This window comes from Rutilus rutilus, assembly GCF_951802725.1.
Source record: "Rutilus rutilus genome assembly, chromosome: 18".
NCBI classification, from domain to species: Eukaryota; Metazoa; Chordata; class Actinopteri; order Cypriniformes; family Leuciscidae; genus Rutilus; species Rutilus rutilus.
In genome coordinates, this window is record NC_140231.1 from 25,366,922 (window position 1) to 25,511,100 (window position 144,179).

The 144,179-nt window shown below is 38.2% G+C and overlaps 9 protein-coding genes and 2 long non-coding RNA genes across 23 annotated transcripts in view; 8 read left to right on the top strand and 3 right to left on the bottom strand.

Moving 5' to 3' along the window:
- The window catches only part of specc1lb (sperm antigen with calponin homology and coiled-coil domains 1-like b), a 28,498-nt gene extending 26,961 nt beyond the window's left edge, over positions 1-1,537 (bottom strand). The window contains exon 1 of the mRNA XM_084386298.1: positions 1,348-1,537. The gene's annotated coding sequence lies outside the window, so the exon portion shown is untranslated. The remainder of the gene's footprint in view (positions 1-1,347) is intronic.
- Positions 1,538-3,430: 1,893 nt separating this feature from the next.
- setb (SET nuclear proto-oncogene b) lies at positions 3,431-6,914 on the top strand. The gene is made up of 8 exons (XM_084386590.1): positions 3,431-3,764; positions 4,689-4,746; positions 4,834-4,976; positions 5,070-5,173; positions 5,264-5,377; positions 5,463-5,633; positions 5,732-5,872; positions 6,078-6,914. The coding sequence occupies exons 1-8, from the start codon at positions 3,692-3,694 to the stop codon at positions 6,096-6,098; spliced, it is 825 nt and encodes a 274-aa protein (XP_084242716.1). The 5' UTR covers positions 3,431-3,691; the 3' UTR covers positions 6,099-6,914.
- A 1,623-nt stretch (positions 6,915-8,537) lies between these two features.
- On the top strand, positions 8,538-14,253 carry dync2i2 (dynein 2 intermediate chain 2). The gene is made up of 9 exons (XM_084386759.1): positions 8,538-8,901; positions 8,999-9,250; positions 11,356-11,465; positions 11,551-11,708; positions 12,779-12,888; positions 12,978-13,145; positions 13,322-13,554; positions 13,663-13,820; positions 13,902-14,253. The coding sequence occupies exons 1-9, from the start codon at positions 8,824-8,826 to the stop codon at positions 14,138-14,140; spliced, it is 1,506 nt and encodes a 501-aa protein (XP_084242885.1). The 5' UTR covers positions 8,538-8,823; the 3' UTR covers positions 14,141-14,253.
- Positions 14,244-47,210, bottom strand: sptan1 (spectrin alpha, non-erythrocytic 1). Of its 9 annotated transcripts, XM_084386752.1 has the most exons (56): positions 47,070-47,210; positions 37,270-37,509; positions 35,397-35,522; positions 34,822-34,962; positions 34,430-34,710; positions 34,166-34,310; positions 33,815-33,969; positions 33,564-33,699; positions 33,239-33,340; positions 32,991-33,128; positions 32,780-32,890; positions 32,600-32,677; positions 32,311-32,466; positions 31,992-32,196; positions 31,626-31,807; positions 31,241-31,484; positions 31,001-31,123; positions 30,651-30,868; positions 30,297-30,389; positions 30,039-30,173; positions 29,793-29,941; positions 29,014-29,073; positions 28,432-28,630; positions 28,210-28,314; positions 27,390-27,422; positions 27,225-27,260; positions 26,930-26,977; positions 26,171-26,262; positions 25,939-26,083; positions 25,666-25,847; positions 25,443-25,542; positions 25,093-25,290; positions 24,848-24,994; positions 24,629-24,732; positions 24,368-24,530; positions 24,108-24,122; positions 22,456-22,587; positions 22,227-22,364; positions 22,026-22,130; positions 21,725-21,933; positions 21,504-21,624; positions 21,257-21,378; positions 20,945-21,077; positions 20,712-20,810; positions 20,422-20,581; positions 20,214-20,290; positions 19,880-20,089; positions 19,491-19,787; positions 18,801-18,913; positions 18,309-18,326; positions 16,869-16,923; positions 15,501-15,697; positions 15,273-15,326; positions 15,039-15,185; positions 14,811-14,958; positions 14,244-14,702 (listed from the first exon to the last, which is right to left on the bottom strand). In XM_084386752.1, exons 2-56 carry the CDS (start codon positions 37,504-37,506, stop codon positions 14,577-14,579), a joined length of 7,443 nt encoding a protein of 2,480 aa, XP_084242878.1. In that variant the 5' UTR covers positions 37,507-37,509; positions 47,070-47,210; the 3' UTR covers positions 14,244-14,576. The 9 variants fall into 9 exon arrangements, with proteins under 9 accessions (XP_084242878.1, XP_084242883.1, XP_084242880.1 ...); XM_084386757.1 differs by lacking the exon at positions 29,014-29,073; XM_084386754.1 differs by lacking the exons at positions 29,014-29,073; positions 47,070-47,210 and adding an exon at positions 40,661-40,802.
- Positions 47,211-48,525: 1,315 nt separating this feature from the next.
- LOC311277668 (THAP domain-containing protein 2) lies at positions 48,526-49,360 on the top strand (the record flags this gene model as incomplete). The annotated part of the gene is made up of 3 exons (XM_084388040.1): positions 48,526-48,584; positions 48,656-48,839; positions 49,049-49,360. 3 exons carry the CDS (start codon positions 48,526-48,528, stop codon positions 49,358-49,360), a joined length of 555 nt encoding a protein of 184 aa, XP_084244166.1.
- A 104-nt stretch (positions 49,361-49,464) lies between these two features.
- On the bottom strand, positions 49,465-62,000 carry odf2a (outer dense fiber of sperm tails 2a). Of its 2 annotated transcripts, none has more exons than XM_084387137.1 (19): positions 61,511-62,000; positions 60,328-60,447; positions 60,072-60,176; positions 59,751-59,924; positions 57,780-57,967; positions 57,557-57,695; positions 57,287-57,418; positions 57,095-57,169; positions 56,942-57,013; positions 55,446-55,562; positions 55,087-55,272; positions 54,338-54,447; positions 54,088-54,223; positions 53,832-53,942; positions 52,695-52,958; positions 51,443-51,543; positions 51,008-51,170; positions 50,781-50,906; positions 49,465-50,699 (listed from the first exon to the last, which is right to left on the bottom strand). In XM_084387137.1, the coding sequence occupies exons 1-19, from the start codon at positions 61,511-61,513 to the stop codon at positions 50,526-50,528; spliced, it is 2,496 nt and encodes an 831-aa protein (XP_084243263.1). In that variant the 5' UTR covers positions 61,514-62,000; the 3' UTR covers positions 49,465-50,525. The 2 variants fall into 2 exon arrangements, with proteins under 2 accessions (XP_084243263.1, XP_084243264.1); XM_084387138.1 differs by having other exon boundaries at positions 49,467-50,699; positions 57,584-57,695; positions 61,511-61,974.
- A 1,034-nt stretch (positions 62,001-63,034) lies between these two features.
- On the top strand, positions 63,035-82,190 carry fam219aa (family with sequence similarity 219 member Aa). Of its 3 annotated transcripts, XM_084387792.1 has the most exons (7): positions 63,035-63,277; positions 70,602-70,701; positions 73,539-73,641; positions 75,645-75,725; positions 78,333-78,387; positions 78,741-78,895; positions 81,958-82,190. In XM_084387792.1, exons 1-7 carry the CDS (start codon positions 63,218-63,220, stop codon positions 82,043-82,045), a joined length of 642 nt encoding a protein of 213 aa, XP_084243918.1. In that variant the 5' UTR covers positions 63,035-63,217; the 3' UTR covers positions 82,046-82,190. The 3 variants fall into 3 exon arrangements, with proteins under 3 accessions (XP_084243918.1, XP_084243919.1, XP_084243920.1); XM_084387793.1 differs by lacking the exon at positions 81,958-82,190 and having other exon boundaries at positions 78,333-78,408; positions 78,741-80,300; XM_084387794.1 differs by lacking the exon at positions 81,958-82,190 and having other exon boundaries at positions 78,741-80,300.
- Positions 82,191-84,193: 2,003 nt separating this feature from the next.
- Positions 84,194-94,161, top strand: LOC311277137 (BOS complex subunit ncln). Of its 2 annotated transcripts, none has more exons than XM_084387318.1 (16): positions 84,194-84,322; positions 85,770-85,953; positions 86,891-87,081; positions 87,256-87,400; positions 88,166-88,263; positions 88,376-88,453; positions 89,537-89,640; positions 89,807-89,895; positions 90,711-90,850; positions 90,962-91,140; positions 91,698-91,785; positions 91,892-91,930; positions 92,200-92,372; positions 92,650-92,703; positions 93,669-93,747; positions 93,894-94,161. In XM_084387318.1, exons 2-16 carry the CDS (start codon positions 85,797-85,799, stop codon positions 93,948-93,950), a joined length of 1,671 nt encoding a protein of 556 aa, XP_084243444.1. In that variant the 5' UTR covers positions 84,194-84,322; positions 85,770-85,796; the 3' UTR covers positions 93,951-94,161. The 2 variants fall into 2 exon arrangements, 1 of the variants encoding a protein (XP_084243444.1); XR_014625170.1 differs by having other exon boundaries at positions 84,217-84,322; positions 92,200-92,340; positions 93,894-94,149.
- A 2,947-nt stretch (positions 94,162-97,108) lies between these two features.
- LOC311277506 lies at positions 97,109-97,926 on the top strand. Its single transcript, XR_014625272.1, has 3 exons — positions 97,109-97,229; positions 97,368-97,521; positions 97,817-97,926. It is a non-coding gene; the product is annotated as an uncharacterized lncRNA (long non-coding RNA).
- Positions 97,927-98,851: 925 nt separating this feature from the next.
- Positions 98,852-106,865, top strand: myorg (myogenesis regulating glycosidase). Its single transcript, XM_084386591.1, has 3 exons — positions 98,852-99,423; positions 101,935-102,421; positions 103,017-106,865. The coding sequence occupies exons 2-3, from the start codon at positions 102,159-102,161 to the stop codon at positions 104,809-104,811; spliced, it is 2,058 nt and encodes a 685-aa protein (XP_084242717.1). The 5' UTR covers positions 98,852-99,423; positions 101,935-102,158; the 3' UTR covers positions 104,812-106,865.
- A 2,702-nt stretch (positions 106,866-109,567) lies between these two features.
- Positions 109,568-122,736, top strand: LOC311277431. Its single transcript, XR_014625256.1, has 3 exons — positions 109,568-110,341; positions 111,744-111,840; positions 122,573-122,736. It is a non-coding gene; the product is annotated as an uncharacterized lncRNA (long non-coding RNA).
- Positions 122,737-144,179: the final 21,443 nt, after the last annotated feature.

The following is a 144,179-nucleotide window of genomic DNA, read 5'->3' on the forward strand; positions in this document are numbered from 1 at the left end:
TATAAAAAGTAAATAAATAATAATATAAAACACCAAAATAAAAAGGCAAGTAAAAAAAATAAAGTTTATCTTTGATGATAATTCTATGACTAAATCTGGTCTCACCCTCAATTAAAAATCTTTTCATGAGAATCAACTGAAAAGTAAAGAGTGCTAAAGGAGTTCAAGACGTCACATCATAGCCCATCAAAATACACTCTGGCAAGAGGGACATAAGCTAGTTAACATCCCAGCAGCTCGGACACACTTCACCATGACCAAAAATTATGCTTGAACAGAAATTCTTGCTAAATTAAACCTTGAATTTTGATTGATTTTGATGATTTCAATCACTGCTGGAACTGTGGGAAGTGTTGACTTCTGAATCTGAACGCAATAAAACTATACCAATAAGAGAATCCCTACTGCAATCATCCTTTTTACAAACTTATGCAAAATGAAGGTTTGCCATTACCCATGTACTCTACCCTGAAGCACTCCCCAAAATGCTTTGGATGTTTGGGGGCGTTGGGTTGACTGGAATGTGCTGCTGCCTGCTAGAATCAATTCAAACCAGCTCATCAAATGCCTTCATGGGAAAAAGCTATGGATGCCATAGACTCAGCAGAGACTATTCCCAACAACATTCAAGGAAATCTTCTTGCCATTAATGACACATTCTGAAGACAGACTTGAATTTTTCTTTTTAAATAACTGATACAGACTTCTAATTAACTCTGTGTAGTTGGCAAAAGTTGACATGTGTGGTGTGCTATACACGTAAAACAATTCTAAATAGCATTCCATAGAATAGCTTAGTACATTTTTTATTAATGAATACATTTTATCTATTCAATAGGATTGAATCAATATGATGACATTTGACAGAAGTGCTCAGATGAGGGACAGGCCCAAAATCACCACTTAATTAAAGTGGATGACAATAGCTTGTCAAACATATCTAATAAATCTCAATATAAAAAACTTGAGATTAGTGGCTTTTAAACTTAAAAAAAAAAAAAAAGTCATGGACAACCAAAGTGTGTACTGTATTCATAACACTGCCAGCTGATATTAGGATACATAATTCACATATCATGCATAAAACTTACTTATCTTATGACAAATGCAACATTACTTTCCCATCGAGACATAACTTGTCAAAGCAAACTGCGACTGTAGGCTATAACTGATGACATCAAACGAAAATACACTGGCAGGATACATTGTTATAATTACCATATATGACAAAAGTTTTAAATTCTCCCGGTGGGCCTAAATCACTGTTTCCCGACACAACTGACCACAATCAAACTGAGACACAATTCAGAAGAACAGAAGACAGATTTACTTAAATGACATTTGTACCTTGCGCTCCTAGAACTCGGAGAACTTCCTAGGGTGTATGCGAATGAAAGCAAGTTGACGTAATCATTACAGAAAACGAAACAAACGATCTTGTAATAAATAAATAAATCTCAGTTTCCCGACTCCCCGGCAGCGGAGTGATGCTAGTGTTTCCCAGCCCTACTACCAAGCCTAACGCGACGTGTGAAGCAGCGAACAATATTCGGCCACGCCTTTTTTTTTCAGTAACATTGCTATATTTTTCAAAATAAAAGTATTGGACTAAATATGCTTTTCTTGAAGATTGGTATTAATAACTAAAAACGTGAAGCAGTTATATAGGGTGGTGGAAGAAGAGGAAATACATGGAGGATTATTTAGTAACTTCAAAAACAATTGCTCTTTCTAGAAGTATAGCAGTAACTTAATAGTTAAAAAAATCTGGGCCACTAAACAAAGGTTGCAGAAGACTAGTATTACAGTCTTCAAGCTTCAATTCAGTTAGTTTATTCTGTCACTTTAAATTAAAAGCTTAGCTACAGTTAATTAAAGGCAAATATTCTCTTTCATTAGTAGGCTACACTTACCTAATGTGTGATTGTAATTTAGAAACTACAAACTACACATTTAAGTGTAAATCATAGTTAACATCTATCTGTTAAGTCAAGTGATCCTTGATCCTTCCTGCATAAAAAAAATCAAATAAAATAAATAAATTGTAGGCTACTTGGGAAGGGAAAAACACGCATCTCCTTCCTTAATGATTTCTGGCTTCACAAAAGTAGGCTTTTTGCGTGACGTAGTGTTATCAGCCGCGCGCTTTGTAAAACTAAAGGCATGTCTATGCAAATCTAGGATATTTGTTTTTTTTCGTATCATTGTTTGTTCATTGCAAGAGATACAACCTTGCTTCACTTCCCCGAGCTTGTAGTTATGTGTAAGTTCTGCAATAAAATAAAAAAATAAAAAAATAAAAATATAAAGGCATGTAAAACATACATAGCATTGAACAAAAAAGCATTGAAGCGTAATCAGTGTAACTCCTGCGTTTATATCTTACGTCTGAGGTTTAGTCTTAGCTAAATATTTATAAGCATTGATGCATGCATAATTTCCCTCAAAATCCATAGCCCTATCTTCATCAAAAGTATTCTGCCAATAACACAGTCAGCACCATCAGATACAAAAGAGCAAATATCTATAAATATAAACACTGACAAATCTGGCATTCAGGTCAATGAATGCATTAATTAACTGATAATACAGGACTTTTCAAACCGGTTTCCAGCTCAATATTTTGGATTAAATCTCAGAGCATGTGTAACCTTATTAAACTAATATCAGTTTAAATGTGAAATATGGTGTCAAAGATATGAATATATATTGAATAAAATATGGGTAAAGAGATAGGACAACAAAGAAAACGTAGGAATGGACTTGATATTGCTTTAGAAAGCCTGTCTAATCTTTGTCACTCAGCAGTATGATGGATGGGACAAGTTTTTTTTAAAGAGATTGTTTTTAAAAGAAATGAATACTTTTATTCAGCGAATACACATTAAATTGACCAGTGACAGTAAATGCATTTATAATGTTAAAGATTGCTATTTCAAATAACCTAAATACGGTTCTTTTGAGCTTTCTATTCATCAGAGAATTCTGGGAGAAAAAAGTATCATGGTTTTCACACAAAAATTAGGAAATAAAACTGTTTTCAACATTGATAATAATAAGAAATGTTTCCTGAGCAGCAAATCAGCACATAAGATTGATTTCTGAAAGATCATGTGACACAGAAAATTGGAGTAATGATGCTGAAAATTCAGCTTTGCTATCACATGAATAAATTTTTTAAATATATTAAAATAGAAAAACAACTGATTTTAAATTGTAATAGTATTTTCGAATATTACTGTTTTTTTTCTGTTTTTTTTAACAATGAAAAATCGTACCACTTTTGAATTATAGTTTTATAACCAATGTTCGATATATAATTTCTATATCCAGAGCTGCATACTTTTATAAATCCTGTTCTGTGCACTAATATATTAAATTATATTATGGAGGAGGCGTGGCTCTTAATTCTCCTAAAGCGCGTTCCAGGGACGGCCAGAGGGGGCGCGCATGCGAGCACAGTGGCGGGTGTCAGAAAAGAGGAGGCGCGTGGTGTGATACGCATCTCTCATTTGAGTGTGTGTGTTGTATGTGTGGAGGGGAAGCGCAACACACGTTGTGATATTCGCACTTCTAAACTGAGCTAGAACCAACTTTATTTCTCCTTCTTTCGCTTTCCTCGAGCGGAGGAGGACGTTCCGGAGATTTTGTTTCAGGAGTAAGAAGGCAAATCCTCGACTGTGGGGGAATAATGTCGGCGTCGGCGGCGAAAGTGAGCCGAAAGGAGCAGAACTCGAATCACGACGGAGCGGACGAGACCTCGGGTAAAGTAATGGCGGCCTCCTGCGCACCGCCATTTTCAGTAATTTACACCTCTTGCGTTTAAAGCACGAATATGCATTTTTATTATTCGCCTAGTTTTTATCTTAATCTTTAATAAAAGCCCGAACCTGTGACCGTTTAATCCAACATAAGTCGATTTTGCGTTGTAATTTCAGTAAAAGGATGCCGCGCGCACCGGAGGCCATGATGTTTCCTCGCGCGACGGCTTTATTGTGCCACGCGCGACGAACATTGCGCTCGCGCGCCTTTTAGTTTATCAAAACGCAAATTTCCTGATTGTTTCCACTCATGTGCTCGAGCGTGTCGTTTTAAACCCATAGTGACTCAAATAATGCGTGCGTTGTATTGAGCCCATATTGTGTGCTAATAGGCTAACTGGTTATTGTGTCTACCCGCCATCATGAGCCATTCCCACATGTGTTGCTAAACCACGCTGCATCACACATCACAGTAGACGTGTTTTAATGACGCCCAATGGGTCGAAATTACTTTCTGAACTGGTTTAACTTTTAATGCACGGCAGTAATGTGTATTCATTGAGAGAACGGTAAATGTGGCCCAGCGCGTGGCCTCCACCGTTTAAACCTCGCGGCCTCGCGCAGCTGCTGCTGAAACTACCGGATTGAGCTGGTCGTCCGGTGTTACACCTAGCTTTGACTTAAACTTTTTATTTTTTGCTTTAACTTTTCCATTGTGATTTTTATTAGATCAAACTAGCATAAAATAATGCAGTTTTTTGTCTTGTGATTTACGAAACGCACCGTGTTTACTTTGTTCCTATTATAAATATATAGTTGCGTTTGAGTGTAACTTATAAAGGACTGCATACGCGTGCTGTTTTATCCCACTACATTTATAATGCATGAAGAACATGGTTAATAAGTGATTTTTTTTTTGCATTTCAGAAAAAGAGCAACAGGAGGCAATTGAACACATTGATGAAGTACAGAATGAAATCGACAGGTAAGCTTACCGGTGCCTCTGAAGTATCATTTGTAAGTGCACATCTAATGCATTTGTGTAATGCTTTACTTCTGTTGCTTTCCACAGATTGAACGAGCAGGCAAGTGAGGAGATTTTAAAAGTAGAGCAGAAGTACAACAAGCTACGTCAGCCATTCTTCCAGAAGAGATCAGAACTCATAGCCAAAATTCCAAACTTCTGGGTCACAACATTCGTCAACCATCCACAAGGTCAGTTATTGAAACCCATCATTGGTGTTATTAAATTTGGTTGGTTTGTTTACATATTCAATTCTAATATATTGTTTTTGATTTGACTAATAGTCTCAGCCTTGCTCGGTGAGGAGGATGAAGAAGCACTTCATTACCTGACCAGAGTGGAGGTCACAGAGTTTGAGGACATCAAATCAGGTTACAGAATAGATTTTGTAAGTAAATTATTTCAACTTTTCTTCTGGTCAAATTTAAACGAAGTGCACAACTAAATTGCCTGACCTGTAATTTTATTTTCTCTCCAGTACTTTGATGAAAATCCATACTTCGAAAACAAAGTCCTCTCAAAAGAGTTCCACTTGAATGAGAGTGGTGACCCATCTTCAAAATCCACTGAACTCAAATGGAAGACTGGAAAGGTGGGTAACAATTTTTTGGGGGGTTAGTTTTGGACTAATGCTGTTCCTGTTTTGGATGTCTATTAACCGATTATGTTTGATGCAGGACCTGACGAAGCGTACTGGACAGACACCGAACAAGGCAGGGAAGAAAAGGCAACATGAAGAGCCAGAGAGCTTCTTCACCTGGTTTACCGATCACTCTGACGCAGGGGCTGATGAACTCGGAGAGGTCATTAAAGATGACATCTGGCCCAATCCCCTGCAGTACTACCTGGTGGGAAATATTATGATTATTATTGCTAAACGCTGATAAACACTTGCTTTAATGACAGTCAGAACTTGTATCTAACCTCTCTCTCTTTCTGCGCTCAGGTGCCTGATATGGATGATGAAGAGGGTGAAGGTGAGGATGATGACGATGAGGAAGAGGAGGAGGGTTTGGAGGACATTGATGAAGAGGGGGATGAGGATGAAGGAGAGGATGATGAAGAGGACGATGGAGAAGACGGTGAGGTGAGATACGCTTTATTCAAAGCTTTGGCTTTACTATGAAGGCAAATTATACAATTATTTATGGTGCATTATAATACATGTCTGTTAGTGTGGTTTACGACATGGAACATTTATGTAAAGTATGTTGCATTTATTATTTGCATAAAGGTCAGAAACTGACACGGATCAAATCTTTTTTTTCTTTCTCTCTACCTCCCCTTTTCAGGATGATGGTGAGGATGACTAAAGGCTGATAAGGACATATTCCATCACTTGTACCTGTTCTTTCCTTTTTGAAGTCATCCTCCAATCATGGGAGCAAAAAAAGCTTTGTTTTTATTTTTTTATTTTTTTCGTGCTCCATGTTCTGTTCTACTGAAGCCTGTCCTGACCATGTCTAAACCCAGTTAGTTCCCTGGACATACAATACCTTCATTGGAAAACTAGTGGCATCTCGTTGCTCTGAAGCCTCTTGCGTCATCTTTAATTACAACCATCTCCAAAGACAAACACGAAATATTAACAATCTGCACGTCATCCTCTGTAGACTAAACTGAAGTAAATAGCAGTTTATATATTAAGTATATAAATGAATTTTTTTTTTTTCTGTGAATGGTTGTGAGTTGAAGTAATAAGCCATGGTGCAGTGATCTAATCATAGCGTACATACCTAGCCACTTTTTTTCTTTTTGTATATTTTCTTTAATGCAGAGGTGTGCCCCAAAGAGTTGACACTGTTTTTCCTATGTGATAATATTGGACAAAAGGAAAGCACCAGCTAGCTCCTGTCACCTCTTGTAAATGATTTGGGGTCAATATCAGGGTATGGCAGTTATTATTGTTGACAGTTCAATGGGGTCGGGTGGGGCAAGTGGGCATTTGACACATCAACATTTGGGTTTATGTTGATTGACTTTTCATTGTAATGTTTTACAGACACCCATGAGGTTTGAAACATTTTTAATAAAAACAAAACACAAAAAAACTTCCTCTTGTAATTTTGAGCTTGGCTAATTAAAGGATTATTTAAATGAGATAATAAAGCCTGTAGAATCTTAAAGAACTCTTTTCTCCACCTGTTTTCTTTATTGGAGATATACAAATGAACACGTTTATGAGTACAATGTGTCTTTATATAGTTTTATTTTTAACATATTGTGATTTTTAACATTGTGTTTTGGTACATCTTTGAAAGTTTTTGTATTTTATATCTAACAGGTTTTTCTAGACAATTTAGCGTAATATTGAGTGGTTTGTCACTGAGTAGTCATGACCGTAGGGTTAATGTTGGTACAAGTACTGAGTTATTGCAGACAGGTCGTTCATACAATTTATTGCCGTTTAATTCTTTTATACGTAGAAATGCATCCGTTACATTTTAACTGCTTATAATTAAATTGCTTTGGGCCTAAAATTCAAGTTTTTAGATATTTAAGTCATCTTGATTTATTATACTGAGTGATATATTAAGCACTATCATTACATTTTCATTTAAATTTTCATAGTTTATAATTCTATGTTGTGTGTTGAGTTACTGTCCACCTCATATTTTCCTGATACTTTAAGAATTATGTATTAACAACATGGTTAGGACATCAGCCTTTCAGTAAAAAAAGAAAACAATAATCTGATTTTGTGATGCTAATTATTTATGGTCAAGCATAACGTACTCCAGTTACAGGAAATACAACTAATTTAATCATTACAAATTATTTATAACACACATTAAGTGTAACTACTATAACTAGGGTGGCTTATTCACACATAAATGTAATCAATGAGTCCACCATGGCACCTCAAATGAGAACTTTGGATTTTGACGGTGAGAGGAGGAAGCAATTCATATCTAAAATGAAACAGTCTACATCTGAACTTGAAGACTGAATGAAATGTTACTTTGTGTGTCAATGAAAGTATGGAATGATTAATTTATGTAATGTTTTCAGCTGTTATGCTAAATCCTGAAGGTACAACAATTTTCATGGTCTTTTGTAACTTTGTAAAGTGCATTAAGTTTTGGTAAGATTTTTTAGAGGAGTAATCTAAAATGTGAAAAATCAATAATTTAAATGTTGTTATTTATTTAACTTTAAGCATGTATCACAATTCGGTGTCTTGTCCACCCTCATGTATTGGTGTTTTCTTATATATAAATCATAGTTTAATAATATCAGCAAAAATGTGTTTGTTGTCAATGAACTGATACAGAAATGTTTCTTTCAGAAACAAGATTAGTTCTACTAGTTACGCATTTATTATCTTAACAGATCACATGACATTATAGATCGCACACATATGTGAAAATGTTCTGTGATCAGTAATGTAATATCAAATAAAAACAAAAAGAAAGAAAAAAGTATTAAAAAGTTTATATTAGACGTCTGATGCTATTGTTCAATACAGGGTTTGTGGCAGTCAATTATTTACAATGTATATTTTTAAACAATATAACTTATTAGAAATCAACAGAGCAGTCGTCGACACGTTCATGTGTGTTTTTATGATGAAAAAAATAAAATAAACCTTTATCAACTAGATTTCTTTCTTGGAAATGTTCAAAGACCAAAAGGCACCGAATTGTACGAATGACCCAGTACAAAGAGGCCTTTATCAAAATGAAAGTGCGAAAAATAGGTTGACCAATCAGAAGCTAACAACAGTGACGTTAGACGCACAGACAGCCATTGATTGGCTCTCGGTATCTATGGCAGCGCAGTCACGGATGTCACATCCAGGATAATCATGGAGGAACGAACTGCGCTGTACAGTGGCCAAACACAATAAAATATCTTACAAAATTAGCGGTGCTGTTGTTTTCCCCCATCATAGAAGCAGATTTGGATTCGTTGAACACATAACAGTCCTTCAATATGATGAAAAACCGTTTGCTTTATAAAAATAATCGCTAGCTCCCAGCTTAACGTCTTATTAAGATTAAGAAGAGCATTTTGTACTCTAGCTTGCTGGCAAACATGTTTACGGATGAAACCCTCGACTCAATTGGTGCTGAATCGACATGGAGAAAGTCGCATCAGCAATCACAAGAATCAGTAAGTTAACAACTTCTCAAACCAGCATATTCATACGCTTGATGAAATATCAGTCGTTTTGTGTGATGTGTATCGTGTTCGTTTTATTCCTGCCCAGAGAAGCTGTCAAACTCTTCCAGTTCACACAGCAGAGGCTAAAACTCAAGCCAAATATGTGTTGGAAAACAGCACTCAGACACAAGACCAGATCAGCCAAACACTCGCCCTAGATCGAGACATTTCGGACTTTCCTGGATTGGTGGAGTTCTTGCGTAGAGTTGAAGATGTGGTTATCAGAGAGCTGGTGAAAAACTCCAAGAGTCACGCTTTTGATGGGTTTGAGGTGAACTGGGAGGATCAGAAGGAGTCGGTGAGAGCCTTGAATGCAGTATTAATAATGGATTATTAAATAGTAAATTATGGAAGCTTGTTTCCATCACAGAAATTTGCTATTGTGAGTTATTAAGTCGGAATTGTGAGATATAAACTCGCAATTCTGAGAAAAAAAGTCTAAACTGGAAGATATAAACTCATAATTTTGAGGAAAAACTGTCCGAAATGTGAGATATAAACACACAGTTGCTATTTATAAAGTCAGAACTGAGATATAAACTCATAATTGTGAAAGAAAAAGTTGCAATTGCGAGTTATAAAGTCCGAATTGTAAGATATAAACTTGAAATTGAGAGAAAAAAAGTACAAATTGTGAGATAAAAAGTCGCAATTACCTTTTTGAATTATCTCACAATTCTTACTCTTTTCTCGCAATTCCAAGTTTTTGTCACAATTCTGATAAAAAGTCTGATTTGTAAGATATAAAGTTAAAATTGTCAGATATAAACTCACAACGGCTAGTTATAAAGTCAGAACTGAGATATAAACTCGTGATTGTGAGGAAAAAGTTGCAATTGCGAGTTATAAAGCCCGAATTGCAAGATATAAACACACAATTGCTCTTTATAACGTCAGAATTGAGATATAAACTCATAATTGTGAAAGAAAAAGTTGCAATTGCCAGTTATAAAGTCCGAATTGTAAGATATAAACTTGAAATTTAGAGAAAAAAAGTATGAATTGTGAGATAAAAAGTCGCAATTACCTTTTTGAATTATCTCACAATTCTTACTCTTTTCTCGCAATTCCAAGTTTTTGTCACAATTCTGATAAAAATTCTGATTTGTGAGATATAAAGTTCAAATTGTCAGATATAAACTCACAACGGCTAGTTATAAAGTCAGAACTGAGATATAAACTCGTAATTGTGAGAAAAAGTTGCAATTGCGAGTTATAAAGCCTGAATTACAAATTATAAACTCACAATTCTCAAATAAAGTCAGAATTTTGAGATATAAACTCACAATTACGAGAAAAAAAGTAAGAATTTCCTTGTTAAATTATATCTCACAAATCTTGACTTTTTTCTCGCAATTCCAATCTCACAATTCTGAGAAAAAGTCTGATTTGTAAGATATAAAGTTCAAATTGTCAGATATAAACTCACAAAGGCTAGTTATAAAGTCAAGAACTGAGATATAAACTCGTGATTGTGAGGAAAAAGTTGCAATTGCGAGTTATAAAGCCCGAATTGCAAGATATAAACTCACAATTGCTAGTTATAAAGTCAGAACTGAGATATAAACTCATAATTGTGAAAGAAAAAGTTGCAATTGCCAGTTATAAAGTCAGAATTGTAAGATATAAACTTGAAATTGAGAGAAAAAAAGTACGAATTGTGAGATAAAAAGACGCAATTAACTTTTTGAATTATCTCACAATTCTTACTCTTTTCTCGCAATTCCAAGTTTTTGTCACAATTCTGATAAAAATTTTGATTTGTGAGATTTAAAGTTCAAATTGTCAGACATAAACTCACAATGGCTAGTTATAAAGTCAAGAACTGAGATATAAACTCGTAATTGTGAGAAAAAGTTGCAATTGCGAGTTATAAAGCCTGAATTACAAATTATAAACTCACAATTCTCAGAATAAAGTCAGAATTTTGAGAAATAAACTCACAATTACGAGAAAAAAAGTAAGAATTTCCTTGTTAAATTTTATCTCACAAATCTTAACTTTTTTCTCGCAATTCCAATCTCACAATTCTGAGAAAAAGTCTGAATTGTGAGAAATAAACTCGCAATTGCGAGTTATAAAGTCCGAATTGCAAGATATAAACTCACAATTGCTAGTTATAAAGTCAGAACTGAGATATAAACTCAGATCAAAATTAAGAATTGTGAGATAAAAAGTCGCAATTACCTTTTTAAATTATATCTCACAATTCACATTTTTTCTCACAATTCCAAATTTTTATCTCACAATTCTGAGAAAAAAAGTAAGAATTGTGAGCTATAAACGCGGAACTGCGAGAAAAATATAGAGATAAAAAGTGTAAACAAGCTTTCATGGTAAATAGTAGTAATAATTGAGTTAGTTAAATTAGAGTTTATGTCTTCGTGGGGATTTCTTGCACAGGTGTCCTGCATGTACCGTCTTCAGCATGTTGATGCTCAGGAAAGGGGTCTGCAAGTCACCAGCGTGTCCTGGAACTGCACTGGCTCAGTCATAGCCTGTGGATTTGGCCGGTAACAGTCCTTTCCTCATACAAATCCATAAAACCACCTGCAGTGTTTATAAAAGCAGTTTTTAATGATGTATTTCTGGGGGTAGTATGGATGATGGTGATTGGAGTAATGAGAAGGCTTCCGTGTGCACGTGGAACCTGGACCGGCAGAACCTGAACCCAATGCGGCCAGACGTGATCATTGATGTGGCCACTCCCATCATGTGTTTGTGCTTCCATCCTGTGAGGCCGTCTGTATTTGCTGGTATGGACACACGTTTAAAAAACGCTTTTAAGATTTGACACATACATGTATAGGTTTATATTTAATCTCAAAATGGAAAATATAAAAACATAAAATGTGAAGTGTTTTGCATAAAGACATTGAATTAAATTGAAGGAAATTTTTGGCATTGTGAAATCATGTTAGTTAAATAATACGGAATTAAATGCTTTTTTCTTCTTCTAGCAATTTGGCAATATTAGAAGCAGTATAAAAATAGCACTATTAAATATAACATATAGATATACACTAATGTTCGAAGGTTTTAGTTTTAGAAATTAATACTTTCAAGTAGAATGGATGCATTAAACTGATCAAAAGTACTGTAAAGGATTTTATAATGTTACAAAATATTTTTATATCTATTCATCAAAGAATCCTGAAGAAAAAAAAATCACAAAAATATGAAGTAGTGAAGCAATATTTTATAATAAAATGTTTCTTGAGCAGCAAATCAGCATATTAGAATGATTTCTGAAGGATCATGTGACACTCAAGACTGCGGTAATGATGCTGAAAATTCAGCTGTCATCACAGAAATAAATTACATTTCATGAATACATTACATTTTACATTTTTTATAAATGTATTACAATAGAAAAGTTATTTAAAATTGTATAAATATTCCATAATATTACCGGTTTTCCCCCTGTATTATTAATAAAATAAATGCAGCCTTGGTGAGCACCAGAGACATATTTAAAAATTATTAAAACATCTTACTGACTCCAAGCTGTTGAACGACAATTTGCTTAATTGTCATGAAAATAATGCAACAATAGCAAAAATCGAAATAGGAAATAGACTTAATGTTTATATTCCAAATATAATTCTTAAGCATCCTGAAAAGAGCCATAAGAACCAAACATTTATCAATAAATAAGTCTGGAAATCAACCATCTCAAAAAATCGAATTTGTGCAAGTGCTACTGCATTATTTGACAATAATAAGTGTTAAAACGGAAAGCCACTCCGTCATTTATTAGGGACACATACCTTTTAATGACTCATTCCATCAAGATAATTTCCCTTCTTCTTTATTGTGGCATTAGGGGGGCTGTACAGTGGCGAGGTGGTGGTCTGGGACACCAGCCGCTCACAGGACCTAATTTTGGCTCAGACAGGAATGTCTGCAGACACCCACCGTGAACCAGTTTATCAGGTATAGAAACGTTTATGACTGAGGCATGATGAACAATCATTCAGTGATATATGTATCACTGAATGCACAGTATCTGTGCGTGTAAACAGGTAAACTGGGTCCCAGGAGCTCGCCGAGGGGAGTTTGTTGTTCTGAGCGCCGGTTCAGGAGGAAGAGTTCTGTTGTGGACTATTGATGGAGCTGAAGCCAAACTCACCTTGAGTTCTGGATATGCCTTTGTCCCACAGCAAATGCCTCAGAGTGGAGCAGCAAGCAAAGTGGGTGTCATAATATGGTAAAATGATATCTGATCCTAGCTAAATCAGAAAACATGCAGATTTAAAAAAATAAAATAAAAGTAATATAATTGTTCGAATTTAGGATTAAATATGACCTTGACATTTTATTTTTTGTGCAATTCAACCTAATAATGCTTTTGATTCTGTCCCTGAAGACCCGAGGTAGCACCACTATAGGAGTAACCTCTGTTGCACTTTCCCCGTGGGACCTGGACACATTCTTGGTGGGCTCAGAAGGAGGCCTTGTGCTCAAATGTTCCTTCAGCAGTGGGACAGTAGCAGCAGTGCCCCCTGATGGTGAGAGCGTGACTCTGCGCAACCCAATGCAGTTCTCTTTCTCACCACGAGGGGGTCCTATACACTCAGTCCACTTCTCACCCTTCCACAGGTGAGCGCTGCGCTATTTTCCTGCACTGTATGTTTTCTACTTTGTGTGATACGTACTTTAAGGCTAGTCGGCAGTACTTGTAACATCTCTGGGTGTTTCTGACTTTAGGAATCTGTTTGTAAGCGTCGGGACAGATGGTTTAGCTCATCTGCACAGTGTGCTCCAGCCACACCCCCTGCTGTCTATACGGGTGTCCGATTCATATGTGTTTTGGGTGAGGTGGTCACCTACACGCCCTCTAGTCTTTGCTGCAGTCACAGGACAAGGTGGGATGTTTGTAATTATCCCATATATATATTTCTATTACATGTTTAATCTAATTTCTAATTTAATTTGAACTCTGGCAGGTTTGGTCCAAATGTTTGATTTGGGTAGGAGGTCTTTAAGGCCAACCTCCACAATTGACCAGAACACAGGAGGTCAGCCAGCTTATTGCCTGGAGTTCAACCCCAAACACACTAATCTGATGGCAGTGGGCAATGCAGATGGTAGCGTCAACATCTGGCAGCTCAGTGCGGAGTTAACGGAGCAAGGTGCGAAGGAGTCGGCAGTACTGGAACAGCTGGCCAATGAGGTGACAGACTGAAACTGTTCAACAATTTGTAATGTATTGTAACTTGTATATATGCATTTCATGTTAAATTGATGTATTTATGCTTATGCTCCAAATAAAAACACAACAGCAACACTTTCCAGTTATAACCAGTAGCGTTTATTAAAGCACACTGCAGTCTTGTGGGTGGTGTTACAGCATATCCTCTCTATAGGTGTGTTAAACAAAGCAAAGCACTTAACAGCTAAAACAATCACAATAAAATGCAGACAGATCCACTACACTATTGTCAGTGAAGCATGAGGAAGTGTCAGATAAATACGCAGGGTTAAGAGTGATAGCAAGATACAGATATTGCTATACTGGATGCTATAGAGAATTTTCATTTCAGATCCATGCAGTTTGGCCTTGTGTTATTGTGAGGGGGAAAACGCATCCCGATTGGTCACTGGCAGGCGGGGGGGGGGGATCAGTTGACGAAAAGCGAGCGGGTGAATTCCACAAAGTCGAAAGCTGACGGGATCTCGCGGCCCTTGCTGTCCAGGTACGGCTTCATATGGGAAATGCAGTAGTCTGCCTGTTCCTTCGTCAGGTTCTGTAAACACAGAAGGTCATTAAGGTCATCTTTCTAACACCAAACATGAAGCCGAGGCCACAATTGTCCAATGCCAGTTGTAAATAACATAGGTTTGTTATTTTGTACCTGGTAGAGTTCTTCCTTGGTGACGAAAGGTTTGTTCTCGGCGCTGAGAGCACGGAAAGCGCTTTCGATCTCCTCGCTTGACTTCACATTCTCCGTTTCTCGGCTGATCATGAAGGCCATGTACTCCTGCAAGGACACGTTTCCATCCCTGAATAAAACAAATTTTATGTTAGCTCATCAACAGACAGAACACAATATTTCATCACATCCATAGAAGAGGTTTCTCACCGGTTTGGATCCACTATGTCCAGGATGGACTCAAACTCTGGGTCTGGTTCTCCTTCTTCAACCATGGGCAGGTCGTAGCCCAGAGACCGCAGGCAAGACTTGAACTCCTGATGGTTTAGACGTCCAGATTTTTCTTTGTCGAAGTGCCTGAGAAATGAACAAAACTTGCATTACATTTTCAAGAACACTTAAGATTAGCATTGTAATGTTTTCTTATTTAAGTGGAAAACTCACTTGAACATCATGCTGAACTCCTTCAGGGCCTCCTCTGTGACTCCTGTGGTATTTCTAGAACAGATTTGCGAGAACAAGTCAGTCAAGGTAAATTGCTCCAATCGCAATGTTCAATAAGTTATGGACTCACAACTAATTAGGTTAATCTCACTCTGATCTGATCTAAAGAAGATCATACAAATATAATAATCTTAATTTCTCATTGTAGACTGGTTTCTGAGGAGTCACCTGGCTTGGATCTGTTGTTCCAGGTTGTGTTGCATCCTCATGCCCAGCTGGTCGAGTTGGTCCCACTGTTGGGCCAGACCCACGGTGCTGTGTTCTGTGTATTTGTTGTCCAGGATCAGCGCCTCCTCCATGGCTGCTCCCAGATCCTCGATCTTCTTCAGCTGACTGCGCATGGCACGAATCTCCTGGTGCTTGCGCTGCAGAGGAACCCAAAGGGAAAAGACATTTAGAACAGAGCAGGGTGTCCATTTATAGTTACAGTCTCAGGTTTGAGGCTTATGCACGTGTTTTAATGTCCTCTTTCCTGCAGGCTTAAACAGTGAATGTTCACACATTTTATGGAAAATTAAAAGTGACTTATTTGTGATTATACCATTCTGGGTGAATACTTGATTCTGATTGGCTGCAGGGTGTCCATTAAAAAGTGATAGAGGACACCTAGTAAAGGAGTTCTGGTGAAACTGACTGTTTACCGTTCGAAATTAATAAATAAATGCGCTGGCTACATCAGTTGTGAGTAACCACAGCAACAGGCAGTCAAAGTATCTATACGGACTATAAATCGAGCGGACTATAAATATCTCCGGTTGCTAAATAAACCGTCAAGCGTAACCAGGGAAACCAAGTTATTGTTTGTAAAACCTTTAGATTTCGATTGTAAAACTAATTAAAATATAAACTAATGTTTAATTTGACAAGTGACCATGGTATAAGCGGGTTAATGCCCGACGAGGTGTCCATTAATACCTGACAATGGACACCTCGTCGGGCATTAACCCTTAATTAATGGATAAGGGTTATTTGGAAACCATTTTTTTATAAATAGGACACACACAGAGTACCTTCTAGCTGAAGAAAAACATTATACTGACTAGAGACATTTTTTCCAGTATTGTTGAAACGCTGAATATTGAAATGTGCACATTTACTTTAAGACTAGATAAGGTTTTTTTTTTTGACAAACAATTTTATCAAAGACTGCACTGACAAAAAGAAATGTCTTGCAGCTAAAATCATTTAGAGCTGAGCATAACTAGATTTTTATTTTAATTCACTCTTTTAATTCCACTTTTTACGATTTTATCCATTTGCATGACCATGACCAGGCCTGGACTTCACAATATTGTACATAAAACACTTGAGCACTAACAAAAGAATGGATTCACTATAACATATTAGTTTTTACTCTATCATCGATCTAATAAATGCAGCCTTGGTGAGCATGAAACACTGAAAAAAATCTTACTGACCAAAACCGTTTGAATCGTAGTGTACTACTGATGAACTACAGCATGATTTAAAACACTAATACTGATTCATTTAGTGTTATTCAAAATTGAATTACCCATTCACTGGTCCCAAACTCACCTTGGTGGCCTCTAGCTGCGACTCTAGAGTTCCGGATTCTTCCACCATGCAGGACCTGCCCACACACCAAAGCAATGAAACCAACAGCAGAGGTCCGAGAACACATGACACATCCACCCAGAAACATCTCACTCACTCCACATGCCAGTCTACACCTTAGAAGAGTGGCTCTCACTACACTAGGTCAGTTATAAGGTCAACTATCATTAAACACAGATATGTAATTTCCAGAGAGTTAAAAAGGTGTATTTTTATGACTATGAGTTATACTATATTGTTAAAATGGGTTTGCACAACCTCTGTCATTACTTCTAGAGCTGTAACCTACATCTTCCTGGATTTCTTGTACATGACAATATGACTTACCAATTGTTTTGTAGTAGATACAGAGTGCAAACTATAAGCCACCCCAGAATGCAACTACAATAACCAAAGTCATGCTAACAAAGCCAACTTATATCCATGGTAATCCAGACCATGCTTGATTAGGGCTGTTGTCAACAGGGTTAGAAACTGCTATATTTGTACCACTGCTTAGCTTTAGTTTAAAGTACAGATCTTGCGAAATGTGCAAAATCAAAGATTCAGAGTTCCTTGACTAGCCATATTATAAGAGTCCAAAAATGTTAATGCACAGCTGTTCAAATTCAGATCAGGATATTGAAAAAGTCTAATCATGGAAATCACATTGCAGTTTCCACCCTGAATCTGGTGCATGAACATTTCCCCAAAATGAAGAAAAAAACTTAAATAACTGAAACATGGGGGAAAAAAAGAAGAGAAACAAAAGGTTAAAGAATGAGATGAAGTGTTCACACTCCTCAACACTGGTGCCGAATGTAGCCAGGCTTGTTGGATTAAGAAGCTGGAAGGGATCATCTAAAAAAAAGCCTCACATCGCAGTGAATGTTAGTAAAAGGGATTGAACACACACACAGAGCCTTTACAGTGGGGATCAGACTCAAGTGCATGAGGAGAAGAAAAACCCAAAAAGTGTGTGGGGTGAGGGGTAAGAGGCCAATCAGAGGAGGAAAAAAGGGAGAAGACCTTCCAGAAAGATCATCATCGACTTCATACTGATAGACACGGATTACCCTCCGATAGGCTATGCTATTCAGAGATGGGGGAGGTGGGAGATGAAGAGGGAATGGAAAAAGAGTGTGAAAAAACAGAAAGGAATACATCTAGAAATATATTTTCAAAACATACTGTAAAATATGCAAAATATATGTAAAGAGAGATTCTTCTTGATGGCACCCTGTATTAGTTCTAACCAATCATTGGTCTATTCTGCCCTGAAACTCCCAAAATTTTCCACCAAATGTGTGCTTCTATCATGACAGTCCCTAGACATCCATTTGCTGACGAGTAAATCCCATTAAACAATTCATTCACACTCACACATACTACAGTAAAATAGAAAAAAATTGTGATATTCACCCATCCAGAAGGTATGTCCTGATTAGATAAATGATTCCAAGCATCAGGGTAGCAGCGAGTAGGTCGAAGGAATGGGGAAAGAGAGACAAATAAGGGAGGGAGAGAAAGGAACAGTTGAGCCGTGACATTAATGCCACTACTCAATACGCACATGAAAGCACATGTGACCGGCGCAAAGCACTGCTGTTGCATATCAAGCCCAGGTGGGTTTAAATTGTGTGACCATGTGAAGAGATTCACCCAAACAGACAACATGGCAAAGCAGGCAATGACTTCAGACTATAAAAACAGTGGATGAAACGAATGAAAATGGCCGTCTACGACAGTTACATGGAGATCAGGAAAGCTTGATTAAATGCAAACAGATGTGTGTGACGTCATGTAGTGGAGTCAAATGTGTTGCATGCTATGTGTGCGTTTAATCCTCGAATATAACTCAACTATAATGAAAGAGAACACAACACTTAAGTAGTGCATGATGGTGCCCTGTACCTGGTCTCCTGCAGCCATTGGTGGAAAGCATTGGCATGTTGGGCAAACTCTTGTCTGAGTTTATCATTCTCTTCCTGTCTCCTCTGCTCCTTCTGTAGCTCCAACTCTCGCTCCTATAAAGAGACAAATTAAGTCAGTTATAAAATGTTAATTTCAACCTTTAAAAATAGATTTAGAAAATCGAATTATTGCACGGTTACAAATGTGATCTTGTTTATTGAACTTTTGTATAAAAGTATATATTCTGTTACATTTGGACACAATATTGTCAGTATTGTCCGTTTTTGCTCAATTTTGCCAATGAAAATAGTTCCAAACAAAGCCACAACAGAACTGTTGTGTGTATTCAATGCTTTTCTCATCTAACACAATAATGGCTTTTCCAGGGTCATTTTTCAGCCAAAATTGATGTGCGACAGCCCTAGTATTTATATTGACTAACATTAACAAAGATTAATAAATGCTGTAAAACACATTGTTAGTTCATGTTAGCTACTAATGAATTAACTAATTATATCTTATTGTACAGTGTTACCATACATTAAAATGTCACTGGCACCAGACAAAGCACATTTTCTGTTTCAGATATTCAGCAATCATCTCAAAAGTCAAATGTCATCCAATTAATATTGGTCTACTTCACATGCACAAACAATTGAAAAAAATTATGCTTCAGGATCCCAATATCACCTTGATGATCTTCTGAAGGTTCCTCCAGGTCTCCTCTAGAGCATCCATGGTAAACCAAGTGTATGGGTTGGATACCACTTGGTAACTCTTGATCTGGCGATCAAGTTCTGCCAGTTGGCTGAAGTCAGCCTCTGCGGAGCTGAGAGAAGAGCGGAAGGCATCATGGGCGTCCCGCAGGGCCCTGATTTCCTCCAGAGAGTTGCACCGCACGGGGTCTGTCAGATCTTCCTCAGCATTCTCAAACCAGCTGTTGAAGGCTGAGGCCTTCTTGGCAAAGGTGAGGAAAAGATCCTCGACCTGGATTGAGTGGTGACCATAAGAACAAGAGTTACAGACATACAAAACAGAATTTAATTTCCTCACTTTAGGCAAAATTTCATTCTTCACACCTTTCTGAAGTGCTCCTGGGCTTCCAAAAGCTTCTTCTTGCGTGCAGCTGAGTTGGACAGCAGCTGGTTCCAGCGCTTCATCAGGGTGGCATGACGAGCCTCGATGGCCTTGGACTGCACGTGTTTGGCTGCCAACAGTTGGTCTTTCAGGGCTGTGATGTTGGTGATGCCCTCCTGCTGGAAAGCCTGAAGCCCTGCATCAAAGGTTTCCTATGGGTAGAAGAAAGACAGTCAGATTACAGTAACAGTAAAGCTTGAAAGGATTTGATGTGCTGAATGTAGAATATGGTTTACGAATGTGTTGTAGATATGTTTGTCATATGCAATGTCACACCTGTTTGGTGAGCAGAGTCTGCACGGACGAGAGATCCCGACCATAGTCATCAGTCTTCAGGCTGTTTTCCTTCTCACCTGATCAAGCCAAAGACACAAATGGGTTACAGATTACAAGGGTGAAAAGAGAAAATAACAGTTTATTTCTTGCCAATCCTTCTTTTAAAAGGAAAGTTTCTTCTCATTTGCATGAAATATCATTAACTCACCAATCCAGGACTCCACCACATCAGCCTTCCAGTTGAACTGCAGGAAGGCAGAGTTCTCATCCAGCTTGGCCTTCCTCTGAGCTGCGGCTCTCTCAAGCTCTGACACCTTCCCACGCAGGGCCTTAATTTTAGCCATGATGTTCTCCACATTGTGGTTCTCCTGCAAAAAAGAAACAATATGACAATGCTATTGGTATCAGCTCACATTAAACTTCATAGAAACTTGTCTGTGATTAAGCATTAAAGGGCCAAATTTACAGTATATGGACTTTCTAATAGTTGAACTATACCTTTTTGATAAGTTCATCTCCATTGGAACACACGTCATTCACTCGGTCCCTGTGCACGGTGAAATCAGTTTCAAATGCTTCATGTTTCTTCAGCAACCCCTGAAAACAAAGAGCCAAATTAAGACAGTTTTGACACAAAAAATAAATAAAAAACAGCAATATGAAGGTGTGTCCAAGACCAAGCTATTTTTTTTCCATTAAGCTCATCTGATGAATACTACAGTTTTTCACACCTGCACAGCTGCCAGCGTATCACCGTAATCCTCACTTCCAACCAGGTTCAGTTTCTCATTAATCCAGGCTTCCTCTTCCTCCACATTCGCCACAAACTGCTGGTATTCCAGCGACTCCTCAAGCCTCTGCCCGCTAAAAAATGGCAAACCAAAGAATTTTCAAATTGCTGTCCAAGGCAATATACACTACTGTTCAAATGTTTGGGGGTTGATAAGATTTCACCAAGACTGAATTTATTTGATCGAAAATGCAGTAAAAACAGTAAGATTATTTAGAATATTACAGAAAAATAGACGAAATACAGTTCTCACCGAGCAGCAGCCAGATCTTTCAGTTCCTTCCAGTGCTCCACAAACTGGGCCAGCCTCTGCTGGATCTCCTCCTGTCCTATGGTGTTGTCGTCAGACAGCTTCTTCCCAGTCTCCAACACAGACTGCAAGGACAAAAAAATGCCGTTAGCATTCAGAATTATGATTCACTTGACTTTAATACGCTCCAGTCAAGACTTTTTTCATTTCTATAAATCGATATGCAACAATGTTGCAGGTGTCTCCTCACCTGAATGGCCGGCTCGTGTGCTCCCAGCTCAGCCTCCAGCCTCTTGTGCTTCTTCCTCAGATTCTGTACTCCTGTCAAATCACGTCCGTAGTCCTCCGAGCTCACCAACAACTTCTTTTCCCTAATGGAACAGAATGAATTAGATCTAGTATACAGCCTTAAAAGAAAAAAAGGTTAGTGTGTGATCAATTTTAGACCACTCAGAATGATGTAAACCATACTTGATCCAAGATTCCTCATCGTCCAGATCCCTGAAGAACTGGTGCAGACGATGCGACTCGTTCAGCTTGGCACGGCGCCCAGCAGCCATGCTCTTGATTTTGACGAAGCGTCCGTTAACGGCATCACGTTTGTCCTTGACCTGGGAAGTGTCGAAGGCATTGCTGGCCATCAGGCTGTCAGCCTGGCCATTAAGATCCTTCAGACGATCCTATAAGAGCACAGAGACACCAAAGAGCCATCAGAATGTGCTAACTGAAAATAAAATTATAAGTATGTCTGGAGTTATAGTCGGTGAGCTACCTCATGAGCAGAGATGTCAGCCTCCAAAAGCTGGTGCTTTTTAAGCAGATTGTTGACTGAGGCCAGATCTTTCCCATAATCCTCAGAGGCGAGAAGAGCCTCAACCTAGGAGCAGAGGAAGAACGTCAGAATTTTTGGAATTATTCTAGTTCGAAATTGTACCAAGAACTATCCTAAGTAGCTATTAAGTCACATAAATACCTCAGACAGCCAGAAGTCGAAGTCCTTGATGCCAGTGTTGAAGTTCTGCTGCTTGTTTGCCTCCTTTAGTTTCTGACTCTTCTCAGCAGATTTGTTGACGAGGAACTGCCACTGCTCATCCAGAGCATTAAGACGAGCCTGAGAGCAAATATGAGCGCGACCACAGCAAAATGAGCACAGACCATAACGCAGCAGCTGCCTATTTCTGAAACACTTTCGAAACTTTTACCTTGACAGCATCCTCACTTCCAGCACAGGCACCTCTCTGGATGAGAGCATTGCCAGTGTCTATCACCCCGCGGATGCGATCAGCATTAGCGTGCAACTCAGCCTCAAAAGCCTGGTGCTTCTGGTGCTTGCTCTGAAAGTGGCAAGAAAGCGAAATACAGCAAAACTGAGCCACACAGTGAAGTCGTGCAAGGGTGCAGGTGTAAAAAAAGCAATAGCTGATTTTGTATCTACCTCTGTAGATGTGTACAGGAAACTGATATAAACATCGGTGTAAAAACTCAATATCCACGAAAGCAGTGCATATTTAACGCTACTGTAACATACATGTGTGCGTTTTATGTGTATGCCTTTGTTTAGACTGTCTGTGAAAAGTGATGTCTTATCTGTAAATCACAAAAGTGCACACCTTTCAAAATTAAAATTAAAATGTGTACATTACACACAAAAAAACAGAATGTGAAGTGACTGTGAATGTACAAACCACCAAACAAGGACCAAACACGTAACGTGGAACTCATTCTATAAACATGACATTCAAAGCCTGATGAAACATTCAATAAAATGAAGTGGACGCCATCCAGCACATAATAAACTCTGTGGAGAAATCTAGGAGTTGGGGTGTTTTGTCTAAGATCATTCCACATTTTATATTACCCAGAGAGATGGAGAGAAGGAACAAAGCACTTCCAAACGGCTCATCTAAAGCATTTGCTGAGACACTCAGAATAAGCCGGGCTGCCGATACCGTAACTGCATATGGATTCTGGCCGTAGCGCACATGTAACTGATTCTGTTATTTTAACACAGTATTCCACAAAAAGCAAAGCAAAATTAATTGTTTGAAAGCACTTCTCCAGCATCTCTCTGAATTGATACATTATTGTGGCTATGATCGGAATAGTACCATAACATAGCAGCATGCATATTAGAAGTTTTTTTATGCATGGAATATTTGAAAGACTAACTACATTTATCAAAATGTGCAGTACAATTAGAGCACAATGTGTGTGATACTGTGGATAATGCGCTCAACTAGACTTTTCATGTAATAAATAAAAATGTTCAAATAAGAAAAAAAATTATTTTAATATTTTATTGTAAAATAAAATAATGAATATTCATGTAATACTTGTATTTTTTAGTATACCTGTAAAATTAAAATACTAATAGTATGTATGGCTGTCTTCAATTCTTCATTTTCAAATATTAAACCATCAAAATGAACAGAGCTGCGCTTCACTGTAAAACACACAGCTTATATGTTTACTTAATTAAAATCACATAATGAATAGTATGAAGTATTCTACTACGCTATTCCAAACACAGCCTTTTACTTTTGTCAAAGTTTGCTTTTAGATCCACAACTCGATGAGAAGCAAAGGTTTTCTGTGAGGAACGAATTTAAATCAAAACATCCCAACTTCAATGACACAACATGAAAATGGAGGCCACACCCAGCAATTAAAAATGAAAGGCTGCAACAATGGGTCACGGGAAGGAACAATGACAAACAGCTGATGATGCTATACAAAGCAAGACATTTAATAGACATACGGAACTCAAATACACATTTACAGACAAAACAATAAGACAATAGACAAGTGGAGAGACCCTACTGGGGTTAGTTAGCTTTGGCACTACTGCACTTACCAGCAGCTTGGACAGCTAGAAACAGACAGTGGGAACACAGACAGAAGTTCAGTTTAATTTCCTATATAATAAAACACTTGGGGTTGGTTGAGGCGGGGATAACAAGAGAAATGCATTTTAATTTGCACTTGAATTTATTATGGTATTAATAGATTTACAAGGTTAGACTTAAGCGGGATACTGATATTTAGAAGTTTAGCACGTCTGAAAAAAGGTTGGCACGATCTGTTCTGAGACTGATGCCTGAAGTGTGACGTTACCTGGATGTTAGTGGGGTCCTTGTAAGACTCGTCGGTGGCGGTCTGTAGTTTCTCACTGATCCACGCTTCAATCTCATCTACATCTCTGCTAAACTGCTGCAGAGTCTGCGACTCACCCAGCTTAGAGCGTTTCTCAATCATCTGAGCCTTGAGACGGCGCCACCTGGAGGTCAGAATTAAATAAAATCACACGAAACCCACAAATATTTACATGGTATGGATTCACTCAGTCTGAGCAGTATAAAACAGAAGGAGCCGGACCTGTCCAAGACTTCATTGCGGCGATTGAAGATTTCAGGCTTGGCGTAGTGGTCAGCACTAATGAGCTGGTCAGCAAAAGACTGCAGTGCTGCAATCTTCTCTTCCTGCAAAGACAGACAAATCGAAATGATTAGCACAGAAAAAAAAAAAAAATCCACGTTCAAAATCAAATAATGTTGAGATCGACTGCATTGTTATATCGCAATGGCGCTTGCTGACCTGCACATTGATAGCCTTGTCAAAGTCTTCGTGTTTCTTGATGAGGGCCTCCACACTGTCCAGGGAGTCTCCCTTGTCATCGCTGGCCAAGAAGGCCTCGCGAGCTGCCATCCAGTTCTCAGCCTGCTCGCAGTCACGGTTGAATAGCTGCAGAAGACAAAAAAGAAACATATAATGTTATTTGACTGCAACATTTCCTAATGTCAATGTTTTGTGTGTTAAAAGTAAACATGATCCCTGCTGACCTGCAGTTCCAGACACTGGTCCAGCATCATCCTGCGCTGAACCCAGGCCTTCTCCAGGTCAGCTCGCTCCCGGTCAAGAGCCTCCAGCTTCTGTTGGATCTCAGGGCTGGCGTAGTGGCCACGGGCAAGAAGCTGCTGTCCAAATTGCTCAAAGGCCTGGAAGGTGCCTGCACGAGCATCGATCTCGGTACGGTGTTCCTAGAGAATGGGAACATGTGAGTGTTTAAAAAAAAAACATGTTTCCTTTACAAAACTGTGTTTAGTCCATGAACAACTAAATCGTATTATTAAAAGTAAAACGGTAATATGAAAAAATACAGATCACAGATCTTTTTGGCAGCATTCAGTACCTGATGTCTCTCCAACAAGGCTTCAGCTCCAGTGACGTCTTTGGCCAGCTCGTCAGAAGACACGAGGCCTCTGATGCCATTGATCCAGGACATGAGATCCCTGTGAGAAAGAAGCACAGATTTGTTTAGAGACTTCTAAACTACTGCTTTTATACCATCTAGTTTATCTAAGCTGTTCCTTGTGCAACACGTATTTTCATCTCTTTTTATTACTCCTTCTCACCTGAAGTCACTGAGGAAGCGCTGCAGGTCGTGAGAGTTGCCCAGTTTTTCTTTGCGTTGGTCAGCACGACCCACCAGGCTGCTCCAGGCTGTGTTCAGCTCGGTGCACTTCTCCTGGATGTCATCCACAGCCTCAGGATGAGACTGAATCAGACGCTCTGCAGTCTCACCCAGGGAGTTCACCTGCCACAGGGAGAAGAAGATATTTAGCTGATGTTTTAGGCAAGGAATGAACCAAGAAAACTAAAACTAAAACAAAGAAGATAAATTTTACCTTGTCTCCTAGAGCGGCCAGGTCTCTCTCAAAGCCTTCGTGCTTCCGCTGCAGAGCCTGCACGCTGGCAAGGTCATGGCCATAGTTATCGGTGTTCAGGGCTTGGTTCTTCTCTTCAATCCATTCCTTGGTCTCATCTGCATCCCTGTGAATCACACACTAGCTGAATTTCTCTGCATTTCATGTGGCTCGTATCGTACAAGTATAACAGTATAAAGTGCCATATATGTACCTGTGGAACCTCTGCACTTCATGAGCACTACCCAGCATGTTGCTTCTGTCTTCAGCCAGCTGCTGCAGGGCCCTCCAGCGGTTGTTCAGCTCCTATACACCAACATAAAACCATCAGCAGCCAATCAGAGCTTACGTTATTGGTCTACATAAGACAATGATGTGATCCTTGACCGCAGGCAACAGATTAATCTTGAATGATATGAAACGACTGTTGAGAAACAAAAATGTTTTGGCAATGTATATTTAGAAATATGTTTAACAGCCAATCCACTATCCAAAGCACTACATAAATGCTTCTAAATCCTTTGTGTCATACTTTGCTCTTCATTTCAGCAGCAAAAGCAACAGTATGGATGAGTGGAACAAACAGAAAGGCTACAACATTTAAGCACATAGGATGAGTGATGGCAGTCAGCAAATATGGAAACTGGGGTGGATGCATCTGCCACAAACTGAAAAAAATAAGCGTTAATGCATTCTAGAATGGCTGTTATACCTCCACCAAAAAACAGATGGTGTCAAGACAAAGGAGTTATTTCAAATGGGCAACATGTACTCATGAAAGGAAAAGGGGGGTGGGGGGATGCAACTGCACAGTTGATGGTTCAGTAATGAGACAAAGGGAATCAGAGACCATGGTAAAAGTACAAGACCACCACAATGAGGTAGTACTCCAGGTACACAGGCCACAAAGCAGATTTAGTGGAATGGGTTGTGGGACGATTTAAAGATTGCAACGAAGAACCTAGGATCTTACCTTAATAGTATTAAAGTTGGCCGTTGTTTGAACAGCCAAGCGAACAGACTATATTGAGTTGAAAAATTTGCAAAAGAACAGATAAGAAACACACCAATCAAGAGAGTATCACCATGTGAATTAAAAGAACCAGACTGTTCTTTTCTTTCTGTAACCACAGTCAACAAACAACACTGTGGTTAACATACAGGTCAAACAAGACCCTGCATCAAAACTACACATGCGTCAAAGACCAAAGATTAGATGTTATAATAGATTATGTCTAAAGCATTTGAAATTCAACAAGCTATATTACCTTCCATGGAGATGCACTTTTAGAGTCAGCTTCATCCTGTGAAATAATACAGAATTATACAATCAGTTCAACCCACAAAAACATCACATGATATTCTTGTGTTTGTTTCATGCAGACACTCCAACTGTTGTAGAGACGATATGAATGATATAAAATAATAATGACCTTGCCAGGAGCTGAGCCCAGCATCTCTAGTTGCTGATGGTAGGATGAAGGGATGGTGGGAGGAGGGAATGGAGGGTTGGAAGGAGAAAGGGGGAAAAATAGACAAGGTCACCAAATCTATGATGCTCATAAATTCAGGCATACAAATAAACATACTACTCTGATGTATGTATACTCCCACATTTCGATGTAAATGATGATGAGCGGAATGACTAATTTTAGAAAAATCTTGATTCACACTACCATTCAAAAGTTTGAAAAAGTTATATTTTTTTATACTTTTATTCTGTAAGGATGCGTTAAATTGATCAAAAGTGACTTGATAGACATTTATAATGTAACAAAAGATTTGTATTTTAAATAAATGCTGTTCTCTTAAACATTCTATTTATCAAAGAATCCTCGAAAAAAAATGAATTACAGTTTTGACAAAAATAATATAAGCGTAAATGTTCCCAACACTGATAATAATAAATGTTTCTTGAGCACCTAATCAGCATATTAGAATGATTTCTGAAGGATCATGTGACACTTATGACTGGAGTAATGATGCTGAAAATACAACTTTGATAATCAGGAATAAATTACATTTTAAAATATATTAAAATAGAAAACAGCTATTTTAAATTGTAACAATATTCCACAATATTACTGTTTTTACTATATTTTTGTTTAAATAAATGCAGCTCCTGTGAGAATAAGAGACTTCTTTCAAAAACATAAAAAAAAAAATCTTACCAATCCCAAACTTTTGAACAGTAGTGTATGTATGTGTATGTATAATCAAATTCACTGTGTGTATAAAGTGTTTTCCTCTCACCTGGGCCTGCACAACCGGAGCTTCTTCCGCCATCAGTCCTTCAGACTCCAGCTCAGATGCCACCTTATTTATGTCCCTCAGCCGAGACTCATTTGCTTTCAGATCCTAGTGAACAATAAAACAAAAAACAAAAAAAGACAAAACAAAGAGTTTAGAAGATGTACTATGTACAATGCTAGTGTCCGATGATAAATGCGTCACAGATGTGTAAGAGAAACAAACCTTCTGGAAGTCATCAAACTTCTTCTGCAGCACTTCCACTTGCTCCAGGTCAGAGCCGACCTCCTCATTAGTAAGCGCTGACTCCTTTTCATTGATCCACTGCTGCAGTTCGTTCGCCTCACGGAAAAGCATGAACTTCTTGCAGCTCTTCTCCAGCATGTCCTTCCTCTTCTCTCCCAAGTCTTGCAGTGTACCATACCTGAAGAGAGGGATAAAGAGAGAAGTCAGAACCTTAAATGCAACTCCCACCTCAACACAGGGACTGAAGCATCTCCCTCTAGGAGAGGAAATGAGAGGTGGAAGCACAGACAGGGGTTCAACTACTGACGAGAAATCTGCACAGTCAGCCACTGAAAATGCAGAATGAATTCTAGACACCAATTCTACATATGGAAAAAGCTCAGAAGAGATGTGAACTTCTATCCCTTTATGAAATAGAAGAATTATCTGGACAGAGGGATATATAATAGGAAGGATAGAATGTTAGAGGACCTAAAGTGACAGAAATGCCATATGGATGAGAGGAATGATTGATCAAAGGCTTCTTTGATCAAAGGAATGACATAGGTTAGGCCTACTCACAGTTCCTCCACCTGCTTCATGCGCATAGATACGCTGCACACCTCCTTGGTGACCACAGTCCTGCCACAGGGCAGGGCAAGCAGACACATGCAAGCATTTAAATGAAGAAAGAAAGAAAACAAAAAAAGAAAATAAAGGAAAAAGAGGAGTAACGAGGGGTCAGAAACATTATTGAGGGTTAGTTTTTAACAGATGCCATTTTTGAGCTACAGGAAGAATAAAGATGTTAAGATCTTAAGAGGCTTTGTGTTAAAGAGAAATGATTTTGTTGGAATGTAAGATGTGTGGTAGAAAAGCAAGTACACATACATGTTCACATTTCACACATTCAATCGATAAAAACGGTTTAGTGAATTACACGCTATGCAGATTAATTAGTTGAATGAAACTGTTTTCCAGTTTAATATATTTAAAATGTAATTTATTCCTGCGATGGCAAAGCTGAATTTTCAGCAGCTTTTACTCCAATCTTCAGTGTCACATGATCCTTTGGAAAATATTATAATATGCTAATTTGCTGCTCAAGAAACATTTCTTCTTGTCAATGCTGATTTTTTTTTTTTTTTTCAGGATTCTTTCATGAATTCATCCTGATGAATAAGATCTTTACTGTGACTTTTGATCGATTTAATGTATCCTTACTGAATAAAATAATTAAATTATTTAATAATAAAAAATCTTACTGACTTACATTGACAGCCCTAATGCATATTAAACATATAGTGAGAAATCTGCCCACAATCATTTGATAAGAAAACTGAAAGCAGAATGACTCTTACTGGTTGTCAATCTGATCCTGTCGCAGAGCGATGCTGCCCTGTTCATCTAGCAGATTCTCGCGAGAGGAAGATTGAGTCGGGTCCAACTTCTTCACGTACGCCGCGGGAACAAAGCCCTGCCTGTCGTTCACTTCCACTTTCCACCAGTCCTGAGGACAAGATAAATATATTACTTGAATGAGTTCAAACTGTCATTTAGAGCCAAACTGTCATGCTAAGTAACATGAAGCATGCCCTATTAATCACCTTGTTGGTGCTGTTGAGCAGAGTGAGGATGTCGCCCTTCTTCATGGTGACCTCACGTGGACTCTTCTCCTGGTAGTCATACAGAGCAAGAACCAGCTCCTTACCGGTCTCATCATCAGTGGGGGCCACTTGTTGCTGTTGATGAAATCCATGAAAAAGGACCACATTTTCATTGACATGAAATGAACAAAGGTGCACATGTAGTCTATGTTATTTCCTTTTGGTCAATGTAGTAGTGTTGTTGTTATGTGGTCTTACTCTGCAGCCCTGAGCTTGTTCTTTTAAGGCCTGGATGCTGCTGCCATATGCACTCAGATCAGACATCAGTGCCTCATGCTTCTTCAGCAGAGCCTGTAAATGATAACAATGAGATTTCAGTGTCCATCCATTTTTTTTTTTTTACATAAAACTGCAATATGAGACATTACAAAGCAAATTCATTTTAGTTCTGCCAATTAAACATCTTGTGAATGAGAATTGCTATATGAAACGAACAACTTTTTCCCCTTACTTTGCAAGTTTTGCTCAAATATGAGGTTTAATAATAATTTCAGGCCTCTAAACCTAAAAGAGGTCCATTCTAGATAAATTCCAGTCCCCCTTCCTGTTTACCTCTGCAGAGTCCTCGTCTTTGCCATAGTCAGTGCTTCCTACAATGGGCTCCTTCTCTCTCATCCAGGACTCTGCCTCGTTGGCATCAGCAAAGTACTGCTGAGCCTGAAGGGAGTCCTCCAGATCCTGTCTACGCTGGGTCGCTTTTCCCTTTAGTCCGTCCCAACGGTTGTGCAGCTCTTGGAGCTTAGCTTTCACATCCTCCGCTGCAAAGTGACCTGAAACGGTGGGGAAAAAAAGCTTTTTAATTTTCATAAATACTTCAAATTTATTGTTTCTACATTGACTAAAGGTGTTTAATTCTGAAACAAAGCCTAATACAAAGTCAATGTCTTAGAAATAAATCCTACCCTCATCAACCATGGCCTCCCCCTTCTGAGAAACAGCCTTGATTCTGGGCTCATGACCAGAGATTTCTGCCTGCAGAGCCTGGTGCTTCTTCAGAAGGTTCTGGACTCCAATAAGGTCTTTTCCTGAGAGGGTACAAGAAGATCATTGTTATATGAATGTCAACAGTTTATAGTTATTTTAGATAGTCTGTAGAATGCCAACTTCTCAGACCTCATTTCATGAAATTTAATTACACTGACCCCTGTTGGTGGAGGAAGCAATAGGTTCCTTTTCTCGGATCCAGGTCTCCTCATCTTCTACATCCCTGAAAAGTTGCTGAAGGCGCAGAGAGTCTGAAAGCTTCTGTTTACGGGCGGCCATGGGCTCCTTTAGGGCCTCGTAGCGTGCCACCAGAGCCTCTTGTTTCTTGCGGATGTTATCAGCATCAAAATGGCCGGCCTCCTGGAACTGCCTGGCCTGAATGGTAATGCCATCGATACGGTCCTGTCAAGAGGAGAGAAACAAGCTTTCAGTTCAGATGAAAGAAGTTTAGACGTTTAGTAAAACTGCCAATAGTACAGAATCATACATGAAAGTCTACATATCATATATCAGTTAATTTCAGAATCATTCAGACATTGTTACCTGGTGGGCAGCCACATCAGCCTCTAGCAGAGCATGTTTCTTCTGAAGGTTCTGGACGCTGGTCAGGTCTTTTCCAAAGTCATCGGAGGCCAGGTGTCCCTCCACCTCATACAGCCACAGCTCGATGTCCTCCACATTACGATTGAACTGCTGCTGCTGGTTTGCTTCACGCAACTTAATCCCTACAAGGGTAAAGGATGTGATATCATTAAAAAATTATATTTTTACTTGTGTTACATGTTTGCCACAGTTTTGAACTAGAGCCAAAAAAGGTTATGGTTTCAAAACACACTGGTAGAACTAAATGAACAGTGGTTGTTACATTAATTGTCAGTCAGATAGTCTCTTCCAGCAATTCTCTCTCACCTTTGAGCTCAGTTGCCTCTAGAAGTTTCTTCCACTGAGAGCTGACCTCATCCATTCGGGTGGACACCTCGCTGGAGGCATAGTGTTTCCTATCAACCAGCTCCTGGCCTGATTTCTGCAGCGCATCAATGCGGCTCTGATTAGCAGAAAGCTCGGCCTCGAAGGCCTGGTGCTTCTGTACCTTCCCCTGCAGGTTGGATGGGTCCTAAAAAAAGAAGGAACAGAGATGGGGAGGAAAAGAGGATGAGAGAAATAAAGAAATATAGACAACTGAATCCAAATGTGCAACACAACTTGTAGTAGTTCTAGGACAACATACCTTGTAGGCCTCGTCAGTGGCGGTCTTCATCTTCTCATTTATCCAGCTCTTGAGCTCATCAGAGTCCCGGAAGAACTGCTGCAGATGGAAAGAGTCCTCCAGGGCGGCACGGCGAAACTGAGCACGCTCATGAAGAGCGTTGCGTCTGCTCAGCAGCTGAATTAGAAGAAAAGGCGTTTAAATTCTAGTATTACCAATGATTCAGCACTTCTGTCAGCAATAATTGAGGGGAGGAAAGTGCTTGCGAGCGTGAAATGAAGGACATTTCAGGGTGCTAATCTCCACTTACTGCATCTCTGCGGGTGGCCACATCCTCCTTGGCGTAGTGATTGTTCTGGATCAGTTTGGTGGCAAATTCATCCAGGGCCTGTACATTTCAATACAGAATTAAAAGAATTAAAAACTGTAAGATTTGTAAAATAAATTGTACCAGGCCCTGAATTGTACATCAGACTGTGTGATTTCTTACGGTGATTTTTTCTTCCTGGGCACTGAGGGATTTCTCAAAGTCTTCGTGTTTCTTCAGAAGAGCTTCAACGCTGTCCAGAGAGTCACCTAAGTCTTCATTCAGCAGGAAAGCCTTGAGGAAGACAGATTTTCAAACTAAATTTTTGTTCCACGTTTGAGAGAAAGTGTGATCTTCACAATATAAGATGAATGATTTCTACACAAATTTGTACCTCTTGCTTGCTCATCCAGTTGTCAACCTGCTCGGTGTCCCTGTAAAAGAGTTGCAGGTCCATGCACTGCTCATACTGCTGCCTGCGTAGCTCCCACAGCTCCAGAAGAGACACTTTTTCTTCAGAGAGTATGCCCAGCTACACCGCCGAACAGAAAATGGGGAGTCATTCAGGTGCTACTCACTTTAGATTTTCAATAATGAGTTTGCAAATAGTCTACAAAAACACAGATCTGTGGTCAGACACACCTTTTCCTTGACTTCCTCAGAAGCATAATGCCCAGTGTTCAGCAGAGCTTGCCCAGCCTCATCAGTAGATTTGAAACTGTCCTCATGAGCATCAATCTCGCCCTGATAAAACATTATGGACACAATCAGTCTTTCAATGCCAAGCATCCTTGGTAGAACAACACTGTAAGAGCAATTACAATAGCAATACTTAATTAGCAAATCACACTCAAATAGGTTTGTTTCTATAAAAATAAAAAATTATAGAAAGAAAGGTTGAATCCAATATTCAATCCAAACATAATTTTCCCATGTTGTTCTACTGGTTTAGATGTTAGGATAATACCTTATGCTCCTGGTGGCGGTCGAGCAGGGCCTCAGCTCCAGCCACATCGTTGGCCAGCTCGTCTGCGTTGATCAGAGCCTTCATCTCGGTCACCCAGCTGGTCAGATCACGGAAATCTGCAGTGAAACGCTGCAGCCTAAAAAAAAAAAAAAAAAATTCATAAGATCACAAGCTAGCACTGTGTGAGCTGAGCTTAACATTACAATCTCAATTTGAAGCGATCAAAAGCAAAAAGGTGTGTATTAACCCACCTGTAGGAGTCATTGAGGCGAGCGTGTCGCTCAGCCGCCAGGGTACGGATTTGTTCCCAGTTGGTAATGAGTTCGTCTCTTTTCAGGTGGATCTGAGTGGCGTTCTGGGGGTGTGTCTGCTGCAGACGGTCTGCCTCACCACCAAGAGTGTTTACCTGAAGACAGGAGAGCATGTCAACATCATACACAAAGAATGATTGCACATTGCTTAAACATGGGCGTATAACAGAGAGTGCATTAAATTGAATGTACATTAAAAAAAAAACAATGAGAGAATAAATGTATAAATTTGATTTGGCCTGCATTGTGAAATAGAAAAATAAAAAAGTTTGTGGATAGGCTGAGACTGACCTTGTCCTCCAAGGCTGCTAAGTCTCTTTCCAGCCCTTCGTGTTTCCGGAGCAGGGCTTGAACGCTGGCGAGGTCACGACCAAAATCATCAGACGCCATCAGCTGCTCCTTCTCCTTAATCCAGCTGATTGTCTCATCCACATCCCTGTAGGCCAGAACAAAACATTTCAGAAATTGTTCTGAAAGTGGTGTGGACTTCCCTATTCTCAGAGAAATAGCAAGATTATTAAAACTTTATAGTTATCGTCGTTGGTGTGAACTTACCGATTGAAACGTTGCACCTCAGCAGCTCCAAACAGTTTGCCCTGCCTCTGCTGAGCCAAGCCCTTCAGCCTCTGCCAGGCAGCATTCACCTCCTCCTGCTTCTTCAAGATGAGCTCAGCCTCTGGGTGGTTCTCCTGGGTTAGCTTACCAGCTGCCTGGTTCACCTCGTTCACACGCTCCTCGTGGGCTGCCAGGTCTGTCTGGAACTCCTCAAACTTCTTCTGTAGAACTTCCACATGCTCCAGGTCCTGCCCAAGCTCCTCTGAGGTGGCAATCGCTTCCTGCAAGAAAGTTTTGTCAGTGCGTCTTCAAATATCTTGGGTGAAATTATTTTTCACAATTGACCAAACACGCCTATAGCACAATATATGACGCCTTCTATTGTTTCTCACCTTGTCACTGATCCAGTCCAGAGCATCCTCGCACTCACGGAGATACTGCACCAATTTCTGGGCCTGCAGGAGACGCACTCCCTTCTCCTTAGTCTTCTGCAGCAGGAGGTCCCACAGACGGTGAAGCTCCTCTAGACGGGTCTGAGTTTAAAGAGGGGACAAAGACAGAGTTATGATCAAAACAAAATGCTCACCTTGTCACACATATTTTTTCTAGGACAGCTCAGATGAAGTCTAGAAATGTTTTCTGAAATAGAAAGTCAGCTTGGACTGTAATAGAAAGACCGAGTAAGGAAGTTGAGGTACACTGAAGAAAAAAACACTGCACGCAGTTCTTTCAAGGGACATGCACTGTTAAAAGAAGCAGAAGAAATTAAAACTAAACATGTTTCACCGCACTCAAGCACCTACTTGAATGAAAGCGCCATAATTGACACTTTTAACTATTGGTCGCTGAGAGGTCCGGTAAGGCGTAAAAGACTGATCAATATAGGATGATGTTAAAAAACTACAAATTACACTTTTCATTGTTATGGAAATGTAGCATGTGGTATTAAAAAGAAAGAGTTTCTTACTCGGATGGTTTCAGATGCAAAGTGGCTCTCAGATATCATGAGGTTGCCGGTGTCGTCCAGTTTGATAATGGCCCCAGCGTTAGCCTGCACCTCTGCCTCAAAGGCTTGATGTTTCTGGAGCTTTCCCTAAGAGATGGAAAAAAATAAAGCTCTGTAAGATGAAAATAATGCTAAAGTCGACGCATACTACGCAGCTCTTAATCTTCCCGTTTTTAAACAATGTATTTTGTGAAGATGCATTTCTTTAGAGAGCTTTGCAACTCTATAAGGCCTAATTTCAACCAACTCCATAATCATCTGCATATGTCACAATATATACTTTTGATAAGAAGTCATTGTATGCATGTTAGGGGTGGGCGATATGACCTAAAATTAATATCACGGTATTTTTCATCTTTTGAACGGTGACGGTATAATATCACGGTATAATTTTTTTTGGTACATTTTGGGAGGAGTAGCCTGTCCTGTCTCTCTTTAGTATGTGAATAAAGTTAATATTTTTATAATATAATAAGTAAATGGTAGGTATCCTTATCAAAAAGAGACATGGGAGAGTATTATGCATTCTCAACATTTATTTTGCAAAAAACCTAAAGATCTTACTTAACAGTGTACAACAAAACAAAAATTAGCAGTGTAATAACTAGGGCTGTTTTCGACAAAGGATTTTCATAGTCGAATCTGATTCGTTAGATTTTGCCGTAGTCGATTGATAGTCGAACCTTTTTTTTTTTTCTTTTTTTTTAGATAGCAGCTAGATTTTTTCCATTTCAAACAAAAGAGCTAAAACACATATATCACACATATATTATAATATTTCATAAACATGAGGAGCAATATGAGAGAGAAATTTGGTGATCGTTGTTTAGGTACATTAAACCACGTAAAGCTTTTTAACGCACATGAGAACCGCGTGGAGTCAACTCGCACATGAGAACCGCGTGGAGTCAACTCACAGCCGCTCCGCAGCCCTGCTGAAAATGTGAAGCAGAAACGCTTAATATCAGATAACGTCCATAATAATTGGACTCCGGGTTCGATTTTTTTTTTACCATTTTCAGTGGTTATGAGGAGCAATATGAGAGGGAAATTTGGTAATCGTTGTTTACATTAAACCACGTAAAGCTTTTTAACGCACATGAGAACCGTGTGGAGTCAACCCACAGCCGCTCCGCAGCCCTGCTGAAAATGTGAAGCAGATTTTTGAATACATTTTTATTTATTTACATTAGTAAGCTACAGGACATCGTCTTTCAAAACATGACCTGCGCGAAAGCGAAAAAATAAATAAAAATGTACCCAGCCCTTCTGAAAATGCGAATGCGTCTCTGTCCCCAGCACATTTCAAACCAAAGGTTTGAGGTTCATAGTCGAATCAGACCTCTCCGAATCGATTCGTCGAATCCTCGACTATTAGAAGTCAGCCCTATTATTTAGAATTAGATATTATTGATGTAAATGCAGCCGTTCAAGGAACATAATTGATTTATTACGGTATTGACGGTATTAGAAAATCCATGTCGTGGCGCAATGTCACACCGGTGATGACTATGACACCGGTGTACCGCCCACCCCTAATGCATGTGTTCAATATGTATTCAAGCTATTATAATCTGATGACTCTACACATAAATTTACTGTTGATTACAGCAGACACCCAGTCAAGGAATTTACAGCTTAAGGGAGGAGTCACTTCAGGAACAGGAATGTGTGATAACACATTTTAGTACTTTATTTTAAAATTGTTTCCCTGAGTGATTTACAAGTTGTTCATATATATATATATATATATATATATATATATATATATGAACAACTTGTAAACCTGAGTAGAAGAGTCACTTTGGAAACTTCTAAATTGCTTTTCTCTCACCTGTAGGTTACTGGGGTCCTTGTAGTTCTCATCAGAGGCAATCTGTAGCTTCTCTTGGATCCATTTCTCAAGCTCATCTGCATCTCGACGGAAGAACTGGAACCGGTAAGAGTCCTCGAGTTTCTGTCTTCGCACAGTAGACAGCTCCTTGAAGCGACGGTACCGGTCCAGAACCTGCTGTCGGCGCTCCTGGATGTCGTCGGCCGACTCTAGGACTTTGACTCCACTGACATCCATTTTCTAAAAGAGGGCAAAGACTTTGTTAATAAATTAATCTCCAAATGTCCATGCCAAATGCCCTTCCACATGAATTTGGGCATAGTAAGCAAAAAAATCAATTTTTGAAGAACCTCAGTGTGGCTATCTGATCAGAAAAGAACAAGAGTACAGCAAAAGAGTTCTCTAACAGGAAACAATGGGAATAACTTCCTGGTAATAGCAATAAAAGGACCAATTAAAAAATATTTCACGATAAAATTACAATGTTTTCATTAAACTACAGTAGTCAACATTTGAAGTGGATCAAAACCTTTCATCAAAGTTATACATGAATTTTGAACAATACCCGTTCTTGTCTTAGAACAACTTTGATTAACTTTTTTTTTTTATCCATTTCAAATGTTGACTACTTGTATATTATGTTTATGCAAATTATATAAAAAAAATGACAACACTAAGTCTGTATGAAACAAACACTCACTCGAGGGAGATACCTAAAACCAAGCGGATATTTTATGAGTTAAAAGACACAACTCTCCCCAGCAATGGCCAACAGCTGAGCACATGGGGGGCCAGGCGGACATTCCTCACGCTTCTGAGCAAACCAGCACAAAGAGAGTGCTGCCATCAGCCCCCCACTGACTCTGAACACAACCCCCACCAATCCAAAGCCCAATCCAACTGCATCTGTCCCATACTGTCAGTAGGGTGGGGGCGATGTGATTTCAGCTGCATTTGAGGGTGGAGGGGATGTTAGTGTCCAGAATGACTGAACCAAAGATGGGTCCCACCCAGGTTACAGCAAATGTCTCTGTAGCTCTTTTTATACCAATAGCATGAAGCTGGATGATCTAGAACCGTTCCAAATGTTTCCACAGCAGATCTCAACAGCATCTTATTCTGATGTGAAACAAAACCAGGTTGTTGTTGACACTGGAAACATTGGACAATGACTCAATTATATTCTCAAAAATCTTTGTACTCATAAATAAAGACCATGATGTGTCATGTTCATTTGTAGTTGGGTAATATGATGATAAAAGCTGTTATGAGCTGATTTTCAGAGAGGTTCAATCTCGATCTCCAGACTGACTGGACTTCTTGGAATGCAGGGTCTGCTGCTGATCCATTTAAGAAGAGTCTTTAGTGATAAAAAGCTAACCAAGGACAAAGAGTAGAAGGATTCACTTCACACACAGGTGTGAACATCTGGAGTCATTCCACACAGATATGTGTGAACAAATGAACATTCTTCATCTGTTTCAGTAATAGCATGGCAACATATTAACCCTTTCTGTGTTTTTTTATTTATTCATTTATTTAAGGCTAAATGCTATTTTCATGGCAAATAAACTATAATTTAAAATATAATAAACAAACTCCTGGAATTACACAACACCACTTAAAACCAGAACAGATTTTAAAACACTAGGCTTCATACATTTGCCGAAAATCTGATCATACACTAAACGACACTGCATACCCGTGCTGGTAGAATGTGTGTAGTGATGTCGCCACTCAGGATTGGTCACTTGTTTGTTGCCTGGCTGCCAGTTTCTCTATAAATGGCCAAGCGCAATATTTGAGTGAAGTTAATAATCAAATTAAAATAAATATTTGATCAGCCTCCATAACACGGCCGCTATTTACATCTCATATCGTCTGTAAAGCAATGATTTTGTTCAATTTTTGTATTCATTCCAAAGAGCTCTATGCCCCACAGTGGAAAATTAAACCATATCTGTACCGGCAGGGCCGGATCGGCACGGAATGGAACGGTTAAGCAATGAGAACGGTTTGGCCTGATGGAGGAAAAGCAGCTAATATGTTCTAAAATATCAAACCTGTTTTATATCTCCAACTGGATGGAATCAAAGTCTGTAGCCATCATACACAATACGAAATCTGTCAATTCCAACTGCCCAAAATCTTCAGACTGGTGATGACTTTAGACAACTAGCTCATCCAGACTGCAAATCGGGACAAAAATCTGTGCAAAAGTCATGTAGTGTATTCCAGTCTTTACAAGACTATAAAAAAAACCTTCATTCAATTTCTAAATTTGACAAAAGCATTGTTGTGTGACTGTATGTGGATGTTGTCGGGCATCACATGCTAAGATCATTTGAGGGCCGTGTGCTCCATTTGCTGAAGCGAATCCATTATAGGACGTGTTTGAGGAGGGTTCAGGCTAATCCAAGGCCAGAGAAACTAACAAAACAGCATTTTTAACAATGTGAAGAGTAGAGTGGCCAGACTATGGAGTCAGCCATGTAATGCACCGTCAGCCTGGATCAATACAGTCTTTTGTTATGCTGGCCAGAACTGCCATCTTTCCATTATAAACCCCCATGCAGATAGAAGAGATGAGGGAAATAACGGAAAAGATGGTGGAATGGGGGGCCGAATGGGAGGAAAGAGAAGATAGCGGTCATCATGCTAAATATGAAAGAGACAGAAACAGCTCACAGGAGATCAGCTCAATCAGTGGCTGCTATGTACAAAACATCCGCTTGATATAATGACGGGAGAATAGAAAAGAGAAAGCAGATAAGGAAGTGATTAGCTAATGGGTGATCCATTAGTGAGGTCCTTGACTCAATCATAACTTCAACCCATCCAGATGAGAAACGTGATGAACGACCGAAGATCTAATGCACAGCTTGCGCTTTACTGAAACATTCTGTTTTAGTCCAGATCAGCTGGATGCATGCCGCCCTTCCCCCTCCCAGCCTCTCCCAAAACAATCCCATCTCAATGTCCGCTCAGATCAGACAGGAGATTACGACCAGCTCAGCCTGGTTTCAGTCCGACAGCTCTGTGGGGATAGGTGTCATGACCACGGATCTGTACTGTTAAATTTAAGCCGGCAACTGTGCGTTGGAAAAAACGCAATAGGCCACACCCATGTGCAGATCAAAAGTCAGCAGACGTGCACACTCGACCCGTGATATGTCTTTAAAAACCATGCAATCTCAGTATTCATTTTGTGACATTGTATTTACAATACTTAAACATGAAATAAGAGTTACAAAGTTAAATACACAAACAATGTAATAAAAACTCACTGTAATACAAAGCTACGCGCTCACGAGTGCCTCACTGCAGTCCAGCTGTAGCGACAGATAGCGCTTCTAAACGCGACTGCGTACTAGTGATAACACAAACTCACACTTTCTTCTCCCTCCTCGTTCCTCTCTATCATTTGTCTTAGTCTGTTGCTTCTGAATCCAACTGAATACGGCAGTCCAGCAGCACTCTGGAATATTCCCCTCTCGTTCCCACGAGCTCGTTCATTGAGCACAGCACTTCAGCAACTGCCTCTTACATTCCCAACACATGATGACACAGGCAAAGTCCAACCTCTCGCCCTCCTGCAATACAGTGGCCATTTATGATTTATGAACAGGCAACCATTACAAGAGCTTTAGAACATGATTTGTTGAAAACCATTTCATCTTCTGAGGTTTGTGTAATAGAAAAAACAACAACCATCTTTGCTGTTTTACAACCATTATGGTCAGAACCACAAACCAAAAGAAGGAAGTATGAGCAGTCAATGGAATCATAAAAAAAAAAACTATGGGAAGTCAATGGGGTCCATCAACTGTTTGGTTACCGACATTCTTCAAAATATCTTTCTTGTGTGTTCAGCAGAAGAAAGAAATTCATACAGGTTTTGAACAACTTGAGGGTGAGTAAATGATGACAGAATTTTCATCATTTTTGGGTGAACTATCACTATAAGGATATTCCCACTCCACCCAGACAATCAGGACTCTCTAATAGCGACAAGACTCCCATTCCCATTCTCCTGATAATGAGGTTGTCCTCTGATAGACATTCTTAAGATTCTCTCAGAGAAGAGCTGGGATATTAATAACCACAAGCCTGAAGGTGACACAGATTTCCAAAGCAGTATACATATGATGGTAACTATGTGTGAGATTGAACCAATCAGGTAAAACTAGAACATCAAAGTCAATTATAAAGCCCCGTTCACACCATCAGGACGCACAGTGATAAAGAGACATGATCCCATTCATTATCAATGGAGAGCTGGCGACTTCCAGCGACACGAGCGAGTGACCGTTGGCAGAATTGTAGGCATGTCAAGTGACGCGAATCACGCGACAAAAGTTTATGCAAATGAGCAGTGAATTTTGCAAGCGACAACCAATAGGAATGAAGACTGTCAGTGGAGCTCACGTCATCGTCTCGAGTGCAGACAAGACAGGACAGAGTTCTAGAGCGATTTCACTGTTTTATATGATTTGACTGTGACATGGATATAATAAAATGATGTGTGGAAAATAAATTGTCGGCAGTCTCTGTAAATTGTTCACATATTGCGTCTAAAAACATAAGGAAAACGCCTGCCGTGCTGCTTTCTCCTCCATTTAAAAGCGCTCAAGAGCATTGTGTCTGCCGTCGCTAAGCAGTCATAAACCTCGTTCTCCATTAACACATGGACAGATAAATGGATTCCAGCCCTTGCATGAGCTCTACTACTAGATATATTTATGAGGATGAGAAGAAAAAAAAACCCGCCCTGTACAGATGTGATTTTCGTCCATCTTTGCTGAGCTTTCAATGTTTTCAAGAATTAGTTGGTTCTTGTCACATGACCTGCTGTGCGCTTGCAGCATTCTGAACGGGTGAGATTTTTTTCATCTGGCTGTGGCATAGTCGTGCCTTGAGCGCACTTGTCATACGTTTACATGTAAAATACGAACTTGAGCGTGCAAAAGACGAGACGTGGAACGTCTACGTCTACTACGTGGAAGTAGTGAGCTTGATTCATACATTGATAGTTTGTGTTAATTGTGTTGTCAATATGAAGCAGCGAGCAGTTTAGCACTGCTGTAGTTCATATTACAGTTTCGAATGATGTTTAAGTCATTTTTGGCAGTATGAGTTTGTTTAATTCGTTGATTGATCGATCGTTAATCTAGTTAATGATTTAATGAACCGAGCACTGCTGTAGTTTATATCACAACACTCTCTAACAGCAAAATGCTACTTTTAATTCTAATTCCTAGTTAAATTAGAATGATAGCTAAGTTTTATATATCATTTGTGATTGTATTTTCTAATATGGACAGACATGCAGTCTACCAATAACATTAAAACGACAGCACTGGGAACGCCCACCACAAGAGTCTTCACAGAACAGAGAATAGCAACATATAACGACAAAGTCGCTGGTGGTGTGAACAGGGCTTAAGGTAACACTGTTAAGACAACAAGATTCTTATCAGATCACAACAAGGTAAAAAAAAAAAAATGCAGAGATGTAATAAGACACCCATTTCCTCAAGCATTCATTTTTCATAACACGGATGGATACCATACTCCAACCATCAGTGTTCAGCAAGAGTGAAGCACATCATCATTAAACTCACTCCCACTATCAACCTGGGAATACCGAGAACTAAGTAAGGTCACGCTGAAAGCCTGGAAGTTTCCATGGCAACACATCTGTTTCCGAGGGGCGCTGACGTCTAAATGGGAGGATGCAGGCCTAAGGAATTTAGAGGAAACGGGTGGGATGTCTCCAAGGATTTAGTTTGGCTAATAGTAACTGTTCGAAGAGTCCAAAAAGCTGAAATAATAGCAGTTTTGCAGGGAGATCCAGAGATATGCTCATATTATTTCAGTCCTTTATCCTGTTAACTCGTTTCGAAAAGGCTTCTTTATTGATTGAGATTTGAAGGCTCCACGAACCCCGAGAATGATGATGCACTCAAACCAAGCCCATCCTAAACATGAAATATTTATGATTATATTGAGCTGCCAAAAAAAAAAAAAAAAGGTTCACTTGCAGCCTATCACAGCTGCCCAGGGATCAAAACATCACACGCAGGCGGATTTCAAGAGGTTTAATCCGTGGCAGCATGTCAACTAGGGTACCATCATGCAGAACACACCCACTCAAACCATGCAACAAACACAAACAGCCTATAATAAACCAGCACTTCCATGCATTAAATATTAAAAAAAGCACCCAAAGACTTCATAATATCCTGTCACATATCCTGTTACTTACTTTAATCCCAGGTTCTATGTGCAATGATGTTTCTTAAGATGAAGATGGGTGCATGAGTATGCAGAAAACAAAACCTCACTCTCACTGCATTTGTCTAACCATCTCCTCTCCCTCTCGCTGCAGTGCTGACAAAAGCATCAGCGCTGCAGTGACGGCCTCTGTGGGGAGACAGCCAAGGTACAGCCCAACCCATGCGTCTCTCTTTTTGAGAGAATAAGAAGAAAAAAAAACTTTCACTTTCTTCATTTCTACACTGACAATGCAAACACTTTACATTTATTTTCTCATTGCTACTACACAGCAAATCAGGGCAGAACACAAAGATACCAACACAATCTCATGGCAATTCGTAGCTATTTTACATTTTGCCAAATCGGTGGCTAATTTGTATGATGATCTCATTCGTATGTTTTCACATTATCTTCTTACGCCGCTGTGACAGGTACGTTTATGGGTGGACCTTCACGCTTGCTTTTTTTCTAATAATCATACATTTTTGAACGATTCACAAATTGTAAAATAGTCACGTATTCCTGTGAGATCAGGTTGGAGACGCAAACTCACATATTTTACCTTCAGTTTGGGTTTAAGAAACGTGGACATGGTAACAGGTGTCTTGGGGATGGCTACAAGGCGTAATGCAAAACATTATTATTGATTAAGACATTGAGACTGGTTGATAAAAATAGAACCGGGACAAATGCACATGAACCATTTAATATATTCAAAATTCACTGCTTATGTGAGCCAAAGTAGAGTATAGCAGCTCATGCAACACAATAACACAACACAGACCGCAAGAAAGAGACCATCTGATACATATCAAAGTGACAACGTAGACCACTTCAGGTTTGTGTTACACCACCAGGATGCAACCTGAAACCAGAACAACAGCACAACACACAGGCTTTGGTCTGTTTTCTATCATGTACAACCTTACAAGACACCGTCCATGTTTAAATGTGCACCAATAACGTGATTATTTCCAAAAACCAGAGTACGGACTTAATCGAGGAAGATGTATACACAAGCTTTGACTTACCTTTTCACTCCCATTTACATGCAATTTTCATTATTCTGATTATACACACCGATTTGTTCGCCGGCTCTTTTGGTATCCGGTTTGGTGACGCTCCTAAAAATGTCTCCATTTCAATGTTTTTGCTCATCAATACTACATTTTATTGGTGTCGTGCAACGTTTTCAACGTGAATTCAGTTTCTTCGGCACCCCGAAACTGCACATGCGCACTATGGTCAGAGTGGAATAAATGTGATTAAAGTGTTTGCATGCCTAAATAAAATAAGAAACGTTTTACTACGATTATGGCAATCACATCAATTCCATTCGATCAGTCGAAATATTTTGTTTACATGAGTTTAAAGTTTAATCTAAATATTGGCTAAATGTGAGTGTGTATGATGTAAACATAGTCAGTGACTGGTCACCGATTATTAATCTGCATCATTATGAACACAGAGCTGCTATGAATTTAATAAAGTATTGTTCCAGTGGCACCCTAATGACCTGCACAAACTGTCTCTAATAGTCATAAGAAAATAAAAAAAATCATCATCATCAGGATTGGTTTAACATCTTAAACCAAGATTTCTATAATATCGTGGTGTCAAACAACTATATGCCTCATTTATTTTCAATAAGCAGCACAGACAAAGTAAGGGACCCTGACACTTGGGAGGGGTCAACCAAAATAGTTACGCAGCTGCACTTGCTATGGCAACACGTCCCAGAGGACACCCCCACCCTTACGAAGACCCTGCGTGTTATGAGTTACGTTACGTTATGAGACAGGAGACCACACCCTTTGAAAGATTCCCAACAATTTCAGCATGCATGCCATCAGGCTCGGAGGAAACAGGATGGGGAGTGAACACTAGACAGAGACCGACAAAAGTGCTAAATTCCAGACGCTGACGGGCAGTGCAAGGTTATTTCATAATGCGTAATTTCACTAAGGCATCAGATCTGAAAACAGAAACCAGGCCTGAAGTGCTGATTAAAAGCAACTAAAAATCTGACTTGGAAAGTCATTATTGGAGATTGACCGATATAGCTTTTTAAGACTGATATAGATTAGTTATGTGTCTGATAAAAGATATTCGGAACAAAATTTTAACTAGCCTACTGTTTTTTAGCAAAATAATTAATCATTACACCAAAACAACTAATGCCCAAATATCAGTAAAATTTCAATACTGATCAAACCAATTTTTGGTCTATCTCTAGTCTCTACATATTACAATGAATAAGGGGCCCAGTGTGAAACTGTGAATATTGAACAGCTTAAAAGCAATGCATGCTAATGTCTGAATACAAAAAAACATTCATCTTTTTGGCTTCAGGGGCTTTTTCATAAGCTCAGCAGGGCTGTTGGCATGTCAGCAGTTGGCATGCATATTAAGTCACTCACTGCTTTACCATAAAAGTCTATGGGCTCAAAAAAGGCAATGGTACAAATCGTTAAAAACCTTGTAGGCATGTTCAGAGGCTGTAATCATTTTTTCCAAAAGAAAAAGAGTTAACATAAGCCAGAAGACAATGAAGTGGAGAATCTAATATACTGACAATATAACAAAGACTACGCAAGACTATACTTTGCCTGCTCATATCCATTCGCACGATTAAGCCTGATATGTGCAATTTTAAAATAATTATGACTTTACTTCACAGAATATATGTAGCATACTTAGTTTATTAATAATAATTTAAACATTGACGGTTTTCCAACATTCATTTCAAAGTAACCATCATCCACTTAAAAACACACAGCTATGGTTAAGTTAAATATGCAACTGTGTTAATAATAAATGGTAAGAAGACCAATAAAAGCAGCAGAGCCAAAGCCCAGGCCTCATATCAGAGCAATAATCCAATGACAGAGAGAAAAAGGCGCTGGGCGGATCCTGAATGTATATATATATATATATGTCTATAAATGTACATTTTACACAAATTGCGTGTTCTGTATCGGTAGAACAAGATACGTTGTTGAAATAAATGTCTTTCTTTGGAAGAGCATTTGGAATTGGAGGAGGTTGCTGGTTTATTTGCATGTGCAAATGCCTTCCATATAAACCCAATTAATATAATTAAATAAGTAGTAAATACGTCTCTGTAGTCCTATAGATTTAAATGAATCTTGTTGCGCATTGTACTGTATCCGCGTGTAATGTTTAATTTATAATCTAGCCGTGTATTGTATATGGGTTAGCTCTGCAGCTAACGACTCCATTGGGCAGGGCGATGAAAGCTCGTCTGAGAAAACATTAACGCGTGATGTTCGCACAACAATGTAATAACAGTATATTTATAACACAATGAAAGAAATGTGCTGTTCTAGATAACATTAAACAGATGGAAATGGTGGCTAAAACGCCCAGCACGGCCCTCAGCATAGCAAACGCGAAATAAACCAAACCGATTGTTTTAGTTTGCAATACAACGTCCTGTATTTGTGTTTTGTTTGTAAAAATGCACAACTGTACAAATGAAATGTTGTGTAATAGCCTACCTTGCTGGAGGTTTTGCTCTATTTTTCTGAGGCTGGGTGGCAACGGCTGGCGACCTGAGCGAATGAAATAGCAGCGTAGCCCGAGCTATCGAATGAAACGAGCTGCGCGAGACAGTGACATCATGCACTGCAGCAACCAGCCGAACGCTGACGGAAAATGCCGAAGCGGTCTAGTGCGCCCTATAGTGCTCCCCTCCCACTCAAATTAGATTTAAAAGCTCTGTGTTCTACATTAAACAAAATACGTTTATTTATAGTCACAGACATATAACAGATATAAATGTTGGCTCATTTGTTTTTTGCAATTTGCTACTGAAAGTCAATTTAGCATGTTTGATCAATAGCTATCATTTGGTGAATTTCCTGACTGTACCTAATTAATTTAATTGATTCTGCATCCTTTTTTAATTCCTGGCACTGCAGTTCTCCTGGTCCGGAAAAAATGCTGCCATTATAAATTTGGTATCTAGGGTTTCTGCTGTAACACGGTGTCTTGGCACATCCAGATGAAATTGTTGAGAAATGCCTATATAGGCTAAAACGAGGATGATAATAATAATAAAAAAAAAAAATCTGAGATACACTGGAACAGTTTCTGAGGCAAAACAGCTATGTAGTCAGAAGTGAGGACAGATTACATCACTTTCTTTCCTGAGTCTGACAAAGCACAATGTTCAAGTAGAACCTTCTGGAAGGGAGTATAAATTAAAGGAGAAAATTTTGCAAATATAATTATCTCCCAAGGAGGGAAACAGAGAACACAGAATTCAAAAGAGCCAGAAATATCATAAAGAAGGTCTGTAGAAGCAAGAAGAGCTTTGGCTTGTAAAGAGAAATTGTAATGACCCACAATAGTTCAAATAGCCTACATGTTTGAAATTAAATTCAGTCCTCTTTTCTTTTCTTTTTTAAGGCCTGTATTCACACATCTTTTGCAACCTTAAATTGCAAATCGAATTAAATTGTTCAAAGTGGTTGTCTTTGATGGCCCAATTTTGTCTATTGTTTTGGAGACTTATGCTGTTTTGTTTCTAAAAGGTCCATGTCATGAATGTGTGTGAAACTAGGAGGGGGAGGGGTACAGAGAATGTAGCAAGGAGAAGCAAAATAGTTGCAACATCTTCCTTGAGAAAACAATGTAACATTTGAACAATTTGTTAAAAATAAATGGAATCATTAAAGACACAAGTTTAAATCAATTTGGGCAAATTATTGGTTTGTGGTGCCTAAATGCTGCTGCAAACAAAAGCCCAATCCTGCAACCATTATGTAAATAAAACACAAATGTCTCTATTCACGGTTTTATTGTGTAGATCTAGATCGGCCATTACCACCTCTTACATGAATGAGAACCATCAATTGCCTCCCAGTGTATAAAGCACAAGATTCCTCAGCAGGCCTTCAAGTCTCTCTGGCCTCAGCACTTCGGTTAACGTCTGTAAGCAGAGTTGAGGAGATGCCATCGTGTGATTTCTGCGGATACGGCCCGGATATCGACGGTATCTCATTCTACAAGTAAGCATGTGATCAGTTTGTCTGATGGTAAAACAACACCTTTCTGTTACTGATGATCCTGTTTCTCTCAGATTCCCATTACAAGAAGAGCATCGCCGCCATTGGCTAGTCAATATGAGGAGGGATGCTGAAGGGACTCCATCCGAATCCTCTTCTCTGTGCTCCGCTCATTTCACTCCGGATTGTTTTGAATCTGGATCTGCGCGTTTACACTCAGACGCGATTCCGACTATATTTAACTTTACACAATCCACGGTAAGTCTATCTATTTATCTATGGAGGACAGACTTTGGTATAGGCCTAACTGAGTAATGTATGTATTTAATTGACACTGAAATATTATGACAACTAGTCCCTGCCTTCCCTATGTGTAATATTTTATCCACGAAGAACCGTAGAAGGTTCTGGTTTAACAAACAATAATGTAAACATTCTATTTTATAAATTCACTCTTTGTGTTTCAGAATCAGATTCTAAAGGACACTGAAAATATCCTTCCCCGCCAAGGAGCATCCGAGTCAACCGACTCATCCAGATCACCCTGCTGTGACTGTTATAAACGTCTTCAGGCCACAGAAAGAAATTACCAGCTGAAATTAGCTGCTGCTCAGCTTCAGATAAAAGAGTACAAAAATAATCTAGTGGAGGAGTCACGGAAAGCAACGCAATGGCAGAAGAGAGCAATAGTTTTGCAGAGTGCAATCAGAGCAATGAAACAAAGGGGGTCAATAATACCTGCAACAAGAAAAACTTCTACACCTAAAACTAATAATTAGGACTGAAATATATTTGGACATTGAGGATTACATGGAGAAACAAAGCATTATATTTTGATTTGGTTGCAATTGCAATTGAATCAAGTTTTCTTCAATCACACAAAGTGGGTTAATAAAGCACAAGACTTTATATACATCAGTACAGTGTAATACACTTGATATGTATATAAATATTTTTACCAATTTAAAAAATACATACCATTGCATTTCATACAAGCACAAACATTGAAGCATTATGGTTTGGTTATTCTTACACGATGGTACATCAGATAAATAAAACAAAAATACACAAAAGTGCAAGTATGACTTTAAACAACAAAAAGATGGATCATTACAGTAATGTAAAAATGTATAGCACCAATAAACATTTTATTACTGGAATTCTATGCTCTCAGCCTAAGGAAGACAACAATTTAACATACATCTTGACCTGAAAGATGCTTTCTACATTGTTATTATATAGAACGATTCACATAATGAACCTGCTATAGTAAACAAAAACTTTGGCTAAAAAAATAAAATGATAAATCCTGAGTTTGTTGTCATTTTGTCTCTTAAAACCAATTCAAGTACTAAGCAAATTCAGATATGAGCAGGTGATCATGACGTTTTAAATGGGATTTTATGGATATAAGAGATTATGATTAAGACTCTTACTGTGCCTCTCACAACCATCATCATACTGTAGATACTGATATTATTTAAGCTGAAAGCAATTAGATAATACAGAGGGTCAAATCAGATTCTACAACTAAAAAGCAAATAGTATGTATTATAACCAGATAAAAGTAAAAAAGATCAAAGGAGACTAAATCGTAAATATTACTGTAAATATTACTGTAAATGCAGTAAAGCCTTCCTTATTGCCGTGTAAATTAAGGAAGAAGAGTTATGCATGAAGATAATAATAGCTTGAGGTCTGTTTATCGCATAATGACCACCTTGAGACAGGGCAAAATGAGACAAGATAAGAATTTGTCTATAAGACCACTGTTCTCATTCTAGGATGGATATGTAATACTAAAGAGTCTTAGTACTCACCAGAATGACCATGTCCAATAAATAAGCCTTTTACGAGTAAAGTACAAACCACAGCAAAGTCAAGAGGTCATCGGTTGTGAAAAGTAGACTAATACATGTCTTAAAAAGATTTCTGAAAGAGTTTTCAGATTGGTGAAGGCGTGCGGAACGAGGACCCAGTGAGAGCAGGATCTCCAAACACATTGACGTAAGAAGATTTTAGGAACTGGACATAGTTCTGGAGGCTACGGTTTGTGCTGTCGGACTGCTCCAGTCTGTCCTTGACGTCTTGTAAACGGCTCTGGTATCTCCGTTCAGCCTGTAAGGAAGTTCATGGATGTTTTGACGAATTTGACAAAAATATTTCAAAGAAATTCACAAATGGGGAAATTTCACTGACCTCCTCTTTGGCTCGTTGTAACTGGTTCAGCTCAGTTTTTATTCGGCTCAGATGAGTCTCTAGGTCGACGATTTTGGACTGAGTAACACGCTCTTTAGAGACTGCTCGCTCCCTGGTTTGGGTAACCTGACAATCAACAGGGAATACTCAATGAAACAAACAAAAGCTTTGCAAGATGAAAACAGAGATGATTGAATCCATGAGTTCATGGCAGTTGAGGGCCAGACCTGCCGACGAGCATCGTCCAGGGCCTCCTCCAGCTGTCGAGTCAGAATACTGCACTCCCGAGACTTTTCTTCCAGACGCACCTGGTTGCTGTGAATAGTCTCTTCACGTTTTGAAATCACCTGGATGAGGTCTCGATTTTGTGAGTTAGACTCCTCTAGCTTCCTGTTGACAACATGGGATAGAGCATGTTAAAGGAAAATAGAAAATTGTGTCATCATATCCTCACCCTCATGTCGTTCAAATCCAAACTTTTTACTTTGGAGCATAAAAGAAGACTTTTTAAGAATGTTGGGAACCAAACATTGGAACTAAAGAAAGTCATAGTTTTTGAACAACATGAGTAAATGTTGACAGAACTATACCTTGAAGAGATTAAAATACTTTAAAATAAATGACAGACATTTAACGAGGGATAAAAGGACGAAGCGACAGACCGTTCAAGGCCCTCTGCTTTGTGTTGAAGCTGCTTGTTTTCCTCCAGTAACAACATGTTCTTGTGTCTCAACATCTCTGCCAGACTTCCCTGTTGCTCCGCCTACACACAATCAACCAGAAAACATAACATTCTATCAATAAAAACATAATTTATGTACTAATGAAGGTCACTAAAATACAATTCTTTTACGGATTGTTTCTGCTATTACTTAAATTGAAAAAATAACACCAAAATTAAACCTTAAAAAAAACCTGACCATATTCTACCCTCTCGAAGGAACACATTTTGCCCCACTTATGCTAGTCAAGGTTTCTACCAACAGAAACTTCATAATTTAGCTATACACAATCATTTCCCACCCTTTTCCTTTTCACTGACCCTTTAGAATCAAATGGGCTCTTCCTGCTACTGTACTTAGTACTTATGTATGTAAATTTTACAGCGTCGGTGAGGAATGACTAACCTATTTGCATATGAAATAAGAAATAACAGCCCTGCCAAGTTGCTGAATTCTGAATAGCCATTGATATGGTAAATGTAAGCAGTCACATGATGCAGTGTTGAGGAAAGCTACTTTTAAAAGTCATGCGTGACAATATTGCGTTACTCCCTAAAAACTAACTAATTGCTAGTTACTTTTTATACAATATAATGTATTGTTACTTTTGCGCTACTTTTTCTCACCTTGCTGAGGCTCACTCAGTTGCCAGTGTTTAACGCAGTAATGCATTTAATAACATAGCCTTTTTAAAAAAAACACATTTAAAATATGATTATATTCTGACCACTTAGTATATTTCCTGTCCTTTAGAGGTATGCACGCCAGACAAAAGATCTCTTTTTAAAAGATTACTGTTTATATTATCTACTGTACAATTCTTTTTATTGAAAGTTATGTGTTGTTACTTTTGTACTTCTGTTCCCAGGCACGCATGAGTGTGCATGTCTAACTGACAACGTCATGGCAAAGAGAGAGAATATTAATTTAATTCAGTAGTTGACTGAAAAGTAAAATGGATTAATAATTAAAAAAACCTCAAATATTAATGTGTAAATTAAAAGTAATGAGTTACTTTACACATTATGTCTCATAGTAGTGTTGTCGATACTTTTCAAACTTTTGTAGCTTTTTTTTATTAAGACGTTTTTGTTGCACCACCAACAATGTTCTTCCAGTGTTTTTTTCTGAATAATTTTATTCTTAATATTTAATGCAAACTAGTTTCTAGGACTTCAGCCGAACAACGCACCTTGATGCGTAGCTCTGCGAGGGAGGTGCTGAGCTCTGCGTTTCTTCTCTCTTGCAAGCGTTCTTTCTCGTGAGCTTCCTGCAGCTGGAGTTCGGCATGTCTCAGAGCTTCAGGAAGTGGCTCCAGATCCGCCAGACGACCGTGAAGCTGCTTCCTGACCTGCTGGATCTCCTGGTCTAGCTCGTCTCTTACAGTCTGAGCTTCACTTTCAGCCACCTGCAGGCGTGCAGAGTACTCGTCTGCTTCGGCACGGGTCTTCTGAACCTATCAATTCAAAGAAACAGAGCAGAGTTTATAGATGAACACACACACACTAAAAAACAAACAAAAAAACATAAAAACCGTACACATACACAGACTGGTAAGAATTAAACAACTGATTTATCTGAAGATATTTACAATTTAATAGAAAGATTTTCAATTTTAATGTTTGAAAATGTACTTTATTCTTGTGATGACAAAGCTGAATTTTCAGTTGCATTACTCCAATCATAAGGGTCACATGATCCTTCAGAAATCGTTCTAATATGATAATTTGGTGTTACATTATTATTATAATTTAATATTTTTGTGGAAACCAAAATGATGATTAGAAAGTTCAAAAGAAAAGCATTTATTTGAAATAGAAATCTACTGTCACTTCTGATCAATTTAATGCGTCCTTGTTCAATAAAAGTATTAATTTCTTTCTTTTCCTTTTTTAACTCTTATCTCAAACTTTTTGAATGAAAGTTTACCATGGTTTCCACAAAATTAAGCATTAAACGTTTATTCAACATTAAATAATAATAAGAAATGTTTTCTGAGCAAACAAGCATATAAGAATGATTTCTGAAGGATCATGTGACACTGAAGACTGGAGTAATGATGCTGAAAATTCAGCTTTGCCATCACAGGAATAAATTACATTTTAAAATATATTAAAATAGAAAACAGTTCTTTTAAATTGTAATATTTCACAATATTAATGTTTTTACTGCATTTTTTTTAATCAAATAAATGCAGCCTTAGTAAGCTTAAGAGATTTCTTTCTAAACCATAAAACAAAACTTATTTTTTCCAAACTTTTAACTGGTAATGTAGTACCTGAAATTCGTAATCTTAATCAATGGGTTTGTTAGAATCTGAGGATCACACCTGGGCTTTATAGCTGTCCACCAAGCTCTCATACTGTTTCACGGAAACTTTGACCTGCTGGACCTCAGACTGGGACAATGACAACTTCTCTTCCAAGGCAGACGAAGTGGCCTGCACAAGCACAGCAATTCAGCTTTCATCTGTATTCATTTGTCATAAAGGCACGAGGACAACTGAGAGATTATGAGTAAAATGGCAATCAACTGAAAAAAGAACAAATTGGAGATTTGTAAAGTATGGCTGCAAATGGACAAACCTTAAGGCTCTGGTTCTCCAGGCGTATAGTAGTGCTCTCGTTATTGAGCTCATGAAGGCGATCTAAGAGTCCTTCTCTCTCAGTTCGGGCTTTCTCTTCCTGCCCGTGCAACTGTTCCGTCAGGTCTGTAATACGGCTAAAAGACACAAGAATGGTTTGCATGGCTTTCTGGGAGGCTTTTTACATCTGTTTACAATTATTCAGAATTAGGATTTGTATAATCATACAAGGGACACAAATCCCTGCTGACCTGTTTAACAATGCGAACTCCATCTCTAGCTGTCCTTTATCCTTCATCTCTTTTGCGTGGCGACTGCTCCAGTTCTCTGCAGCTGACACGGCATCTGACAACTGTGCTTCCTTTAAAAGATTCAATATTTTATATTTTTATATTAAATAAGACAAAATCTACACTAGCATTCAAAAGTTTGGAGTCAGTGAGATTTTATAATTTTTTTGAAAGAAGTCTCTTTTGCCCACCAAGGATAAATTTATTTGATCAAAAATTGAGAAATATTATAACTATTTTAATATATAGTTTATTCCTGTGATGGCAAAGCTGAATTTTCAGCATCATTACTCCAGTTTCACATGATCCTTCAGAAATCAGAAAAATGGTATTGTCAATGTTGAAAACAGTTGTGCTGCTTAATATTTTTGTGGAAACCATGATACACGTTTTTCAGGATTTTTTTTTTTTATTAATAGAAAGTTCAAAAGAACCGCATTTATTTGAAATAAAATATTTTATACCATTATATATTTCAATCTTGATTAATTTAATGCATACTTGCAACAACAACAAAAAATCTTACTGACCCCAAACTTTTGACCAGTAGTGTACATTGTAAACCTTCCATTTCCAGAATGACAAATTAACCAGAAGTGATGTCAGATGCAATTTTTACAGCAGAATACTACAGTCTGAAACACTTATCATAGCAAACTTTAATTTAAAAAACCTATAAGCAGTATACACATTGAGCTCATTCCACTCACTATCTCCAAGAGCTGGGCGCTGAGCTGTCCAACAGTTTCTTCACTGCGCTGGGCCCGCTGTTTCTGAGCCCGCGTGGCTTTCTTCAGTGACTCTTTATCAGCCTCTGCTTGCTGCCTGAGGTCTCGCAACTGATTCTGCAGGTGATCTACCTCCCCCTGCTGCTGGCTGATGGATCGCTCTAGATTCTGAACCAAATGGATTTTACATATTATTTACATTTTATTATATATGAAGACAATATTTGAATGAATTATATAGACAATATCTGAAATCGTCTAGACATGTCTTGTAGAATAAACACTATAAAATAAGATAGTGGTAGATGTTGCTTGAATACTAATGATGCTGTATGCATTACCCTGATCTGAACATTAAGGCGGTTATTCTCTCCCTCTTTATTGCGCAGTTGACCCTGCAGATGGGCTCGGGTGGACTCCAAGACTTTGGACAGTTCACTGGTGGTCTTTGCACTCTCCTGTTACAATGGGAAATGATGAGGGCTCAAATAAATGACAGTCCCATGTCTAAAACATTCTAAAAAATATTGTTTACTAGGGCTGCACGACATTGAATAAAAACATATATTTAAATATATTTAAAAACTGAAAACCAACATACATGTTTCACATTCTTTTTGTGAGAAGAAAGCATCACTATAACTTCTGAAATTGAACAGCAGTGTTTTACTGTAGCTGTGTCATTTTAACATCAGTGTAAACCAGGGGCTTTAGGATTTCGGGTAGGCCTACATTAGATTTATTTAATAACAGAAATTGAATAATCAAATGTAAAAATATTTAATTAAATTAAATACACTGATTCTTATTAAAGGGGTCATATAATAGTACACGCACTTTTACAAGTTGATTGTACTGAAATGTGTGTTGGCAGTGCCTGTACACAACCATCATAAAATGATAAAAATCCATCCAGTGTTTTTTTTGTAATCTTCTTATATGTTTTCCCCCATTTCAAATCAAGCCGTTCGTCACAAAATCGACGCCCCTCCCACGATTGTTGATTGACAGCAGCGTTTCAACACAGACCTGCCCTCTCTCGCGAGCGAGCTGTCAATCATAGTCATTGTTGTTATTGTGTTACGGTGTACGCACAGAACAGAGGGGCGGGGTGAGCAAAGCTCATTATCATTTAAAGACACATGCACTTAAACGGCGTGCTGAAAGCAGAGCTGTTTTTGACCAGGTAAAATGAGTGTTTTCTTACAATACAAATGAGAATTTTTAATTAAAGTATATTACAAACTTTTAATTTAGACCCTAAAGAATCATATTAGCTTGTACAAAAATGACATTATATGACCCCTTTTAAGCTACAGAAGTTATTCAGTCAAGAGCAGTGAGTGAATTCCAATTTGTCTTTTGCAGTTTGATTAACATTAAGCACACAGAGGGAAGAAGGTTTATTAGGCTGCTGTCACTTTAAGAGCTGCACGGATCCAATATTTTGTTACAAGCGCGCTTTCTTTCTCAACCATTTAGTCCACTTAAGACATAACTGACTGTGTTTATGTGAATACTCACCAAGAAGGGCATTTTGACATAATTTTGTGTGTATTTGGCCATATAAGCTGCGGAAAGGAACAGAATTCGAGAACACGCGCTGTCCGACAGGTGGCTTTCTGTGCGTATGAGTACTTCGTATATTGCATTTAATGACATTAAGCATGTCACATGTATGTAACAGTCATGTGTCCAGTTTACTCTCTGCGATCCAAAACTTGGACATTTTGTTATCTTTTTGGGTATTAAATTCAAGCAGTTATCGCAAGCCGTTGCGATATGCATATCGCGTTATTTAGATAATTTCGATATATCGGGCAGCCCTATAGTTTACCTTTTCGCTCTCTAACAATGAAGTGAGCTGGTCAACATCTCTCTCTTTGTCTTGAAGCTTTACAAGAATACGCTGGAAGACAGAAATGAGTTCAGCGTTAAAACTAAGAAATCAAAAATAGCGCAGCATACTTTATGCAAACGCAACACAAACCGAATTGTCTTCTTCCACATCAGAAAGTCTTTTCAGAAGCTCGTCTTTCTGCTCCATGAGTCTTAGTGAGTCCATCTGTTACAAAACAAGTGGTAAAAAATGGTTATTAATCTTTACGGTTTTTAGTACAGTGAAATGCAATTGTCTAATAATAATATACTTTGAATTTATTGGTTTGAGGCAAAGCAGTACCTCTCGACTATGTTGTTCTCTCAGAAGATGTCTGAGGGCTCTGTTAGTGATCTCAAAAGTCTCCAGTTTCTGAAGCAAGAGTTCTTTCTGTCGGGCCAAGAGTGTTGAGTCTGACCCTGACATCTTTTTCTCCTGTACAAATATATAAACAATATTTTTAAAGCATATCTGATATTGTACATGATACCGTACAACATGTTTCAAAGTGGTTTCAAAGTTCTGTAGAGAAAAATCCACCCAGAACTGTTCTGAAAGGTGTATTTTGCTCACGCTCGCACTCCTGGACATATGGCTGACCGTTTCACGGAGAGCCGACACCTGCTTGGCGGCTGCACTGCTGTCCATCTCTGCTTCCAGCAGCTTTCTGAGTAGAACATCTTTGTCTAGCTGCATACTGTCCCTTTCTAGTCTAGACCAGAAGAAATGGTTCAAATTATATTAGAAATTTAGTTATATGTAATAAAATGTTTAAACGTCAATGTTTTCATCATACCTCCCAAAATCATTCTCCACTAGCATCTTCCCCATGGACTCCCGTAGGCGGGAGTTCTCCTGCTCTGTGGCCTCCAGCTCCCGGGCGACCTCTGCGAGCTCCTCCTCCTGCTCAGCAATGACACGCTGTGATGCGCTCAACCTCTCTGACTGACGCTCTAGCAGCTGCTCCTTCTTACGAAGCTCAACCTGCAAACACAAACATCACCATTTGCTTTTATTTGTGTACAAACAACTTAAAGAGCACTGACCTGTACCACCTGACTGCTGCACATTCATTTTGGCGTTGATAGTGTTGCCATTGAAACATATAAATTCAAGTCACAAACACCTCCGAGTATAACGTCACGGGTTTCCATCTCTTCCAAATTACAGTAGTTATGGCGTGAACGCTACCTTGGAAATCTCGCGAGAGCACAAGTTGAATTTGCTCAGCGAGTTTACTCTGGCGTCGAGTACTGATGCTCATTAAATATGCCCTTGTAGCTGCACCAATCACATCGGGTTATCTGATATAGGCGGGCCAGAGGCGAGCTAAACAGATGACGACAGTGCTGTAAAGTCGAAGTCATAAGTAAACATTGCAAGATGGCTATGGATGAACACCAGTTGTTTGAAACGGCTTTGGCCGCTACAATGAACGAGTTAGACTTGGCTTTTTATCTAAAAGAGGAACAGAAGACGCCGCTCGAATCGTTCCTTTGGAAGAAGGGCGTTTTTGCTGTTTTGCAGACCGGACACGGTAAGAGTCTAATCTACCAGTTAGCTCCGCTGGTAGCTAAGCGTATGGGGCTTATTGTTGTGACTGGTCGTAGTGTTATCCAATTGTGTGCAGTGAGATTTTCAAATGCATGCTTGGTGCCGCCCCTCGAGCTGGCCGATTTTCATTAGTCGATGCCAGACGATTAATCTTTCAGATTTAGGTCTGGATTTCCAGGCTACGTGTACGCAGCATAAGCTCATTGTTTTGGTTCAGGTTTCGGTTGTTTTGGTCTCAACTGTTTCGGTTGCGGTGCTCAGTGACTGACGTCGGTCTAACTCTGCATAACATAAAACGTGCTTATGATGTGTGATGTCTGTGCAAGCAGGGTGCGCGGAGGTATAGAAATACAATAAATTGACAGGCAGGTAGGACATCGTATCATTCGGACCGAATATAATGATTGGACGAACATTTGATGGTCCTATGCCTTCCACAGACAATAGCCTACATATAAATACATTTAGACCACTTAACTTAGTGATTGCTATCAAGATGTGAAGAGATTTTCAACCAGCATAACAAAAAAACAATTCTGGAACAAATCACCTACCCTGCCTTTAACTATTAGTATTAATCAATTATGTACATGTGCGTATACACACACAACCAATACATAGTCAAGATTTTTTTTTAAAGAAATGAATACTTCTATTCAGCAAGGGCGCATTAAATTAATAAAAAAAAAGTGAAAGACACTTATAATGTTACAAAAGATTTGTATTTTAAATAAATTCACTTCTTTTGAACTTTCTATTAACCAAAATATCTAGTATCAGTTTCCACAAAAATAACAGAATAACAACAGAAAATGTATCTTGACTTGAGCACCAAAGCATATTAGAATGATTTCTGAAGGATCATGTGACACTGAAGACTGAAGTAATGATGCTGAAAATTCAGCTTTGCATCACAGGAATAAAATGTAAAAATATATTACAATAGAAAACAGTAATTCTAAATTGTAATAATATTTCACAATAGTATCGTATTTACTGTATTTCTGATCAAATAAATGCAGCCACGGCTGGCATTAGAAACTTCTTTCAAAAGCATAAAAAAATCTTACCAACCCCCAAACTGTACAGTAGTACAGGTAATAGTGTGTTTATAAATGGATGAATATTTTCCAGTATATAAAGTAAAATATTTCTCCCTAAAAGAAAAGAATGACAGATAAATGATCCATTTCTCCAATCTCTCTTTTCTCACCTCATTTTTCAAAGAGCTGACCTCTGTCATCAGGCTGTCGATCTTCCTCTCGTACTGATTGATGCGTCCATGGAGTGCCTCTTCCTCATCACTGGAGAGATCTTCTATTCGGAGAGGAGACTGGGAGCGTTCAGGTTCCTGTGGAGGCGTTATCTCCAGACGATGAGTCTGTCCCTAAAACATACATAAACATTAAAACATCTGAAATAACAGAAAATGGTTTTCTTCCGTAAAAGAAAATTGCACTCACCGCAGTGTGAAAGATTGTAAATGAATTGAGCACAAGCACAAATGGGAATGTATCTGTAATATTTGACTGACCTCCCACTTATATGAGGTCTCTCTTGTTGAGGCCTTGCCAGGTGGGATCCACGGGACCCTCGTCTTTACCTTAGCAGTAGGATGCAAGACACTTTTTGTCTTAACCTGGAACATACAAGACATACAAGTCTCATGGAACTTTGAAATGAAATGAAAGTGAAGCTGCACAACTTTTTGGTTTTATAATAGGTTACTATAAATTCAAGGGTATTTTAAGAATGGGTTTCAATGCACAGACTACAAGATGATGCTATACCTGGGCTGTCTTGGTAGGGCTGCATTTGGTGCTCTTCTTCACATGCACGTGCACAGGTGTGGTCTCGTTCACATGCACGTGCAGAGGTGGGGAGGAGGAGCTTGTTCTCGTTGCTTTTTTCTGCATAAAAAAGATAATAAGGCAACATACAATCCTGCACATCAGGTCAACTATCCATTTGCATGAAAAGCACTGTTATAATTATTAATATACATGCCATTTGATCATATATTAAAGAGGCTGCACATAATATTTGCACTCTTAAAAATGCATGTAATATTAAATAAAAACATATGTGTGTGTGTGTGTGTGTATATATATATATATATATATATATATATATGAAGAGTTCAGATGCAAAAGCCTCTAAGTGCCATCTGAAATTTTCCTTCTAGAATGATCATTTTTATAAAGCTTGTATATTTAAGTTAAGTAATTTCACTTAAATGACAATTAATAGGTAATTTGCATTGCCATTTAAGTGAAATCATTGAACTTAAATATATGAGCTTGATAAAAAAATATCATTCTAGAAGAAAATTTCAGATGGCACAGAGGCTTTTGCATCTGAACTCTTTATATATATATATATATCTATATATATATATATATATATATACACACACACACACACACACACACACACACACACACACACATATAAATAAAATATTCATCAGGTCTTTGTTTATGGATTGGGAACACATGGCTAAAGTATAATTTGACTGGTCACACATCTTCAGGTCATGTTTCAGAGTTCAGTACTGAAGACTATCAGAGGTAAACCGAGACTACCACAACAGACACTCTTACAATCATGACTGACATCTGGCTTAATGTAAAGGTAACAACAAATTCAAGATATGCAAGTGTAAGTTATGTACATAAGCTTATAACGTTAGCACCATCAATGGATTCAGAAGTGAATGAACGCCAACGAGAACACTGAGTTACAAGCTGACAGGCAATATATACCTGCTAGGAAGCAGAAGATAGCTTTCACTCAACATAATAAACAAAGACAGCGAAACAGAAAGGAAGTAGAAATCATGAATAAAACAGAGAAGCTGCAAATGCAGCTGGAGAACTGTCCATACACCAAGAGAAGTATAGTTTGAAGATATCTACAATACACAGTCTTTAAAGCATGAAGTGAAACGTATTTATTTGCAAACCATCTTACCATGCGAAATTACAAACATTCAAACGACGATATGGGTAAAATGTACATAAAAATAGTTGCGAACTACTTGAGTTTTCTTATCATCCCAGAGTCTCCAAACCATTTTCCGGTGGGTAATCGGTTTCTCATTAGATTGGCTGATTCAAAATGTTTCGTTGCCGGTGCGTGATCGTGATTGGAGGAAATCGCCTGACCTTGCTCAACGACTATGGTAGTACGCTGTCTATAGCAACGGTGTCCCTAGAAACCAAGCCTAACAAAGGCCCAAGCTACAGTTGTTGTCATGGTAGAATGACAAGGATAGCAATATCATTCCCGTTATAATCTTTGCCGACCAGACAACAAACATGTCTTGAAAGAGCTAACGTTATCTCTTATTTGGTTTCACTGTCCGTTAATAAACCGACGCTGGAGAGCTCACAACTGCAGGAAAATGAGAAAACGAGAAGTAGCCTAATGTCTGTGAAGAGTTGGCTTTCAAAATAAAAGCGTTGAAAATAGAGGGGAATTAATTATATATTTATTATCTATTTTATTTTAATACGTAAAATGAAAGCTGATTGATATTGTGTAAAGGAATAGATGAATACATAAAATAACAAAATCAATTCATTTTAAAGTCAAATTACTGTAAAACATCTCAAACTGTTCAAAAAGATTTAGGTATCGTTCAGTGTTGTTGTTTTTCTCTTTCTTTTGACTATAATGTTTTACACAATATAAATAATGCCTATTTCACATCTTTGGCATGAACATAATCAAGACTTGCTGCAGAATTTGATTCGTGTGGAGAAGATTGTTTCAAAATAAAAGTCATTTAAAGGGCAAAGGAAACCTGAAAGACAAGATGGTGTAGCGAGCGTGTCGACACGCTTTTTTATTTGACACTCAAAGTTTCATAAAAGCAAAAATCTGTTTTTGTTAACACAAACAACAACAGCAACGTTGTCATTTTCCATTCTTACCTGATGCGCAAATTTAAAATAAAACCATAGTATTTAACACAATAAAACAAAATATTGAATGTAAATTATAATAAACTATAAAAGTAATATTTTAGCACTTGCCTCAGTATTAATTTATTATGATACCAATATTTGCACGATTATTATATTTGATTTGCCATTATTCCAAAGCTTTGCTGTGTTGCTTTTGATCAGCAAATTGACCTTGTAGTGATAGTTCACCCAAAATTTTACATTTTGTCATCATTTAATCACCCTCAACCTGACCAGAGTCAACGACACCATAGTAGGAAGAAAAAAAAAAAACTATGGAAATCAATGGGTGCCGTTACACAATCTTTAAAATAACTTATTTTGTGTTCAACAGAAGAAAGAAACTCATACAGGTTTGAAACAACTTGGGGGTGATGATGACAGAATTTTCATTTTTGGGTAAACTATCCCTTTATCTCACAGTAGCTGTGTATTCTGATGTTTTGTCAGCACGACCGAATCATTATTGAACTGATTAATTATTCAGCGCCTCGTCAGTATGGGAGGGGTTCCGGACCCGGAAGTCAGATGTTGCTGTTGTTGAGTCACCCCTGACTGGTAACAGCCAGATAGCGGAAAACAACTAGAGATGATGCTCTAGAGCTCGGCATCTTTGAACCTATCCAGAGAGTGAATAAATGCGGGTTTCAATTAGGATATCGCCTTAAGCATTTGTGCTTCACTTTACAAGACTGACGTTTTTATCAAAATGATGGAAGAAATTGACAGATTTCAAGTGCCACCAGTAAACCCAGAGATAAAGCTGCTGGTAAGTGCCACTCTCACTTGAATGGAGAAAAACACTGTGTACCTTTACATGACGTGCTAAATGACACTATGTGTAAAGACAGTAATTCTGTATTATCTAACTTAACCTAGCCCACAAACGCTGGTGGGTTACAGATGTCATCCAAAGCATCGGGTATTTAGATACAACCGACAAATGCAGATAACGTTACAATGCCAGCTGTTATTGACATTGACTCAGGTAATAAACTGAATATGTGCAGAATGTTCCGGCCTTTAATGAGACTAAATAAATGATATAACATTATAAGTTATATCTGCTATATTGTTATATTTGACAATTCGTACCTGTTCGTAATGATCGATGTCCAATCCGTAAACGTTTGTTCTTTTGAATCGGATCTTATAATTGAATTGGTCTGCGCTGTTTGATCACGAATCGGATTGAATCGGTCCGACTCACTATGAATTGGACCAGTAACGTCGATTTGGTTCAAAATAATAGTACAGATTCATAATAAGCTGAGAACGAATTGATTAAGATTATGCTTGTATCGTTTCTGTGATTAAGTTAGTTACTTTACAAACTGAATAGTAAATGTTTGTTTTTTCTAATTAACTAACTTACTCTGGAAGGTTATTTTTGTGTGCCTCATCTGAATGTCAGGGACCACGCGATGGTTACATACGTCATGATGACACAAACCTGTCACTAACGCATTACAAGTAACGTGGGTTACATAATCAGATTTCTTCTCAAGTAACGACCGAGTAAAGTAACACATTTTTCAAATAAGTAATGTAAATTACTTCCCCCCCCCCAATTTATTGACTGGCAGCTCTCCTGTCCCCATGTTGAGATAAAAAGGGAGTGAGGTTCAGAGTTGTGTGCGCTGGCGCTTTGTAGCCTAAACATGATGGCTATGGTATTTCTACACTAAATGTGGGCTTGCATTTACTCATATCACAGTACACAAAAATTGCACAAAAACAGATTAAATATTCCCCAAAACACTGAAATGCACACACAGAATATTACGCAAACCTGCAGTAATTATGTATGTTAAATAACACAAATATACTTTATGTAAATTAATCTCAATGTCTTTGCTGCTGACCTTTGATGATCCAATTAAACCATACAAATAAGCAAAAATGACGTTAGATAAACAGCACATTTGTGTTTCTTTTTTTGTTGTTATGGCTGAAGTGTTGAATTTTCTTCTCCTGCATCATTTCAATTTCAGTGTGAAAATGACCTTTACATTTGCCTTGACAGTGAGAAAGTGAGGAAAAGTAACAAAAGTAACGTAACACATTACTTTCCATAAAAAGTAACTTTATAACGCAATTAGTTACTTTTTCAGGGAGTACACAAAGTAAACGCAAAGTATCAGTTCTTTTAAGCATCAGTTTCAATTTGTATATTAAGTTAAACACAATACTGTAGAATTTAACATAAGAAAACACAAGGATGATAAGCACAAACAATAGGCTACAAGTCTGAAAGCACTTGTATAGATTTGTTCTCGTCTTCCCATTCAGACAGTAGTAGCAGCAGACACATCTTGAATTTCTTATTTGTTTTAGAGCTTTTATTAATGCATTGATTTCCAGTGAAGTAAGTAGGTTTTCATTCAGTTAGTAGCCTGTATTTTCTGGGTGAACTGAAATCCGCACCGTAGAATATGCTGGATTGGTGAGATCCGGCCTGGAGTGATATTGTCATTCTTTTTTCATTGGCGCCTCACTATTCCCAAAGTGCTGAAGACCCAGCTGTTACCCTATACAACAAACTGTGCTTTCTCATGCTAATTCATTCTTCTGTGGGCAGAAAAGGACAGACCCACTGCAATATGGCACCTGCTTTTCAAAGAAGAATGCTTATCCTTTCAGGAATTTATTGGCTTTCCTGTTTATTGTAATCATCACACCTTTTTCTTTTTTTTTAGATGTCTTGTCTATACATAGATGAAGATTACATTCTATTAGAGCTCATAAATGAGTAGAAAAAAAAACAAGAAGCACTCATTTTAATTTCAGAATGTCATGTGCTTGGATAAAAGGAGGTCAGTAATAACAGTACGCTACCACGGTCCTTGCTAGATTTTGCAAGTAGGGCATTTTCCTGGATGAGAATCTTTTGTTAGTCCTAGAACAACTTTCCTGTCAAACTAACAGGGACAGACCACACAAAAATTCAAAATCTGTCATAATTTATTCACCCTTATGCCGTTCCAAAGCTGTATGACTTTCGTTCTTCGGCAGAGCACAGAAGAAGATATTTTGAAGAATGCTGGAAACCAAGAAGTTTTGGTTCCCATTGACTTACATTGTATTTTTTGTCCTCACAGTGGAAGTCAGTGGGAACTGAAACTGTTTGGTTACCTACATTCTTCAAAATATGTTCTTTCATGTTCCACTGAACAAAGAAAGTCATACAGTTTGGGTATGACTATCCCTTTAAATGAGTGGGAAATTTTAAATATATATATTCTACATTTATTTTTATGAGGCATCTGTTTATCCGTCGTCCTTTTATGGGACATATAGAGCAACTGTTAGTCACCTTATGGATCATGCTTTGCTGTGATTGGTCCCAAGTACATCATGTCATATAATCCCATCAATCCTTTTTATCTCTTCAGCTGTGTCAGCATTCGCTCATCTTCTTCTAGTTCATCAACCTGCATCACCAAAATGCCATATTGACATGACATGGGGTCAGAGAGGGCATAAGGATCCTGGAGTTCAGATCATAAGATCCCACATGACATCATTAGCCTATGTTTGCTTGATGTTAAAAGTTGACCTTCTCATTGGCACCCATTTTAAAATCCTTGAAACGTTGTGAGAGATTTATTTAGCACAAGACCTACAGGTGTGCAGTCAGTGTGGATTCGCCATGTTTAACTAGCCACAATCTTGTTTTTGATGTGTTTCTATGGACTCACTTCATGGTTTCAGTGCTGATAGTTTCTATAGATTTCTGATCAATTTAATCTTGTGACAACATGCTAAATCAGCTTTAAACCATGAGAACAGAGATTAGGATTGCATCAGATATGGCTCTATAGTGCTCTGACGCATCACTCTTGGTTTTCTCCAGCAGATGCTGCATACATTTCACGGGCAGTTGTACATGTAGCCAGTGGAATATGTGTGACTTTGATGGTGTGCTAGGTGGTGTTGCTCTGAGATTGCTGTAGCCTGTGTAGTCTAACAAAGGCTGTCTGGAAAGCCCAATACGTCGGCTAACACAACAAAGTCCTTTGTAGACCGCAAAATCAAAAGACAGATAGTTGTTTTTCTGTTATTTATGTTGATGTGAAGCATTACCCCTTGCTTGTGTTGTGTTCTGATGCTCGAAAAAAATGAAAATGATACTGTGGTTCCAGTAACAGCTTCAGATCGAGATGACAGTGTACTTTATACTCAGCATATGATTAGATGCTTTAGGAGCTTGATGGTATCCTGCTGGGCTATTACCCACAATCCCCAGCTGGTCTCTTTAGCTGGTGCTGAGCTTAAAGGGTTTGTGAGAACCCTGCCAGGCCTACAGCTGGCACTATGCCACCGCTGAGCCAGTGGGCAAAGAGGTTGCCTTCAACAACAAGGCTGCTTCCTCCTCCATGTTTGGTAAGCAAATCTCTTTATGATATACCGGTAGGTTTTTTTTTAACATCCAATGACCCCTTCAAAGGTTTTAGCATCATTTATTCACCATTAACATGAGTTTGTCATGTTGATCCATTCCAGACATTTCATATTGCTTTCTGATAATGATATTTCCGATAGGTGGTCAGTGGAAAAGTTTAGAAATAGTGTGTTATTTTAGTAGCCTGTTATTTATAGCATTATATAGTATGAATTTATATTTTAATTAGCTTATTTGTAATATTTTCTTTAATTTTCATTTTCAATTTTTAATAGGAAATATTTCTATATAGCCTTTTAGTTATTGTAGTATTTTTATTTTATAATGTATATATTTATGTAAATTGTAACTATATTTTATCTAAAAATATACACGATGATGGCCTAAAGAGTCTCAAGTGGCCACATCCAATGAAGGCAGGCTTTTTGAGGTCACAATAGGCGCTCTGTTGGCTTGGGTGTGCTCTCAACGTTTTCTCCAACAAGCTCCCTCTGTTCTGTCTCTCCCGGTCCCTGGTGATGTCACTGAGCACTCAGACCCTACATATTAAAGGCTCAAGCAACAAAACATGTCTGGTGTCATGCAAGCCAGCTATGCAGGAAGTGCCAGTCGGTTACTATGACAGCTAGAATCTCCCTCCTTTCCCTCCATCTCTCATCCGAGCAGCTGTGCAGAAAGGAGGCTGTGGAGAAGAGAGGGTGTGGCTCAGACTTTAAGTTTGAGTAGTAATGAAGGCTTGGATATATCTTACCATCTTATTGTGCAATGTAAAATTTACATCCATCCATCTGTCTGATATAATAGGGGTGTAAAGGTACACAGAAGTCACGGTTTGGTACGTACCTCGGTTTTGGGGTCACGATTCGGTACAATAGGAAAAAATTTCGTACTTTGGTTTAGGGTCTAATTAACTACGACTTTTGCCTCAATAAACTCCTAATTACTGCTTATTAATAGTTAGTAAGTTAGTTGTTAAGTTTAGGTATTGGATTAAGAATGTAGAATATGGTAATGCAAAATAAGGTGTTAATATTTGCTTTATAAGTACTAATAAACAGCCAATATCCTAGTAATATGCATGCTAATAAGCAACTAGTTAATGGTGAGAATTAGACCCTTAAAGGGTTAGTTCACCCAAAAATGAAAATTCTGTCAGTAATTACTCACCCTCATGTTGTTCCAACCGCGTAAGACCTTCGTTCATCTTCGGAACACAAATTAAGATATTTTTGATGAAATCTGAGAGCTGGCTCACTCCTCCATAGGCTTCTAGGTGACCGAAACTTGCTGGCCCAGAAAATGTATTAAAGACATCGTTAAAATAGTCCAAGTGATTACAGTGGCTCAATCTTAAAGGAGCACTTCACCCATGGGAACATTGATCTTTATTGAAAGTGGGTCATATATGTAGTCGAAATGTAAAATTAATTTTGAATTTGGTGCCTTCTTGGCCGAGGAAAGAAAGAAAGTAACTTCAGGACGCATTTGTATGAAAGACACCAACTCCCACAATGCACCACATTGCACAGCTGCGCAAGCCACTCCCACTAATCCAGAAAGCGCATATCTGCCTAAGAGAAATAACTCTTCCGTCTACAAGGCTAGCTACCACCAGAGCTTGAAATTAATTTCACACAAAATGTCTAGTTAGTTGGCGAACTCATTAGTGAATTACTCTTCATTTGTATTTCTTTCGAAGTGGTGAATTATTGCATTGTAACGTTACCTGGATGTTCAGTCAGATGCGGTGCGAAACTAGGATAGTTCACAACACAAACGTCCGTGTCCTCGTCTGATTCACAACACAAACGTCCGTGTCCTCGTCTGATTCACAACACAAACGTCCGTGTCCTCGTCTGATTCAGAGATTTCATCCAGGAGAAGTTGTCATTGTTGAAATTCTTTGCCACAGTCGGACTCTATCTCTGTGTTCGTAGCGGTTCGTAGTTGCATAGTGAGATCACCGGCGCCACCAGTCCGCCCTAACCCGAGCCAGTCCGGGCTCCTCGTCCGCGGCAGGCAGGTCTTCTGCCTCGGCTGCTCTTCGCTATGCGGCTTGTAAAGGTAGCCACAAACACCTGATTCAAGCATCAGACTTCCGAAATCCTCTTCCTCTATATCATATTGAGTGCTCTCCTCCGCTATTGTCATAACTTTACATCTGTCTCCACAGCGCCTGTTAGCTTAGCTTCCAAACAAGATGGAGGATATTGCTTTTAGTTTCAGAAAGTCAAGTCCCACCCACTGATCTGTAATAGGCCTGTAGCGTGAGCGGTTCCCGCCCCCTGGGAAAGATGAGGAACGAGTGTCTGTAGTCTCTACACTTTTCAATGAAATGTGACTTCCTGCTTATTATGACGCAAAATGATGATTTTTACGTCATAATAAGCAGGAAGTAAAACACTTAAATCCTTATTTCTCCCATCTCAGGGAAAAATGGATGAAAAATCCACATTTATTATAATATATGACTGGGTTTCTAACAATACAAAGCTTAATGCAAATGGGTGAAGTGTCCCTTTAAGTATATCAAGCGACGAGAATACTTTTTGTGCGCGAAAACAAACAAAAATAACGACTTTATTCCACTATTCATTTCCTTCTAGCTGGGCCTCGAGTTGGTTCACGTAGTGTTTTTGCGCAGCGCGTCTGTGTTGTACGTCACACGCATCACACAAATGACCAGTGTCGGCCAATAGTGAGCCTACGTGGTGACGTGTAACACAGATGCGCTGCGCAAAAACACTACGTGAACCAACTCGAGGCCCAGCTAGAAGGAAATGAATAGTGGAATAAAGTCGTTATTTTTGTTTGTTTTCGCGCACAAAAAGTATTCTCGTCGCTTGATATACTTAAGATTGAGCCACTGTAATCACTTGGACTATATTAACGATCTTTTTAATACATTTTCTGGACCAGCAAGTTTCGGTCACCTAGAAGTCTATGGAGGAGTGAGCCAGCTCTCAGATTTCATCAAAAATATCTTAATTTGTGTTCAGAAGATGAACGAAGGTCTTACGGGTTTGGAACAACATGAGGATGAGTAATTACTGACAGAATTTTCATTTTTGGGTGAACTAACCCTTTAAATAAAGTGTGACCATATAGTTGGTATGTAATGTTGTAAGAAGTTTTAATTGTATTTTTTATTTAAGTTAAAAAAATTGCCGTTACTATCTATGTGTTTACACAGTCCATTGTGAGTTTTCGACTGCACAGGCCCTAACATCTATCTCTGGTCTCAGAATCAATAAGTCGCTGGAGCACAGCTGTGAAAACAAATCTGAGACGTTTTGAGAGAGATGCATTAAAATGACCCGTTCCAGCGACAGCATGGTGACATTGTGCTGACTCGTGTTATTTTACCAATAGAATTATACACCCTCTGACTCACCAGATACCATTATTTACTACCAATCCGATATTTGCTGTCTGGTTTTTTTTTTATCAGCACACTGAGCTGATCATGGTTGAAATAGTTTTGCATCAGAGAGTGCCCTTCTCCTTTACATTGTTTCAGATTTGGAAGGTTTTTCTGTTTACACTCTGAACTCATATTGAAACCGCTTCGTCAAAATCCATTTGTCAATCGATCGATTTTGGAAATATGTAGTTTTGCACATTGCTAATAACTAGGGTCTGCCCATGGGAATGTAGTGTTACATCTGATTGTGCATTTTTCCTCCAGGATCCTGCGGAAACGTCCACTTTGGAGGCTGAAACAGGAACGAGAGAACCAGAGTCAGTCGCTATCAACTACAAGCTCTCTCCGCTGCAAGTGAAGATAGGTAAGGCACTTTCTCATTCAGCCAGGGATCTGACTACGCCATATCGTCACCAGTGTAATTTGTCCATTTGATTGTAAAAGTGACTGTATTGATTTTCCCACTGATACTGTGATTGTGAAGCAAATGGCTTGGAGCGAGATTTAAGAAGCGGCCGTGTGAAATAGATGGCCATGGCTTTCGATAAGCAGAAGTGTAATGAGTCTTCAAGTCAGAGCTTCTCAGAGAACATGTAACTGCAGTCTTTCAAATACAATTGTGGAGCTTTGTGGGCTTTCCTTTTCTTCAAGGACATTTTAAATAAATGACATTCATTTCTGTGTAATTTTGGGAAAAAATATCCTTCTGTTGAATTAAAAAACAAAACAATTTAACTATCAATAATTTAATAATAGTAGTAATTTATATATAATGCGAAACATATATTATAAATAGACATCATATTAGTTATCAGCCATAACATTAAAATGATTGGTAGTCTGTATTGGGGGGAAAAAAACTTTTTTCAACAGTTTTCAACCATAAGGTGTTATATATATTTTTTCATTGCATTTTATATTTTCAATTCATTGTAATGTTTAAGTTATATTCATTTTATTATATATATTTGTTTTTTATATTTCTATTTAGCTTTAATCTATTTTTATTTCAATTTTAGTTTTAGTAATTTTAGTACTTATTTCAGTCTGTTGCCAAAGCAACATTTCAAAGTTTAATGAACATTAACAACATTGCAAACCTTAACATTAAGGTTATTGTTTGCTATCAGTATTGTCCAAAGAGTTGGAAACCCAAATTTAAACCTGTAAGAATTGATAAATTAGGAAATGCTGGACAGTCTGTTTCGGGGGCGACCAGACCCTGAGAGGACAAAAGGACCTCTTTGGAGATTACCATTTGAACTGGCCCTCGTGCACCATTGAGACGAAAGTCTCACCTCCGAGTCATCTACATCTCTTTCCCTCTCCCCTCACCCCCTCTCTCTCATGTTAAGATGATCACCTGAATTCACCCAAGAAAATGTATAGTTTAATGTGAATGATAATCACAGAGTATTTTTCATGTTTGGTATCATTTAAAATGTCACAGTGCGACTGGTACAAATGTCTCATTTTCAATAAGTAAAACAAAAGGTAATAAGGTTTTTAAGAGTTTAAAGATAACTGACTTACAAAGGAAGGTGGTCTCTCAAGACAAATGGTCAAGAAAAGGACAGTCACACGTTAAGACCTTCCGCGCTGGTCGGACGCCGGACTTTGGGCCGATTTAGTGCGAGCTTACAAACCCAAGTTAAAAAAAGGAGGCTTTGAGGGGTAGAAATAAAGTCCATTTAATGTCTTGAACTACAGTACTGTGCAAAAGTCTTAGCCATGTTAATATCCACCCACCCCACAAAAAAATGGTTTTAAGTCAGTTATTTATATCTTTTGCTGTAGTGTGTCAGTAGGAAATATCAGTTTACATTTCCAAACATGGAAGGTTTCTTCAAGCATCTCGGAGACGTTCCCACAGTTCTTCTGGATTTAGTCTGTCTCAGTTTTTTCTGTTACTTCATGTAATCACAGACGGACTCGATGATGGTGAGATCAGATCATACCGGCTGTTGTCAGATTCCTTGTGCATACACAAATCTCACTGGATTATTACAATTAATGGCAAAAAGAATGTTTGGGAATGTAAACTGATATTTCCTACTGACACACTACAGCAAAAGATATAAATAACTGACTTAAAACCATTAACATTAACATGCCTAAGACTCTTGCACAGTACTGTATGTCTTGAACTTTTAGATCCTCCATGATTTTCAGAAAAAAAAAAAATTCCCCCCACTAAAAAAATATTTCACTGTTTCATTGGCTAACAGCAGAAAGGAAAACAGCACGGCTTATTGCTCAGCCCTGTTTCTGTGTTTAGAGATGTTTGGTTAGGGCTTCCTGAAATACGGCAGTTGCTGTTGTTAATTAAACTTCACTTTACAGTCCTCACTCTGACAGCCGTATTACTTATGGCACCGCAGAGAAATCTCTCCCACACACACACATGCAGGCCAGTGTGTGTAAGTCAAGCAGAAGTCAACCTCAGACTTCATGCCTGAAGAAACTGTTCTCCAGCCAGAGAACCATGCAGAATGGAGAATATTAATAAGACTGTAGTCTCAACGCATAATAAAACTGTATGTGTTGCCATGGTATTGATCTGGATTTAAAAGAACACACTGTGGTTAAATATGTATGCAGAGGAGACTCAGTTACATACTAAGTAGGTATTACTTTTGAATTTGAATTTACTTCGCGACTGTTAAATGAGTACGTTCTATATATAGTAAGAATGTGGATAATATGAATGATATTCAGACGTACTACATACGTCATGATGTTTCTGTCACATGACCCACCCGTGTTATTTGCGTCTGTGGAAGAAATATTCCACAGTTTCACTGCCATTCATAAACCCTCTCCCGTGGCCTCATGGGATAGTAAAGTGCCCATCAAATGCGCTCTTCAGAATCTCTGCAGAAGTAGTCGGTCATCTGGGTACTTTTTCGAATTCAGGATCTACAGTTTTTCAAATACTATGTATTCAGATATACTTCTATTTTTGGTGTACTTAGTTTTTCGCATACTGTATAGTAGGGAAGTATTCGATTTCCGATGCAGCATCTGTCTTCAGTATGCAGTTGGCTCTAAGAATGAAGACCAATCACAATTCCGTATGCAAATATCATGATGACACCTTCGCTGTTTGTTACATTTTGAATGCTGAACATTCTATCAATGTAAGTCAATGGGAGGTTTTCAAAATTGATCTTAATTGTTCTTAATTCATTCTTTTGGTAGAGAAACAACGAGAACTCGCGAGGAAGGGCTCGGTGAAGAATGGAACTGTGGGTAGTCCAGTCAATCAGCAACCCAAGAAAAATAATGTTATGGCCAGAACAAGGTGAGACTTCTCCACCCTCATTTTCATGAGTTAAAACTTATAAAGGGTGTTTTCATACTTGTAATTCAGTTCTTTTGGTTAGTTTTGAGACAGAACTTATTAAAGATCCAAAACAATGCTGTGCTGGGCTAGACGCGCTCGTTGTATGTGTGTACACATGGTGGTATTTTTACCAGCTGAGAACTCTCAAACAGCTTATGAAATGTGTAAAGGAGACACAACAGTGCCAGGAATTCCTCCATTCCTGGAGGAACACATAAAAACGAAGATCTGCTGCAAGGAGACGGCGGTTCCGACACCTGTACTGAAAAGTAATGATCAACATAGATTTTATGACGAGAAGAACCAGATACATGTTTGAGCATGTCGTTTTTTAGGGTCGCATCCTGTGACATTGTTTTTGTTTCGTTTAGATGTCTTTGGTCTGTGTTGCATTTGTCAAACCACACCAAAGTTCGTTTGGAAGCGGACCAAGACCTCCTGAAAAGTTGGGTTTCGGTCCACTTGTTTGGCACACACCAAAGTTCGGATGGCAGCATTCAAACTTATGGTTAATTTTTTATAAGTGTGAACGCTGCCATCCGAACTTTGGTGTGCGCCAAACAAGTGGGCCGAGACCCAACTTTTCAGGAGGGCTTGGTCCAGAGTTCATTTTAATCAAACCAAACCTGCCAAGTGTGAACACACCCTAAAACTACTTTCTTACCAAACCAACGAATGGTTCTCAGATGAAACATTTGTGCATGAGAAACACCATATATGTTTTTATTATTGGAAACAAGTGTATGGCCTCATAATCATGGTTGATTTTAGTACATCAAAAATATGAACAGCAACAACATAAAATCGTATAAACCGCAGTTTTATATGAAGGCTGTACGATCTGTGAATGTTAATTAGTGTTAGTGCAGTCCTTCTGCCATCTCACCGGTCCCTGGTGTCCTGTTAGGATTAGCGCAAATGCTAGAACCCGTCCGCAGGCCTGTTTTAGAGCATATAGCTTTAGGCCTGAAGATTAGCTGCACACAGGCCTGCTTATTCTAAAAGCCTGAGGGCCAGAGATTAACTTCATCCTGAGAGGAGGAACAAAAGATGCTCCAGCTCTGGCTAATGTAACAGGGTTTGATGATGTTAAACTAAGCCATGCCCCTAATTTATATGATTTCCCTTGCCAGATTTGTCCTAGTACTTAAGGATTTGGAAAAATTGGATGTTAAAATTAAAGGTTAATAGATAAAAATAAAACCTAAAAAAAAGAAAAAGAAATGACTGCTTCTGTGTTTTGAGGGTTCCTAATAGTGATATGTAGATATATCAGGTAATATGTGGCCATTTTAGATGAATGGTATTGTGCCTGTGGATAGAAAAGATAAAGAATTTTAATTCGATTTTTATCATAAAATGTTATCATCAATTGTATACAATATATGAAGAGTTCAGATGCAAAAGCCTCTAAGTGCCATCTGAAAATTTCTTCTAGAATGATCATTTTTATCAAGCTTGTATATTTAAGTCCAGTAATTTCACTTAAATGGCAATGGAAATGTCCTATTAATTAACTTAAATATACAAGCTTGATCAAAATGATCATTCTAGAAGAAAATTTCAGATGGCACTTAGAGGCTTTTGCATCTGAACTCTTCATATATATATATATTATTGTGTTCTTTGCACACACAATTACTATTTTTATTAACTAAATAGTCAGCATATTTTATTATATATAAAAAATGACAAATTGTTTTAAATAATACAAATATATATATATATATAATGGTCTCTAGCAGCCATCAGCAACACCACTTTCTAGATATTGGCTAATGAAATATAATGGCTATTGAAAAACCCATATCACCATTCAAGTCAATTACTGTGTGGCAGATCATCATCAAAGCAATGTGTAAAAGTACCTATATATGCATACATTGATATGTATATGAATAGACATGGGCTTTGATTTCACTGGTCTGACAGCCTCTTCCTTTTTCCCACTTCCATTACAGGTTGGTTGTACCTAATAAAGGGTATTCCTCCTTAGACCAGAGTCCAGATGAGAAGCCGCTTGTTGCACTGGACACTGACAGGTATGACACACTTCACCCTGTTCTTCTCTGGGAAATGCTCTGGAAATCTTTCATGATTATTTCAGAATGCTTCACTGCTAGGGAAGGATTAGAATGTATCAAACGATGAGATGGAAATAAATCCTCTAATTAAAGCTTTATGCCATTTTCCTACCAGATGTAAAGCCAGCCATCTCCGTCTGAAAAGAACCTGACATTTAATCAAAATACCAGCTAATTTGAAAGCGACTAAAGCTGGTGCGCTTCAGACCGGTGTGAGAAACTGGCAAAGCATAAAAGATTTAAAATGAATGTGCTTTCCTGATGGCAAAGCGAGACCCTTCAACTTCGGCAAAATGAATCATCATTTGCTTTTGCAAAAAGTCATTACAGAGATGATCAAAATTGTCCAGAAAGTCTCATTAAACTTTAAGGAGCACTTTTACTTCAAGTGGACATATTATAAAGTGTTGTAGCATTTTCTGAGATCATTGATTATTAACTTTATTGACTATTAACATCATTTTTCATAATTTATTTTCACATGATTATTGTCCACATGATCCTCCAGAAATCATTCTAATATACTGATTTGAGGCTCAAGAATTTTTTTTTTATTATTATTATCAATGTAAAAATGTGCTTCATTTTTTGTGAAAACCATGATGCATTTTTTGCAACTTCTTACATGAACACATCGATTCACTTCAGAAGGCCTTTATTAACCCCCGCAGAGCCGTGTGGTTTACTTTATGATGGACAGACACTTGTATGGACTTAAAACAGAAACTGCCATTCACTGCCATTATAAAGCTTGTTAGAGCCAGGACATTTTTTAACATAACTCCGATTAAATTCGTCTGAAAGAAGAATGTCATATACATCTATACAAATTTACTCCAACAATGTGGGGTCACATGAGATTGATGGTGAAGAACCCTTTTATAATCTAAAGAACCTTTTGTGCAATGGAAAAGTTCCTTGGATGTTAAAGGTTCTTCATGGAACCATATACCCCAACAAAGAACCTTTATTTTTAAGAGTGTAGGATGACTTGAGGGTGAGTAAATCATGGGCTAATTTTAATTTTTGGGTGGACTAACCCTTTAAAGGGACAGTTTACCCAAAAATGAAAATTCTGTCATCATTTACTCACCCTCAAGTTGTTCCAAACCTGTATGAATTTCTTTCTTCTGCTGAACACAAAAGAAGTCACGTCAACTGTCTGGTTACCGACATTCTTCAAAATATCTTCTTTTGTGCTCGCGGTGCAGAATCACCATTAACAGTACAGTTCTGGCCAGGATTTGTCTTGTGTCTAGGATTCTAGCCCTGAGAGTTGAGAAAAAGCAAGTAAACATGTTTGTTGACAGCAGTCCAAAGCACTTGAAGTCATCGGTATCATTTGTGTGGCCTACACCCTTCTGTAATGAGATGTGTCACGGCATGTGTTCAGCCGTAATAGCGCGGTTGCTGTTCAGTTCAGATGATCAGGCACAGCGTGCAGCGTCTCACACAGATGGGCGATGTTTTCTGTGCTGCCAGCTGTCTACTGGATATCTGTGACCTCAGCTGCCTGCACTTGTGATTAAGTCATGTTTTAGGTCACCCGTCCTTCATTGTCTCTCTCTCTCTGTTTTTCTATTTCAGCCTTGCTGTATATAACACTCATTCCCTGACATTTAGTACGTACACCCACTGTCTGTCACATGCTCAGATGTTCTGTCCATCACAAGCCTCGTACAGACTCTTCCGACACTCGTTCTTGCCTGTGTTCTTGTTCGTTTATTGGAGAGCTCAGCTTGTAATTACAGCATAAATCAACAGAAGGCTCCAGATTGTCGCTGTTGATTTTTCCTGATAAAATAATTTGGCTGAAATGTCATCTTCACATCACATTCCTCTCTCTCTCTCTCTCTCTCTCTCTCTCTCTCTTGCTCAACTGTGACTAAATAAAGTCTCATTTGTAATTATAAAAACGTGTCTAATATGACTAGAAACATAAGAGTCCACATGTTGAAAGAAATCACAACATTTAATGTGACGGCTTTATTTGATATATCTCAACAGAAGTTTGCTGACTCAAACTGATCCATAAAATGTTGCAGTTATGTATTTGTATATATTTTTGTATTTATTTATTTATATAGAACCTTTCAGGCTACAAAAGCAATCAATCAAATATAAACAATCAACAATAAATACAATATAAAAATAAAGAAAACAGAAAAAAACACAACAAAACAATAACATAACCATTATAATAATGTCAAAATGCAAGTGTGCACAGGTATGACTTTGAACGGTCTTTAAAAATATTTCAAGTTGGGGAAGATCTTACCCCACTGGGAAGGTTTCACATAATGTTGGACCAACGACAGAAATGGCGCGATCACTCTTCGATTTGAGACGCACTCTTGAATTATAAGGCTTAATAAGCTCAACTAAATATTCTGGAGCCATTCCGTAGATTGCTTTTAGAAATTTTGTAATTTATGTGTAGTTTATGGGAGCAATTTCTTATGAGGTTTGCTGCAAAGGGACAGATTTCATTGGTCTGTTGCTGGTTATCTGAAATCAAGGTGTCCAATTGTGACTGTAATTCCTGTTTTTTTGTTTTGTTTTTAGTGACGATGACTTCGATATGTCCAGATACTCATCGTCTGGATATTCCTCAGCCGAGGTGAGATGGCTAAGGGGCCAGGTATTTATGCACTGAAATAGTCACTTAACCATTTGCCATCCCATAGCCTTAAACTCTTCAATACAGTACACAGTTACAATAAATTGACTGCTAATTCAATGGCACATTTACAGTCGCATATTTTATTTTATTTTATTTATCTCTAAAGTGGCATCATGACATAGAGCATGTCCTGTCATAGAATAAACCCTAATATTTTAAAGGTTTAGTTCACTCAAAAAATACAATTGTATTATTAATTTATATAAATTCTTTTATATTATAATTGTACCAAAATTATATAAATTCTCTGATCACTAACAATTTAGTTTAATTCTGTTTCTTTGCCACAGCAAATAAACCAAGATTTAAACATTCAGCTTCTGAAGGATGGCTACCGATTGGACGAAATCCCCGATGATGAAGACCTGGACCTCATCCCCCCTAAATCAGTCAACCCTACCTGCATGTGCTGCCAAGCCACTTCCTCCACAGCCTGTCAAATTCAGTAACCCCACCCTCACTTGAACCCCTCTTGTCCCAACCCTGTGAGTTAAGCTCACAGATAGTATCCTCAGCATAGAGTAACTGCTAAAGAAGTTAAAACCAATAGAATGGGTGAATTAAAATGAGTATAAAATAGGGAAAAAAATAATGAATGAAAATGCACAAGTATGTAACTGTCATTGGTTCCTCCTATGGTAGGATGCGAGTATTTGTATCATCACCAGAGGGCGCTAGACTTAGGTGTGGATAGCTGTAAGATTCGTTGAAGTGTATATAAATGCATGGTGCAACATTAAAAACGATACAGCTGCTCAAGTATCTTTTAAAACAGAACAAAAATGTCCATTTCACACTATAGACTCCTCAATACCCCAAACTTTTTTTGTCTTAAAAGGGTCATGACATGGATTTTTAAAAATTATTTTAATATGTTCTTTAAGGTTCACTTAATAAAGTTTTTTTGCACAAAAAAAAACCAAACAATTATTTTTAACTCTCATTCTGACCCTCTGTCTGAAATGATCTGTTTTTAAAGGGCGGCTTCTTTAAGGCTTGTCATTAAACGGCCTATGTTATGATTGGCTAACGTCATTGCATAGGAAATCGTACGAGCGGTCACTTCGATATTGCATGTGAGTAAGTGTTTTGAAAACATTATCCATATAAAACTATAATTTACAGACAAAGCATTAAGAAATCATTTAGGCCTACTTACGGGTTGTGATGCAACTGTTGTCAGATTCAATACAGCTGACTGCTTCATCTTTCAACCAAAGTTTATTTTCGAACTCTCCATTACACTGTGCCTCGTTTACAAAACAATCTGCAGTCAAATGATCTGAACAAGCATAATCCTCTGACGCGATCCAGTATGCCATTTAAAGATAAACCATCCAATAGTTCCTGATGCTGGTACACTTCTAAAGTCTTTACAGAGACGCAAACCAGTGTTTTAACAGGATCGTTCCTTAACGCTTCTATTTACTCTTCGATGTGTCGTCTTGTCGGCAGACTCAAGTAAATTGAACGGGCATCTGTATACTGTTTCCGGTGTAGACAGCGTCAGTGATTATAATGGATTCTATTTGCTTTTGACGCAACGCTCACATCCAGTGTTGGCAAATTAAGCGTCTGAATGCCAGTGGGCGGGGCCTATGGGGCGATGATGTATAACTATACGTCGATGTCTTGCTCTGGAGGAAGGGCATATGCAAATGTATTTGTGTGACATCACAAGTCCACCCATAGCAAAACAAGTTGTTTTGGAGCTTGATTAAATAAATGCTTAGTTTATAATGAGGAGGACATTTTAAGCTCTGAAACTTGCAGGATGTTTTAATAGTACAAAGAGCTCTTATATGTCAAAAGATCAAGGCAAATTTGATTTCTCATGTCATGACCCCTTTAAAAAAAAACACAGTCAAACAGGAAGGGCCTCTTTACAGCAAACCAGAAATGTGTTCCTTTTAACTTAAACTTATTTAAAAAATATATATTAATTTATAGAATAATACTTCGAGAATTATTTTGAACTTTCGTCAGACCTAATAATTTTATTTTTATTTAAAGTCATTTTTGTTTATAGGTTTAACCAAGCGAAATCAAAATCACTGCTCTAAAATATCTGCCTTTGTTTAGCTGATGCTTTATAAGGACATGCATATGGACAGATGTGCTTGTTTTCTAATGAAAGGGAGTATATAGTGACCAGGTGAGTTTTTTTTCTCAGATCATTTACATTTTAAACTTGTGTATTAATATATTATCAGTAGCTTTGTAGCAAACACTAATAAAAGGAATACTCTTAGGGTGTGTTCACACTTGGCAGGTTTGGTTTGGTAAAAACAAACTCTGGTGCGATTGTTCTGTTAGTGCGGTTCATTTGAATAAGTGTGAACGCTGCCCTGGTGCGCACCAAACAAGTGACCCGAGACCCCTGAAAAACGAACCTCCAAACGCACTCTGATGAGGTTCGACTGAAATATGAACGCAACATGGACCAAAGGCATCTAAACGAACCAAAAACAGGACGCGATGTCAGTATGCGACCCTAAAAAGGACAGAATGCCATGCACACTGAAGTTGCCCATTACAGTTCTATACAGGCATCAGAATATCCTTCTTGCAGCAGATCTACATTTGTGTTTAACAGAGAAATGACTAGTTATGTTTTGACTCCTTTACACATTTTCTAAGCAGTTCAAGAATTATCAACTGGTAAAAATACCATTGTACGCACATACAACGAGCACGTTTAGCCCAGCACACAGCATTGTTTTGGATGTTCGGAAAGCCGGTTTTTTTGGTATCTTTAGTTTCGGTCTTAATGACGGTGTGAATGCTAAGTGAACCAGGACTAGCTATATGTCTAATTTTCTTTTTTGGTCTGGACTAAAAGAACCAAGAGAACTGAACTACGAGTGTGAACACACCCTGAAACTGAGATATAGAAGACACCAATCTGCTACGATACTGACAGCAGGTGTAATTCTTACGTCAGGGAATCTCATTGAATAGTTGAGATGTGTTTACTAATGGAGACTCTTTATAGAACTTATGTTTTGTTTTATCGTAAGGTTTAGATCAGGGTTGCTGCACACAAACCTAACACTGTTAAACTGGACTAAGGGAATTGTAATCACCTTAAAGGGATAGATCACCCAAAAACTATGGAAGTCAATGGGGTCCATCAACTGTCTCGGTACCAAAATTCTTTTATGTTCAACAGAAGAAAGAAACTCACACAGGTTTGGAACAACTTGAGGGTGAGTAAATTATGACAGAATTAACATTTTTGGGTGAACTATCCCTTTAAATACTAGTTCTCAAATGTACCTCTAGATAAGACAGATAAGATAATTCGGTACAGTGTGTTTCATTTTTGAGAGCTCCTTGTTTTGAGAATTTTGGAGGTTTGTTAGAGGAGGAAGAACGCTTGCATTGATTTACTTGAAGATAATAGCAGCTGCCAGATAAATATCCCATAATAGATACAATACAATAGATTTTATTCATCTGAATTGTGCCAAAATGCATAAAATGCATTGTTTCTTTATTTTAAAGATGGAACGGGCATGAAAAGCCTTTGGCCAACATTCAAAATGATGCCAGAAATCAATTTTACACTTCAGTGCTCTCGCCTTTATGGTAATTTTAAAGTGCAATACCATTTTGTCAGACATTAAGTGTTGTACCCTGGGATAGAATACTCTGAGTTTGCGGTTTCGCTTCAATTTCATGCCTTTCTTTTTTAAACATCTTTATAAATTCATCTCAGCTGTGTGGCTAAATCGCTATCACGTCTGTTAAGCAACATCGAACACTCAGAGTATGAAGGTCCTTGCGTCGATTTGAAGATTGTACTGTTCTGTAGAGTATTTGTGTCTTCTGTGTGTCATGAAACTGTTGTTGATTTTGTACAACACTCAGAGCACCTTATCGTCTTGCATGTACATCGCCACCCAGTCGCCGTTGCCAGCTGTATTTAGATGCCCCTTTGCACCAAGCACCTAGTAACACTCCAGTATTTATCTGATGTAGTAAATTAAGAGAATGTATGAAGGAAGATTATGATATATCATGTTTTATTAGGCTGCTGTTCAAAAGTTTGGGATCAGTAAGGACATGTTTTATTCAGCAAGGAAAAGTGACAGTAAAGACTTTAACGGTTACAAAAGTATTCGACTTTAAATAAATGCTGTTCTTTTGAACTTTCTAATAATCAAGGAATCCTGTTAAAAAGTAGCATGGTTTCCACAATAAATCGTAAGCAGCACAACGGTTTTCAACATTGACAATGATAATAATAAATATTTATTGAGCATCAAATCAGCATATTTGTATAATTTCTGAAGGATCATGTGACAGCGGAGACTGTAATGAAATTCAGCTTTACATCACAGGAATAAATTACATTTTACAGTTACAGTTCTTTTAGATTGTTATAATATTTCACAATATTACAGTTTTTACTGTATTTTAGACACCTCTTTCAAAAACATTTTAAAAAAATAGTACCGACCCCAAACTTTTGAACAATAATGTAGATCTGATGTATAAATTGACAGTCTTTTTAATGTGGATCATTATATCACTCTTAAACTTCATAACAGTATTATGACATCTTTTCTTTTTAGTGCTTTTCAAGTGGATATGGAACACAACAATGCAAACTCCCCAAAACGTACTTTGCTGTATTAATATGCAGGCAAATATTTCATACTACACTGCAGAGTAAAGGTGCATTCACTAAGTTTTTTTATTTTTTATTTTTTTTTATGTTATGGTGTCAACTAGGGGTTTGAACATCATGCAAATGTTTTCAGTTGCCAATGCCATTGTTAATTTATTTGACAAGGGAAAATGCCATGTTTCAGTGGTATAGCTCTTAGCTTAGCAATAGATAACCTACAAAATGCCTGTTCTATAAGCTCTCAATAGATATGTAAGTGAATCATTTGATTGCAAGTTCCCTTAAGCCCCTTGTCTGCCGTTTCTCTCATGGTACTTATAGACGTGCCATAAGACTGACTGATCTGTGTATGTGATGAATGAACATGTCTGTCATCCTCTGCGTCTGCTTTGGTTCGAGATAAACACTCCGTTGTGTAACGACTAAATCATTGTCCATTCTCTGTTACTACACTGAAGTAGAGTATGCCTTAATTGAAGCTATACAATGGGTCATGTTATTTATTGCAAGTGGTATGTTTTTCATTCATTTATTTAACATTTTGTTTTTTGGTTTATTTTCTTTCCTTCATATTCCCCCCCCCCCCCCCCCCCCCTTCTCTCAATAAATATGATTGTAAAGACATGAACAGTTTCCATACCAGTATTTAACAATGTTTGTTGTTCTGTGTAGTGAATCATACCAGTAAATACATCTGAAATATACAATTGCAACTCCCTTGTCCTGTGTATTTTTATGCATATATGCCACCAGAAAAAAAAGTAATTATTTGCTAAATTTTCATTTAGAAAAATAATGTTTATAAAATAAAATAGTATGCAATTATTCTACAATATATATATATATATATATATATATATATATATATATATATATATATATATATATATATATATATATATATATAAAATAATGAGTAGATCTGTCCAAACTTTTGACTGGCTTTTCCCCCTGTATTTAGCCATATTTCTTCCAATTTTGGGGTTTAGACTTAAGTGACATACAGAATATACTGTAACAACTGGGAAGAGGGGTTTGGAAATGTTGTAGGTTGTCTGGGATTGGAGGGGAGGACTGATAATCTTATCTTTATCCCGTCGGGGCCATATGGTACACTAGGCTTACCTGAGGGCCTCTCTAAGCCTTGTCCCCGGCCATGCTTTGGACACCACATTCTGCTCAAACCACAAGACGGATCGTTTTTTCACACAGCGGAAGATCTAATGTGGACATAGGGTGAGTTACAGTCTCAACTAGGACTGTGTTTGGCAGCTTGGGCGTTTATTCTGCTAATATCTAATTCTAGTTCTAGTACATCTGTTGTACTTTTAATTAAGGTTTACACATGGCAGCAAATCTCAAGTGCAAAGGTGGCGTTGATATTCAGCAAATTGTTATTGCTCATTATGTTGTGTCCATATTCTGCATGATTGCAGAAGTGATAACATGCATAATTTTGTCTGTTAGATGTAGGCCTACAGTATTGCAATTTTTATATGGCTGATTATATTGTAAAGGCCCAAATACTTTTTCAGACTCACAGCTGACCCATGGACTGCCAATATAAAATAATTTTCATTTCTATAGCTTATCTAAAAAATTAATTGTGTTACAGTTAAATTTGTTTTATACACGTTAAAGTTTTTTCAAGTAGTTAGAAATGTCTACAATCTTAAAAAATAAAGGTTCTTTATTGGCATTTAGAAAACTGCTATTTCTAGTCCTTGATTCTGACTGGTCAATGTTTTTTATTCACGATAAAACACGGCTATGACCGAGTAAACTGTTTGTTCTCAATTTATATTGTTTATTGAAGCTTACTGTATTATGTAGGAGTATTGTGTGAGAGAGATTGAGTGATGGAGTGTATTAGGCTACCTGCATTCAGATGTAGGATTTTCCTTCAGGTCAGTCCTATATGTTCATAAAAAAATTCAGTTTTAATGCCTGCTGCTAGGTTATATACTTAGCAGTTATATACTTATATCAGTTAAGAGGTTTTCCCGTGCCATGACACTGACAGCGCTAGTCAAAGCATTTGTCAGTTGTTCCGTGTTCACAACAAGTTTAAGTCCTTTCAATTTAAAAAAAATCTTCGCAATAAGTGACTCACTCATAAATACAGTCTTTGTCAATGTAATTCTGTTGCTGGTCAGGGTCTATTTTTAACCGCTATTTTTTCCAGCGGAAGGAAGCCTTTCAGTGATTTTACTTCATGAAAGTTGCACTATACATAATTTTTTGGCTTTAATGGTATTGTATGATAACCGTTTTATAAAAACAATACAGTACTCAATGTTTGTGCTGTATCATGAATAAGTGACATCTGAAGGGGGTTGCAGGTACGACGCCATTGCTTACCTATGGAGAACCTTTAACATCCATTGGAAACTTTCGATTGCACAAAAGGTTCTTTGGATTCTTTAAATGTTCTAAACACTAAGAAAAAAACTGCGTTCTTTTAAAATCTGTTTACTAAAAGTTTCTTTGGAGAACCAAAAAGATTCTTATATGGCACCGGTGTGGAACCCCCCTTTTGGAACCTTTATTTTTAAGAGTGTATTAGTAATTTATGTATATTTTTTTTATTATAAATGTGTCTATGGACCTCCTGTAATGTCTTTGTGTTCACACACTTGTTCACATTATTGTTTTTAATATTCCATCTTGCATTTTTCAATAGACGTGTTGGTTCTCTGGGCGAACTCAGATGTGGCGTATCAACATGACTCTCAGAACCTCTAAAGTGGCGGCACTGCTGCTGCTGTCAGTGCATCTCCTACATGCATCTGCCCTGCCCGCAGCATCCTCCTATGGGTTCAACGCCTACAGGATGCAGCAATACAACTTACATCAGGACAAACATGGTAACACACAACAGTTTAAAAGGATAGTTCACCAAAAAATGAAAATTCTATTATCATTTACTTACACTCAAGCCATTCCAAACATGCCGTGAATTATTGTTTTAAGTCTACAAGTCAAGCACAATGCATTATGGGAAACAGGCAGTATGCTACTTCAAACATAGCCTTGATATCCTTTTAAAGTTCCCCTACTATGCTTTTTAAAGGTTCCTAACTGTAATTTTCTTATAATATACATTGTAGCATCCTCTCCTTTTGCTCTGATTGGTTAGATGGCCCAGCCTAGTTGAGGGTTCCTCAGCACTTGATACACAGTGATACGAACAGTAACGATTGTGTTGGTTTTACTGTATCAATTTGAGCCTAAATTCTCATCCTTTGGAAGTGCATGCAAAGTGGATTTGATTTTACAGCGCAGAAAATAGCATCTTCTCGACAACACAAACCAAACTCTTCAAGGCCTCAGCTACAACTATTGTTTGAGGGCGGGTCAAAGTAGATGTTTTTTGGCGGGCACCCAATGAAGACCATAGGCTGGCATTATGCGAATTTGTTACAAACCTACATAGGTTTGTGCAGGAAGTAAGACTGGAATTACTGATGAATCATTTCAGGCAGTTCAGAATCTGTTCTTTCTTTTGGGAGACAATAACTTTCAAAGTCATGCACTTTGATCTTTGAAACTTTGCAAACCTTAAACATTCACAAACATCTATATAACATGGTAATATCTGAAAAAGCATAATAGAGACACTTAAAAAAGATGCCATACCACAGAATTTGACTTATTCTGAATTCCTTACTGATGTAGTGAGACTTGAAACGCACCACTGGAAATTCTCTTTTTCTGATTTAATTAAGAATGCACACATTCATGTCACTATATCAAAGGTGCATAGGTGATCATGACATTTAGACTCTGACCTTTGACCCTCAGGTTGCCGTGGAGCTATTGTGGTGGCAGAGGCACGATCGGCTGCGGACACGATTCTGACTCGCCGCTGTGTGATCATGAAGCTGCCTGATTTCACCACAGAGCGCTACATAGAGGCCAAAAATCAGAATGCAGCAGCGGTTTTGATACTGCTACCCCAAAATCTCTCGTCTGTACCAGAGGATATAGTGCAGGTCATTCAGGAACATTTTTGCACAATTATGCTTGATTTATTGCTGCTGATTCATTGTTTCTTTCAGTAACTGTAGGTTATTTGTGATTAGCGAAGGAAGCAGATTACATTAGATACCCCTCAATTCCCCAACCTGGTTAGCTAAAGGTCAGAAAATTTCCCCAACCATCTCTAGGGCTTCATGGTGGCGGAATCTCAGGTCCTGCAGAAGGAGACCCTCATGCCTGTGTATGTGGTCCCAGAGGATGACCAGCTGCTCTGTATGTATGAAGAAGTCAGTCAGGCTGCAGCAACAAAGTCTGCTTCTGTGCTAGTAAGAGGTGAGAGGGAACTGCAGAGTGCCAGCAGACATAAAAATACAACCAAATAACCTTCCGGCTGTAAAAAGCTGAGTACACTGCTAGGCCCAAAAAAAAAAATAGGCTTGTTTGGATTTAAATAGGCAAATACTTAAGAGTCTATGACTGGATCATTATTGCAACAGTTCTTCTAACCCTAACTGATGGACTGTGTAGCTTTTCATTTCTTAAACAACCATGTAGGAAGACAAATCATGGCCATATTCCATGATGTCAAAGCCAAGATTCATCAGGCTCAAACTGTGGAAGGATGGTTAGGAGGGAGCATGAAGAATCATTTCCACACATAAATTGGCACCTCTTAAGTCCAGACCTTAAATTCATTGAAAGTCTTTGGGATGTGCTGGAATAGACTTTGCAGAGTGCTCGACTCTTGCATTGTCAAAACAAGATCTTGACCAAAAATTGTTGGACTTCGTGATGGAAATAACATCACAACATTTATTTCCAATTTCTGTTCAAGATCTTTTATTGACTATGCAAGAGTCGAGTACTCTGTAAAGTCTACTCTAGCACATCCCAAAGACTTTCAATGAATTTAAAGTACTTTATTAGTTAGGTTAAAACGGTGTAATCCAAATAAATGGAATTTATACGCAATTCAAATACATAAATCTTTAAAAAATGTTGGCCTAAATATTTTTGCATGTACTAATTGCTATTCGTAAATATTCATGAAAGCAGATTTACTGTACATTTTAAGAATCAACTTTCTCTCTTTCTCAGTTCTCCGTAGTATCATCACCGCCACCGCCTTCCAAATATTAGTGAGCAACAACTCCCCCATCAAGCCTATTACTGATACCACCATCATTACTTTAGAGGTGAGAATGGCAGCTGGCCACACACAGCAACTCTATCCTTTTCTGTACAACGTAATAGTGTTCAGCTATAATTAAACCTGTCAGTCAAGTGGATTTATTGCTTCATTTCAAGGGAGTACTTCCTGGAGCTGGAGAAGACCCACCCACCATTGTAATTACTGCCCATTATGACACGTTTGGTCTTGCTCCCGTAAGTCACCCTCATTAATGTCCACACACATACACACTGGGAGATCAAGATCGAAGGAACCTTTTTTCAGTGTATATTAATATATGATTAATCATTTTTTGGTCACATAATACATCACACTCCCCTCAAACATGATTCCGAATGATTTATGCATGTTGTCAATTGGCATGGTTCACTTGCTGTGGGAACTGACCTTTACTCAAACACTTCGGTCAGAAATTAACATATTCATATAACCGGCATCTCAAAGCCACACCAATGAAAATTGTATTGAATTAGTGTGTTGGGAACTGACAAGTGGTTGTAACTTGTAATTCAGAACGTCCAAATCTGTTTTCATTATGTAAAAGTGGTGCCAGTGAATCAAAAATATGCACCACAACCAGTCCAATTCCCAAAATAATGAATCTTATGAGCCGGAAACTTCATAATTTTTAGAGATATTAATCATGCAGTAAATTATAAGTCATGTGTTTGATTCACTAAAAAGAACCCGTTCATAAGAACCCATTCCCATCCGTGGGAATCAAACCCATCACCTTGGCATTGCTAGCGCCATGCTCTACTGTTTGAGCTACGGGAATGTTTTTGATTTGCTAAAAAGTACAGGCTCATAAGAATAATTTGTTTGAGAATGTTTGTGTAAACACAGCTTCAAATGTTAATGGAGCCACTAAGGAAACAGAATCTTCAACTGGAACCAAAATTTAAATATGGATTGTTAAATTCCATATGATTCCCATTATTGAATTTATGTTTTGATAAAGACCTACACTTTTGAGTTATGTACCTGTAATGATGCTGTGGTAATCTTGTAATCACAACAAAGCATTTCATTACCACTGCGTTTTACGGGTTCAGATGGTAAAATGTTCCCAGTGGTAATGAGTTTTACAGTCACCACCTGGCAGATCACTTCCATTGGCGCTTTATACATTGAAAACAATGTACTTGGCTGTATGCTTGGCCAAAAGAATAGGGATAATTTTGAAATTGTATTTACTGAAGGGCATTTATTTACCCCTTATAGAGTGTATTATGAAATTGTGTGATGTGTGAGTGATTTGTGTATGTGTGCTGTAGGGGCTGGCGTATGGTGCGGATTCTAATGGCAGTGGTGTCACCATTCTTCTCGAGCTGGTTCGACTCTTTCATCAACTCTACAGTGATCCACGAAACCAGGCTCCGTTAGTTCACTCTGTATTTTACCACCTAATAATATTTGTGTTTGGAAAATCATAAATCAAAAACTGGCTACATTAACACAGTAGTTGTATAGATCAACTGATTCATTTTCATTCTTTTTATCTTTTATGCATTTAAATTTTGCATCACATTTCCAAAATCTTTTAGATACCACCTCTTATTCTCCCTGACTGGTGGTGGTAAATATAATTTCCTTGGCACCAAGCGTTGGCTGGAGGAAAATATGGACCATGCAGGTAAGCAAATTAATGCCAATTTGTATTCTTTACACACATTTTACTCTCCAATCAAAACTCTTAAAAATAAAGATTCTATATTGGCATCTATGGAATTATGAAGAACCTTTAACATCCATGGAAACTTTCCTTAGCACAAAAATTTCTTTATAGTAGAAAATGGTTGTTCAGATTATATAAAATGTTCTTCACATTAAGAAGAAAACGGTTATTTTAAGAACTGTTCACTGATTTATTGGAGAACCCAAAACGGTTCTTCTATGGTATCTCTGTTGAAAAAAAAAACTTTTGGAATCTTTATTTTTAAGAGTGTAAAAAGTATGAGCCTTCGTACTATAAAACATGATATACAGTATAGTCACACTTTAGATTAGGGTCCAATTCTCACTATTAACTACAACTTTTGCCTCAATAAACTCCTAAATACTGCTTATTAATAGTTAGTAATGTAGTTGTTAAGTTTAGGTATTGGGTAGGATTAAGGGATGTAGAATATGGTCATGCAGAATAAGGCATTAATATGTGCTTTATAAGTACTAAAAACAGCCAATATTCTAGTAATATGCATGCTAATAAGAAACTAGTCAATAGTGAGAATTTGACCTAACATATATTTAAATTTTTGTTTCTTGAATCTGATTTTAAAAAGTTTTTATGTTTCCTTTATGACAAGGAATAAAATGATATCTTATTCAGTTTACCATCATAACTATTGCCTGATAATATCACACTATTGTCAGTATTGTCAATCCAAGCAAGTGGTATTTAAACAGAAGAATCTTGACGGCATTCATTTTTTTTATAACTCTATGCAGAATCCAGCCTTTTGCATGACAATGTGGCATTCGTTATATGTCTGGACTCTCTTGGCACCGGAGATGAGCTTTTCCTACACGTTTCACGGCCACCTAAGCCTGGAACGCCTCAGTACAGCTTCATTCAGCAGCTAGAGCAGGTTAAGTTGAATTATGCATGAAGTGGAAGTCAGTCTATGTTCAATGAAAAAAAAACTTCGGTGATTGGCAATTGACCCTCTTGTACATCTTTTCCCTTTCTGTGTTTACAGATAATCTCTGCCAGGTTCCCCTGGGTGAGATTTGGAACAGTCCATAAGAAGATCAACCTGCAGGAGACCAACGTGGCTTGGGAGCATGAGCGCTATGGGATGAAACATATCCCAGGATTCACTCTGTCGCATATTGAGAACCCTAAATCAGAGCTGAGAGGATCTATCCTCGACACCATGTGAGAAAAATCTACCAAATCTTTCCAAAGTTAAAGTTCTGTAAGCAAATCCCATTCTGGAACGTCTGCCAGATGGAGCCAGTGAATTAGCCACGTCCACTCTTTTCAAAAACCACCTTACAAAGAAACCCAACACAACAAACTAAAAACTGACACCTGCTTATGAAGCTGAATATGTTGTAAACCTGAATGATTCACTTCAACTACCACTCAGCTTCCTGCTTCCCATATATTGGCTGCCTTTTGAATATGCAAAATAATTGACAGGTGGAAAGAGCCTCAAAGTCTTCTGATTGGCTGAACAAAGTTTCTGAGTGTGGCCTGCAGTCACTTTTTGTCAGTGGCATCTGTCAGGTTAGATGAATATTTTCCAGTACCATTCCACAAAAACAATCTCTTTCAGGACCTTTAAATAATTTTTTTATCCTTGAAACCAGTGTGAATCAAGTTTCCTATCCAATTGTTTTGGACTACATGAAATGCAACTCTGTTAAAGACTACATTTTAAAATGACAGATGCACCATTTCTCATCTCACAGTTTGTCTTGTATATTTAGGGCACAGGTGGACATCAGGAAGCTCAAGCGGAACGCCGTAATAGTTGCTGAGTCCTTGGCAAGATTCATGTACAATCTTTCAGACAAGGTGAGGCAAATGTTTGGAGGGTCTCGCAACCTTGAAAGCACATACAGACCACTTTTGTCTTTGTTTCCACTTTTCATTAATATATTTCATCTTTTTTGTGCTGTAGGGCTCTGCTAAGGACATGCAGGTTTTCAAGGGCAGTTTGGTAATCATTTTTTTCTGCTCTGTTTTTTATTTTATCAGGCTTAAATCCAGCTAAAACTTTGCCCAAAAAAATTGGCAGTTTGAAATGAGTCTCTTATGCTCACCAAAGCTGCATTTATATAGTCAAAATACAATGAAAACTGTCAATATTATTCCAGTTTAAAATAATGGTTTTCTATTTTGACATATTTTAAAGTGAAATTTGTTCCTGTAAAGGCTGAATTTTCATCAAGTTGAAAGTTCATCAAGTAACCTTTATGTGCTATGTAGGATATTCAAGACAGCCATTTGTCTTCATTGATGAGCATGATGACGTCTGTTCCCCGAGCCGTCCAGTTGCTGGACAGAGAACCAGGACAGCTGCTCCTGATCAGCAGCCTGGAGCAGGAGTTCAAACACTATCTAAAGCAGGTCCATAGACACACGTTCCACCTGGACAGAAGGTACACACAGACACAATATTTCACCTCATCAATGGCCTGAAGCAAGACTTCAAAAGACTTCTGTAGCAGGTTTACAGATGCATATTGAACTAGAGTTGCAAATACGCATACACTCACAGAGAATTCATATTTTTATCTTGCCAGTAGCAAACAAGTTCAAACAATGTTTACCGACACACTTTCTGCAAAAAGCAAAACAACAGCTCACACCCACCCAAACACACACACACACTAGTAGATACAGACATAGTAAGCTTGTTTTGTCTGACTTTTATAGGGATCCTGAAATCACGTTCTTTGATCAAATGAGTCAACCAATGATGATGTACAGGTGAGTAAGTCTTGTGATTGGTTGGTTGTGATTGGTCTTGTGATGAAACAGCAATTTAGAGATGTGATGCATTTCCAAATGAAATGTTATATTCAGCTAGTAAAAGAGGTATGGATGAATTTTATCCATTGAGAATTGATGGTCTGTAAATGAAAGATGGTTGCAGGGGAGAGGTTGAAACATCAAAGGTGGAGCGGAAGTTACTACCTTTTAATGAAATATTATGAATACCAAAATTACTGACGCAATTTGCACCAATGATTGGTGCGTCTGAAATTGTATACTGTCTGAGTATTACAATTGAATTTAAACTTACTTCACGACCGTTAAAAAAGTACGTTCTATACTGTTACTGCCACGTGACCAACCAGTGTCAGTTGCGTCGCTTCACTGCCATTCATCAATCCTCTCCCGTGGTCTCATGGGACAGTAAAGTGTCCATCGAATGCACACTTCAGAATCTCGCGGAAGTAGGTCATTCAGGGACTTTTCGCCTTCTATTTTTCGAATACTATGTATTCAGACATACTACACTTTAGGCGTCCTGTTTTTCGTATTCTATACAGTAGGGAAGTTTTCGGTTACAGACGCTGTGCATAAATGTATATTAATTAAGTAAATAGTGTTTAAATCCCTGTAAAAAGTGTTCAAATAGACCTTAAATCCCTTGGATTCAGACCCAGGGGTATAATAGTTTATTTTCAATTGGTTACTGTAGGTTTAGTATTTTCAGTTTTCTACTTTCAGTGTATTATTTTTAATTATTTATTAATTTTAGTTTAATAATACACTAAGTATTAAAAACTAAAACTAAAATTAAGTCATGGTAATTTTTTCCTTTATTTTAGTAAGGTTTGGAGTCATTTTTAAAAATGCTCCAGTAACTAGTTTTAATTTTGGTAAGCGAAAATGGTTTCAGCCAGTCTCCTTTTTAACACCGATCCTTTTTTTTTTTTTTTTTTTAGGGTGAAGCCGGCCGCCTTTGACCTGTTTTTGGGTGGCTGTATAGCTGGATACCTTGGAATAGTCTATTACGCAATCCAGGTGAGCCGTGGGTGATGTATACCAAACTAGAGACCTGAGGTCAATATTATACCTTTATAGGCTAGAACTGAATATCTATCAGCAATCTCAATCTGTAATCCCAGAGGTTTCCTTCATTTGTTTTGATCATTGCTTTTTGTTTGCAGAACTTTGGGATTATCTACACAAAACTGAAAGCAACCATGAAAGCCAAGCATCAATAAACTGGACTATACACATCAAAGAACCAGTGCATAGAAGTCTGCAAGCATGGCCAATGTATTCCTGGGAGGACTGAAAACTTGAACACTTGAATTTAAAGTGGCTACTTTGTGTTTAATAATTCCCTTGCCAGGACTCTGTTTGAATTTTTTTTGAATTTTTTTTTTTTTAAATTAAAGATCACCCCTCTCTTTTAGAATCAGCTACTTTCTGGAATCCTTCTGGAACTATACTTTATGTTTACACTGACTAAATTAGATTGCCCCATGCAAATGCGATATGTCGGGAGTAGAACGGAACTCATGGATAAATCATGAGTCACTTTAAAAAGGAACCTGACGCCAAGTAAGAGTAAGCGGATCTGTTGAATGTGGTCACCTACATGTAGTGGAATTATGGTCACTGAACACCAGTCCAGAGAGAGAAGATTACGAACACCAGTCGATAATGTTTCAAAGATAAATATTACTGTGTTTTGTTAAACAAACAACAAAAAGTAAGTCGGAGCTTAATGATACACAAATATAATTAGGTTAGGTGATTATTTAAAAAGTAGACCTGGACAGAAACCTCCCTTCAAACCCATTTTGTGTCAATAATTATGAGTGGAACGTTTTTCCCTGTGGAACTATCTGAGTAACCTGAAAGCTGTCCTTTGCATAATAGGTCGCTGAAAGACATATTTGATTTATTTGTGTTGGCACAGACAAGGAGGATTTTTTTTGTGTGGTGCTGACAGGGACTGTGGATAAGTGCCAGTTTTGCTCAGTTAAATGATGACTGTCTTGATTATCTCTTATGAATGAAGAACTCCTTTCATTCATATAGGATTACACATTCATTACTGTCATCCACAATATTGTAGCTACAATGACATGAGCAGATTGCCTTAATGTATCATAGAGCTATTTTCTAATGTGGAGTCTAATGTCAGAACATTAGCATTCTGAAGTTATGGCATAGTGGTATGATTCATTCACAGAGAAAGGGAAATGTACTAATGTTCAAATTCTTAAATGAAGTCATTTTAAAGACAAATTAATACTTTAAAAAAATGTATACTTTTATTCAGGAGGATGCATTAAATTGATCAAAAGTGACAGTAAAGACATTTATAATGTTACAAAAGATTTCTAATTCAAACTAATTTTTCAAAACAAACTTTCTTTTCATCAAATAGAAAGTTTAGCAAAATGTATGAAATGATAAATTCTGTAGATTGTTTTAGAATCAACATTTTTAGTAATTTTTATTCTTATAATCAGTACTAAAAGTATCACTCTGCCCCCATTCTTTCCAGCTCTATTTCGGGCATTTGTCCAGTCCGATAAACAGATCTCTCCTCACCTGTTTAACTCTCAGTTTGGCCCAGCTGAACAGGGGCCACAAAAGACACACAGGATCTAAGGCTTGAATTATTGATCACTGGCCGAGGGGGAAATGAAAACAATGGCAGCTCAATCCTGGTGACAGACGGATGCCTATGCAGATTATCCGATTGCCAGCTCTCTTTTTCTCTCTTCAGTGGAGCGTCTAATACAGAACCGGGCCAGAATACCAGAATAACATCCCATATGATTGCTTCAGATGTGCTTTGTGCGTACTACAATTTCAAATGTGATTGTAACCTTAAGTTTGATCTCAAAGCAATCCAGTGACATCCAAAAAGTGTAGATAGAAAAGGGACAGAGTGAGACATTTTGTTAACTCAACTTTATGTAGTTTCAAATTTATAGAGTATGAGTAAACGATGACAAAATGTTCTCTTTTGAGGCAAATTATTTGAATACTTTTCATGGAAAGATGAAAGGATTTAGGGTACAGGAAGAGATGCATGAGCGCACAAGAGCAGAGGTGCTGTAGAGAGGGAGGGGGTGAGGTCTGGTTGACAGCAGTCAAGGAGCTGCAGACACACTCTTACTGTACACAGAGGAAATGGGTCCTCAGCTACACTTCAGCAGCACCTACTCAGAGGAGTTCAGTTACCCAGCTCGGGTCAAACCCACCCGGCCCAGGCCGTCCTCTGCATATCGCAGGAACAATCCTCATCCACGGCCGGTAAGAGCTTCCTGGACAATTATAGCACGATCGCCAGCATAAATGAACATTTCTTCTATGGTCTCATTTTAAAACTTTTCAGTGGTATTTTTATTTGCCAAGTCAGAAAAAATAGTAATAATACTTTTTTATGTTTTTGAAAGAAGTGACTTTTGCTCACCATTGCTGCATTTATCTGATCAAAAATGCAGTAAAAACTGTGATTTTTAGAAATATTATTGCAATTTAAAATTTAAATCTATTTTAATATATTTAAAAATTGAATTTACTTCTGTGATGATAAAGCTGAATTTTCAGCAGCCATGTTTCCAGTGTTCAGTGTCACATGATCCTTCTAATGTAGTTCTAATATGCTGATTTGGAGCTCAGAAAATATTTCTTATTATTATCACAGTTGAAAATAATTTTGCTGCTAAATATTTTGTATAAACTGTAATACCTTTTTATTTTCATGATGAATAAAAGTTCAAAAGATCAGCATTCATTTAAAATAAAAATCTTTCACAGCATCATAAATGTCTTTATGGTCACTTTTGATCAGTTTAATGTCAGTTATAAATCTTTAAATTCAGATTGTAGGGGTTAGATAAATCAGATATGTGTGATAAGCATTTACACCAAGTGTGTAAGTCTCTAACCACAAGAAAATTGAGAATCAAGCACTGGTGTGCTACATTAATTATTTACTTGAATTTGATGTGGATTTTGTGTGGTGTTTGTTTGCATTCTATTGATTTGCATTATTTTATTGCTGACGTGTGAATGGCATGTTTTAGCTGAATGAGCAATTGGGTTAAAATGCAGTATTGAGGTAAGAAATGTGCTGTAAACAACAACCAACATTTTTCAATTAACTGACTTGACAAATCATTAATAATTCACCAGGCCTGGGAACATTGTAGCCGCTTGATTCTGCAAAACAACCTACATGTAGGGGGCTTTGTACAGGAGGCTCCGATTACACTGTTTCCAAACCACTGAACAGGGATCAGAGGTTGGGATCGACTCTCACTATGTTAGCAAAACAATCTAACCTCTTCGGGATCAGTGTTACAGGCTATTAAGTGCCACTTAGGATTGGTTTCTGAATCCCTTTGCCACCCAGGACTTCCTGATGCCAAGAATGCTGCAGACAGGATATGGCTCAAGGAAACACTTTCAGATGACAGCTCCTCCAACCTCTTTTCTACCTCCAGTCAGACACATATCTATCCAGTATCCAGGTATACCAATGCATTTTGTGTCAGCTGAGGTTGAGCAAATCAGTGTAGTATATCAGTTGCACAGCACCAGCTTCAGACTAATATATAAAATATATTTGTATATAATATAACTGAAAAACTATTATCATTGCCCTCAAGACGAGCAGACAGGACACCAACCAACGATGCAGAGCTCATCGCAAAGTGATTCCAAACGAAATGAGGTCTCCTCTGCAGTTTGTACACTGCCACCTGCTGCCTGGCTTCTCAAACCACAACAAACCAACTTTGCTCATGCAACAAACACACAAGGGTAAAGCTTTTGCAATCATATTTCATATGCATGGGCATTGCATAAATAGTTTTAGTTTAACTTAAATGCTATTTCATGACTTTACTTTATGCATCTGAATAAACAAGATATTACCCTGTATCGCAGCACTGTGTCTTTAAAAGTAAAATGCAATCCAATGCATTGCATACCTGATATGTGTGTTTTCTCTGAATATACTATCAATTTCTGAACTGATCATGCTATGATTTTGTCCTCAAATAAGTTATCTTCATATCTTGCATACGGCTTAGGGTAATTTCTTCTTTGTATTCAGGAAATATTCAGACACAGATCGTATCAGATCGGCTTGGAACCAACAGATGGACATCATGCCATCTTTAAAACCCTTCAAACACCAGGTTACCCATCATCACAGAAGACCACGCTCAAAGTCCACTGCTGATTGCAGGTATTTTATTCCCAATTATATATATATATATATATATATGTATATATTACATATATATGTACACGCACACACACTGATCTGATATAGGCCTGATCTTTCAGACATATAATTCAATGTAATCTTGAAAATTGTAATTTAATCTTTCATTCTGCTAAGCTGTAAATGTGTTTCAGCATAAACATGGCTCAGTTGTCAATGCATTTGAATGTCTGAGATTATCCTTCTTAAATCGAGATGTTTTGGTTTGCAGTGAAGGACACAGCTGTTTCCATGTGGTGAAGCCATATAAAGTTGGACACTACATCATCCACCCAGAGTTTGTTTCCGAAGCTAAGCACTACTAAAAGCCAGTGTTTGTGCATTTTTTATAATGTTTTTTTCTCTCTCTCAGTTTGATAATGTCATTTTACAGTGTATTATTGAGGTACGTTACGTGTTTGGAGATCCTGCCTGGTAAAATATGCTTGGGTGCAACTTCATTCAAATGACTGTAAAATGTATTTTTGGATGTTGTGCATGACAAATAAACTACATTTATGATGTGCCCACTAAGTGCTTGTTTTTGCTTTACAAACATTACCACGGTAACCATTTGCATACAATGTAAATTCGACAATGTAAGCTTGAACTTTAATCATTTAGCAGACCATTTGTTGTTTGCCATTTTAATGTTTGCCAGAATTGTTGTTTTTATATGCTGCAAACTGGATTGGGTCACAGAGAATTTCGTTGTGACTCTGTTACAATGACAATAAAGAAGTCTATGTCTAAGACACTTTTATCTAAAGCGACTTACAAGTGAGGTAAGCAATAGAAACAATCAAGCCAACAATAGTGCTGTGAGTGTGACCCCAGTCTTTTTTAAATAGATATGTAGAATGGTAAGTTTTAGCATTAAAGTAATGAGCCGTTTCTTGAGTTAGGCAGGTCATTCTACCTGCTTGGATCAGTCAAGATTTTTTTAGTTTTTAGTTTTTTTGGGGGCCAATTCTAGTGGTAGGACTAGTGGTAGAAAACTCTTTTTCATAAAATAGGCAAAATATTTGTACACAATATGCAAATCAAAGGATGATCCACATATTAATATAAAGCAGTGTTTTCATTTTAAAGTAGTAGTTGTAGTAACTGGTATTTGGCGGGATTTGTTTTGTAGTTTTTTTTTTGTAAGAGATTGACAGAAAACAGGTAATTGCGTGGTAGACTAATAAAAACAAACACTCACAAATTATGACTGTTGTTTTTTCACAAACAACTATCTTCTATGTTCAGCGGCTGACAGCCAGACAAAAGCAAACCGCAATATTCACACTTTCTCATTCGCTGAGTAAAACTCAATTTCCCAGAGTTGCAGAGTTTGTGTGAACAGCGAGTCGCCCAATAAACTCCTCCCATAACAAGACACGGAGTTCAGCGTCTTGAATCGTTCGTGAAAGGAAACAGCACACGAAACCTACAGTAGCCTACTCAAGCTGGTAAGTATGCTATACCATGTAAATAGAAATGTTTAGGCATTTAAATAGCAAATTCGTCCTGTCACCCGACGAATTTAGGTCCTGCGTGTGTTTTAGAGTCGACACCCCTTTGCCTGATAAATCGACCATTGACTGTCTTGTTGTTTCACATCTACCCTTATGTGATAAAATACCGAACTGTTTTGTTAAAACGTTTTATTTATTTATTTATTATTATTATTATTATTTATTTTTTGTGCCGTTTTCCTATAATAATGGGATAATTTAAGGAGTTTTAGACCTATTTCAATGTTGTTGTAGTGGCTACTACATTAGAACTTGTTACACTTTGACCCATGTAATATCTGCGTGCTTAGCTCTCATATTATTTTCCTGAGTTATTAAAACGAGCATGCAAATATCTTTAACAGCTCACTCAGCCAATATTATTCTTGTTGTTTCTAGTGCTGTGGCTATTTTAGTGAAAGTTGACTGATACAACTCTCGGACCTATTTATATGTCCATGTATGTACATTCAGCGCCCTGTTTGAGTCTCTATTTGGAATAAATTCAGGGTGTAAGAGATCGAAGAACCTGTTTTGTTTTTTTAAGCCGCACGCTGCCGCATGTTCTGAATAAGAAAAATGTTGTTTATTTGAGTGCTGTGTGAGAGAACACGATTGCTTCATCCCTCCAATGTTTTCTTGTCAAGATAGACTTCTGCAACACTGTGTCACAATTCAGCGGTGTTTAACCATTAGCCTACATTTAATCATTTGCCTGGCAAAGTATTCTTGTTAAACATTTCTATTAGTTGTCAAATGTTCACTCTTTTTTTTTCAGTCAAGCAAGATCTTTTGCAAGATCTTCTTTCATTTAGGGAAGAACTGAAGTGACTGTTGTCAGAGAATCACATGCCTCTTGTTACCAGTGAACATGTGCATAATCAGCAGTTCTGAACAGAGCAGAACAGTCCATTCTAGAAGCAAAAATCAAAAATAATTCGATTTACAACAACACAACGTGTACACTTTGCAAGACAGACCTACCATGAATATAATTCTGTATAATCATTTGAATTTTTTTAATTTAATTTAGAGAATATTTTAAATTATATTTTATTAGTGTTGATATTATTTTTGATATTTTGGAGAAGTTTTGTACTGTCACATCTTCCAATTTCATCCCCGTTAAAACATTGTTGCCACAGCTTATACTAGTCTAGCCACTAGTCATTCTAGTTATACTAGCCACTAGGCAACCTACTTGTTGATTTTAAATTAGAAATGCAAAATTGATGATATTTGCATCGTATAGGCCTAGATGTTATTGTGCATGATTCTTTCATGTAATTTTTAATCAAAATGCTATAACTGCTTCTTTTGGTGCAGTTCTCTGCAACTTCTTTCTGGTGACGTACGCAGGACTTAGTCCGCTAAACCCGTGCCCCTGCGAGCACACGTTCATCTGCCTCCACTTTTTATTGCAATGCCCACATACCAAAATCCAATCAACAACCGATACAAAGCACCAAGTCCCTGTCCCACATTTTTTCTTTTTTGATAATCAGATGTACGTCACAATATGGAAGAAAAGATCTGACACTACTTCCGTTTCATTGGGCCTGCACACCCCTGCTACCCACAATCATAAAAAGCGATCTGCCAATCAAATCAACTTAACAAAGTTAATCTTACCAAGGAAATGTTCGTAGCAAAAGGCTCAAAAGTGACAGCCCACTTCCATAAATCATTGCAAAAAACATTGAGTCAGTCTCCTTACACCCTCACACAACTATATAAACTTCAAATATATAATGCATTATATTTCTTATCAATAATTTATAGAGAATAACTTAATATTGTACCATTATTTGTGATTTGATTTGGCTTCATCATTCACAGTGCTTCATGGGATAAGTATATAATTTCATTATTAGAAGTACAACCTTTTTATTTCTCAAATGTTGTAACGTTGTGATTCATATCTTTGATTTAATTCAAATTTAGTGACTATTGACAAAATGAGATGCTTCCAGAATGAAGGCCCTTGAAAAAGAGTGCAGTCACTGTTGCGCCTTATCAGTGTGTTGTACATATCCCTCAAAAACAGAATGCGAGACCATCTGAATTAGCAGTTCTAGGTCTTTCTTCAGTAGAAAACATTGTCCGTTAACTGTGCTTTTCATTTGAACCAAGTGTGTCTGGTGGCACTTAGCTAGTCTCAAAATTCTGCAGGTGTGGCGTTGCATACTGCAGACCCGGAGGCCCTTGTGTTGTCCTCTGGTGCAGTCAATTCACACACTGCCACTGCGAGAAACCTTGGCAGCATGAATAAACTGCTTTTGTTTATGCCTTTACCTCCCAACAGACCAATTCAGGCCGATATCAAAGCTAAAGCTATAGTGTTTTCTGAATACTTAATACTGGGGTTTGTACTGTGATTCCTATATCTGCATGACAAGTAGATTGATGTTTGGACTTCGTTTCAACCTTTTACATTGACACTCTTTGCCACTCCTTTCCCCTCAGGCTCATAAAGGATAAAGAACAAGAGGAAAATGCTACAAGGAAAAATGGATATTTAGCAAGATTTAGCAAGATATCCACTTTGGTTATCTCCTCTTCAGTTTCTTACATAAGTCTTCCAAATGATATCTATTTTAGTGCATATAACATTTAAGCCTTGAGGTTATCAATTAAACGTCATCTATACAACGTTTTAACTGTGAATTAATAAAAAACTAAGACTCAGAATGTACCAAGTAGTACCAGGAGGCGCAGGAGGAACGATCACGGATGGTGTGTCCATCAAGAAGATGAACAAGGACAGTCGGCCTCTGGTCGGGGCTGGAGTTATTGGTGTGGTTCTAGTGATTGCAGCAGTGACTGCATGGTGTTACTATATTGCCTCCCTACGTAAAGCTGACCTGCTGAAGACAGAATTGCTTGATCTCAATAAGGATGGCTTTCTCATCCGCAACCAGGCTGGGGGGATTGTCTTGAAGATGGGCTTCAGGTCAGTATGCATCGACATGGTGCTTATATTCTTCTGATACCATAAAAAATCTTCACAGAAAGAAATGTTGTAGTCCAGTGGTTCTCAACTGGTGGGTTGTGACCCAAAATGTTCTGATAGCAGACACAAGTAAAATAGGTGTCCTTTAAGTCTTGAAAAAATAATAATTTAAAACATGCGTGCCAAATTGGCACAGCATTCCTGCTGGTTTCAAATGGGTTTAAAAAATGTTTGAAAAAACTTAAAAAAAAAAGGTAATTTAATAACTCAAAACAAACAAACATGTTCTGTCAAGTAAAAAGTAATAAAAAAAAATGTACAACTTCAATGCATGAAATCATTGTTTTCAAAAGATTTTAAATATATTTTTCAAACAATTTTACATATATTTTTGTATATGTATTTAGTATGATAAATGATTTATTTTATTTTGGGTCGTCTCTGTACACTGCACAATCTGTCTGAGTGTAAATAAGTTTATTGATAACTAAATTCAGTATACATTTTTCCACTTATAAAAGCTCTTCTTCTTTTTTTTTTTATAACGTGACAAATATAAACCTAAAGGAAATTTATTTATGCTTGCTGATTTCAGGTCTGGTACACTTGATCTAGACTCCTGCTCAAAGGAGGATGTGATCCTTCGCTGCTCTCGTTCGTTTGCTGGCAAGGTGAACTTCTTCATTATGACAGTGAAGCCAAAGGAGACAGTGGTGTGTTACCGTGTGCGTTGGGAAGAGCTGGAGTCGGATCGGCCAGTGGAACATGCCATGTCCTACAATGAATCATACTGGTATGGTGGTGCTGAGACTGCGGTTCAGCATTGGCCTATTGCCATCTCGGGTCAGCAGGCACCCAAACCTTTTGTCACCAGTGACGTGTACTCCAATCGCCATGACTTTGGTGGCATCCTGGAACGCTACTGGCTCTCATCCAATGCAACTGCCATTAAGATCAATGACTCTGTGCCTTTCCACCTGGGCTGGAATGATACAGAGAAAACCATGTACTTCCAGGCACGGTATCAGGACAGTCCGTACAAACCTGCACCTGGAAGACCTCCCTATGCTGAACTTAGTTACAGAGTCTGCGTGGGCCCAGATGTGACCTCCATCCACAAGGTCATGGTTCGCCGATACTTCCCCAAACCTAACAAAGTTCCCGCCAAAGAAATGTTCCGGCACCCAATATGGTCGACCTGGGCTTTACACAAGACTAACATCACCCAGGAAAAGTTTTTAACTTATGCAGAGAACATACGCAAATATGGTTTTAACTGTAGCCACTTAGAACTTGATGATCGTTACTCCAGTCAGTATGGGGAGTTTGAGTTTGACACACAAAAGTTCCCAAATGCTTCTGCCATGTTTCAAAAGCTCAAGGCAGATGGCATCCTAGTATCCCTGTGGACACATCCCTTTGTGAATTATGATTCTGCTAATTTCGGGACATGTGTAGAGAAAGGCCTGTTCGTGATGGAGCCGACAGGCCAACTTCCTGCCTTGGTTAAGTGGTGGAATGGCATTGGTGGAATCCTAGATTTTACCAATCCAGAAGCTCGCAACTGGTTCACGGCTCAGCTTCGCTCTTTACGCCAAAAATACGCCATTTCCTCCTTCAAGTTGGATGCAGGCGAGACCAACTACTTGCCCTGGCAGTTCAGAACCCGAGCCCACCTCCCTGACCCAAGCACCTTCACTCGCCGCTACACCGAAATGGCCATCCCTTTCAACGAGCGTGCTGAGCTCCGGTCTGGCTACGGCTCTCAGAACATCTCCTGTTTCTTCCGTCCGATCGACCGGGACTCCGTGTGGGGCTACGAACTTGGCCTGAAGTCCCTGATCCCAACCGTCCTCACCATCAGCATCCTGGGCTACCAGTTCATCTTGCCAGACATGATTGGAGGCAATGCCTATCCTAACCGTACAGATGGAAACGGCAAGCTACCAGACCGTGAGCTCTATATTCGGTGGCTGGAGCTGTCTGCTTTCATGCCCTCCATGCAGTTCTCCATTCCTCCATGGGAGTACGATGATGAGGTGGTGGCTATCGCTCAACGGTTCACTGAGCTACACGAGACACTTGTGGCTCCCAGGGTCATAGAACTGGCTGGAGAAGTTCTGGACACCGGGGACCCCATAATTCGCCCATTATGGTGGATTGCCACCAGTGATGAAACGGCTTATAGAGTTGACTCACAGTTTCTGATAGGAGATGACCTGATGGTGGCACCAGTCCTGGAGCCGGGCAAGCAAGAAAGGGATATCTACTTACCAGCCGGACGCTGGAAAAGTTACAAAGGAGAACGATATGACAACAAAGAGCCAATACATCTAACAGATTATCCAGTTGATCTTGATGAAATTGCTTACTTTGAATGGGTTCAGTGACACTTATGGGAAGCATCTGGAGTTTCGAGCATGTCTTCCATTTAAAGTGTTTGAAGTTGATTTTTCTTTTCAGGGAATTAGCTAAAGTTATTTTTCCAGGGTTTAAATTCTACAATGTAAAAGAGGACAATTTAAGAAGCAAGGTCCCAGTTGCACATTTATGATTCTTCATCAGCTTGGATATGATCGTTAAGCACCATTTGTTAAACATGCATTACATATCTGAGGCTAATGTCTTAATACGTGCCTTGCATTTAAACAGTGAATGTCTTCAAAAGACTGGCACAAAACCTTAAAGGAATGAAGCATTGATATGCATGTGGCCAAATATGAACCAATTTTAAGGATGTTAAGGATTTATTGAGGGGCTGTGACGGGTAATTTTGCACAATGTATGCTTCATGTTCTCTCATCTGCATTTTTAAAAAGGGAAACTTATGCACAAAAGCCTTCATCTTACAAGGCGTACTCTGAATTACTTTCTAATGTTGTCTGCAGAGCGAATCAGTTGATTTCTCTGAAATGTACGATTTTGCAAATGCATAGCATTAATGTATGGCTTTTAACCGCAAGCAATCCCAATTCTGCAACCCATATATATATATATATATATATATATATATATATATATATATATATATATATATATATATACACTACAGTAAACTTAGGCTGTGCATGATTTTTTTGCACATATTCTGCCATACTAATAATCACATTAGAATTATGTATGAGTAATGGGTGTCTGTGGCTGCTTTGGAAATGGCCAGCAGTCTTTTTTTTTGCTCTACTGTTACTATTTTATCATGTAGTGCCAAATACATCACCAACAGGCCTTGGTCAAGCATTACTCCATTACTGCCACATTTACACAAAAGTTTCCTGCCGCATAATACAGAATTTAGTTTTCCTGTTTATATTAAATTGAAAGTGTGCTGCTCATCTTGTTCTGATTATGTTGTGCTGACAATTTTTTGTTTTGCAATAATGGCACAATGCTAATAGCTTAGTCAGTTAATCTTTATCAGATTATATTTTTTGCTGCGCAAGGGTCACCTTTGTGTTTGTTGTGTTTGTTTAACGCTCTTCCAGCATGCCGGCAATCGACTCGCACCGCAAGCTTTCTCTAATCTACGACCTTCAAGCTTATTTTTAGCTCTTCCCACACAACTGCAAAAGCGCACTCATACACTCCGGTGAAACGATGAATCTGTCAAGCAGTATGTCTGATCTAAAAGAAGCTGCAGAGTACGTAGACATGTGGCAGCTGCCTTTCCAGAACTTGTGTACCTCAAATAACAGTTTAGAGTTGTTGCTTCATGGTATTTTAAAAACTTACTTGTAGAGAGATGTCTTCTGTTTTGGGTAATTTTCTTCGCTGGGACTATGTTCTTGTGGATTCTACCCTGAGGACATCTTGTTGAAAGACCCCTGACAGTGTGGGCCCCTGGTTGACCCAGTCAGACTGTAGACTGCTGATGTTACAGAAACTCACCAGAGCAAAACCACTGTCAGCTTTCATCAGACTGGAATTTCATGCTTTTTTTTTTTTTTTTTGTAAAAACTGATTGTATGAACATATACATTTCCAGAAGCAAAGATGCTTTCTTTGTACATCTCATAGACTGTGTGTGTGTGTGTGTGTGACTAATACACTAATGTTTTATTTTATTTTTAAACATGTCAGTGAATGAAACTATTTATTCATTTTGTGCATATACATTTGTGTTGTTTAAACCAGTGCTTATTTGAGTTCAGGCATGACTGGGCAGAATTTACATTTTATTTTGAGTTTCATATGTCTCGGTAAAGCCATGCTAAATGTAATCATCTCTCAGAATTGTTTTGAATTTTTTGACCAGCTGCCCTGAAAGTATTGTTCTCCAGAGTGTCACAGGAGGGCAGTGTTCACCTGCTTTTCTAGTCCTCCACTTTTAAGCTTGTGAAATGTGTTGGCATGACAAGAAAATCCTGTACTTTTATTTCAGTATTTTTTTCTGAATATAATTAGGCTGATATTGAAGTAAAATGGTACCATTAAACTTTTGACCTCTCTCAAGAGTTATGAGTTATTAATTGTACTTTCTCCTCTGCATTAATTGTACTGCCCCACAAATTGTACCACCCACTCTATTCAGTTCACTATTTTCCCATTTGATAGTGTTGCTGGACTATCAGCACATGCAGCACATGGATTTTGGCACTGATACGATACAATTTTGGCTCGTCTTTCCAGTGGTTATTAGTTTAGTTTATTTGGTATTATGCAGTTAGTTCTGCTAGCCTCAGCCCTCTGTGTATCTTAGTATGGATTTCCATCGTGTTTCTAATTTGTGGACAGTAAATGAAAAAGTTAATAACGTTTATGGCATGGTTTTGTTGACTTTGTCACTAAAATTGTAATGCGTTAAGTTTCCAAGTATAATCAAGTGCAAGATGTTTTATTTGAATTTTTTGTGACATGTAAATCTTCATCTACACGCTTCAGTATGTCTTTTAATTGCATGTATGCGTGTGCCATGATAAACATAAGACGGTGACTGATCATTTAGTCCACAGGTTACGGAGCAGTATGAGTGCCGCTTTGCCTAGTCTCCATTTCATTTTCCTTACTGGCGGATTGGGCCGCATCTCTTCGCTAAGTTCAAACGAGGCTTTCAGGCAGGGCGGTCATGGGTCCATGGATTCATTGAACCTCCAGCCTCCTCTAGTCTCTCACAGGAATAGTAATTATTGCAAAGCAGGTTAAGCCTGATCAAAGTTTGAATCAGACTTTGGTCCGGCATTGAAAGAAGTCTCTCCTGAGAGGCATCTTCTTGGGTTTTTGGGCCCTGCTCATCATTGGTAGATAATGACACAGTGTTGAGGTAATTTACAGGTTATATGGAGGTTGCCCTGGATCAATAAATCATTTAGTTGAGTTTGGGACAGAGGTTGAGTAGTGATTTGATGAGCAGGAAAGGGCAAAGACCAAGGGTGCCCTGACAGTAATCTGTTTGGCCCATTCCTTGGACGAGACTTACAACACAATACCACATTAAAAGAATTTAGAGGTTTTTTTCTGTTGTGGCTTATATATATATATATATATTAGATAATGCAATGAATACTTAAACATATTTCATAAAGTTGAATCATATAATTATAAAAGAAGCTGTCTTTTTTATTGAATGTTTCTGGATTTGATGTGCACGATACATTGGTGCAAAGAAGAAACATTTTGTCTTCATAATGTCATCAAAATATAATAACTTGCTCCTCCTCTGAAGCAAGTTTCCTTTTCAGTTGACGTCTCCAAGCACTCTTATTTCTTTTAATCTTTCTGCTCCAACTACCTATCATTTGTACAAAGCCCCTAAAGGGACATGGTGAAGGAAAAGAATATAAGGAAAGAAATTCACTCATTATGTGTTCTCTTGCAAACATTTTGCGTTCATCAGAGAAACTGTGCTCACTTGCAAAGAACTCAGGGGAATGCAAAACATTTGTGAGAGAACGCAAACGCTTACAAAAAAATAAAAAATTTCCTCTCATTTAATTTTTCTCATATCCAATACATTTGAGACTACTTGTCACACTTCAATCGATTTCCGATGGATAAACAAAATCCTACTTGACCCCTCAGATTTTTTTAAAACCATGTTGATTTTAAATGCATCTTGATAATTAAAGGGATAGTTCACCCAAAAATTTAAATTGTCATCACTTACTCAACCCTTATGTGTTTTCAAACCTGTATGAGTTTATTTCTTCTGTTGAACACAAAAGAAGATATTTTGAAGAATGTTGGTAACCAGACAGTTGAAGGTAGCCATTGACTTCCAAAGTATTTTTTCCTACAATGGTAGTCAGTGGGTGCCGTCAACTGTTTCATTACCAACATTCTTTAAAATAATTTTTTGTTCAACAAAACACAAAAGACTGGGTGAGTCAACAAAACTCTAAGTCTAAGGTGAGTAAGTGATGACAAAATTTACATTTTGGGGTGAACTATCCCTTTAAGTCGCATGATTGTTTAAAAAAACAGACATGCGAATCGTACATTTACATATTTAAATGAGCTCAGTCCAATCGAGCCGCTTATAATTTGCTGCTAAACATACAACCCCGCTACAAACTAATTTTAAGAACTGCCAAGTTAATAAAGTATTTTATCTTCTGGTCACGTCTTGTCTTGCCTAGGGCTCCAGGTGAACCAGGAAAACCAGTGCTGCCCCCTAAAAAAAACAGGGGCATGATGCCTCAGGATAAAATTAAGTCCCGCCCTGCATCATCTTGCATTGAATATTCCATTTCCCTTTGAAATGCACATTACAAAAGTAAAATAGTAGGCTATTTAACAGCATGAACGTTTACTTGAAGGGATAGTTCACCCAAAAATGTAATTTCTATCATGATTTACTCACCCTCATATCTCACCCTCATGCGCAATACAGATAGCCTATATTTTGATGAAAGTCTCGTTAAATGTTGAAACTGATCTAACCCCTTGATCTGTTAGATCTAAATCAAAGGTCCAATGCTTAAAATAAGCAATTTGTTGTGAATGTGAGTGTTCGTGTGTTTTTTTTTACCAAATTGATTTTGACAACATGTGCCCCTTCTAAAATGTTGGCGGTAACCACTAACTGTGCTTTAGAGCAGGTTTACTTTGCCTGTCAATGACGTCTCCCCGACATTGATTTGCACTCACGGCCTGCAGAAGACACACACTCATATCGATTAGCTGTCTGTATTCCATTCCTCAGAAATCAATGCTGTTTGTGGCTTTGCCCGTCTACAATGATAAAGTTTTTGGGTCTAAAGACAGCGTGCTAATATTGTTTGAAATTAGGTGTAACGCGTCGTGAGAGGGTCCTTTTAACGAAGTGGGCGGAGTCTGCGATAAGCTTTGGCGTTTGATAACGTGCCATCGCGTTCGTCACTGACAAATAGTTTTGTTTTTGCGCGGCTGTTGTTTATACCAGCAGAAGCTCAATGACTCATGGTGACACATTGTGAGTAAGCGCACTTGTGCCCAAAAACAACAAACAACGCGGCTGTTCTCATTTAGACCCAATTGAAGCTCTCGTTCCACCGCTTGGTGATGGAATGACCTGTTAGACGAAATCTGTTCAGTATTTACTCCAACTGTGCATTCATATCTTTTTCATCAGCTATAAATGGATTTGTTTGCTGTGGAGCTGTATAAATTCTTCTCTAAGTTCAAGGTATTTGGATGCGTAAAGTTTGCGTGGAGAAATATAGCCTAATATAGTGTTTGCTAGTACCATGCAGTTACATGAAGCTCCTTTAGGGGGCAGTACAGCTTCACATTGATTCCCTTTTTGAAAGCATTGTGGACCTCAGCCCAGATGTGATCAACTGGAAAAAAAGAAGTGCACCTACTCCGAGCTACAAGGACGACACAAACCTGGCAGAGGCCCCCTGCCCTGCCTTATGCCCACCTGCGTGCCCATCTGCAGAAGAGCCCCGCCAGTTGTTCTGTTTTTGTGCCAGGGTGAATCAAGCCCATCGGCTCCACTCGCAGGTGTGTATCTGGCTGTGTGTGTACCCAACTCCCCCCAACCCCCTGATACCATACTACTAGTCTTCCTGGGAGGAACCAGTGATCAGATGTCTAAAAGTCCACTTGTTGTATTGTGGTTTATGAAAAGGAATGGAACCAGATTGTGTGCTGGCTGGTCCAACTGCAGTTTTGGCTTCAAACCTTTGAGTTTGTATGCTGTCAGAGAAGCAAATATGGGGTTTTAAGCTCCTGTATATATGCAATATTTATATATGTATGTACAATATGAGAGTTTTGAGAGTGACAACTTATCCTTGTTTCCCCCATAAACAAAATTGCTTTCATATCATGTCCCATAAATGTCTATCTGTCTAAACTGACCTTTAAGTCAACATGACATCAAAATTGCCTAGAATAGGCAAAAGACTATTGACCATTTTTACTTAAAATACTTTTAAGTGTTTAGTGAAATGAAAATTAATTTATTTTCCAAATGCAGATTGTTAATTAAATTGTAAGTGATTCATCATCATGCATTATTATTTTTTATTTTCGACCTTGTAATTTAATCAATGTCGTAACTCAATAATATGGTGAAATGTCAGACTTCTCTCTGGTGACGTACAGTATGCCGGACTGCTCTAATCATTTTGTCACTTAAACAACCGATGAACTGAGTCTCTTTTTTTCCAACAATTCATTTTATTCTGATGTAGTGTACAACACCAATACGGAAGAAAAGATCGGTCACTTCTGTTTCATCTTAACTTCAATTTGCTACACTCCTGAATGACATTTAGTCAGTACCAATAGTTGTTTAGGCATTCTATTAGGTTTTGTTTCATTGTTTAGTTAATATTTAATTGAATAGCACGTTTCTCTTGAGAATATGTCAGTTACTGAAAACAAATGGTTGTGATACGTTTAAATTGTCTTAATTAGGTGCTTTGCGTTTGTGCCATATGGAGTTAGAAGTGCCAGTGTGTGCTGAAAACAACAGTTTAAACTAGATATAGGCCATAGACCGGTTAGCCCAAAAGTGCCCAAAAACCTTGTAAAACCATCAAAGCAGACCAGTCTAACTAGCTTGGCCAGGCAGAGACAGCAGCTTACCCACCGTAGGGGAATAGTGGAAATCTCCAAATTGTGGCAATAATTTTGTTCTTTATTTCAAAATCAATGAACATTCGGTTGTGCATAGCAAATAAAAGAAATGAGCAGATATCCTCAAGCTAATGAAAACTGAGTATCACTATCTAAAAAGCTCATCTGGTGGAATGGTACATTAAATGATAACTTCTGTGTGGAGATACTTTAGAGCACCTGTGGCCCTGCTAAACCATTTCCATACATGCACTCTTTCTGAAATACTTGAGTGGTTAAAAGCATGCTTTTATTAGACTTCCTTTTTCTTGCTTCACAGTTGAAGATGAAGATCCCTTGTGGCAGACATGCCACATTTAGCATCACATATCCACAAGTTCCCTGAGCGATGACGCATGCCGGGCCTCGTGTGAAAGGTAAACTTAAGTTCTGGTTAAGGGTTGATGATTTAATGAAATATGCATTGATCTAACTTCATTTAGTGTTGAATTTTGAATCGATAGTCATGGCCGGAAGGAGATCATAAAGACGGGGCTATTTAATGAGACTGATAATAGGCAGGATCTCCACAGTGGACCATTCATGTTTGAGAACCCAGCTGTTCTGATGGCCGAGCATGTTAAGCTTTGAAACTAAGCAATGGGAGGAGGGGGTTACTGCTGGAAACAGGACCTTGGCTGCTCCGAGTGCTACTTGACCTTGAGTAATGTCATACTTTATGAACTGTGCCGAAGTAAAACTCTGGTTCACCAACTGCGATGCCTCTCAAAATCAGTGTCTGAAAAAATGAGGAGATTGAGAAAAATTAGCTGCAATTTCTGAAGCTGAAACTTTCAAAATGTCATAAATGGGTGCTTATTGAATGTGACATTGATTAGCCAAGGGAGCAATGGAGAAAGATGGCGGACTGTTTCATTAATTATAAAATTTTATGACATTCAGAATTACACTGATGTAAAAGCGGGGAATTTATTTGACTGAATGGATAACATTTTCTTTTTATTTTCGATGGTGGAGTATAAATCTTTCAAGTAAATATACCTTTTTATTCATTTTTAGGTAGATGCAGATGGTGGGGTGGGGAGCATTTAATTTCTCATAACAACCAGAGGCACAGATCTACTGATGCAATTTAATTAAGTCTGGCCGTGTGCTATAATTAAGGCATGGCTCACACAGAACTTAAAATATTATAATTTACTTGCTCTCACACTTAACTAAACTAATATGATTTTCTTTATTTTCTGTAGACCATAAAAGAGATCCTTGGAAGTATGTCCATGTTGTTCCAGAGGCTGCCAAACTCAACTAAAGTACCATAACTCTGGCACATATGACTTTTGCTTATTTTCCCAAGTCTTGAAGCCAGCTTTATGTGGGGAAAAGATAGAATCTTCTCAATTGGTCATGAAATGCATAAGAACCAATGGTGTTTAAAGGTACACAAACTTGAATGAGATGAGCTTAGGCAGAGAAGGTTATTAATGAATTACTTTCTGCGTAAAAGGTTAGTTCACCTGAAAATGAAAATTCTCATGACGTTCCAAACCCATATGACTTTCGTCCTTCATTTTAAGTGATTGTTTCTTCAGAGGACTTGGATGAAACTGCTCGATTCATATTGATTTGTTTTATAATCCTTTTATAAACTTATTTAAACAAAGTTTTGGTGGAACAGACTGTTGTGGAATGTAGTGAGTGAAATCTTTGATTTCTTTAGATCGACGTGAGAGTAAATGATGACATGACAAATTTAATTTTCATCCCTTTAATTTTAGTTTTTTTTAGGTGAACTGTCCCTTTAAGAGCAAAAGCTGTGTTGAATAAGCTGTCAATTCCAGAATTGGTCATCCTGATGATTCACTATCCAGTTTATGTGTTTGATATGGTCAGACTTGTAAAATTGCAGGGCTGCTAAAACCGCTCTCAGTTGAAGGTTTCCCGCCTTCGCAAGAGTGACCTCCCATCTGCCGAGTCGTGTCTGAGGGGAACTTGTCTGTCCTTGCTGGGTAACAAATGACCCTGACGCACCAGAGACTATGGGCTTGCACCTGCTTAACTTTTCTCACCCGTCTGTCTCCCATCGCGCCAGACTGACAAAGCTCAGGGCCCAGTGGGCTCCAGACGATATCTTTCGGACCGAGTGGTGTGCTAGCAGGCAAGAGCGGCTTACTCTAGCTTTGGCAGCATCTGTCAGCTCTGGGGTTGGTACAACCCTTGGGGGGATGATAGAGTTGCTTATAAATAACCCTGAAATGAATTAAAAGAGATAAAGAGGCTCCTGTTGCCAGGGAGACGGAGAGCTCTCAGCTTTGGCCGGAGGGCACAACGGGGGTGTCGGGACAGGGCGATATAGTCGGAAGGGAGCGGGAGGTATAATTGAAACATTGCTCCATGGCAGAGTGGCCTTTGGTGTGATTGATACCATTTTAGAATACTCCTGTTCACTCTGGCTCTGGGGGATTTACCTGAGGCAGAGAATGGAAAGGGGGATGCTTAGGTGGCTCGTCCGGGTTTGGCAGAAAATTGGTGCCATCCATCAAGAACCAGATTTAACGAATGCTGAAACCGGGCCGCCCGGCAAAGGATTCTTATTTAAAGCAGTGATCCAGGAAACGTGCAAGGGGCATGGACTGGTGCAGGTCTATCAATCAGCTAGTCAGCTCCTTTATTCAACAAGCGAGCAACAGCCCCTGAGGCTAGCGCATGGGGTTCCGGCTTGTTGGCCTTGCAACACTCTCCCTGAAGGGAAGTGGTGAGAAGTGAATGCGAAAGAGAGGTAGAGAGAGTTTTGGGGTGGGGGACAAGAAGAGGAGAGGCATCAGGGCTTGGCAGTGTCCCCTGATGAGCTAGCATGCTTCATCTTTCTTGCGCGTGGACCTGGAACTGCGGCTTGATGGGATTTTCAGCACTGTGGCCTCCATGCCTCACTAGCGATTGGTCGGGGCCCTAAGGCCAGGCGCCCGAGCTCTGCAGCAAGGCGCCGATGCCCTCGCTGACTCTCTTAACATTGCGTCACCTTTGCCTGAACTTGCAGAAAAAAAATCCAGAGCGCAGGATTTAATAGCTACGCAAGAGTGAGAAATGAAATACAACTTCAGATTTTCTGTGCTTGTAGAATGCAAAAGCATGGCTGTAACCCTGGGTCTCAAACTCAGATTCCCCTGGGGCTTCTAGCCAGCCTCCATCAGAGTCCAGTTGAAAAGATTCAAGAGTTTTTACAACGATGAAGTTTAACTATATAAAGTTGTTCAGTAGGACATATATTCAAGGTTCCTTGTGGTTTCAGAAAAAAAAGTCTATAATCTTACATCAACACCTCCTCTCCTCTGGCTCCTCTTTTCACAATCCAGTCAATTCCTGATGTTGACTTTAAGACAACGTTAGAAGACCACTGCAACTTGAAAACCACTGCGTGTTTAGCAGTAGACATTCAGTTGAAGTCCAGTTTTGATTAATGTCTTGTTTAGGATGGTGTTGATGGAACTCATACATTCTGCAGGATGAATTGCAGACCGATGCTAAGAGGACACTTGCACGCCTTGTGGCACGAGGAAGAAAATGGACCAGTTTTATTTTCTTCCCTCTCTTTGTCCCTGGTTCCCTCTTCTTCCTTCATTCCCTAAGAAGGTTACATTTTTCTTCTTCTATTTATCTATTGTATAGATTTTTCCACCATCTTCTGTTCAGATAAAATGCCGCCTACTAAGAAACCGTGGAGTAAACATCGTTTCATAGCTTAGCCTGAAAGACAGGAAGAAGGAGGCGAGCGAGTAGAGACGGAGAGGGCGGTGCACTCGCAGACACACAAAATCAATGCTGATCAATGTTTTATATCACCGAGATGCTGCTCCTCTCGACCTGCACCCGCTGGAAAAAAACACCTCCCAATCACCTCTCCTACAAGAGGGCGTCAAGTCCCTCTGGTGTTTTACCCAGAGTTCAATAACCTACTCCGCCCTCAATCAAGAGTGAGAAAAGAGGACAACAATAAAGAGAAGCTGAGGACAGTCAACGGGCATTTAAAAGGTTTGTCAAAGCTACCAATACTAAAAACACACTTTGTCAGTGAATCACATACATCAATATACTGTATTCTCTCAAAACATAAATGATTTAAAATTATGTGTGCAGGTGGGTGAGGCGTTGAATAGACATTACAGAAGATGTCTATATTGTTTGTTCTTTTTCCTGTATATATAAATATAAGACTGTGACTGGGTTCACAGCAATCCATATGGCATTCGAGTGAATCTGTCTAAGGTTGGACTGATTTTTTTTTTTTATGTTTTTAAAATTTTGGATTTTTTGTGTGTGTGGAAAAATGTATCCTTGCTGAATGAAAGTAATATCTCAGTATCTTACTGACCCCAAACTTTTAGATATAGGGTCAGAATTGTTGCATTATTCCAAATAAATAGATTAAGATTGGCTTGAGTAGACAGTTGTTGGAGTCCACTTATTTGTGGATTTGTCTGCACGTCTCTTGATGCTAATCTACAAATGCGTGCTGTGATCTACAAATGCACAAGCAGCGATTCTCAAATGAATGCCAGGCAGAGTTGTTTGTGTGACATAAAACACGTTTGTAAAAAAAAAAAAAAAGTTATCGCAAATCTCATTTTATTTATTTGTGAATTTCATTTTCATTATTTCAATACATTTTTGTGAATCTCAATCTATTTATTTGGAAAAATGCAACAATTCTAGCCCCAAATTTAGACGATAATGTATGTATATATATATATGGTGTATGAAGATTCATTCTGTTGTGCTCTGTTTTTGAATGCAAAAACATGTCTTAATCACATTATACTAATAATATGAACTTACTTTTATGGTATCTGCATTTTTAGACGACACTGTTATTCCTTTTATGATTGTCCTTTGGTGAAGGAGTTTGGCCTTATCTGTTAACAAGTGCACACACGCGGTGAGGAGGGAGGGAATGTGATTGGTTTTGGCGATACGGGAAAAACATGTATTGCATTCACAGATAGAGTTGGAGTATCCAGTAAGGAATATTACAGACCAAAAAGATAAGCTGTAGCACAATTTGTGTAGCGCCGCAAGCTTCTCTGTTAACACCCATAAATAAATAAATAAACAAAAGATCCAAGATATCCCATGTAATTTTCTGCCCGCCTGTGTTAAAGAGATGGAGCGTGCGCGATGTGTAAATGGCCCAATATACTACCAAGACACTAAAATTCAATACCATCTCCCCTCACACAGTAAACAGTATTTTTTAAAAGCATGACCAGCAAACACAGAGACGAGCAAATTTAATCCAGAGTTTTTTAACAGGTCTGAGTGGATCAATACCGCAATCCCTTAGACGCACAGAGCATTTCTAAAGCGACAACAACAGCAGGAAATAATGATACTTGGGGAGGGGGGGAAAGGAGCAACTGTCAGAATAGAGGCTGGCACATCGGCGATGGTGTCTGTTCTCTCTAATTAATTTTCTCAGAAATGGAGACAAAGTGTGCCAGAGTTTTATTTCCAAGAAGCTAATGAGTTTCCTACAGAGCAAAGCTGAAGATAACCAGGAAGGGGGTTGCGGGGGGAGGGAACACATGCATACCATTCCAACTTAATGTGCTTCTCAAATGAATTTCCTATCAGCTCAACTTGTGCCATAATGGTGATTTTATAGCTCCTGGAGCTTCAGCAGTGGTGAATTGTGTTGCGGATTGTGCCCAGGAGATAAAAGCCTTAGGTTGCTCGTGAAACAATGCAAATGGGGAAATGTGCGGCCTCTCTGTGAGTGCTGCTACTGCTGTTGCCGTCTGTAGTCATGCCATCCAAAGTTAGAACAGCAAATGTAGATATTCAGAAGTTTTTAAAAGAATAGTTCATAGTTCTGTCATTTTTCAGTGAATACTATTTAAAAATTTGGTTTGTTCCTCCCTGAAAGTAATCATGTGGCTACCCCTGGTGTGTAGCGCACAAGTTGTATGATCACCTTATGATACTTTTTTGGGGCTTTTGCATTTAAAAAAATAATAATTTTCATTGCATAGTTAACACAGTCTTCAAAAATGTCTATACTTTTTGTGTTCCACGGAAGTGATACAACGTTACAAGTTAGAACAACATAAGTGTGACTACATTTTTGGGTAAACTGTTCCTTTAAGGAGCTTTTTAGACCACTTTTTATAAATAATTCTCACCAAATCATTTTCAGGTCACATTTCATAAAATAAAGCCTGTTTTAAAGACTGTTAATACTTTATTATTATTATTAACAGTGATTTTAATTAGAGTATGTTTTTACATAAATTAATGTAATTTTTATATAAAAATCAGTACAACAAATACAATGAAGTTTAATATACATTGTAATTTTCTTTATGACGCTTATAAGAATGATATTTTTCGCATTTAACTGAGATTTTAATTATTTTTTATGATCATACATTTTTAAAATACAACTTTAAACAATTACAATTCATTTATTATTATTATTAATAATAATAATCATACTACTACTACTATTATTTATTTTTTATATTTCAGTGAAATATGACCGGAATGAGAAGACATTCCACAGCTTTCGCTAGATGTTGTCAGAGCACCTAGCATGTTTTTCATATTCATTATAAAAAGCTGATGGTATTATTCCACAAAATGGCTTGTGGTTGCTTTGTTTCCATCCTTACAGCCCCATGCAGTTCACTCCCTCTTCCACTTCCTGTGGAGAAACTTTCTGTAGCCAGACCTTGATTTATGTCTCGGGCTTTGCAGGCCAAACAAAGGTTCAGCGGCACAGGGGATCGATGGGCAAGCCACAAAATAAAAGGCAACAGACTTAGCAATGAATTCAGCGCTGCATACTGAGTGAGCATCTCTCAGCCCCCTTCAACTGAGACGGCGCCCTCCGTGGGCATACTCTGATTTGATGAGGCCTTAATAAGCACTCTGGAAACACTCTGAGTTTAATGAATGAGTCAGTCGTTCTGATGGCTAAGATTGTGTTTTTATATTATTATTATATCTAATAAGAACGTGCTAGATCACATTGTGACTGCCCCTTTTCCTGCTTTGCCAGTATGTGAAGGTGATTAAATCCGAACATGGCTGTCTTGTCTGCAAACTGATTATTACAGGTTGGACAGTGGTACCCACCCCATAATGTATGACGTGCCATCATGCATCCATCTGTCTGATTCTCTCCCTCTTTCTCCACCTTGTTTATTTTTAGGTAAAAGCCAATGGGTGGGACTCGCATGCTGATGGAATGACGGTTGTCAGAGGGATTAAAACTAAAGATGAACCATGTGGGAGTTTCCTCCAAAGAGCCTGTGGATAAATCTCATTAGCATACCGACTCTGTGGATGGCTGTAAATTTAACGAATGACATGCTGGAGAGGATGAGGTTGGTTGAAAGCAGAGGGTGAATAAACAGGCAGAAGCAACACCACAGTGCCAGTAAGACTCCACCTGCCCAACATTAATCTTTAGAATAGCACTCTGCCAGTTTTTGTGCCATCTCCAAGCCCTCAGAAACCATTAAAGTTCTGGTCTCAATACGAAGTTTGTACATTCTGTACTTTATATGCATCACCGAGGGGTCAGGGTTAGGCTGATTAGCATGGCCTGGTTAGCTCCTGCTGATAGACACCGTAAATACACTATCTAGTTTTAAAAATCATCTTTCTCCATTGATCATTTGAAAGGAGCTGTTTATTCCGACACTAGATACACACACACACACACACACACACACACACACACACACACACACACACACACACACACACACACACACACACACACACACACACACACACACACACACACACACACACACACACACACAGATGAGCCAAAACATCCACAGTGTGTTGGATGCAGGAGAAATTGACAGGAATAAAGATCTGAGCGACTTTGACAAGGACCAAATTGTTATGGCAAGGTGACTGAGTCAGAGTATCTCTGAAACGTAAGGCTTATGGGTTGCTCCCAGTCAGCAGTGGTGAGATTTTACCAACAGTGGTCCGAGAAACAAACCAAAAACCCAAGGCTAAGCGATGCACAAAGAGCAAAAAAGGCTATCCCGTCTGGTCCGAGTCAACAGAAGGTCTACTGTTGCACAACATTTTTATGATGGTTATGGGAGGAAGGGATCACAACACAGTGCATCGCACTCTGCTGCGTATAGGCTGCGTATCCACAGAGTGCCTATGATGACCTCTGTCTACCTTTGAAAAGACCTACAATGGACACTGGAACTGGACCTTGGAGCAGTGCAAGATGGTCGCCTGCTCCAATGAGTCCTGGTTTCTTTTACATCATGTGGACGGCCGTGTACGTGTGCACTGTTTACCTGGGGAAGTGGTGAAATCAGGATGCACTGTGGGACGAGGACAAGCTGGTGGAGGGAGTGTGATGCTCTGGGCAATGTTCTGCTGGGAAACCCGGTGTCCGGCCTTTCATGTGGATGTAAAGTTGACGTACCACCTACCGAAACATTGTTGCAGACCAGGTACACCCCTTCAGTGCAATGGTGTTTACTGGTGGAAGTGGCCTCTTTCAACAGGATAATGCACACTGCACACATTGTTCAGGAATGGTTTGAGGAACATGATGAAGAGTTCAAGGTATTGCCCTGGTCTCCAAATTCTGGATCTCAATCCAATTGAGCATCTGTGGGATGTGCTGGACCAACAAGTTCAATCCATGGTGGCTCCTCCACCTGTCAGAATAAACAGATAATTTCAGATGGAAATATTAGATCCAGACCACAACGTTTTTAACATTCTTAGTGTCATCTCCATTTAATTTCATAGTTTTTTTTTAAATGAAGTATTCTGCTAAAATTAAATATTATGTTTACATTTGGTAATTGTGTGTCAGCAGCCAATGTTCTGTACAAAGTTCGTACAACAAGACTAGAACTTTTTTTCTTGTTCGAAAAGCTTTATTTAATTGCATTGAAAAGTTTTCTCCAATTAAGCTTATTGAAAGAATACACTTTTTAAATACATTTGATGTAATTTGTGTTTGTTTTCAAGAGATTTATTCACCTTTCAATTTCCTGCTCTCACTCAGACCCCTGCTACACTACAAAAACATCTGTTGTAGTTTGCTTTTGTTCACTCAACATAATTAAAACTGCTTATTGAGTGAGGGAGAGTGCAGCATACATAAGTGGTCACAGTTGGTAATGGAGGTTCGAGTTGGAGGACAATTAGGATTGCATATGTTTTTGTGTAAAGGGAAAGATGGAGAAAAGGCACTGTTCTGTCTCACTGTACATCTCCTTAGAGATGAACGGCCTGCCAGGTTGCCCATGATAGCTTAGGCCAAGGTGCCATATTGTAGCAATTGGTCCTGCACGCTGGTGGCTGTCACTCAGCTCTGCGTGTGTGACAGCCTGAGCTCTCTGTCTGTCTGCCAGGCCTCCCTGCATACCCCACCCCCTATCCATCTGCTTTCTGAACCTTTGAGATGGTACCTTGCACCCAGAGGCTTATATATCTTGCTATGGTTCCCATGACTGCATTATATATCGAACAAGCCTCCAAGCTCAGTTCCTCTCCCATTGTGCAACATTGCCCATGTTGCATTGAGCAGAATCCATCTCACCCTCCTTTCCTGAACGTTGCCCACCTGTTGTCCCTGTGAAGACAAGCCTTAGGGGTCTAGGTTTGGCTGATGAGGTGGCCCTTGCTGGTTGATGCAATAACTACATCATCTGGGGGGCAAGTAGCATTATTCTCCTTTGACGACTATTCAAAATTATATATATATAAAATTTTCTTTTTTTGTTGCAATTTTCTTATTGCTAACATTTCATGTTATGTATCATGGTAGGTGTTTTTCACAAAAGTAGGAGTAGTTCAAGTATATTTCAAGTCAAGTATATTTGTATAGCGCTTTTCACAATACAGATTGTATCAAAGCAGCTTCACAGTATTAAATTAAATTAATACAACAAGGTTTGTTTCTAGTGGAATTTATTGATTGATAAAATCAAATTAAATATCCCCAGAATATCCCCAACTGAGCAAGCCAAAGGCAACAGTTCACCAAAAAAAAAACTTCTGTGAAACACAAAATAATCTTTTTTTTAATGATTTTTTGCCATGTTATGAAGGTCAATGAGATCCAAAACAACAGTGTATCGACAAAAACATTCTTCAAAATATCTTCTTTTCTGTTCCAATGACATTCGAGTGAGTAAATGATGATAGAATAAAAAATTTTGGGTGAACTATGAAATGTACTTTTTGGAATGTAGGCTTCTTTGTTTAAAAGTTAAAAAAAAGAAAAAGTTTTTGAAAGAAGACTCTTATGCTCAGTGCCGGTCCTCCCTATACGCGAAGTACGCAAGTTGCGTAGGGCTCCCGAACCACCAGGGGGCCCCCTTGCTGTCAAGAATGAGGGTTGTGTTTTAGTTTCGTTTTTGATTTCGTCTTCCAACGATTATGAAAACATGATGTCGCTTTCCGTTCCTTTCCTATAAAGCGGTGTGCTGTCACCATACATAACATCCAAATCAGTCGAATCATGTAACGTCACGTGTAAAAGCGTATTGAGCTGCGAAAGAGATTCTGTTCAGCAGGTGGCTTTCTGTCCATGCGGTCCGAAATGGAGAGAAACACGGACAAGTACATGCTACTTTGGGCTTTTGGGTGTGTGCTTAAATGGACTAAAATATGTCAAAATGTCTGTCCATTTGGTATTAAAGTGACAACAGCCAAATAAACCAGCTGCTGTATTTGTCATTTAATGTTAATCAAACAACAAAAGAAAACGAGAGAACCATTCACTCCTCTTCACAGAATAACATTAGTAACTTTAATAAGAATCAATGTACATTTAAATCATACAGTAAAGACTATTCAATGTTTTATTTTTATTTATTTGTATTTATTTTTTACATTTGATCACTTCATTCAATTTCTGTATAGTAGGCTATTATTAGTAGTAGGCTAAATTGTTCTTTTCTCTGTTGTATTTGTCTTTAAAAATATATATATTGTAATACTGAACGTTTCAACTCACTGTTGTTTGTTGACATTGAAATGGCTCTGAAGGAACAGATTAAGGGGTTGGGGGCCATTTCTTAAAATAAATATTTTACTGACCCCAGACTATTTAACAGTAGTGCATGTCTTCTGTCTTTCATATCACAGAACAAGATGGTCGCATGTGAAGGATTTGGGACTGTGCATCATGTCCTTGTGGTGAAATTGGCCCTGGCTGAACACAGTTGCTGGTTTGATTTCAGCATGGAATGATCTAGTGGGATTGTGCTTGTCTGTTCAATGACTACTTACTTTCATCAAAAGCTGATAAGGTACTTTGCAATGGCTTTGGTCCACATTAACTGGCCGTGTTTGATGTTGTTGAATCAGGGCGAATAGAAAATTCAAATACTTTGTAAATGAATTGAAACCTCATTGAGAGGGTTTCTTTATTCATGCCATCATGAATCCAGACACATTATTTGTGTCAGAGCAAAGCATATCATCTCCAGAGTTAAAGTGAGTGACTCCGACAGTAAGTATTGCCAGAATTCAACACTCGCTCAGTTTCTGAGCAGCTATTTTCCAGGCTGTCTGCTGGCCGCCCGTGCCAATGAAAGACTCCGGTCTGCAGCGCGCAAGCCATTTAATGAGAGTTCTGTGCTGATCTGAGCACAAATGAGCCAGGGGAAGTTTGATGTGCCACTCAAAACTGGTTTTCCATCATTATCTAAATCTAGCATAAAACCCCCCATAACTTTGAGGCTCAAATTAGTTTTAGAGAATTTTTTGCTCATTAATGTCATGTCAGTCTGCAAGATGTATCCAAAAGATAAATGAGAAAATGGAAATTGTACAGCACAAAGGACTTCTCTGTTGAGAGATGCCGGGTGTTGCCGTCGACTTTTCACGCTCGTGTTTTAGTAAGCCTTCCAAATAACCTTTTTGTAGAACTTACTTTCTTCCTCAATTAATTCCAGGGATGTTGAATATTTAGATGATACCTGTCCATGGCCCTGTGACCTAACACTTTGTGATTTGCGAGTTCAAAAAGGTCATAAATATCTTTAGAAACGCTCAAGAGTCTGTCTTGGGGATTATGTCGGCTTGGAAAAGTAATTAGTTGCACCATAGATGTATTGCAGAATGACTCTGGTAGGGAACTAAGAAGCTTTTGGGGCTCCAATTAAAACTTCATAGGAAACTCTGATCTGTATATTACATTTGGAGAGTGCTAGAGAAAAGACACCAGGTAGGGGAAGATAAGGTTGATTTGCATATGTTCTAAATATACTGCATGTACAGTGCTGAGGTTGTTGGGTTTGCATTTGCACTATACGTTTTAGCTGCATAATTTTGAGGTCTCATAAAATGAGGAAGAAGTTATTTCAGACATCATTTGCTTTTCATTATGTTTTCCTGGAGGAAAGTGAATAGACTATTGACATTAATGAGCTAGGTCAGCTGCAACCACTTGTTAAGCTGCAGGGAATATTGACCTGCGTAAAGGTCAACAACTGATGCCTGGAACCGAAGTGAGTTTCTTGAAATGAGCGTTAAGACTGTGTATATATAGTGCCGTTCAAAAGTCTGAGACAAAATCAAAGTCATTCAAATTCGAATTTTAACCTGTAAAGAAACATTTATAATGAAATGTGTGTGTGTATATATATATATATATATATAGATATAGATATATAGATATATATAGATATATAGATATATATAGATATTTAATAAAAATAAAATATACACTTTTACGGAGCCCCTAAAGGGACATGGTGGTGAAGGAAAAAAAATGGGATAGAGGATAAAATAATTTGTCATTGCTTTTGCGTTCCCTCGCAAAAACTTTTGCGCTTTGCCGAGAAACTTTGAGTCTTCGCAAGCGATTGCAAAGTTTCTTCGGGGGAACGCAAAACATTTTCCGAGTGAACGCAAAGTTTCTTGTGGGAAACACAAAGGTTTTGCGAGCGAATGCAAAGTTTCTCGGGGGAACGCAAAACATTTTCCGATCGAACGCAAAGTTTCTTGTGGGAAACACAAAGGTTTTGCGAGCGAATGCAAAGTTTCTCGGGGGAACGCAAAACATTTTCCGAGCGAACGCAAAGTTTCTTGTGGGAAACACAAAGGTTTTGCGAGCGAAAGCAACGTTTTTCGTGGGAATGCAAACCCTTTTCCGAGCGAGCGCAAAGTTTCTTGGGGGAACGCAAAACGTTTTCCAAGCGAACGCGATATTATTTTAAAATATTTGCGAGAGAACGCAAAAGCATTGACTTTTTCCTCCTATCTCATATTTTTTTCCACCACCATGTCCCTTTAGGGGGTCCATACACTTCCAATCAAAAGTTTGGGGTCAGTAATTTTTTTTTATTTTTTTTATTAAACTTAAATTTTAGAATATATTAAAATTGTATATACTATATATATATTATAGTAGGATACTTAGGAATTCTGTAATTCATGTTAATTTTTCAGTTTAACTCATTATATAATATCGAATGAAAAAAGAAATGGTATTAAATTACGAAAACGTTTATTTTCTTTTTCAGAAACATTTAACTAGTGTTCTCAGACTTTTGGACCCCACTGTATCTTTTCCATTTTAATTGTGCACATAAATCTTCCGCTTCTTTCTGCAATCTTTGCCAAGATATGAAGCAGTAATGTGTGCAAAATGTAACTAGATTAGATTTTGCAACAGAAACCCCTTAGCCTGTTTACCCTGAACACCTCCACTTCTTGATTACTGTTTAGCTACAGTTCTCATACACTATATTCTAATGTAAATGCAGTAATTAATTCAAACAGACAAGGACTTGTAAGGATGTTTTGTCTCTTGTTCAGCAAGAAACAAAATCACTACTTTTATCAGCTCGCTCGCTTTAACAAGTTGAGCCAGAACCAATTTATTCACGAGTAACTTTGACAAGCAAAAAACGTAGAGCAGTATATGTGTGAAAAAGAGAAAGAACAGGGGCTAGAAAAATGGAGGGATGTGCAAATGCATGCAGCAACTCTAGAGGTTTCCTGGAGGAAGCGAATTAGAGTTCTAAAGATGCCACACAAACCAAGACGTTTCAAAGGAGCCACGACTGGCGAGATACAATAATGTCCAATAATCGGACAGAAGGCACCAAAGGTGGAGCAATTTAGGATCAAAGGAGTGGTGAAAAAATTGGAGATAATCATTCCATCTTTGGTTTGATACAAAGGGACCATGTCGGGAGTGTGAAAGTGTTTACACTCACAGTAATCAGTATCCATCAAGAGCTGGCCTAGAGCTACAGTGCTGGCTTCTTTGCTCCATGAGATGGTTTCAGTCACTGGAATCGCTGGTAGAGGTAGAAGAAGAGTCTTTGATCATTGCTTCACTAAGTACACAACCTTCTGCCCTCAAATAACCTTTTTCAGTTTTCCGATACTGTTACTTCCTCCATTTCAGCAGTCCTTAAGCCTTTGAAATGACCAATGTAAACTTCTCTATTAATATTGCAGCTCTTTTGTTTGGGTTTTAGGCCACAGAACTGCTACTGTTGCACGAGATGTTCTCTCCCAACTTCTGTCCCAAAAGATCACACACTAAAAAAAAAGTTCAGTAGGATTTATTTTGAAACAGATTTCACTGAGAAATTGCTACAAAGCATTGACAAAGATGACTAAGATTACAAAGAAATGGCAAGTAACACATTGTATTAAATGTGAAATTGAACTTCAAAGACTGAAATAGTATTTTCTTTTAATATTTACTCCAATAATATTTGTTTATTTTTTTATTTTTTTATTTTTATTTTTTTTATTTTTTACAGTGTTGGGACACAAAACATATTGGCTGAATTTGAAATTGCTTAGTAGCAAACTTTTCCTATTTTTGCCATTTGGCAGAAACAGTAAGTATTATGCTAGTATTCTGAATTAATCCATTGTTATTGGATATTATAGAGTGCAACAGTAGGGTTCTGTAAGTAAAAACTAAACTTTTGTTGAAGCAACCTGTTTGTATTAATTCAGCTATATATTTTTTTAAATAATAATGTTTAACAGTATGTATATATTGGCTTGGTTCAACGCATTAACTTAGACTTTTTAAAAATCCCCATGGGAAAAATTTATGGAAAAAATACTTAGTACTTGGGCGGGGAAGTGGGCGGGCACTAATGCGCAAGACTCTCTGGAATACTTGATCGCATCATCCAGTGGTCAGATATTTCTTAATATTCAATGTTGTCCATGACATTGTTGTATATCAGGCCGTTCTCGTGGGTAACTGAAACTGTAGTGAAAATGACCACCTTCTAATATTGTTGCTTATGTGTTGGATTTACCATTTTTGCATCACAACAAATCCAACTTGAAACGATTTTTATGTAAAACTAGCAAGAAAACCTTTATTATATGCACTTAAATATGAGTTTACTCAATGTTCTTTACTTAAAAATATCTAACACCAATAGAATCTACCAAGTAATAGCAAGTTGTGTTAACTTAACATTTACATTGTAACGGGGTATTTATTCTTAGTGGAAGCTTTAAAATAATATCCCATACACAACATAACATAACTGCACATTATTGATTGATTGGTGCAAGAAACATTCAGTCTCTCAATGTTCAGTCACTGCTTCAGAATCTGTGGTTTATGGTTGCTGTCTGAGCAGTAAGGTTATGGTTAATATATTCCAGAAAGGGTTTGCGCTAAATGACAAGCATTGTCCCACTCTCCTGCAGCTCTCTGGCAGTCAGGAGATCGGTGGTCCATGGCCGGCTTTATTATGCCACAGTGTGTGCGACTGCCTCCCACCGCACTTCATTAGTTTCCTGTGATACTTAAGCGCAAACACACAGTAGCTCTAAATAAAACAGCTCTGTGAGGGAGGGGGGTGTCTGAGCAGTCTGTAGAAGTCCAGGATCAATTGGCCCACGCTGGCATCTTGCATTTGACATCTTTCCTTGTTTTCAGACTCTTTCAAAAGAGTTGGCTACCAGAAAATCTGAAATTGAGATGATTTTAGACACATAAAAGCTCTTTCACCTGCTGAGAAACATAAGAGATGCATAAGTCAGCTAAAGGAATGCAAATCAGTCAGTTGAAAGAGTTTGTATTCAGTTAAATGCTTTCGCATCGAATATATTCTGTTTCTGTGGTGTTATAATGGAAATGTAACCCTGAAAGCAAAAAGGCAGACAAAAAAAAATAATAATTCACACTGGGTTTTGGTAACAATGCACAAAGGTCAGTGTTCGGATTGAAGGGAAGGTAAATAAATGTGATTGCTCCAAGGTTAATGGTGACACACAATATAATGGATTTGGTTTCAAAGGCAAGCTGACCGGTGATTTGACATAGAAATATAGGCCCTGGATTGAAAAAACAAATCCATCCATCCATCCGTCCGTCCGTCCGTCCGTCCGTCCATCCATCCATCCATCCATCCATCCATCCATCCATCCATCCATCCATCCATCCAAAAAAACCCAATAAATTTATAACTTAAACCTAAATTTAAATACATTCTACCAGTGATCATATAATCTTTACCATTGGAGGAATTCTAACATAACATAAAATTAAAAGTAAAGTGTTTTTTTTTTTTTGCTAGCTTTGAGGAAATATATATGCTATTATACTTCTAAAAGTTGACAACAGTAACTTTTAGATGATTTACAAAAAAACTTTAAAGACTTTATGTTTTGGAAACCTAGGCCAAAAAGTTTTTTTTCCCCTTCTTCTTTTTTTTTTTTTTTTGGACAGCCAATTGTAGATGCCTGTCAAGTACCTGCGCTTTTACATTATGCTAACCTGTTAGTAAATATGAATTTACATAAAATATTCTGTGAAAGAATTTTTTCTTACCAAAATGTTTATAGTTTTTAATTTAATATACCAAGATACTTGTGTATACTACTAATAAGCTTATTCTACTATTCTACTTTATATACTAATATACTTATATTTAATACACTTATTTTGGCATTTCTATCACAATTTCATGGATTCCCTAATGTTATTTAGTTTTCAGACTGTTAAGCTATCGACTTCAGAAGACACATATAGGGATGATACTCTTATGGTGCTTCTGCATTGTCTGTGAAGTCTGAAAGCCTCAGTTCCAGTGGGGACTAATTGCAAGGGAAAGCTCAGTAAAACTCTTTGAAGAAGTCAAACAGGTTTGGAACGTCATGCTGGTGCGTAAATGATGACACGAATTTCATTTTTGCGTAAACTATTCCTTTTCAAACCCACCTCGTTTCTCATTGTGAATGAATTTCACCCTGTGATTTCATCAGGGATGCAGGCCTGCTGCAGTTCTTTCCCTTTTTCACTCTCCCTGAAGCCCCAGACAGAAGCTCCCTGGAGACTTTTGCTTCCTAGTTTAAACCTGACACAAATTCCATGTCACAATGCCCAGAGTGACGGCGCTTGCAGGCACAAAAGCAAATATTTCCGTTTCTGGTCGTACCCAACCCCCTTTACACGTCCCTACCGACACCTGAACCCTCCCTTTCCTCAGCAGTTCCAGCACTGCAAGCCAGCCATTTGTCACAAAGTAATTATAGAATTATCGATTGGCGAGCAATTAACAGTCCCTCCCTCTTCTCTATTCCCCCCTCCCCATCTTTTAATTTGCAGTCAGACTGGCAAGAGCAAAAAAAAAAAAAAAACTTTAGGAGTAACACATTTAATCCCTTTGGGATTTCTCTACAGTCTTCAGATTAATAGAGGGACAGGGACAAAAGGCCTTTTTTCGCCTGCTGTCTGGCTGCATGTCTCCAGGCCCTGGCCCTCCCCGACAGCTTCTCTCATGCCTCCCACAGACTTGCATCCAAAAGCTCCTCGTATTAGCATTGTGATGAGATGTACTGTCGGATATCTGCTGAATTTGATAAACTCTGAGCGTGATGCAATATAAAGGAATGAGGCTGTAACTTCCCGGGGCTGTGTAATCCAACTGACCGTTGTGATCATTCGTGTGGGGGAAGGGTATATGAGCATACTTATTACTTATGTGTATTGTGAATGCAGAGTGCTTTAAGCTCACTTTATTCTCACACTTGCATCATTTCAAATGGTTTTAGCTGTTACAGGTTAACATTCAAAGGTAATGATGACACAAAATGAGGAGATGTTGTGTTTTCTGTTTCTAAGGACATTACAGAATGAGTATATTAGAAACCTACACACAAATAAAAAGGGTTTAATAATAATAATATTTATTTATTTATCTCAAAATAAATTAATTTAAAGTAGGCTAATATTGATTTGATGATAATAATAATAATTAATTTGTATTTATTTGTTTTAAAATAGATTGATTTTAATATTGATTTTATAATAATAATAATAACAATGTATTTATTTTAAAATAAATATAATTTAAATTAATTTATTTGAAGTAATATACACACGCGCACACACACACACACACACACACACACACACACACATATATATATATATATATATATATATATATATAATTACATAACTATTACTCAAAATGTGTGTATATATATATATATATATATATATATATATATATATATATACAAGTTATTATGATTCTTTAGGGTCTAAATGAAAAGTTTGTAATATACTTTAAATAAAATTTCTCATTAGTATTGTAAGAAAACACTAATTTTACCTGGTCAAAAACAGCTCTGTTTTCAGCACGCCGTTTAAGTGCATGTGTCTTTAAATGATAATGAGCTTTGCTCACCCCGCCCCTCTGTTCTGTGCGTACACCGTTTGTAATAACACAATAACCATAACGTGTTGGTCATTATAAACTTGGGATTATGAATTATATTGAGAACTTTGTACATAGAAAACATGCCGTAATGTACCCTGAGTGTAAACCTTAGCCGCATTCATCGTGAAGCGTGCAAGCGATTTGCAAAGATTAATATAAAGGTTAATAAAACGTTACACTCACTTCTTCTTCTGGAGGTGCAGCAGGAACACGAATAGTTGGTACCGATCCTTTTTTTCAGGAACAGCTTCTTAGCAAAACCAGCTTTATACTGACCCTCGTTTATAAAGCAGTCTGGTGAGAAATTATTCGCGCAAACATGAAAGCATTGACGTTGATCGTGGGGAATATTCCCTTCGAAAACAAAACTCAGCCTCTGCGTCTTCAGCGGTTCGGATTTAGGAACATCAAAATGACTGCTGTGTTCCTTATTACACCCAAGAACAGAACACCACAATCGCTTAGACGCCATTCTGCTCCAGCGTATCAACAATGTCCGCGTGCACTATGATAACGGCTCGCTCAAGACGGGTCTGTGTTGAAACGCCGCTGTCAATTAACAATCGTGGGAGGGGCGTCCGACCGTGTGACGTCACATGATCAGACAGCTCGATTTGAGACGGGGGAAAACATATAAGGAGATTAAAAAAAGACCACTGGATGGATTTTTACCAACACACATTTCAGTACAATCAGTAAAAGTGCATATATGACCCCTTTAAGTAATCTTCATTTGAATAGGCTATTATGTATTTAAAAAAATACATTTAAGTAATATTGATTTGATAATAATTAATAATAATAATGTATTTATTTATTTTTAAATAAAAGTAATATGATTTGATAATTAATATTACAACAACAACAATATTACGTGATAACACCTATAACTAAACAACTTTCAAAAGTCAGATTGATTTTTAATGGCAGCGACAGTGTGAATGCAAAAAGAACTGGGTTCTTTGTTCCTCGGATCATTTTTGGTCCATCAAAAGAGGTTTGAGTTGGTTTCTTATATCGAGAATTCAGGTGTAAAACACAAAAAATCAATGAAAAAGCATTCCTTTCCTCTGTAAAGGTCTCAAAATGCTATATTCTAGACAAATTATCAAATTATCCAAAAAAGGAAACCAATGTGTTTTAACTTGGCTTGTGTGTTTTTTGAACACTGAAGCAGGAACTTACTCTGACTATCTCTGTGCATACGCAATGATATATAAAGCGTGACTGATGATTCTTCCAACAAAAACACTGGAGGAACTTTGTTCAAATACATTTAAAATGATCTTCTGAAGACAGTTCAAGTGAAATATCAGTACATCTAACACAACTTAAAAAAAAAAAAAAAAAAACTCCAGAGCTGCATATTTTCTTTTCTCAGTAGCCTGTAACGCCTACTCTCACTTTTTCAGCCATGCCCAGATCAGCATGCAAAGAGCCAGCTAAGACTCTGGAAGCCCAAGAGCTGGCAGATATTAAGACTGGGATCGATTTCATGGAACATCACCTTGGTAACATATGGCCACAGCTGAGGAAGTTGATTTGCTTTCTGTCGTCCTTTATAACTCCAGTCTTTTCTTTTTTTCCCCCCAAGTGTTTCATAGCATTCATTTTTTTCTTAATCCTTCATCTTGGCAGCCCAAGATGTGAGGTTTTATTTTGTTGACTATGCATACATTAGCTACAAAAACATTATCACATTTGTCTTAATGTGTCATCTTGTGTGTTTGCGTTCGGGCCTTTTGCACAGATAAAGATCTTCTTTCATATTATGTATTGTAAAAATCAATACTTTCATATTCATTGTAAAAAATCCAAAGCGTGTGAAGGGAGACCTTATCAGGATAATACAATATCCCCTTGCACACACCCACGGTTGGAAGACACTAACAAACATGCAGTGAAAAGATTTCTACCATTGCCACCCGATAAATGAGAAATTTTTCAATATCCAGGAAGCTGATTACCAATTTACCGCTGTCAACTTCCATCTCTGCACCAATAAGGACGTTCTCTCAATGCATATGCCATCTTAGAGGATATTTCTCTACATATTACAAATATGCTCTCTCAGCTAATGTAATAGAGCCCAATAGCCGGTGTGAATTTTAGTTTTCTGATTAATATGATGTCATGTACAATACTCTAAACAAGCTGCTGGAGTGACAGGATTGCAGACGGTCAGGGTCATTTTGAAAGTGCTATATTAGTCTATAACATTGAATAACAGTAGCGGGTAGTTGCAACACATTTTACTGTAACATCTGTTTGTTTGAGCTGTTTAATCTAATTTTCACACATTTGTCTGCTACAAATTAATGTTGACTTGAGATGTATAACTTATCCCAAAGCTGTGTAAATGAATGAAAATAGAAAGAGTCCTGTTGTTTCAACCTACTTTACTACTGGGTTTAATAGAAAACATGGACATCAATTTAAATTTAGCATATGCATACATATACATTAGGGCTGTAAAATCGATTAATCGCATCTAACATAAAAGTTTGTGTTTATAATATATATATATATATATATACATATATAAACGCAAACATTTGTTAGATGCGATTAATCGCAATTATTCAATTTTACAGCCCTAATATAAATGCATTGTGTGTGTGTGTGTATTAATTCAATTATTTAAGCATGTTAATTGAATTGCAAGGTAAAATAATTAAAGATATAAATCTAAAATCTGTAGGCAAATGAAAAAAAATGCCATACATAAAACAGGGACTAACAATTATAATAAATAAATAAAAATTATATTTTAAATTGTTTATAATTATATACTGTGAAATGAAATGCTCAGTCTTTGCGGGTCTAGTAGAAACAAATGGATAAAGTCATGTTACGACCCTGAAACGTTTTAGTTTTTAAGTCGTGTTGCAACTCTTTTGTTGCAAATTTTGTATCTGGTGATTAAGATGAAATCAGTTCAAAAGTGATCTGCATTATTTGTTGGCTGTCAAGAATCATAATTCTGTTTCTTGTTGCTCTCTTATGCTTGAATTATGAGCTGAATCAGCCTCCGTCAGATGGTCTGGCTAGTGGACGGATGGAAGAGGACTGGTGTGCTGGGCTCATCTCCGAAATATGAGGATATGAAGCAGTGGAGCTGGTTTTGTTCCAGTCGGGGCAGGTCCCAGGTGTGTCGCCCCCTCATCTGTCTACTTCTTTCTTCCTCCCCGTTCTCTTCCTCCATTCCACCAAAGGCCTCATTTTCTGCATGATTAGGCCTCCACCTGTCCTGCTCTTGGCCCCTGGCCCTCGCCTGAGCTCTGAACACACCGTCAATTAACACGAGCAAGTTTCTAGCTGAGTCACATCAAAATGAAACCGAAAAGTCGGGGAGAATGAAATTAAAATATGAAGTTGAAAGACTGGTAGGAGAGTAAGGCATTCATTTAGTCATACTTACTGTAACTGCACTTTTTGTGCCGCTTTATTAAAATCTTCAGCCGTAAACATGGTGGCTTTCTAATCTTGTTGTTTTCAAGCAAACATGCATTTGGTAATTAATTTTTCCAGTTCCATCTCTGATTAATCTGATATTGAAACCTGTCCATGTAATGCATAATAACCCTCATATTGCCAAAATATCATTTAGGCTTCTTTTGGCCCACAACCAAATTGCTAGAGAATGAAAGGACCTGCGCCAGGCCTTTAATTTCACCCCTGTATAATGAACCAATGAGCTAAACAATCTGGCTGGCCCTCGTTGTTGCAAATGTGACACCTGTTGTAAGTGGCATGACTTAGGAGTGCCAAAACACTTTTGTAGATTCGCTCTTATCATTCTGATTCGTGTCGTGGGAAACATGTGAAAAGATAAAGGAGAACAACCGTTTTTGTCCAAGCAGAGACGGATGGTCTTGTCAAAGTTACACTTGTTTGTCAATGAAGCTAAAAGCACTAGGTTTTTGTGTTATCAGGTTACAGAAAAGATAAGGAGATTGCAATAGATGCAGTCATATTGAACTCATATGCTATATTCCAAACAATGGCTTGCTGTGAGGAATAGACCAAAATTTAAGTCATATTCAAAACTTGCCTTGTTGCAGTTAGCTGACACACATGAGGACCAGACGTTGACATGGAGGGCAAGATTTAATTTCTTCACATGAAGCTGTTGTATGACTTATATAATATAGTACACAACTTTTATGGACCATATTCATAGTGTTTTCTTTTTTTGTTCTTTCTGGAGTTTGGCTTAAACTTTTTGTGTTTGGGACAACATGAAGGTGGACTAGTCCTAAATAAAGGTTGAACACAGGGCTTGAGAATGTTTGGGATAGTTTAAGCAGATAATTAATAACTAATTAGTAAGTGAAGATTACTTTAAGATGAATCAGATGCTATTTAAACCATTTAATTAGAGTGTGTTTTTTTTTTTAAAGAATCAGTAAAAGGAGGGGCCGCCGACATCAATTGTCTTCTATCTACTCAAAAAGTTTCTCTCAAAGGAAGTTCTACCTGTCAGCGAAGTAAATGAAATGCTACTTATCTACGTTGTTGCCTTGAAAGCTGTTTATCTTTCGTCTGCAATCCCAGTCAACTCTGTTTGGCTTGCTTATCGTCAAAATTAAACATGCACAGAAATATTAAAAGGTCATTTGCCTTAATGAAGCCATAAATAATTAAGTCAATTATAATACGAACGCTGAAAAGAAGATTGAGAATGATTTTAGCATAAGATAAGAACAAAAAAAAAAACGAATTCTTAAAAGATCAAATCCCAACTTGGACAACCACTAAAGTTCACCTCTGTAAATGCCTATTATTGTCCATTATAAAAAGTAATTAGAAAAATGCATTTTAAACAGCCTTCATTACAAAACAGCATCATATTTGTCATTATTGTTATAGTTTGAAACATGCAGTATTATGTAACATTTCCACCAGCCACCAATGGAGGGCGATGTGTCCCATGAAATGCATGTATTCTATGAGGCTAAATAGAAAGAATGAGCCAATATGATTTTTTTCCCCCTGCTGATAAACTGCTTCCAGATTACCATACGTTCATAATATGTCCAGAAATTGTTGATGAAGTCCTTATTTCTTGACTGTATGATGTATGTTCTGTATTTATGAAGGTCTGTAGCATAAATAGGTTGGCATTTTCCTTTGACCTGTATTTTCTGAGCTATGACGTATTAACAACAGCCATGAAATAATATGCTGCTATGAAATCATTAGCTGAACCACAAGGAATGCCTTTCTTTATTACCTATAGCACTCAAAAAGAGCTGTCAATGTCCTCATAGCAAAATGTCAACTAGCACGCTTCAGAATCCCAAAGGATGAAGCTATAGAGACATGAGTTACGTTAAATACAAATACTAAATACTAGATGTGTGTGTGTATATATATATATATACTTTACTATTAGGGCTGAGCTAGGTTTTTCTGCTTTACATTAAAAAAGTTGAATGTGACAGCTAATATATATATATTACAAAGATGGTCAATGTAAACTATAAGCTGTTGATAACAATCATGAACATGTTTTTTAAAATCCAATTTCATAACTGCAACCAGAACGTTTCAAACAGGTAATGTCGGGTGATTTCGATCCTTTCTATCTCTGCTGAATTTACGAGCCCCTTTTGCACCAGACAAGCTTAGATTTCTTTCAAGTAAATGCCAACCCAAAAAAGAGACCCAAGCGTGTATACGCAATCAATATTTGTTCTCAAAAGGCCGTGATGTTCTGACGTTTCACTTTTTTGTGCACTCGACGCTTTGATTTGTGTTTATCGCAGAAGGCCAGATCTCAGAAGAACAGATCGTGCACGGTGCGAAGCAGAAGGAGGGAGGGAATGGAGTTAAATTAAGGATAACATTGGACTGACAGTGATCAGGGCACCTCTCGTTAAGATCCTCGGCTCTGTGACGTGAGAAGGTCTGACGGCGTGATGGGGAGGGGGAAGGCGGCAGTAAAAAGTTTTCCGAGCCGTCGTCCCCCTTCAATTTGCATGCTTAATGATGCTGAGCAGGAGTTAATAGTGGGTGTAATGGCTTCTGACTGACCGGGCTCTGGAGTGGACCACGGGCTGGGCCACCGGAGCAGGGGTGGGGAGGGGTTAACGCACCATACGGCTCCTCGCTCGCTCTCTCTCTCCCTCTCCCTCTGACTCTCTCTGCTGTCTTTCGTGAGATAACAGAGCTTGCCGCTGTGGCCTTGTCTTATTAAACATGTTATCATTGCCTGTAACCTTTCTCTCCCCTCCCTTCCTTTTCAAAATAGAGGAAAAGCTGCCTTTGTCTGTTTTTATTCAGGGACCTATCTGACCCACCGCGAAAGGAGAAAGAGACCTGAAAGAAATCAAATGGCAATTCCTGTCTACATTAATGTGGTCCTTTGTTCTGAGAGGGACGCCTTTGTGAGTATTCGGTACACTTTGTCCGTTTAGTCAGGCGGTGGATATACTCAATTGTCAGCAGCATGTCCTCGGTGTAGATACAGCCATCTAAACACAGATCAGCCACTCCAAATCACACACGAAACACAAGCAAAGGAAAACTCGTTCTTAGATAAGCACTAAAGGGCAAAGTTCAGGAAAACCGCTGTAATATTGAAAAGATAACGATATTGTCTGTAGAACGCTTGTGGTGTGAACATATTTATTTGCTTTTTTTCAAGGATGCATACAAATTCTGCACTTAAAGGGATAGATCACCCAAAAATGAAAATGGTTCCAAACCTGTATGAATTTCTTTCTTCTGCTTAACACAAAAGAAGATATTTTGAAGAATATGGTTAACCAAACAATTGATGGACGACCCCGTTGACTTCCATAGTAGGAAAAAATACAATGGAAGTCAATGGGGTCCGTCAACTGTTAAGTTTCCGACATTCTTCAAAATATCTTCTTTTCGTGTTCAGCAGAAGAAAGAAATTCATACAGGTTTGGAACAATTTGATGTTGAGTAAATGATGACAGAATTTGCATTTTTGGGTGAACTATCCCTTTAAACATGTTTACAGCACTGCACTTACATTGGATTTTGGGATTTTTCCAGAAGTTTTAGAGGCAGAAATGAGCAGTTTGTAGTGCTTATCTTCCATACAGATTGTGTTTTTCAAGCTGCAAATACCAGCAAACCTGTAACTTATACATAATACATGGAAAAGACCATTTAGACCAATGGTCTTTTCCGTGTATTATGTAAACGTTACAGGTTTACTGGTTTGATGTAGTTATAACTTTACACAGACAATGATAGTAAGCAAAGTCAAGTCACCTTTATTTATATAGAGCTTTATACAATACAGATTGTTTCAAATCAGCTTCACAGTAATAACAGGAAAATGATGCATTGTGGCTGTTGTTCAAAAGAAGAAGAAGTTTTATTTATATAGCGCCCTTTCCGTAGCTCAAGGTCGCTTTACATTGTACATTACAATACATTTGCACACCCATTATCCAAAATACAAATTAAATAGATATGTTTTTTGCTGAGTCTTGAAGGTAAACAAAGTTGATATATTACGCAGCGTTTCATAATTTAGGAGCATTAACACTAAATGACCTTCCACCTACTGTGGACAACCCGAAAATGAGGAATGGACAAAAGACCAAGTTCAGATGATCTAAGGGACCAGGCAGGGCAGAGGGGTGGAGTAGATCTGACAGAGATGGAGGTACAATACCATTTAATACCTAAATGTTAGAAGTAATATATCAAAGTGAATATGTGATGCCACTGGTAGCCAGTGAAGATCATGCAGTGGAGGAGTAATGTGAGCAGAGCGCATGAATGTTCAACTAAAGTCATGTGCATCTCCTTTCCATAGACTTCAGTTGTACATTTGTGTAAACACAGTCTTTCCTTGTTTTTACAAATTAAAGTCAGTCTTATTTTCTTTGGTAATCGATGAGCATCTGTGGAGTTTCAATAGAGTTTAACTTGCATTGAACCTATAACATTACTTTAAAGTGAATAAAGTGCAAATAATAAGCAGAAATTGTGTTAGGAATAGGATAAGGGGTCAAAACACTTCTCAGCTAATAGCTTCTTTCTTTTGTATTCAGTTAATAGGTATCACAATTTTAATGATTCAAAAGCCTCTCTGGCATGATGTGACTGATCGTCGAACAGCTGTGAGTCACCGTGACCAGTACCCATAATCCACTGCGATACACGTTTTCCACTTTAATCATAATTGCACACATGTGCTCAAAGAGCAAATATCAGTAATGTGTACCCTTTCTGAATGGTTTTGCACCTCAACTCTCAGTGCATGTGTGTGTGTGTGTGTTATATCCCCTATCACAGCTGTTAATGTATTTCAAACATCATTTCAGTGTTGATTTGTTTGCCATGTGCTCTGGCACATAACTGCTCCAGGTTGGCATTGCCCTACCGGGCCCCGGTGCCAGCACGGCTGGCATGACAGCGGTCGTTCCTGATGGCCACAGGTGCAGTTGTGGCCAGTCTCTCTCCTCCAGGTGTAACCTCACTGTTGAGTGTCACTCTGAGAAGCTTCCATCTGCTGTGGAAAGTCGTGTAGATCTCAACCTCTCCTGTCTGCTCTCTTCCTATCTTTCATCTCTCTCGTTTTGACATTCACACAGGGCTGATGTCCGTTTTCCACCAGATTTAGCACATATACGGGATATAAAGCAGTTTTACACTTAATACACTCTACAAGACCATATCCGAAAGAAATGTCACATAGAATTGTTTTAAAATCTCAATAGTTTCCTTGACAGCAATGAGATTGGGTGAAAAATGTATTACTTGCTTTAATTTCTTGTTTCCCAGTAATCTCACACGTGAAAACAAGTTGTAGAAGACATCTCAACAATCTCTTAAACCGATGAACGTGATTTCACCAAGTGCAAAATGTTCCTGGATCAACATCTTTGTTGAACCTGGAACAACATTCCAAATAACCAATTAGATTTGAGGGACAAGTTTACAGTTTCTGCCAAATTTAGGCTTACAACCAGGGTTTTTAGGGTTAAGTTACTGGTGGGTATAGGTTTAGGAGTAGGGATATGGTTAGGACAAAATTTAAGTTGATCCAGAGACATTTCTTGGCAAAATCATGGTGACCGTCTTAAACCATACACAAATTTACCAATAATATCTGCAGTCTAAGGTTGGAGATATGAACTCCAAATTATGAAGACCAAATTATCTGACGTATGCTATTCACATTTATTCCATAGCACTATATTCTTAATGAACATCAAAATAGTCTAATAATATATATTTATTTATAAAATAGATATATTATATTATAATATTATATAATATTTATTTTTTCAATTATTTTTATGAATACTTTGTTTGTATTTTAGGTTTACATTTAGGAAATTTATATATATGTTTTTATAGAATCTTCAGAGCTATGAACAAACAATTGTGAGCATGGTGAAATGATTCAACGCTATCTCACAACCAATTCGTACGAATTTGTACGAGTGAGTAAAAGGTGGTTAATTAGTACGACCTCACTCGTACGAATTCGTATGATTTGTCTAATCTAGTTTAGGGGCGGGGTCAGGGGTAGGTCATTTGTACGAATTCATACGAATTGGGCAACTCGTAAAATATGTACGATTTAGCAAAAATTGTACGAATTAGTACGAGTGAGGTCGGATGAATTCGTACGAATTAGCCACCTCGAAAAAATTCGTACGAATTGCAGATAATAAGAACTGCTGAAAATACTTGGCTAGAAAGCTTTTGCAAAGCAAATGCACACAAACAGCAATGAAACTGATAAAAGAGCATCATTACTGCATCGTTTTATTATGGTGACGTGAGTCCACGATACAGCATTGCTTTCACCTTTGTAATTTACAAGTGCACAGCGATCCCTTGTTGTTGTCATTGTGGTTATGAGCTTCCTGTAGGAAAGATATAAGGGCAACAAATGTTCTGCGTCAACATGCATGGATAGACTGGAGCGGCATCAGAGCTCAACGGAAAGAAAAAACAAGAAGTGATCTTATAATGAGTGCAGCTCTTAAATTAAAGAATTGCGTGCTGTTTTTCTTGTCGTTCCTCAACCCTGACCTATGCTATTGTCATCCCATAATAACATTGTTTTTATGGCAGTGATTCATCACTCACCCAAAAGGTAATACAATACTGAGGACCTACAGGCGGCACAATTAAGTTTGTGTTTGACAGTGGGAGATGCTTGTCTCCCTCGCACACTTGCATACTTAATACAAGTTCCCCTCCCACACCGACCAACGTCTTTGAGACTCTCAGTCTGTTCTTTTAAGTCAAGGATGGTCTAAAATAAGATCAGTGGTTGACCTTGTCATTAGCATGTTTTAGATATTCAAATTATGCATAATTGCAAATGTTAGACGGATGAAACATTTATTCTGATATGGTCCAGATAAGTCAATACTAAATCTCAAAACATGATATTACAGTTTGGTAGGCTAATAGTTATTAATAATATTTCAAACAATTTTGTTTTCTGTTTTCATTAGTGTGAATTATTGTTTCATGTTTAATATTTTTCTCGTAATATGCTTAATGTTATGCAGGTGCGTATGGAATCAAGGTCATACAAGGCTGATCTTTGGAGAACCCATCATCCTACTTTTAGTGAGTGACTTGGCTAAATTTTTTTGTGAAAATACAGTCAACATTTGAAGTATTTTCATCAAGGTTATACATACATTTTTATACAGACAAAGACCTGTTGTCTTAGGACAACTTTGATTAACTTTTTTGATCCACTTCAAATGTTGACTACTGTAGTATTTTGCCATGCTATATAATGTGTGATTGCTTAAAAATATTAATTTACTTACTGATGATTAACTTTCTCTTTCTGTATGTGCTAAGAGTCCTGGGTCAGGCTATGGGATTTTCTCCAAAAGTCAGTGCAGAAAATGTGAGTCTATAGATTCAATGTATACTTGGTCATTGTTTTAGTCCAAGGGCACGTCTTCGCTACGACAGAAAGACCATGGCTGCATTTAAGTCAATTTTTTTATTCCCTTCCCTAGCTAACTTCCCTCTGTCTAGTTCACTTGGATGTACGCCGTTGCTTACGTTGCACAAGTGCCCACTACTGGCGGAACCCTTTAAATGTGTTTAAATGGAGCACCCTAAGCCCTTGATCACTTGGAATCTGCAATGGGGCAGATGGACCCTTATTTTTCCAGTTGTTTTCCCTTATGAATTTGTGTTACACACCATTATATTGGCCTGTTGGAGAAAATATAAAAAAAATTACACAAACGAAAAATATAACAATACTATAAACTATAACTGTCCGCTTGAGGTAGCTACAAGTATCATCTGGTTAAATGTCAGAATAACTAAGAGCTGTGTGGGGTGGGGGTAAATTAAGCGTGATCTGCTGTGAAGTCACAATCGTTTTGCATTGTGGTCTATGGATCTGCCTGAAGTTTACATATTGGGTTCTTCTCATTTTTTATTTGAGCATCCTTGTTTTCTTTCCTCACTTCCTTTCCGAGCGTCTTAGCTCCACCCCCCTTAGGATGCGAGGGAAGGATACATCTGTGTATCCTTGCTCATGACTTTCTTTAGATAGCTTCCTCAATCCTTGTTCCTCGCCTCCTCGCAGTGCAATTAGAGAATTGATATGTCCTTCAAGATGGCCAAGTTCGATTGGTTTGCGGGTCACGGGCTAGAGGACGGAGGAGCGAGGAAACGAGGAAGCATCAATTTGAGTAATGAGAGGCACCCATTGAGTAGACTTGCTCCCTCTGTAAAAATCAGGGGATCGAGGATCTGTCCAAATAAACTTCTCTCGCCCACGTGATGAAGTTGAACGCACTTCAAAATGGCGGTTGGTATTCCCGCGAGGGGAAGTGCTTAGGGAAGTTTGTCTAAAAGTAGAGTTAAATGCAGCCTAGCATAATTTTTTTTGGTCCTCCACGACAGGTTTTGTCACATCTGTGACGTTGACCAATTGGAGCACAGAAACTTTTTCGTACAGAGCTTTCAAACATGGCGAAACGAAAGCAAGGCAATGGTATTGTTGCTGAGGTGGAATTTTCGTGGATATTTTACCTCAAGTTCTCTTTGAAGGATTGACAGCTCATACTGCCCTCTTCATGCAATCCAGGAACGTGTCCACTGTCAAGTTTTCTTTCTTTTTTTGACTTTTCTGATGACAAGACGCAAGGCGCTTCGGTAGCCATTGTTTGTTTACGCTCTTGTTTTCAGAAGTCAGTCCCTTGTTCCGCCTTCTCAATGACATCATGCACATCGTTAAAGACGGCAAGCGATGATTGGTCAGGAAGCACAGTGTAGTGTGAACACAGAGTCAAAATCGTTTAATCTGACACAATGCCTATCGTAACAGACAAACATATTGGAACCCGGCATTAAGGTGGCAACCTGTCAAGTCACAGAAATGTATACTGTATGTATTTTAAAGAACTGTAGTAATAGTAACTAAAGTTAATAAGTAACTGAAATGCATTGAGACTGCCAAGTTGTGTTCCATTCTTTTGCACTTCATCAAGCTGGTTTTAAACATATGAATGTAACACTCATCATGGTGCAAATGGCTGAAAAAAACAAACAGCCAAATAGAAAAACATAAAAAAGAATTGTTTAAAGTGGCCACTATTATATCAAACAGTATTTACTATATATATAAACTAATTTTTGAATACAGTGAGTTTATTTCACAAGTGATGTTTGGTGGCTGTAACAGTGCTTTAAAAGAGGATGAATTTAGCAGTTTTATAGCAAATTAAAGCACAAAACGCTGTCGGAACGCTAGACTCTTCTCTGAGAAGTTGCCATCAAAGCACTGGTGCAAAAATACAAAAGTTGACAAATCAAATAAAAATGCTTAATATAAATAAAAAATGACCAAAAATGACCAAAAATGTCAAACTAGTCAACAACACTAGACGACCTTAATCTTGACACTTTAGCATTTATGCTCTATAAGAGCGTTAACGACTGCTGAAAACAGGAAGTGGCAGCCTCCTGGACAGACTTTCTCTTGTTTTTGGTGCAGCTGCACTCAGCGATAGCATCCCTGCCAGTCGTCCCGTGCCTCTCCTGTCCAACCGTCCCCGCGGTCCCACGCCGGGTCCGTGTCCAGACGCATGTGAGCGTGTGTCTGGCCGCGCGGCGCGGCGTTGTGTCCTGTGGCCCTGTGCTCCCGTCATGTGAAGATGAATGGAGCTCTGTCACTTGGGCCGCTCTTCAGAGGCCCGCGCTCTGCGTGAGGAAAGTGCCAGTCATTAACGGCGGAGGCAGGATGAAAAATGAGTTAATTTACGGACAAGTCCTGCGAGAAGGGTAACGTCAGTGTCGTGCGCTCCTTATCCACCCCTCCCTCTTCGATCTCTCTTTTTCTCTCGCTTACTGTCTCTCTGTCTCTTTCACGTTCTCTCTGTTTTACTCTCCAACTGGGCACCGGAGGGAGGGAGAATTACTCAGCAGATTTTTGAAAGAAGTGGCAGGGAAGTGGCCTGCGGTAAGCGAGATGAGGAGAGATGGAGGAGGGGTGGGGAGGGTGACGGGATAAGACAGGGTGTTAATCAGACAGGGTTTTGCCAGATGAGAGCTTATCCCTTGCCTTTACAGCAGCAGTGCATGACATGGGCTGTCTACTTCACACCTTAGACATTATGGCCCAAAGCCACCTTTGCAATCCACCCACGCTAAGTGTCATGAGCACGACACGTCTTGTAAATCACCAATGGTCCACAGTCGCAACTACTTTTAATGTGAAATAGTTTATTAGGGATGCCAGTAGATTAAAATAACCACAATGATTATTTTTTTTTCTATTGTAATTAATCATCTCCTTTTGAGGAATGTGCACTGCCCCCAGGAAATTACCTTTAATTTATTTATTTATATACATATAAATACTTTTAGACCACTAAACTTAGTGATTTCTATCAGGATGTGAAGAGACTTTCAACCAGCATAACAAAAACTGTTTCTGGAACAAATCGCCTATACCCTGCCTTTAATACAATTAGAATGAGTATTGTTGTGACTATGTGGAGGTTTTGATTTGATCAGAGGTGATA

Coding starts and splice junctions, on each gene's coding strand:
- setb (XM_084386590.1), top strand. CDS start 3,692: ATGTCGGCGTCGGCGGCGAAAGTGAGCCGAAAGGAGCAGAACTCGAAT. Junction 4,747..4,833: donor GTACAGAATGAAATCGACAG/GTAAGCTTACCG, acceptor TGCTTTCCACAG/ATTGAACGAGCAGGCAAGTG. Junction 5,378..5,462: donor TCAAATGGAAGACTGGAAAG/GTGGGTAACAAT, acceptor TGTTTGATGCAG/GACCTGACGAAGCGTACTGG.
- dync2i2 (XM_084386759.1), top strand. CDS start 8,824: ATGTTTACGGATGAAACCCTCGACTCAATTGGTGCTGAATCGACATGG. Junction 11,466..11,550: donor ATAGCCTGTGGATTTGGCCG/GTAACAGTCCTT, acceptor TTCTGGGGGTAG/TATGGATGATGGTGATTGGA. Junction 11,709..12,778: donor GAGGCCGTCTGTATTTGCTG/GTATGGACACAC, acceptor TTGTGGCATTAG/GGGGGCTGTACAGTGGCGAG.
- sptan1 (XM_084386752.1), bottom strand. CDS start 37,506: ATGGATGTCAGTGGAGTCAAAGTCCTAGAGTCGGCCGACGACATCCAG. Junction 24,733..24,847: donor ACAAGGCTATCAATGTGCAG/GTCAGCAAGCGC, acceptor CTGTCTTTGCAG/GAAGAGAAGATTGCAGCACT. Junction 21,379..21,503: donor CACACGAGCCGGCCATTCAG/GTGAGGAGACAC, acceptor TTGTCCTTGCAG/TCTGTGTTGGAGACTGGGAA.
- odf2a (XM_084387137.1), bottom strand. Junction 60,177..60,327: donor GCCCTACCAAGACAGCCCAG/GTATAGCATCAT, acceptor TGTATGTTCCAG/GTTAAGACAAAAAGTGTCTT. Junction 53,943..54,087: donor TGGAGAACCAGAGCCTTAAG/GTTTGTCCATTT, acceptor GTGCTTGTGCAG/GCCACTTCGTCTGCCTTGGA.
- fam219aa (XM_084387792.1), top strand. CDS start 63,218: ATGATGGAAGAAATTGACAGATTTCAAGTGCCACCAGTAAACCCAGAG. Junction 70,702..73,538: donor TCCGCTGCAAGTGAAGATAG/GTAAGGCACTTT, acceptor TTCTTTTGGTAG/AGAAACAACGAGAACTCGCG. Junction 75,726..78,332: donor GTTGCACTGGACACTGACAG/GTATGACACACT, acceptor TTTTGTTTTTAG/TGACGATGACTTCGATATGT.
- LOC311277137 (XM_084387318.1), top strand. CDS start 85,797: ATGTGGCGTATCAACATGACTCTCAGAACCTCTAAAGTGGCGGCACTG. Junction 85,954..86,890: donor CTTACATCAGGACAAACATG/GTAACACACAAC, acceptor TTTGACCCTCAG/GTTGCCGTGGAGCTATTGTG. Junction 91,141..91,697: donor GGATCTATCCTCGACACCAT/GTGAGAAAAATC, acceptor TTGTATATTTAG/GGCACAGGTGGACATCAGGA.
- myorg (XM_084386591.1), top strand. CDS start 102,159: ATGTACCAAGTAGTACCAGGAGGCGCAGGAGGAACGATCACGGATGGT. Junction 102,422..103,016: donor GTCTTGAAGATGGGCTTCAG/GTCAGTATGCAT, acceptor TGCTGATTTCAG/GTCTGGTACACTTGATCTAG.